A 144,179-nucleotide genomic window follows, 5' to 3' on the forward strand; every position below is an offset into this window, starting at 1 on the left:
GCCAGGTCACTGTAAGGGAGATATTCTGACTCACATTTATGTAGTCCAGGCCTGGGAAGCTAGCTTCAGAAAATAGTTCAGCAGTAAATCATCCAGGCTTCGCTGTCTCCAAACATTGCATTTTTCATTACATTGGAGAGCTAATAAATATCATCTTTTATTAATATAGGGCAATACCCTTGACTCAGAGGATTTTGTTATGGAAAGAAACACAGTTTAAAAAGAAAATTTGCTATGGAACCTTTCAAAGCGGCTAGGTCATTTGAGGAAAATAAATACCGAATCAGAAAACCCAGAACCTAGCACAATATTGAAGAGCTGTGCCTGGATAAATCAATCTCTATCTCCTTTGCCTTTGGCCCCTTCTATCACAGAAAGACATTGGGTTGGATCTCTGGGGAACTGTGAAAGTAGATAATGTCTGTTCAGATACAATACAGGAACAACTAAATAAGAGGAAGGAGAACTGTTAGGAAGTACTATTGGGTAAGTATTGGTGGTTGTGATCAGCAAGGGGAGTGTGTGTGTGTGTGTGCATGCACACGTCCATTTATGTACAGCCTACTGAGTCCATTAAGTGTTGCTATTCTGTATATGTAGGACTAATCTTTTGGGTTTGGATAACCTATGAGGAGAGCTCTTACTTGGCTAAGACTGATTCCCCTTTTCTTCACATTAATTATGCACAGATCTTCATCTAGGTGTAGGACCTTGTGAGATTGCCTTCATCCACACTGGCATGGCAGCTAGTGTTGTCACTGTTCAGGCTTAATTAGGTGACCATATTGTTGAAGTTCCCTATCATAATTAGAAGACACCGTTGGACAGCAGGTGTCCTGGTCCTCTGGCTCTTATAATCTTTCTGACCCCCCTTCTTCCTGAGCTTTAGCTGTAGTTATTGTACTCTAGATGTGTCAAATGGGATTGGGCATCTCATGGTCAGTTGTTCTCTGTATTTTAACCAGTCATGGGCTTTTGTAATTGTCCCTACCTGCTACCAAAGTCATTTCTAGGAAGTCATTTACTAACTTGTCATGAAGCAAATCACAGTTCCCCACAGGAACAAAGCCTTGATTAGAGGTGCCAGGACAGAATCACAATATCCAGCATATTAAGTTATGATCAAATTGACCCAAGAACAAATAACTCAGAATAACACACTGTACCCAAGTACCACAAATGTATATAAGCTGCCTCTACCCATCTTGAATGTGCCTGTGGTTTAATCCACATGCAACATATTCTCCAATAGTTTCAAAATTGGCATGAAAGTCCCAATATAAAAGTCACTAGTATGGAATCACAATACTGTTGGTCTGAGAGGATCGAGAGAATTGAGAGATGGACTTAATGGCTAAAATATCTTGGAGATGCTTTGAAAGGGACTGACATTTTATATGGTGCCATACTATGAAATTCCTCTTCCGTGTCACTTCTTGGGGCCTTCCAATCTGTTTCCACACAGCAACTGCAGTGACATCAAAGAATGGCAATCAAATTTTTGATCATGTGCTTAAAATGTTTCCACTTATGTTAACAGATTCTCTGAATTGCATGCTCCTGTCTTTGAGTCTTGTGTAATGTCAGAAATGAATGCAGCTTCCTGAAAGGCCTCACTCTCCAGGATCTAGACTGGTTCTCAACCAGCGGGTTGCTACCCCCACAGGGTTTACATACTAGGTATCCTGCATCAGATATGATATCATTAAAATATGATTTATGACAGTAGCAAAATTACAGTTATAAAGTAACAGTTAAATAAATGTATGTGTCACACCTGCTGTGCGGCCTGCATCCAAGAATGTAGCGAGGTGGTCGGGATAGATGACACAGAGACCGGTCGGTTGCTTTAAGAAAACTTTATGCTTCCCAAGTCAGCTTAGGAGGAGACCCCAGTCCGCTTAGGAGAGCTCTCAGGAGAAGTCTCAGGAGAAGTCTCTCTAAGAAAAAGGAGCTTCCCTTTTTAAGGACTTCTGCCATTCATCTACATACCATTCTTTCCTCCTGGCTGGTGGTTTAATCTCCAGCCCCAGAATCGGGGAGACACCACAGGGAAACAGGAAGAGGCATCTAGCCATAGGGGGTGTGAAAGGCATGGTATTTCAGTGAGCAAGCCCTTATCTGAGCCCTATCAAGAGCTTTAAAGCACTGAATTGTTTTCAGTAAACATTACACAGATGCCTGCTCCCAGGCCGAAGGGGAAGTGGGTTTCTGCTCAAGGTCTGGTGTTCCCACAATTCACCCCTTTTTATTTTTAAATGAGGCACTCCTGTCTTAGGTCAAGTAGGGTCACCCTCCCTGGCCTGTCTTTGGGGGACCTTGAACCCCTGTCTTAGGTGGGAGTGGGTCTTCCCCACAGGTTGCCCGTCAAAAGAGTGCCCCAATCTTAAAATTATTTGTAATCAGGCTTTATGGCTATCAGGATTGCCATGGGCTAAGGTACTTTGAACTCAGCATGAAGCCAGAATGCCTACTGCCACTGTTACCATTTTTAGGACCCCCACTGACATAGCGCCTCTCTGTCATCTGTCCATCCCCCGATCTGGGCCTTAGCATTCTACCACCAGTCTTTTTTTGCTACAAGGGTGATTTATAGTTACAATTTGACGGTCAAACAGTGATAAAGTTTACAATCATTTTAAGATCTACTTAGGAAAGCATTAGAGAGTGTACTTGTATAGATACATTAGGTATAATCATTGATGTTACACATGTAGCATTATAAAAAATATGAACAAGAGGCTTGTTGTACTATTTACAGAGTACCAATTTGTTCCTGTGGTGATGTAGTCTGTAGATTTAATGTCAGTAGTATTAGCCGAACATGTAACCCGAGTCAAAGTCTTTTTGTCGCACCAGGACAAACCACATTTCTCCAGAAGAACACACTGGTATAGGTGTGATTCCAGAAACAGGAACTACCAAGTCTGATATTTTAAGTGACCATGTCCGGTTTAAATACTGAAAAGAGGCTTTTGTCACTCATCACAGTCCATATCAATGTCCAAATGTTTTAAATGGGTCCTTTTTCCCCCAAAGGGAAAAGCTGGCAAAATGAATTCTGTTGTTTTAAGGTGTATCAAAGGCTAGCTGCTAATCTTTCAGTTTTGTTGGCTTTGGGATGAAAACTCACGGGTCCAGGAGGTTGATGTAGCAAGCCTGATGTGAAACTGGAAATCTCGAACTGACTGTTTTATTTCTTTTATGGGCTGTAGATTTGATGACATTAAGGGTCAGGAACACCAACTTAGGAGATCTCGAACTGGCTTGAGTAGGCTCCTATGGTCTCAGGTCCAGTTTTTTTTGCTCTATGTATCTCACCAAATGTTGTGACAGCTACTGAAGCTTAATTTTTTTTCCTGTAAGAAAACACAAACATGCCCTCGACCCCAAATTAGGGTCTACTCTACTGTTTAGTGTATGGATGTTCCCATTTGGCCTGAGTAATAGTTGTTTAACTTTTATTATGTTAGAATCTGTCTGAAGCAGATTTCTTACTGGCATTTACATTTAAAAAATTTTTAAATGAGGAGTGGATTATTTAATGAATCATATGGGGACTGGGGACATTACTCCCCCTTTTATTTTTAAATTTTGTTTGAACTGTTGAAGTTGGACCATAACAGTAGAAGGATTTGTCTACCCTCCTTAGTTAACTATCTAGGTGAATTGGGATTACTATGTAAATTATTAGTAGATGTTTTTTAAAAGGGACATAACCATTAAGTACCTTTGAGAATCATTTAAGGATTGTAAACTATACTATGTCCCAAATAGTCTTTTTTTTTCTAACCTATAGCTCTCACTAGCTGACAAGGCCTCATTTGCATCTGAACTGACAAGGCCTAATTTGCATCTACACAGATGCCTTTGGGGGTGGGGGCCTGCCAAAGCGGCAGGACAGTTCCCTGAAAAAACCTCTCTTTCTCTCTCTCTCTCTCTCTCTGACTGGCTCTGAGGGCTTAACTTGAATTTTTTGTTAAAATATTAACCGACTGACTGGATGTTTCTTTTGGCTATATCTAAATCAATTTAGGTAGTTTTTAACTGTTTGAAGGGATTTAAGTATCCCTTTAATCATATCCAAGGCAATTAGAACAGTTGCTTTTGTCAACATTTACGTATTTACATTTTACACTTTATACATACTGAAGTGGCCACGTCCATACACACAGACCATGTATACATATCTCTCCTTGCCTAGGTTATGATTAGTTTGTTGAACTGAAACTTCTTTAACAGAACAACTCCAGTCAATCTTTGAATTAAAACAAAAGGTTGAAAAAGTCCTGTATGTCCCTCGTCATTTCTTTATTAGAGAAGTTTTGAGCTACACTCAGGGGCTACAACCATACCCACTCCTTGTAATTTTGTAGATGCAAAGTGGAAAGGCCAGGCTTTTGCCAAAAGTTTTTAGAGATGACTCACAAAATTTAATAACCTACCCTATATAAATGTAACCAAACATTTTTATTTTATATACCTTTGTCTTTTTCTTTACTGAATACTAACATCTCACTTATTAACTTTACCAATTTTTTTTAATTTACCCATCTTTAATCTATCCTCCCATTGAGGATGATCCTCCAATCCACCCTCCAACTGAGGGCAACTTTTTATCTTAGGTTTCCTTTTTTTTTGACCTTTGTTAGGTGAGGGCCTAGACATTTAATCCAATCTACCCTTTAACTGAGGGTGATCTCTTAGGTTTTCTTTTTTTCCTGACCTTTGTCAGGCAAGGTCCTAAACATTTAATCTGGTACCCCTAGCTTGATACCCCCTTTTTAATACATACTTATAGTCTTACTTGTTGGCTATCCTTTTAGATATCTGAGTTTTTTTTTTTTTTTTACTTTTCTGACCTTAGTGGATCAGGTGAAAGACTGGCCTTATTTATTAACTTTACCAATTTTTTAAATTTATCTATCTTTAATCCATCCTCCCATTGAGGATGATTTTTTAATCCACCCTCCAACTGAGGGCACCTTCTTAGGTTTCACTTTTTCTTTTTGACCTTTGTTAGGCAAAGGCCTAGACATTTAATTTGGTACCCCTAGCTTGGTACCCCCTTTTTAATACATCCTTACTTATAGCCTTACTTGTTGGCCAGTCTTTTAAATCTCTCAGTTTTTTTTTTACTTTCCTGACCTCAGTGGATCAGGTGAAAGACTGGAGATTTTTATTTTACCCTCCTTTTTTTTTTTTTTTTTTTTTACTGGTTTTCTCTCTATCCTTTTGGAGGCTGTCCTGGAACTTGCTCTACATACAAGGATAGCCTCCATCCTACCTACCTCTGTCTCTCGAGTGTTGGGATTAAAGGCATATGCCACCAACACCCGACTCTAAAGATCATAGCGAACATCCTTCCAATCTGGGACATTTAAGCCTCCCCCAGTAATGAACCATGGACTGGCACGTTCAATCCATTTTAAAAAGCCTTCCAAGGTTTTAGGCTTTACTGTAGTCCCATGTCCTTCAAGTAACTTTTTAACTTGATACTGTAATTTAAGCTTCCCAGAACTATTCCCCATGGTTTCTTTTCTTTTTTCCCCAATCTGTCCCTGGCCAGAAAAAGAGATGAACCGGCTCACTTACCTCGCTTTCATGATCTCGGTGGGACCTCCAATTGCACCTGCTGTGCGGCCTGCATCCAAGAATGTAGCGAGGTGGTCGGGATAGATGACACAGAGACCGGTCGGTTGCTTTAAGAAAACTTTATGCTTCCCAAGTCAGCTTAGGAGGAGACCCCAGTCCGCTTAGGAGAGCTCTCAGGAGAAGTCTCAGGAGAAGTCTCTCTAAGAAAAAAGGAGCTTCCCTTTTTTAAGGACTTCTGCCATTCATCTACATACCATTCTTTCCTCCTGGCTGGTGGTTTAATCTCCAGCCCCAGAATCGGGGAGACACCACAGGGAAACAGGAAGAGGCATCTAGCCATAGGGGGTGTGAAAGGCATGGTATTTCAGTGAGCAAGCCCTTATCTGAGCCCTATCAAGAGCTTTAAAGCACTGAATTGTTTTCAGTAAACATTACACAGATGCCTGCTCCCAGGCCGAAGGGGAAGTGGGTTTCTGCTCAAGGTCTGGTGTCCCCACATATATGGTTGGTGGTCACCACAACATGAAAAACTGCATTAAAGGGTCATGGCTAAGCACTGCTGTAGACCAATGTGACTTTCTTTTTCCCAAATATTGCTCTTCTTGTTCACTCTTTTGCCTGTACCTGAAACTCTTGTCTTCTCTACCAATTCCTCACCATCCTCACATTCCCATTCAAGTAAGAAAGTCTTTCATGATCTTAAGGACAAACCCAACTGCCCTTATTGCCCACACATCTAGCACCTGATCTTCTACACCCACCCACCCACCCACACACACACACACACACACACACACACACACACACACACACACACGATAGGTGGATAAGCAGACAGGACAGAAAGATTGATTGATAGATGATTGATAGAGAAGATGTAAAAAAATTTAAATAATGCATTTACCTTTACTTAATTCTGTGTTTTCTGTGAGTCTTTTGTCTGTCTTTCTGTCTCATGTCCATGTTTAGCAGCCACAGCAATGTTATTTCCAAAACAGGTGTTTGTTAGACAGAAGGAAGGGAAGAAGGGAGAAGAAGTGAGATAAATAGAAGACAGATGCACAAGAGGATGATCCTTCTGTGTAGGGAGAGATGTTAGATGAGTGTGTCAATATTGCTATTTCTGTCTTCATTTCTGAAGGAAGAGAAATATCTGCAGAGAAAAAGCACCACCTGTAAATTGTCATCTCCACCCTAGTGCCCAAGTTTGAATCATCACAAAACAAACTTTGAAGCACCAGTGACTTCAGAAGCTTCCAAAACACTGATCTTAAATAACTAAATCATTTTGTTTTCAATTGACAATAAAGATACATTTCAACTCTGTCTACAGTGGTAAAGCAGCCAAACCCTTGATTTGCTTTATACACGCCAAACCAGACAAATTCATCACAGTGAGTCAGCCATTTGTTACCAGGTCACAATTTTCATGAAGACGGTTAAACGGCCTACAAAAGCTGAAGCTGCCACTCAGCATTTCACTGTCTCTGGAGGGAGTTAGAAGGACCACAAATTCTATCCAAACATAACAAGCAAGTAGTAACTTACGTAGCAAACTTCTCAAGCCTCCAAAACACTGAACAAGATTTTTGCAAGTTTGAAGGTGAATTCTCAGCCTGGCTATAGGAGGAAGTATATGAACATTATGTTCTCAAGTGCAGAAGACACAGCAATGAGTGTGTTGCTCTTGAATGCAAGAGGATTTGATTCTGAAAACTTTTAAATTTCCTTAATAAGCTTAGTGTAGATGGTAGAAAATGACAAAACTCCTTGTACTGGAGAAAGTCAGTGGCAATTATTTCTAGTTTGGTTTAATTCTCTCACTGGTGATCACTGTTGGCATCAAAAACCCACATGGGTCACCATCTCTGCCACTTTGTTGGATTTCAGATTCTCCATAGGAAGGAGACCATGATGAAGGAGCTGGTCCCAGTCCATGAAATATTCATATTCAAGGCCTACTGTGGCCAAGACAACCTAGGCTAAATCCTATGTGAAGGTGAACACTTGCTAGAGAATGATATTTTGACAAGGATATTCAGGAAGGTCAAGCTGAATCTTGGTCAACAGATGCATGGCTTTGATGTGGGTATGGGTGGAGCAATATTTCAGGCAGAGGGAACAAAGAGTGAGATAGCTCAGCAGATGGTGGGTTGCTTAGGTGCTGAGATGGTTCTAAATAAGGCCAAAAAACCAACAAACAAAAAACCAAGTCTATCAATTGCTAATGTCAAGTGAAAAGATGCTAGAGTTCATCTGTTCATTATTGAGTTTAGGATTTAGAATAGAAAAATAATGACACTCCTAAATTTCTGTGTCCAATTTCTAAACTGATGATGGGAGAAGAGAAACTTTACAGATATGATCAAGAGTGAAGTCCTTGACTTGGAGGACATGGTGCCCTATGCTGCTTCTGAGGGGCAAGGAGGCCAGAGCCAGGAAGCAGCACATGCCAGATGAAGGGAGAATGGAAACTCAGACCTCAGTACCACAACTACAAGGAACCAAGCATCACCAAGTCATCTATGAGGGAGAAAATGGATACCCCTCTCCTCTAACTCTCATGGGAAGGAGCACAACCCTTCAACTTGGAGGTCTGCCTTTTAAGAGGCACTCTTGCCTCTGATCTGAAGGGTTGTAATGAAATATTCTCACATTGTTTTCAAGTTAACAAAATCTGTAGAAATCTATTACCATACAATCATAAAACTGATAAGAAATTTACCTACAATTTTGCTTTGTATGTAATTAGTCCTGAATCTCAATTGTAGGAGATGATGAGCCACAGGATTAGTTCTGTATAGCAGTTTTAGTTTTTATGTTTTTGTTTTTGTTGCTATTGTTCAGTTGTGCAGTGGTTCATACATTTATACAACAAATTTTAGTCATTTTTATCCCCATCCTCTCTTGCTCCCCTCCCCCAGGGAACCCTTCTCAGTAACTAACTGCCTCTCCTACTTACATATCTTTTTCTAAAATTGTTTTAATATATATATAAGTGTTTTCCTGCACATGTCTAGTGCCTGAAGATGACAAAGGAAAGCATTGGATATGGAGTCACAAACAGTTATGAGCTGTCATGTGGGAGCTAGGATCTAATCCTGGGGCTCTGCGAGAGCAGCCAGTGCACTGAATGGTTGATGCATATCCACAGCCACTCTTTTTCTATGGCTCACTGAGTTTATTCAGTTGATTTCCTGGGGAAGGGTGGGAAGTCATTTAGTTGAGTAAAGGCAACTTATCAATGGCTACACCACTGAAGAAAGTGGCACAAATTCCTCAATAGCCATCAATTGCCAGTATACCCATATGTCTTATGCTGATAATCACAGCTGCAGTGACACAGCCATGTTTAGAAGATGTCTTAATTGGGGTTTCTATTGCTGCGAAGAGATACCATGATTAAATTTATTCATTTATTTTACCTCCTGACCTCATTTTCCCCCTTCCTCTCCTCCCATCTCCTTCCCTCTCCTCACTTCTGCCTCCACCCAATCCACTCTTCCTCTGTTTCTGTTCAGAAAGGGGCAGACCTCTCACGGGTGTCAAAGCATGGTACAGCAAGTTGAGATAGGACTAAGCTCCTCCCCTTGTATTAAGGTTGGAGAGGTAACCCAGTATGAGGAATAGGTTTCTGGAAACCAGCCAAAGTGTTAGGGTCAGGCCCTGCTTCTACTACTAGGAATCTCACAAACAGATCCTTCTATATAATTGTCACACATATGTAGAGTGTCTAGGTTGGTCTCATACAGGCTCCCTTGCTGTAAGTCCAGAGTCTGTGAATTCCTATGAGCACAGGTTATTTGTTTCTGTGGGTTCCCTTATGATGATCTTGACCCCTCCTCCTACAATCCTCCCTCCCTCTCTTTATCAATATTCTCTGAGATCAGCTCAGTGCTTGGCTGTGGATCTCTGCATCTGTTTCCATCAGTTGCTGGAAAAAGGCTCTCTGATGAAAACTGGGATAGTTACCAATCTTATTACAGGAGACTGCCAGTCAGGCTACCTATCCACTATTTCTAGGAGCCTTAGCCAGCAGTCATCCCTGAAGATTCCTGGAAATTTCCCTTGCACCTTGCATTAGGAACTGACAATCACAGAGTTGAAGTAATTTAAGGACCCTTAATGATAAAAATATCTCCCAGAAAATGGGTGCAATAGTGTGAACCTGCAGCCTCTGCAACTAGGGTAGCTGAGACAGGAGATTTGTAAGTTCAAGGGCAGTCCTGGTAACATGGCAAGTATCTGCCTTAAAAAACTGTGTGTAGTATCTGCTTTAAAAAAACTCTGTGTGTGTGTGTGTGTGTTAGCGTGGATTAAAATGCTAGATTATGTCATGGGAACAAACTATTTACAAAGTACCCGTACACAGTAAATTTATATATTCCAGTTACTAGTGTATATTCTTTCCAAGCATTGCTGAAGGCTGACTGTGTGACTTTTGTCCCGACCCGCAGGACATTCAACATGGGTCTGGTGGACACCTAGGAGAAAGATGGAGGACAGGGGATACAGGAATGGACGCCAAGACAGGATTCTGATCAAGGCGACAACTTTATTTCATCACAAGGGGATTTATATAGGAGAACTGAGGAGGGAAAGGCAGAGGATGTGCTTGCAGCTGCAGGGGCAAGAGGTCAGTGGGAGAGGTGGTCTGCTGTGTTGCCTGGCTACCTAATCTACAGGGCAAGAGGTCAGGGGTAAGAATTCCTATGTTGCTTGTTAACCTGACAGCAGGATCTGATCCTATCTATTACAATTTACTACTGCTCAGGCCTATCTTCTGAGGACCTTGTAGTTTTTCCAATTAAGCTAATCTTTAACTTACTGGTAAACCCCAGGCTTGTTACTTGGAATTTGCTTTATGTCAGAAGGGGTGGCAGGGTGGTCTTAGTGTCATGTCTTCTCTGTGAGTACGTGATACAGCCTAGCTGACTGATGGCTGGAGGTCCCTGACATCTCCCCCTTTCTGGTTAAACAGAAATTTAGGTGCAGCCTGAGTATGAGTTACCCGAGAACCACAGTGATGATGGAGCCTGTCTTAGGATCGATCTGAGAGGCTTCACCCCTTACCTGTCATCGGATTACTTTGCCAGCCTTCAAAGCTCCTGTCTTAGGGGGGGAAGCGTCAGAGGGGAGCCCGTCCGAGGCTAACCATCAATAGTGGTGGTTATTTATTTTATGGGTAAAGGTGCCTTCCAAGGCCCCCGGCTGGGGCTGCAAAGTGGGGTCACCAGCAGATTATGTGCCCCGGGGGAGTTTGTCTCCTTCTGCTATGTGGAGACTGGGAACATTAGGCGAAGTTCGCCTTCCTCCTTGCCATTACTCTCATCAGCTTTCAGATAAGGACCACTCTCCTTCATGGCCAGCCTCTGATAGTGGATCTGGATAGGCCTTGTGACATGATTATCTATTTGCTGCTTAATAAAGTCTGTCAGATGCCTAAGGGCCCATGGGCCAAAAGAAATAAGCAATATAAAGCCTAAAAGGGGAGGCAGCTGTCCACCACTCCTGTTAACATTCCTTTGCTAATTGTAGGCCATAAAGGTCCTCTGCCAGTCGTAAATATTCTCTGGCCCAGGGACTAACTGACAGACCCTGGTAACCTCAATAACTCTGTAAGTCTTATCTTATCTTACTCAGATACATCTAGCCCAAAATATATAGTTACTGTTTTACTCCAGATCTTGTATGACCCTAAGTAACCATGGAAACTGAAACTTGTGCACTTTTTTCTTTTTTTTTTTCTTTTTTTTGCTGGTGAGCATCTCATCTCCTCCATCATTCAAAGAAATCCAATCTGACCAGCCTCAATTAAATGAACCTTTATTTATTTATTTATTTATTTTTACATCAGAAGTGTCGACTCCTTGGGTTAGTCTCTGGTAATCCATAAACCTGGCACATTATTATACTTTGTTCTCTGTCAAAATATCTCCCAGGTTCCATATGCTATTTCAAGCACCATACAGGTTACTGCTTAAATAAGGATTTAATACTTTGGCTGGGGAAACAGCATAAGCTTCCCATGGTTTTGTATTGTTAATATAACATCTGCTGATGCCAGACTATACTTTCTAACACTAAGCCTTGTTACCTTCTTTAGTCAATTGTCCAGGTGAATTGGGATCACTATTTTCTTTTAGAATCTCAGTTAAGGGTTTTAAGTCACCAGTAAAACACTTTAAAAAAGGACATAACCATTGAATATTTCCCAACAATTTCTGAAAATCACTCAAAAGATTATAATCTATCCTTTTTTAATTGTCCAAATAGGTTAGAATATAACATATGTCCCAAATAACTTTTGAAAATTGCTTAGTCTGTGAGGAGTCTTTTCCAGTCTAACAGGTAGAGATCTCACTAGCTGACAAGGCCTCATTTGCATCTTAGCTGACAAGGGCTAATTTGCATCTACACAGACACCTTTGGGGGTGGGGCCTGACCAAGACTAGTTCCCTGAAAAAAAACTTTTTCAAATCATCTAACTTATAGGTTTTCTTTTTTAGGAGGATCTCTGTATCCTCTCCTTTGTTAAACTCCATAGAATCATCCATGCAGATTCTCTTGGCTCCTAGGCTTCTGCTATTTTCTATTGATTGGCTCTGAAGGCTTAAATCTTTCATCTTACCTGTTAAGGCATTAACTGACTGGACGGATGCCCCTTTTGGCTACATCTAAAGCAATTTAGGTAGCTTTTTAGCTCTATCTGAAGTGATTTAAGTATCCTTTTAATCATATCCAAGGCAATTCAAACATTTGTTTGTGTCAACATTCACGCTTTTACACTCACATTCCAAACATACTGGTGTGGCCACACCTTACACACAGAACATGCACACATATCTCTCATCTCTCCTATTGCCTAGGTTATGATTAGTTACTTGAAATGAAACATCCTTAATTGAAGTCTCTCGTAACCCAGCTATATAGCCAATTTTTGTTTTATGAGCATCCAAAATCTGAACAAATCTGAATTTATCTATGTTGTCTTTCTTTCTCTATAAGGCCCACTATCTGGACAAATCTTTAATAGACTCATTTGTGTCATTTTCCTTTCTATAAGGTCTTAGCATTGCCTGGCATGTGGTATTAGCATTTTACAAGCTATTTGTCTCAATCAAAGATTTAACACCTGTATCTCCCCTTATTTTGGATGAAGCCTGCATTATCCTAGATACAAAATTTTTGAAACAACTCCTTAGGTCCATGCCTGCTCTTTCTGAAGCCTTTACTTAGCCTGTGTCCTGGCGGCTGGAAGCTTGTTCCAAGTTCTCTCTGCTGCTAGGCCAGTCTGTTTATACACTGCTATCTCAAGAGTTCACTGCTGATCTATGTCTTTGTATTTGTCCTTCCTCAGGGAGCACCTTATAACAAACAGCAAGGTTCTGGGCTCTTTTTGTTTGTTTGTTTTGTTTTCCTCTTTTCTAATACTAACCTGTACTGGAGGCTTCTGACCTGTTGCAGCTGCCAGCCATGACTTGAGGGGTGCTTGCCCCTAGGCTGCCTTAGACAAAGGAACATTTCTCTGATCTGAGGAAACTTGAAAAGTTCTTATCTCCTATTAGAGCAATTTTGCTAAATCTTTCAAGACTCTTAGTTTTTGCTGAATTTTACCACTAGGTTTCTGCCTCTCTGTATATCTAGTTCCTAATCTCTCTGTTCTGTATGGTTTTTGTTTGTTTGTTTTCTGATCTAGCTGCTCCTCAGTAGGCACTGAGGTCTCTTATCATACTGCTAACTGGTCAGGGGTAGATATTTCCTGCTGTTCTGCAAGTATGCAAGTTTGCATGTAGCACCTTCTCTTCCCCAAGCCCTGGCGCAGCAGCTGTGATACAGCTGCAGCAGTGGCTTCTGTGAGAGGGGAAGGAACCTTTTAAAACTTTTAAACTCCAAAATCTTTTGCAGTTTTGCTTCATTTTCGCTCTACTGGCTATCAAAAAACACAAGTAAATATACAATTATCTGACCAACAATTTCCTTCTTATACATTCCCTTAATAATCTTGAAGGCAGGAAGGCAGTCACCACCTTTATTTTTCTATATCATCCCCTTCAGGGACAAACATCTCCCATATTCCCATATAAGTTATAACCTCTTTAAACCTTTATTTTTAACCTATGTTACTCCTAAGAATTGTATAAGATCCTTCTTTTTCACCCTAATTCCTTGTATCCTGAGGGATTCTTTGAGCCCAGAAAGAGAGACTTTTGAGAGAATGCCTGTCCTATCACTTACATTGGCCGTAAGATCTGCACCATTGCTCACCACCTCGCCTGTCTTGCTCTTTTCGGCGGGTCACTGAAATCAAGACTGTGCCATCCTCTGGGGAACGATCTGGAAGGGCCCTTCACTCTGTGAGTGGCGTCTTCCTCCTGGCTATCCGACTTCAGTCCACGTTGGGCGCCAATATGTCCAGACCCGCAGGACATTCAACATGGGTCTGGTGGACACCTAGGAGAAAGATGGAGGACAGGGGATACAGGAATGGACGCCAAGACAGGATTCTGATCAAGGCGACAACTTTATTTCATCACAAGGGGATTTATATAGGAGAACTGAGGAGGGAAAGGCAGAGGATGTGCTTGCAGCTGCAGGGGCAAGAGGTCAGTGGGAGAGGTGGTCTGCTGTGTTGCCTGGCTACTTAATCTACAGGGCAAGAGGTCAGGGGTAAGAATTCCTATGTTGCTTGTTAACCTGACAGCAGGATCTGATCCTATCTATTACAATTTACTACTGCTCAGGCCTATCTTCTGAGGACCTTGTAGTTTTTCCAATTAAGCTAATCTTTAACTGACTGGTAAACCCCAGGCTTGTTACTTGGAATTTGCTTTATGTCAGAAGGGGTGGCAAGATGTCTTAGTGTCATGTCTTCTCTGTGAGAACGTGATACAGCCTAGCTGACTGATGGCTGGAGGTGCCTGACAGACTTCCCATGACAAAGTCAGAAAAGAACAAGGTAATTATTTTTCCATAAAATGCAGTGTGGTTATATTAATGTTGCTTCTACCCAGAAATCCACATCATGTACCAATCACCGAAAAGCCCAAGAAATGTTATTTTCCTGGCACATCCTGATCTGGAAGACAAAATCTCTCTCAAAGTGTGAGACTAGAATCATTGGAGTGGGAACTTAACTAAAACTAAGCAGAACAATGGAGTTAAAATTGTCGCTGTGGAATACCTACTTCTAGATCTATCCTTCTGAATACGTTAGGAGAAAGTCTCTGTTGAGAGTAGTCTTACACCTTCTCTTCATTAGCTCACTGCAAACAAAAGAAGCTTGGGTCCCTGGCTGGCAGCAGGGTTCTGTGGAACCTAAAAAACTTCACCTGGGCCTCACCTGCAGAAGTGAGGTGAAGTTTCCTTGACAAGTTTTCAAGAGGCCCCTTTTAAAGAAGGGCCTCTGGATAGTCAGTGCCAATGATATAAGGAGAGTGAATGAAGGTATGCACACTTAACTGCAAGTCTGAATAGTGAAAAGTGTGCTAAGTATCATGCAGGATAGAGATGCATGAGCCTGATCAGCTTTAGCTGAGTGGAGAATCGCCTTTCCTTGAGATATAAAAACTAGTACTATTAAGAGTTGAAAGAGGTGGGGAGGGGGCCATATGGCAGCAGAAAGAGTGGTGTACCCACAGGTTCCTGAGCAGTCAGATTTCTATTTTTTTAAACACCAAGCAGCTTTTATTTTACTTAAAGACTTTGCTGCTTGCTTATTACCCTCAGAACTACATTAGTTTTGTCCTTATTCTAAGCCTATTTTAAATGAATATATTTATAAATTTGCCTAGGAAAACAGGGCTGACTACCTAGTTGCTGAGAGCTTTGTTGGCAAGTCCTTAGCTTTTGCTCAGACAGGTTCCTTTTGGAAGATGAGTGTCAGAACCTAAGCCTCTTTGCATTCTCGGTGCCAATGCCAATAACAAATCACATGGCAATATATGGGGTTATTTCCAGAGGACCTGCAGAAAACAACCTTGCAGGTTTCAAAAGGGGTGTCAGTTCCTTTGTAATTAAGAGCACTCCTTCTGGGCATTGTTCATTGTAGAGGGTTTAGGACAAAATATTTTGGGAACTCATGGTCTGAGCAGAAAATATTTCAACTAGAAACCTTCTAAATAATGGCATTAGAAAACAAAACCCTGCTGGCATGAGCCTGATATAGTGTCACGTGAAAGCAAGCCTGGCTGGGATGGGGTCATCTCCCCCCAGAGGAACTGCTCAGGCCTCTCTCTGGGAGCTCCTGTCTGGCTCTCTGGCTCCAGACACTCTCTGTGGGTGGCAAGAGTTTGTAAGCTGAACATGCTGTACTCTGGCCCAGGAGTTATAAGATCAAGCTTTGACCATAGGTAGCCCAGAGTATTAATCCCAGCTCCTCCAAATGTCACACACACCTTTCTCTGTGTCCCTGTAGTTTTAAATGGGCTTAGTAGCATCTTGGGACTAAAGTCATGTACACTGCCTGGTGCAGAACACCTGCCCAAAATGTATAGGGTAAGGCCCTCCGGGATAATGATAGCAGTTAGATAAATCACACAAATGTCTGTGGCCTCTGTAAAAGAAGATCTTTAAAGGCATGTACATTTGTACACACTGGATGAGGAAACATTTTATTATCTTTATCTTGGCCATTGGCAAATATGTGACCACTCCATCACTAGGCACAGTGGGATCAGATCTATATTGCATGGACTGCAGATTCAGAAAAGTTGGGCTGCTGCAGGAGAGGGCACAGCAACTGAACCAAAGCTTTTGAAGATAAGCAGGATTTAACAAATGCCAGGTATAAGAGGCATCAGTTGTGGAAGGAGCAGCATGGGTGGAGACTAGAGCTAGCTATGTAGATGGGGGTGGAAAATGGAAATAGAACCATCACATCAGTTACTCAGGTCTTTCTAGAAAAGTAGTTAGTTTCCATGTTCAAATATTGTAATAAGAGAGCACAGGACATGTGTTTTCAGAGAAACCACCATGCTTGCTTTCAATGTTCTTTTCTTTTCCGCTAGAACCTACCCTAGCCATATTCTGCTCTTTCAAAACTGCCTCTCTGTGAAACCTCCCTGGGATTGATCTCACACCTAGTCTCTATTAGCTAACAAGCAAACATAGCAAGGAATTTCATCTTCTCCTTACTGATGCTCACAGCATTAGGGACACACTAGATAGCCACCAAGCATTCTTGATCCTTTAGCACCCACTGAATGTCTGTGGTGTTTGTTTGTTTTAACTTGACATGTTTAGGAAGAGGAAATATCAGTTTTTTAAAATGCCTCTATAGGACCAGCTTGTAGTCAGGCTGTGGGGTACTGTATTGATTAATGATTGATGTGGGAGGGTCCAGTCCATTGTGGGTTGTATCTGCCCTAAGCTTATGGTCCTGGATACTGAAAACAGACTGAGAAAGCTGTAGGGATCAAGCCAGGAAACAACACTTCTCCATGCCCTCTGTATCAATCCTACCTCCCAGTCTCTGCCCTGCTTGAGTTCCTGCTTTGACTTCCCTCATTGATGGAATGTGACTGGAGAATGGTAAGCTAAAATAAATCCTTTCCTCATAAACTGCTTTTAGTCTTGGTGTTTTATCACAGCAATAGAAAACCTAACTAAGACAATGTCCAGCATGTCAACTCTGTTCTTATACATCACCTCTAACCAGCTAAAGGGTTCAGCCACCAAACAGCTGGATTTAGACGCCATGCACAAGACCCAGGCAACTTGTGACTGAGCATCAGCATTTGTTATTTGTCTCACAGCTGTGACAAAATGTCTAACAGAAGCAGTTTAGAGGATAAATTTTCATCTTGATTCGAAGTTGTAGGGGCTTCCAGACATCATGATGGGAAAGAGTGACAGAGTAGTTCCTGTCTGTAGTTGCTGGAGTTTGTGACTGTCCCTTCATATTTGTGAAGCATAAGAAACAGAGCAAGAAGTACAGACTTGAGAGTGAGTTCCTAGTGTTCTGCATCCACCAGCTATGCTCTAAGTTCCAAAGGTCCCATAGCTTCCCAGAACAGTACCACCAGCTGGGGAACAAGTGTTTAAACACATGAGCCATTACACATTCAAAGCAGCTCTGAGCTCAAGTTTTGCACAATTATCTTCTTAGTTTAATAATTTGCTAAACCTGTTCCAAGAACTTAAGAAAGCTATTTATGCTTATATATTTATTATAAAGGATCCAACTCAGAAAGAACCTAAAGGGATGGAAATAGAGCAGGTTGTGGGCACGGGTCTTCTCTAGGAACCCTCTCCCCTCCAGTACTTTAATAGTTGTCTTTTAGGGGGTAAAGCTGAAAGGCCCCATTCTCTAATGAAGCCTTAATCTTTCTGGAGGCTGGCCTCTGTCACTATCTGAAAGCCACTTCATTGACACAAGCTCAAACTTGTTCAAAGAGCCTCCTTGGGGATAAATAACAAAAGCTGTTTCTGTAATTCAGGAAATTCCAAGGTACCAAAACTAGGACAAAGACTAAATACACATTTCCTATCACACTGTAACTAAGTGAATGATCAGTAGTGCACCAAAAAGGGAAAGGAATAGACAAAGGAGGGAAGGAAAGAAGAAAAGTAATTTTGACACCAACTCTCTTCTTGGTTGAGCTGTTGTAAGTCTTCCAGACAAAAATGTTCCAGCACTGGCTTCCACAACTCAGACAACACTATTTCACTCAGTGGTTGCTTCCCAGCAAGCCCAAGCAATTAAGCAATCCAGCTCACAGCCAACCAGCTGAGGAGGAAATATCATAGAGCTCTACCCTTAGACAAGGAACTGCAGACAACTCAGGAATGAATGCTGAGAGTAGGAGACATACTCTTCCCCAAGAATGAACCCCAAATAGTTTATTAAATACCAAGTTAGGGAGCTGTGAAATCATATATATGCAAGTAACATGAAATGGACAGAGCAGGTTGTATTTATATATTTAGGCACACACACACACACACACACACACACACACACACACACACACACCAATGATGAAAAAGAGGCCATGAAAGAGAGAATATATGATATATGCCAGGTACATGGGAGAGGCTGAAGGAGAAAAGGTAAGGAGGAAATGATGTAATTATATTTTAATTAAAAAGCAAAATTTCTAAAGATGTATTTTTATTTTGTTATTTTGTTACTATTTTTGCCATTTCTAGCAGAAAGAAAACTAGAACACTGAATTTCTTTGTAATATTGGCATCTTCACTTAGTCCAAGTCTTCTTCAGACAGAAGGAGCCTTCTTTCCCATATAATATGTGTTTTGTTTGTTTGTTTGCTTGTTTGTTTGGTATTTTTTGTTGCTGGGCCACCAGCATACAAATAATGATACAGAGACACATTATTCATTATGAAAACTCAGCCTATAGCTTAGACTTGTTCTTAACTAGCTCTTATAACTTAAATAACCCATTTGTGTTAATCTACATTTTATCACATGGTGTTACCTCTCTTCCATCTTGCCCTGCCTATTTCTTTTCTGTGTCTCCTGGCATCTCCTGTCTTTAATCTTCCTGAAAATCCTACCTATACCTCCTGCCTAGCTATTGGATAGGTATAATACTTTAAACAAGAGTAGAAACATATATACAGTATAACAAAAATAAACTTAAATTTGTATCAATATATGAAAGTCTATACCAAGGTAAAATATTTGAGACTAGTGATTGCTCAAAAGTAGATTCAGCAATCAATCTACCCCATATATATATATATATATATATATATATATATATATATATATTAATTTAAATTAGAAACAAGGTAGCTTCACATGTCAATTCCAGGTCCCTCTCCATTTCCCTCCCCTCCTCCTGTGCACTACCACCAACCCTCCAATATCCCCAAATTTCCCCAGGGAGGATGAGGACCTCCATGGGGGTGTCCATAGTCTGTCATTTCATCCAGGGCAGGGTCTAGAACCTCCCCCAAGAGTTCAGGGTGAGAGTGCATCTCTCATTGTTGGATGGGAGTCCAAAGTCCATTTGTATACCTGGGATAAATACTGATCCACTACCCAAGGCTCAATAGATTACCTAGGTCTCTTCACTGACACCCACATTCAAGGGGACTTGATCAGTCCCATGCTGGAGTCTCAGGCATCAGTCTGGAATTCAAGAGCTAACCCTTGTCAGGTCAGCTGTTTCTGAGGGTTAAACCAGCCCAATCTTAATACCTTTGGTCATCAGTCCTCCCTCTCTGTCACTGGATTTCTTGAGTTCAGCTCAGTGCTCAGCCATGGGAGTCTGCCTCTGCTTCCATCAGCCACTGAATGAAGGTTCTGTTTCCCAGACTCTCTGTCCATGGGATTGTAGGCTGGCACTCTCATATATGTCTAAAATCCATTTATGAGAGAGTACATGCCATGTTTCTCTTTGTGACTGGGTTACCTCAACCAGAATGGTTTCTTTTGGTGCCATCATTTGGCTGCAAATTTCAGGATTCCATTGGTTTTTTTTCTGCTGAATGGTACTCCATTGTGTAAATGTACCACAGTTTCTCTATCCACTCTTCGGATGAGGGGCTTCTAGGTTACTTCCAAGTTCTGGCTATTACAAAAAATGCTGCTATGAACATAGTGGAACAGACATCCTTGTTGTATGAATGGACATCTTTTGGATATATACCTAAGAGTGGAGTTTCTGGGTCTTGTGGTAGGTTTATTCCCATTTTTCTGGGGAATCTCCATACTGATTTCCAAAGTGGCTGTACAAGTTGACACTCCCACAGCAGTGGAGGAGTGTTCCCCTTTCACCACATCCTCTCCAGCATAAATTGTCGTTGGTGTTTTTGTTAATCTACCCCTTTATCCCATTGCTTTTATACTAAGGCAACATATTTTCTGACTTTTCATTTTGAAGTTAAAATATTCTTAAAATATATAGGTTGGTTTAATTTGTTTTTATAACTTACTGTTTCTCATTGTATTTTGTACATTAAAATTTAAATACAAATTAAAATTAAAATACAAGATTCAGACATTCTGTGTATTTTTCATCTATACATGGCTTATTTATTTATTTATTATGTATGTAAATATGTATTTATGTATTTATTTTTGGTTTTTTTGCAACAGAGTTTCTCTGTATTGCTTTGGAGGCTGTCCTGGAACTTGCTGTGTAGACCAGCCTGACTTCGAACTCACAGAGATGCACCTGCCTCTGCCTCCTGAGTGCTGGAATTAAAGGTGTGCACCACTTCATTTTTGATATTACTTTATCCTCTATTTAAAGACTTTATATTTTTAAACTATTTTTTCTATGACTGTTTATACTCATTTTTTACTGTATATGTTTAAACGTATTTTCAGTTTGGAATGTTTTACTGTGTGCCTTCAATATTTTTTGACTATGAGAGAAACCTTAAATGGCCATGATAGCCCATTCAAGCCTCTGGCATCTGCTCTGCCCTCTTCATTTGCCTGAGAGTCTAGCCTCATGTGGATGTGTTTACCACCCCAAATCTGGGAAGCTGTTGTGTCCTGATGCAGCAGGTATTTTTATTTAGTACCTAGGTTGTTCAAGAACTCTACTACATAGCAGGGCCCCTTAAAAGAGCCACACTTCTGTATATTGAGCCTACCAGGGACAGTGTTTGCCAGGAAGCTACACCTTTGAAACTTTTTTTCTGCTTTCTCAAGCCTATGTGTATATATGTGATCCCAAGTTGGATGCCATATATAGTGTGTTTTTTCATCAGCCACCAGCTCACAAATAATGATATGGAGATTTATTATTAATTATGAAAGCTTGTCTTGTAGCTTAGGCTTGTTCTTAGCTGGATTTTATAACTTCAACTAACCCATTTATATTAATTTATTTTCACTCACATAGCATTACCTCTCTTCCATCTTGTACGTCCTGTTTCCTCTCCATGTCTCCTGATGTCTCCCACACAACTGAATTTCTCCTCCTTTTCCTTTTTCTCCTTGAAAATCCCGACTATACCTCCTACCTAGCTATTGGCAATTCAGCTTTTTATTACACCTTCACACATGTACAAATATCACACAATATCCCCTGGCATTGGTTTAAGCATTTACCACTACTTCTAGCAACCATTTCTCCTATGCCTTGTTTTGCCTAACATGTAGGCCAACATCACTGCCTAGTATTCATTGTTTATTAATTTATCTATTTGTTTTAGTGTTGAGATATAGCTGATGCTAGGAACATACTCCTTTATCAAGTTACACTAATCCCTTGTTTATCTTTTAAATTGATTATGCCACTAAGAGAATGCATGTTCCCTGACCTCACACCCAGAGGCCTGCCAGCAATGTAACACATAATCTTGCATATTCCTTGTCCTAGTTTGCTTTCTTTTGTTGTGATGAAACATGATGACAAAAAGAATTTGTAAAGGAAAGAATTTATTTGACTTACATATTCCAATTACAGTTACTCATTGAGGGAAGTCATGGCAGGAACTGAAGCAGAACATTGCTTATTGTTTGCTTTCAGGCTCATGTTTTCTCATAGCTCCCAATATGCCTTGGGGTGGCACTGCCTACAGTGGTCTGGAACCTCCCCAATCACTCAAGGACACTTTGATGGAGGCAATTTGTAAGTTGAGATCCCCTCTCGCCAGATATGTCTATGTTTGTGTCAAGTTGACAAAAGCCAACCAGCACCATCCAAGACCACTGCTGATACACAGACCTTACTTGCTGGGCAATGAGCAAATAAATAGGGGGTGATGTCAGATTATTTGTCCGGCATCATATACAAATGGATGTGGGTTAGTGTGGGATGATTTGTCCAATCTTATAAACAAATGGGTAGTAGGTGGGTGAGAATGAGGGAGCATCTAACCAACATGATATACAAATTGATTGTGGGTAGATAGGGAATTGTCTGTCCAGTATCATAAGCAAATAGGTAGTGGGTAGATGAGGGATTTTCTCTCCAGCATCATATACAAATGGGTAGTGGGTGGTTATCTGTCCCACATACAACTGACAGTATGGAATAGAGGTGACATAATTGATGCAAATATTTTAAGATATGATTCTGCATCTCAACATTCTATCTACTTAATTGAAAAAATGGTTATTCAGGTACCTATCCAGGGTCTGGCACTGTCATAGGTGTGGGACATTGTAGAAAAAATTATCTATCTATCCTCCAGGAGATGTCTTAATGGGTTAAGACTGCCTTATGCACTTGCTTATGATCTAATCTAATTTCAGGAAAGAGTTGGTCTGTAGACACAAAAGAGGGATTGCATCTGGGTGTTCTGAGACCTGTGGCTTGTTTACAAAGGAAATCTGTGGGCAATGAGGGTGAGATTGAACAAGGAGGTAATCAAACCATGAGCTAATGCCCAGAGACAGGATCCCTGCTCTGCAGTCAGAGTCTTTGTGCCCTTTGTTCTAAGTGTGATGTCAGAATTGTGAGTTGGGGAGAGATGGCAGCGATGGTCTGATTTACACTTCAAGATGACTACAGAGGCTTCCATATGAAGATGGGTGAATTAGAGTTTGGAACTCATGCCTTCAGACTGGTGAGCCTGGAACAACTTTGTCTGGAACCCTTGGACCAAGGGAATGAAGGACCTATGTGGGAAACTGACATCATGATGAACCTGGCTTCTGAGAATGACATGAAAGTAACAAGAGTTTGTTACTATATTTCTGGGGGCATGTTTATCACATATGTGTACAGGTTTGGGTGAGGTTATGAGGTAGACATGGCATATCCACAGTGAGTTCATGCATGAGATTGATGATTCACTTAAAGGGTCACTTCTATAAGAACTCAGTTTCCACGTTTAATGCTTTAATGGACATACTACATTTCATGGTCACTCCATCTATGAATACTACAGCTTCATGTAGTTCTCCACCCTTTTGCTCTATGGTAGGCTCAAACTTGAGCCATAATATATGAACTTCAATATAACCCTCAAGGCTTGTTTATTGTTGTTTCCACCATTAATTTCCCCCCAAAGTTTCCTGTGAAATTTGAAACAAGTTACTATCACCTGGGGACAGCTCCTTGGAGTTGAACTTATAAAAGCAGTCTGGCTTAAATAAAAGTTTCTGTGACCCAGCCCTTAATAAGGCTGTTTTAAATCTGAAATTACCCCAGGGGTAGCCTCCAGGGAAACTAACCCTGTGGCTGAAGAGTTCTGGTTTATGGGCCTCTTCCTTAGTTCTTTAACAATGTTCTCCAAGTCACTGTAATCAGGGTTATAACTATTTATATGAAGAGAATGATGGGTGGGGCTCATAAAGGCTCTAATTCAAGGACAGTCAAGTGATGGGAGATGCCATTCTGTAAATCTGTCTCTTATTGGTTGTTGACTAAAGCACTGTTGACCAATAGGTGGGACTAGGAGTTGAGGAGGATTCTGGGAAAGAGAGACACAGGCAGACATGATGTAGCTGCCATAAGAGTAAGAGGTCCACACCCTTTCCTCCAGTAAGAGAAATACTTAGATTAACAATTATGGGTTAAATACTTCAGTCAGAGATAGCCAGTAAGAAACCAAGCAAACAGCCAGCAGCTTTATAATTAATATAGTGTCCTGTGTGTTACTTGGGGACTGCAACTGTGGCAGAGCCCAGGCAGCTGGTGGGGGAAAAAAACCAAAGCAGCAGACAAGGAAGTCTATACTCTACAGTCAAGTCCAATGGAGGTCTGCAAGGATTACCATTTTGGCTTGCTATTTCTTTAGTCAATTCTGAATGCCAATAAGTAAACTTTCATACTTTTGTATCATTTTGTTTTACCTATGTCATTTGCTTTGCTGGGGAGCAGAGTGACCACAAGCCATGCTCCTTTTCCTTAGAAAAGGTCAGAGGACACTTTCATTGATCATATGGTTTATTCTTCTCCACCATTGCTGAGATGTTTGAGTGTATTGTGAAAGCAAAGACACTGATGCTTCACTGGAGAACCTCTTATCTGAAGTGACTACTGATTATTATATGCCCAGATGAGAGGCTAGTGACTCTCTTGCTTTCTGAACTGCCCTGCCCCTAGGAATGGGTGTTTCAGCCTGGAAGAAATAGCTACCCAGTGGTTTCTCAAGGGTGAGCTGATGAAAGACTATAAGCCAGAGACTAAAAACAATTATGTGTCACCTCACACTTTCTGGAAGGGAGAAGTGCAGGCTATATGTGTGGGGCTCTAGTGTAAGCCCCAAAGGGTAACCCTCTAGACTCTTTGGTTTATAGAAGCATCATTCCAATCACTGCTTCCATTTTCTCAGGGCCAAATTCCCTTTTTGTCTATGCCTGAATTTCTCTTCTCTTTATTCTATTTTATTTTTATGTCTATGAATATTTTGTCTGCATGACTGTATACCCCATGCATGCAGTGCCAAAGGATACCAGAAGAGGGCCTCTTATCCCCTGAAACTGTATTACAGATGGATGTGAGTTACTACATGGGTGATGGGAATCTAACTCAGATCTTCTAGATCAGTAAGTGCTCTTAACCACTAAGGAATCTTACCTTTCCAGCCCCGAAATTTTCCCTTAAATGAATACCAATGAGATTGGATCAAAGATAGTCTGTGTTTCAGTAGGACCTCATCTTAACTAATTCGGCAAATTACAGCCCTACTGTCAAAGGTCAAAGCCTGAGCTACCGACAATTACCAGCCTAATGTATCTTTTTAGGACACTATTTGACCCATGGGATTCACATCACAATTCCAGTTTCTTTGTAAATTATTTAGTTGCTTTGGAGAATTCTCCTACTAGATACAGCTGGTACCAATTTGAAATGAGAGCCATGCCAGACCTTTTATGCTCAGAGCTGATGGCTTGCCTGGCAGAGGCTTACTTTATGTCTTTGACCCAACACAATAATAGGCATTCCCTTTTAATGTTGATCCTGGTGGTTTTGAGACATGTTCTATGATGCCCTACTTAAAGCACACATTTTGGGGTCATTTCCTCCAGCATCCAGTCATCTGCTAAAGCAAATTCCCTCATGCAATAACCTCACAAACACAGTTCCTAGAGTGATACCTAGCACACAGATGAAGTAAATAAGGTGCTAAGCAGCCTCAACTTGGCAGCTGGCTAGTGATAAATCTGGAATTTCTACTAAAGTGAGCTGGATTCCCTGACTATCTGGACTTAACCAGATATCATCCTGCTCCCCGGATAAGGTAGAGCATAATACTTCCATTTATTTTTAAGCATTGCACTGCTTGCTTTGTATTTTCATACATGTAGACCATTGTGCTTTGTTCACCATTCTTTACCATCTTTCCCCTCCATCTGATGCCATTCTTCCTCACAAACAATTGCACTTCTCTTTTCATGTGTGAAAGTATGTGATATGTTTTACCTGAAGACCTCAACCCCAAGATGATGTTTTCACAAATAGGAACAACTATTAAACAATGTTCTTTTTCAACAGATTGCATTGATGGAGCAGAAGTTGTGATCTTCATGCTTAGGAAGAGGCTCACTGACCCTAGGAAATCTGTGGACAATGTTCATGGTCCAAGAGACAGCCATCGTCCTGTCACAGGTACCCACTGATTCCTGAAGGCTGACATCAAGAGAGGGGCAGATCTTGGCAGCATCATTGGTCCAGGCAAGATGTCACTATGACCCAAAAGGAGGAAGAGAGTTAAATTTTTCACACAGACTCCATTTACTGAGAATAACTTCTGCTCTGGAACCATAGATAATCAAAAATGTTTTGTCAACCATGTGATGTTTTTGTGATTGTTTTGAGTATACATAATCTCATCAAATGAAGATTCTCCTTCAGGTAAATGATCACCTTTCCTGCCTCTGGGAATCTGTGATAAATACCAACAGGGCTTAAGTGAGTCTGATACAGAAACATGCAAACATTGCTCTACACCATTTGAAAGGTAGCTTTTTTTCTGAGAGGGAGAAAAAAAACCAAAAAAAACTACTCTCATCCTTTAAGTGCCTGATTTTCTGATGTCCTTTTTGTCATAGATTCAAAAACATGTCTGCATGATTTGTATGTTAAGACTATTAGAGGGGTAATCAGAATAAAGGGGGTTATAGGGTTGGAGTCCTAATTCAATGTAACTTTTAAGGTGATATCCTTATAAGAAGAGACATCAATCTGTGTGTGATGGTGCATGCCTAAAATCTAGTATTCCGGAGGCTACTTCAGAAGGATGTTGAGTACAAAGCCAGTCTGGAATATATAGTACAACTCTGTCTCTTAGCAAGCAAACATGCACACAAAGCAATGGATAAGATCTCACCTTTTCTCTTTTCCTCAGAGGCTCACACTCTCTTCTGCTCCCTGCCTCCCCCATCCCTGAATTTTCTCCCCACAACAAATGCATAGGAGATAGGTCATGCAAAGACACAATGGAAAGATAGTTGTCTACAGCTAAGCAAAGAGTGAATCACTAACCCTGTGACTCTTGATCAGTGGTTCTAGTCTTCAAGAAAATGTCTGTTATGCAAGCCTCCAAGCCTGTGATATTCTATTATTACAGACTGAGACAAAATACCCCCTTTTCCCTGGCTGTCACTGACCTCTCTTCTAACCCATGCCCTGGCTCCTAAGGGCCATGCTCCCTGCATCCTCCTGGGACCATCCCAAAGCACAGTTGCTGAGTGCACCATACTTTATTGTAGACTTGAGAGCATTCTGGGTAGTTGCAATGCAAAGTTTGTAATGAAATCACAAATTTGATTAGAAACATCTCTTTTCCTAGGAATGAAACTAATTAGCACCCCCAGCTCCATGTGGAATGTTCCACTGTCCACATACCATGATATTACTTGATCATTTTTCTCTGATATCTGCATTACAACTGACACATTATTCCTTCCTTCCTAGGCTGCGCTTGGAAACTCTATCAATTGGACAAAAATGCTGTGCTGCTAATCTTTATGTTGCTCTTATCATGCAAGGTGTCTGTGATGTACTTGGGTAAGTGGGCTTATCTATGACAATAGCAAGGCTTACAAAGCTGTGCTCATTTCTTTTTTTTCCTTTTTTAACTTAACATTTTACACATGTTAATGTCAGTTCCCTCTCCCTCCCCTCCTCCCCAATTTCTCAATCCTCCCAACCCCCAACCTACTCCACCCCTGTCCACTCCCCAGGGATGGTAAGGGATTTCATGAGGGATTTTCAGAGTCTGTCCCAGGGAGGGCCCAGGTCCTGCCCCATGTGTCCAGGATGTGAGAGCATCCCTTCATGTGGAATAGGCTCCCAGAAGCTATTTGTACAACAAGAATCAATTCTGCTCTACTCTCCAAGGTCTCACAGATTGCCAAGGCCTCTTCTCTGACACCCAGGTTTGGGGAAGCAGGGTGGGGGAGGATATCTGGATCAGTCCCATACTGGCTTCTAAGTCATCAGTCTGGGGTTCATGCATTCCCCCTTGTTTGGGCCAGATGCCTCTGTGGGTTCTGCCAACCCGATCTTGATTCCTTTGCTTATCACTCCTCTTTGCAACTGGGTTCCAGGAGTTCAATTTGTTTTTTAGGTGTGGGTATTTGCCTCTGGTTCCATCAGCCACTGCATGACGGTTCTAAGATGGCATGTAAGGTAGTCATCCATCTCATTATCATGGAAGGGCATTTAAGGTAGCCTTAATGCCAGTTTGTGTCATTCTTGTAGATCTCACTAGTGCCAGATCTCTCCTCCAACTTACAATGGCTCCCTCTATTATGGTATCTCTCATCTATCTCTCCTCTATTCTTACCCTGGCTCAAACTTCTTGCTCTCCCATATCCTCCTCTCCCCTCCTATTTCCCCCCTCTTCTCTTTCTCCCATATCCTTCTGCCCTCCACCCACCCCACTCCCAATCCAATTAGGAGATCTTGTCCCATAACTCTTTTCTGGCTTGCCACGCATATCTCTCTTAGGGTCCTCCCTGCTTCCCAGACTCTCAGGCAGTGGGATTGTGTAGGCTGGTAATGCCCTGCTCCATGTCTAAAATCCATATATAAGTGAGTACATGTAATGTTTTTCTTTTTGTGACTGGGTTACCTCACTCAGAATGGTGTCTTCTAGTGTAATCCATTTCCCTGCAAATTTCAATATTTCCATTTTTTTCTGCTTAGTAGTACTCCATTATGTAACTGTACCACATTTCTCTATCCACTCTTCAGATGAGGGACATCTAGGTTGCTTCCAGGTTCTGGCTATTACAAATAATGCTGCTATGAACATAGTTGAGCAGATGTCCTTATTATATGAGTGTACATTTTTTTGGGTATATGCCTAAGAGTGGAATTGCTAGACCTTGTGGTAGACTGATTTCCATTTTCCAGAGGAATCTCCATACTGATCTCCAAAGTGGCTGCACAAGATGGCATACCCACCAGCAGTGGAGGAGTGTACCCCTTTCTCCACATCCTCTCCAGCATAAACTGTTATTAGTTTTTTTTTTATTTTAGCCATTCTGAAGGGAGTGAGATGGTATCTCAGAGTTGCTTTGATTTGCATTTCCCTGATGGCTAAGGATGTTGAGCTCTTTCTCAAGTGTCTCTCAGCCATTTTAGATGCCTCTATCGAGAATTCTCTATTTAGTTCTGTAGCCCACTTTTTAATTGGATCCTTTGGCGCTTTGGAGATTTGCTTCTTGAGTTCTTTGTAAATTTGTAGATCAGTCCTTTATCACATGTGGGGTTTGTGAATATCTTTTACCATTCTAAAGCTGTCAGTTTGTCTTATTGACTGTCCTTTGCCTTGGAAAAGCTTCTCAGTTTCAGGAGGTCCCATTTATTAATTGTTGATGTCAGTATCTGTGCTACTGGTGTTAATTCCAGGAAGTGGTCTCCTGTACCAATTCATTCAAGGGTACATTCTACTTTCTCTTGTAAGTGGTTCAGTGTGGCTGGATTAATGTTGAGGTCTTTGATTCATTTGGACTTAAGTTTTGTGCATGGTGATAGATATGGATCTTTTACATGCCAATATCCAATTACTCCAGCACCATTTGTTGAAAATGCTTTCTTTTTCCACTGTATAGTTTTAGCTTATTTGTCAAAGATCAAGTGTTCTAAGATGTGTGGGTTGATATCAGTGTCTTTGATTCAATTCCAATGGCCTAACCTGTCTGTTTTTGTGCCAATATCAATCTGTTTTCAGGACAATAGCTCTATAATAGACCTTGAAGTCAGGGATGGTGATGCCTCCTGAAGTTCCTTTATTGTACTGGGTTGTTTCGGCTATCCTGGGTCTTTTTTTCCCATATAAAGTTGAGGATTGTCCTTTTGAGGTCTGTGAAAAATTGTGCTGGTATTTTGATAGGGTTTACATTGATTCTGTAGATTGCTTTTGGTAAGATTACCATTTTTTACTAAGTTGATCCTACCTATCCAAGGACATTGGAGATCTTTCCATTTTCTGGTATCTTCTTTAATTTTTTTCTTTAAAGACTCTAAGTTCTTGTTATACAGGCTGTTTGGTTAGAGTTACCCCAAGATATTTTATGGTGTTTTTGGTTATTGTAAAAGGTGATGATTCTCTGATTTCTTTCTCATCCCCTTTATTTCCTATGTATAGTAGGGCTACTGATTTTTTGAGTTAATTTTGTATCTTGCCACTTTGTTGAAGCTGTTTATCAGGTGTAGGAGTTCCCTGGTAGAATTCTTTGGGTCACTTACATAGACTATCATATCATCTGCAAATACTGAAAGTTTGACTTTTTGCTTTCCTTGAACTCCATTTGTTGTCTTATTGCTCTAGCAAGAATTTCAAGTACAATATCTGCAAGATATGGAGAGAGTGGACATCCTTGCCTTGTTCCTGATTTTAGAGGAATCGTCGTGAGTTTCTCTGCATTTACTTTGATGCTGGCTGTTGGTTTGCTGCATATATGCTTAGGAATGTTATCCATGACTTCTGCAAGAACTTTATCATTAAGGGGTATTGGATTTTGTCAAAGGCTTTTTCAGCATCTAGTGAGATGATCATGTGGTTTTTCTTTTTCAGATTATTTATATGGTGAATTGCATTGATGGATTTTCATATGGTGAACCATCCCTGCATTCCTGGAATGAAGCCTACTTGATCATGGTGTATGATTTTTCTGATTTTTTTATTCTATTTGCCAGTATTTTATTGAGTATTTTGCATCAATGTTCATGAAGGAGATTGGTCTGTAATTACCTATCTTAGTTGTGTCTTTGTTTGTTTTGTGTACTAAGGTAATTGTAGCCTTGTAAAGAGAGTTTGGCCTTACCTCAATTTTTTGTACCTGTTGAGGTTAGCTATGTTGCCAAGTATGTGGTTGATTTTTGAGGAAGAAGGTATATTCTTTTGTGTTTAGATGGAGTGTTCTATAGATGTCTGTTAAACACAATTGGGTTATAACTTCTATTAGATCCTTTGTTTTGTTTTAAGTTTCTATCTTGTGGTCCAGTCTAGTGGTGAAAGTGGGGTGTTGATGTCTCCCACTACAAGTGTGTGAGGTTTTATATGTGCTTTGAGTTTTAGTAATGGTTCTTTTACAAATGTGGATGGCTTTGTATTTGGGGCATAGATGTTCAGAATTGAGACTTCATCTTGGTGGATTTCTCCTGTGATGAGTATGAAGTGACCTCCTTCATCTCTTTTTATTGTTAGATATTAGGATTGCTACCCCTGCATGTTTCTTGGGTGCATTTGATTAGAAAATCTTTTGCTAACCCTTAACTCTGAAATAATGTCTGTCTTAAAGCTGAGGTGTTTTGCTTGTATGCAGCAGAATCATGGATTCCATCTTTGAATTCATTCTGTTAACCTGTGTCTTTTGATGGGCGAGTTAAGACCATTAATATGGGAAATTAGTGACCATTAGTAGCTCATACTTAACTGTTTATGGAATGGTTGTTGGTCGTGGAATTGTATGTGGATTTCCACCACTTTTTCTTTTCCCTGTTGGTAAAGTGTGATTATCTATTGCCTAGCCAAGACAGCCCTGCTCAACAAAGCAACATCTGGAGGCATCACCATCCTTGACTTCAAGCTCTACTATAGAGCTATAGTCCTAGAAATAGCTTGGTATTGGAACAAAAATAGGCACGTAGACCAATGGAATTGAATTGAAAACCCTGAGATTAATCCACAAACCTATGAGCACCTGATTTTTGACAAAGAAGCTAAAATTATCCAATGGAAAAAAGAAAGCACCTTCAACAAATAGTGCTGGCATAAATGGATATTGGCATGTAGAAGACTGCAGATAAATCCATGTCTATCACCATGCACAAAATTTAAGTCTAAATGAATCAAAGACCTCAACATAAATCCAGTCACACTGAACCTCTTAGAAGAGAAAGTGGGAGCTTCCACCAACCAGACAAGGGGACCAGCAGGTCCAGGTAAACAAGGCCCTACATCCAGGCCTGCACTCCACTGCCTGTGGATTGCGTGGGGACTGCCACAGAACTTCCCATCCTGGTGGGAGCCAGGCACCCCAGATCCGAGGTCTTCTCTTCCACCAAGGAGATCAAGGGACCAGCAGATCTAGGAGACCAGCAGAACCAGCAGGACCAGCTGGACCAGGTAAACCAGGCCCTGTATCCAGGCTTGAGCTCCAGTGCCTGGGGACTGCCACAGAGTTTGCCATCCTTGGTGGGAGCCAGGCACCCCAAATCCCAGGTCTTCTCTTCCACCAATGAGACCAGGAGACCAACAGGTCCAAGGTCCAGGTAAACAAGGCCCCACATCCAGGCCTGCCTTCCAGTGCCTGGGGACTTCCTAGTGACTGCCACAGTGCCTCCCATGCTGGCAGGAGCCAAGCAACACAGATCACAGATTTCCTCTTCCACCAATAAGACCAGGGAACAAGCAGGTCCAGATAAACAAGACCCCATATCCAAGCCTGCCTTCCAGTGCATGGGGACTGCTGACTGACTGTCACAGAGCCTCCCATCCCAGGGAGAGAAAACACCCCAGATCCCAGGTCTTGTCCTCATCCAATGGGCTAGGGGACCAGGCGGGAGACTATGCTCCCCAGATTCCTGGGCTTCTTCTTCACCCACACGACCAGGACTAGGACCAGGGATAGAAGAACTATGAGAGTATTGGACTTGCTTGCACCCATCAAAAGGGAACTCTAGTCCCCTAACCACTAGACCAGTAAGGGGCTCTTTCTGCACCCACTAGAAGAAGATATGGGAAAGTGAGAAAACAAAAACACACTCAGCAACAGAAAAACAAATATGACACTGCCAGATTCTAGACCCCACACCAGCAAAACTCCAACATTCCAATGCAAAAGGAGCAGAAAAGAATGACCTTAAAAACAATTTCAAGAAAATGATAAGAGACCCTAAAAGAGGGTATAGGAAAATCCCTCAAAGAAATGGAAGAAAAACAATCCAAAAAATGCAAGAAATGGAAGAAAAACAAGCCAAAAAATGCAAAAAATGGAAGAGAAAGCAAACCAAAAAGTGCAAGAAATGGAAGAAAAAAAAACAAAAAAAATTTATAAAATGCAACAAATGGATGAAAAAACAAAGCAAAAATTGCAAGAAATAATTCAAACAGTGCAAGGGTTGAAAACTGAAATAGAGACAATTAAAAAAACACAATGTGGAGGAAGGCTGGAAATAGAAAAGCTGGGCAAATGGCCAGGTACTACAGATGCAAACATATCCAACAGAATACAAGAGATGGAAGAGAGAATCTCAGGTGTTGAAGACACACTAGGAGAAATGGATTCATCAACCAAAGAAAATCTTAAGTCCAACAAATCCCTAACACAAAACATCCAGGGAATATGGCACACCAAGAAAAGACCAAACTTAAGAATAATAGCATGTATAGAAGGTGAATAAACCACCTCAAAGGGGCAGAAAACATATTCAACAAGATCATAGAGGCAAACTTTCCCATCCTAAAGAAAGACATGCCAATGAAGGTACAAGAAGCTTACAGAACACAAAATAGAGTGGACCACAAAAAAGTCCACTTGCCCCATAATAATCAAGAACCAAAAATACAGAATAAAGAAAGAAAAGTAAGAGAAGCTAAGGAAAAAGGCCAAGTAACATATAAAGGCAAACCTATCAGAATTACACCTGAATTCTCCATGGAAACTCTGAAAGCCAGAAGGTCCTGGATAGATATTGTACCAATTCTAAGAGACCATGGATGCCAGCCCAGCCTACTATACCCGGCAAAGCTCTCAATCACTATAGATGGAGAAAACAAGATATTCCATAATAAAACTAGATTCAAGCAATACATATCCACTAACCCAGCCCTACAGAAAGTCCTGGAAGGAAAACTCTAACCCAAGGAAGTTAACTACAACCAGAAAAACATAGGCATTAGATAATCCCATTTTACCAACAGCCAAATGAAAAAAGAGGACCAATTCCACACATAATTCCACCAACAACAACCATTCCAAATCAAAGAAGAATGAACAATCAATGGTCATTAATATCCCTCAATATTAATGTCTTTAACTCACCCATAAAAAGACACCAGCTAACAGAATGGATCCGAAGACAGAACCCAACTTTCTGCTGCATACAAGAAACACACCTCACCCTCCAGGAATAACATTACCTCAGAGTTAAAGGTTGGGAAAAGATTTCCCAATCTAATGGACCCAAGAAAAAAGCAGGGGCAGCAATCCCAATATCTAAGAAATTAGACTTTAAAATAAAATAAATAAAAAGAGATGAAGGAAGTCATGACATTCTCATCACAGAAGAAATCCACCAAGATGAAGTTTCAATTCTGAACATCTATGCCCCAAATACAAAGGCATTCACGTCCATAAAAGAAACATTACTAAAACTCAAATCACATATAAAGCCCCACACACTTATAGTGGGAGACTTCTACACCACACTCACACCAATAGGCAGGAATACCAGACAGAAACTTAGCAAAGAAGCAAAGGGACTAATAGAAGTTGTGACCCAATTGGGATCAACAGACATCCATAGAACATTCCAGCAACATAATAAAGAATATACCTTCTTCTCACCACCACATGGAACTTTCTCAAAAATCAACCATATACTTGGCAACATATCAAACCTCAGCAGGTACAAAAAATTGGAATAACTCCGTGCATCTTATCAGACCACCATGCTTTAAAATTAGAATTCAACAACAACACAAATTGAATAAACCCTACAAACTCATGGAAATTGAATAATGCACAATTGCAACATTTCTGGGTCAAAGAAGAAATAAAAAAAAAATTAAAGACTTCCTCGAATTCAATGAGAATGAAGACACAACATACCCAAACCTATGGGACACTTTGAAAGCAGTGCTAAGAGGGAAGTTCATAGCACTAAGTGTCAACATGAAGAAACTGGAGAATAGAAATACTAGAGAATTAACAGCACAGCTGAAAGCTATAGAACACAAAGAAGCAAACTCCCCCAGGAGGAGTAGACACCAGGAAATAATGAAGCTGAGGGCTGAAATCAATAAAGTAGAAACTAGGAAAACAATACAAATAATCAATGCAATGAAGAGTTGGTTCTTTGAGAAAATCAACAAGACAGACAAAACTTTGTCTAAACTTACCAAACTGCAGAGAGTGAACATGCAAATTGACAAAATCAGAAACGAAAAGAGGGACATAACAATGAACTCTGAGGAAATTCAGAGAATTATCAGGGCATATTTTAAATACCTGTACTCCACAAAAATTAGAAAATTTAAAGGAAATGAATGACTTCCTGAATAGCTATCACTTGCCAAAATTAAATCAAGAAAAGATAAGAAATTTAAATAGACCTATAACCCCTATGGAAATAGAAGCAGTCATCAAAAGTCTCCCAACCAAAAAAGCCCAGGTCCAGATGGCCTCAGTGCAGAATTCTACCAGAAATTCAAAGAGCAGCTTATACCAATTTTTCTCAAAGTATTCCATTCAATAGAAGCAGAAGGGTCTTTGCCAAACTCTTTCTATGATGCTTCAATAACCTTGATTCCCAAGTCACACAAAGATACAACTAAGAAAGAGAACTTCAGACCAATATCCCTCATGAACATTGATGCAAAAATACTCAAGAAAATACTGGCAAATCAGATCCAAGAACACATCAAAACAATGATTCAACATGATCAAGTAGGTTTCATCCCAGGAATACAGGGATGGTTCAACATAGGAAAATCCATCAACGTAATCCACTATATAAACAAGGTGAAAAACAAAAATCATATGATCATCTCAATAGATGCAGGAAAACCTGTGACAAAATCCAACATCCCTTCATGATAAAGGTCTTGGAGAAATCTGGGCTAACAGGAACATACCTAAACATAATAAACCAACAACCAGCATCAAACCAAATGGAGAGAAACTCAACATGATTTACACTAAAATCAGGAACAGGACACTCTTTCCATACCTTTTCAATATTGTACTCGAATTTCTAGCTAGAGCCATACAACAACAAAAGGAGATCAAGGGGATACAAATTGGAAAGGAAAACGTCAAACTTTCACTATTTGCAGATGATATGATAGTTTACATAAATGATCCAAAGAACTCTTCCAGGGAACACTTACTGCTGATTAACACCTTCAGCAAAGTGGCAGGCTACAAGATCAACTCAAGAAAATCAGTAGCCCTACTATATACAGACGACAAAATGGCTGAGAAAGAAATCAGAGAAACATTTACCACAAACAACATAAAATACATTGAGAAAATGCTAACAAAATGAGTGAAAGACCTCTTTCACAAGAACCTTGAGTCTTGAAATAAGCCCTCAGAAAATGGGAAGATCTCCCATACACTTGGATAGATAGGATCAATGTAGTAAAAATGGCAATCCTGCCATAAGCAATCTACAGATTCGATGCAATCCTAAGTAACATACCAGCATAATTCATCATAGACCTTGCAAGAACAATAATCAATTTTGTATAGAAAAATGAAAGACCCAGGATAACCAAAAGAACCTTACTCAACAAAGCAACATCTGGAGGCATCACCATCCCTGACCTCAATCTCTATTATAGAGGTGTAGTCCTGAAAACAGTGTAGTATTGGCACAAAGATAGACATAAATTGAATTGAACACCATGATATTAACCCACACATGTATGAACATCTGATCTTTGACAAAAACGCTAAAAATATACAATGGAAAAAAGAAAGCACCTTTAACAAATGGTGCTAGAATAACTGCATGCTGGCATGTAGATGAATGCGGATAGATCAATGTCTATCGCCATGTACAAAATTAAGGTCCAAATGGATCAAAGACATCAACATAAATCCAGCCATACTGAACCTCTTACAAGAGAAAGTACGTGGTACCGTTAAACACATTGGTACAGGAGACAGCTTCCTGAACATAACACCAGTAGCACAGACAGTGAGGTCAACAATTAATAAATGAGACCTCCTGAAACTGAGAAGCTTGTGTAAGACAATGTACACAGCCAGCAGGACAGGAAGGCAGCCCACAGAATGGGAAAAGCAATTCACTAACCCCACAATTGTCAGTGTGCTGATCTCCTAAATTTACAAAGAACTCAAGAAGCAAGTCTCCACGGAGGAGGGCCTAGGCCCTCCCCCAAATGATGTGACAGACTTAAATGATCCCCCATGGAAGGCCTCACCCTCCCTGGGGAGTGGATGGAGGTGGGATGGGGAGGCCGATGGGAGGTCATGGGAAGATGTGAGAGAGGGAACTTGGATTTATATGCAAAATGAGATTGTTTCTAATTTAAATAAAAAATTTCCAAAATAAAAAAAAAAGAAGCAAGTCTCCAAAATACCAAAGGATCCAATTTAAAAGTGGGCTACAGAACTAAATAGAGAATTTTCAATAGAGGACTCTAAAAAGTGGCTAAGAGGCACTTGAGAAAGTGCTCAACATCCTTAGCCATTCAGGAAATGCAAATCAAAACAACTCTGAGATACCATCTTACTCCTGTCAGAATGGCTAAAATCTAAAACACCAATGACAATTTATGCTAGAGAGGTTGTAGTGAAAGGGGAACACTCCTCCATTGCTGGTGGGAGTGCCAACTCATACAGCTACTTTTGAAATCATTATGGAGATTCCTCAGAAAAATGGGAATAAACCTACCACACGATCCAGCACTCCAAAAGATTCACATTCATACAACAAGGACATCTGTTCCACTATGTTCTTAGCAGCATTATTTGTAATAGCCAGAACCTGGAGGCAACCTAGATGCCCCTATACCGAAGAGTGGATGGAGAAAATGTGGTACATTTACACAATAGAGTACGATTCAGCAGAAAAAAACAATGGAATCCTAAAATTTGCAGCCAAATGGATGGCAATAGAAGAAAACATCCTCAGTGAGGTAACCCAGTCACTAAAAGAGAAACATGGCATGTACTCTCTCAAATATGGATTTTAAACATAGATCTGGGGAATACCAGCCTATAATCCCATGACCAGAGAGTCTTGGAAAAAGACCTTCATTCAGTGGCTGATGTAAGCAGAGGCAGACTCCCAGAGCTAAACACTGAGTTGAACTCATGGATTCGAGTGACAGAGAGGGAGGACTAATGAGCAAAGGGGTTAATACTGGGCTGGTTTAACCCCCAGAAACATCTGACCTCACATGGGTTAGTTCCTGATTTCTAGACTGATGGCTGTGATTCCAGCATGGGACTGATCAAGACCCCCTGAATGTGGGTGTCTGTGAGAGGCCTAGGTAATCTATTGGGCCGTGTGTAGTAGATCAGTGTTTATCCCAGGTATACAAATGAAATTTGGGTGCCCATCTAACAGTGAGAGATGCACTCTCACCCTGGACTCCCAGGGGAGGGTGTAGGCCTTGCTGTCGATGAAATGATAGACTATTGACCCCCATGAGGGCCTCACCCTCCCTGGGGAAATGAGGGGATATTGGTGGGGTTGGTGGAAGGGCATGCAAGGAAAGGGAGAGATACCTGAAATTGATATGTGAAGCAACTTTGTTTCTAATTTAAATTTAAAAAGAAAAATTTTATAAAAGAGTCAAAAAAAGGAAGAGAAAGTGGGAGGTACCCTTGAACATAACACCAGTAGCACAAACACTGAGATTGACAATTAATAAATGGGACCTCCTGAAACTGAGAATCTTCTGTAAGGCAAAGGAAACAATCAGCAAGAGAAAAAGATACCCCACAGATTGGGAAAAGATATTAACTAACCCCACATCTGACAGAGGGCTGATCTCCAAAATTTAAAAAGAACTCAATAAGCAAGTCTCCAAAACATGGGGGAGCAGGTAGGTTGAGTCAAGGTAAGAATAGAGGAGAGCAGTATGAGAGATACCATAATAAATGTAGTCATTATAGGCTTTAGGAGAAAGCTGACACTAGTGAGATTTCCAGAGATCTACAAGGATAATACCACCTGGCAAACTAAGCAATAGTCGAAAGACTACATTAAATGCCTCTCCTTGATGATAAGGTTGATGACTACCTTATATATGCCATCCTAGAACCTTCATCCAGTGACTGATGGAAGCAGAGACAGATACCCATAGCTAAACACTGAATTGAACTCCTGGAACCTAGTGACAGAGATGGAGGAGTGATGAGCAAAGGGGTCAAGACCATGATGGTGAAACCCACAAAGACAGCTGACTGGAAAAGGGGGAGCGCTTGAATCCCAGATTGATGCCTGAGAGGACAACAGGGGACTGATCCAGACTCCAGGAATGTAGTCTCAGTGAATAGGCCACAGAAATCTCTTGAGCCTTGGGAAGTAGATCAGTGTTTACAATGGTTTATGAATGGTTTTTGGGAGCCCATTCCAGATAGAGGGATGCTCTCTCAGCCTGGACACATGGGGAAGGGCCTAGGTCCTGCCCTGGATGAAATGACAGACTTTGGAGATGCCCCCCAAAGAGGGACTTATCCTCCCTGGGGAATGATGTGGGGATGCGGTGGGGGCTTGGGAGGCTGGTCGAGGGATGGAAGGAGGGGTGGAAGAGGGAGCTGGTATTGACATGTTAAATATTCATGTTTCTAATTTAAATAAAAACATGTATTGAGAAAAAAAAGAGTTGGCAGTGATCCTTCTGCTTCTATTGTAATGTGTAATAAAGGTGGAATGAAGTGGAATCCTAATCGCTGAACAGTGTTTGAGTTCAGAAAGCTTTAATCTCACAAAGCTTGAAGAAAAAATAAAGTGCGTGCACGCGTGTGTGTGTGTGTGTGTGTGTGTGTGTGTGTGTGTGTGTTGTAAAAACTGCAGCTGTTGTCATTCCTTAATGGCACTATTCATGAACCATAAGAAAGGATCACAGGAGCCCCCTCTGGCCCCTGTCCAGTGCTTGAGGTGAATGGGGGTTTTGCTCTAGATCCCACCTCCCAACATCCGCCTGCTTGCATTTCCCTGGGCATTTTCTGCACCTAGAGTGGACCTGCCCTACCCAGAAGGATCCCCGTGAGTCTGGGCACACATCAGTCTTCAGTGCCCTCCTGTCCCCGCTCTGTGCTTGAGGTGAGTGGGGGGTCCTGCTCTGAGCCCCAACTTCATACATCCACCTGCTTCTTTCTCCCTGGGCATTTTCTGTGCATAGAAAGGAGCCCCCCCCGGAAGAATCACACTGAGTCTGGCCAAACGTCCTAGAATTCAATGAAAATGAAGGCACAATATATCCAAACTGTTGGGATACTTTGAAAGAAGTTCTAAGAGGAAAACTCATAGCACTAAGTGCCCACTTGAAGAAACTGGAGAATTGCCACACTAGAGAATTAACAGAACACCTGAAAGCTCTAGAACAAAAAGAAGCAAACTCACCTAAGAGGAGAAGATGCCAGGAAATAATCAAGTTGAGAGCTGAAAACAATAAAGTAGAAACAAAGAAAAAATGCAAAGAATCAATGAAACAAAGAGTTGGTTCTTTGAGAAATCAACAAGATAGACAAACTTTTATCAAACCTAACCAAAAGACAGAGAGAGAACATGATAATTAACAAAATGAGAAATGAAAAAGGGGACATAACAATAGAAACTGAGGAAATCCAAAGAATCATCAGGTCATACTTTGAAAACCTACTCCCCTAAATTAGAAAATTTAAAGGAAATCAATGATTTACACATTTATTCTGAGCTCTGGTGAGTTTAAGTCATTCCCATTTCTCAGTTGATTCATCCACAAAATTCACTTTCAGCCAAAGCTGTACTGATGAGGGAACTTGTGTTCCTGTTACTTTGTGTAAATCCAATTTGATTTAAATACACTTCAAGAGATAGCCTGTGAAAACCAGCCCCAAGAAAGAATCCATCTTATGCATGATCCATACCTTGTGTGACAAATAGACTGTGTGGTAAGTTCTCTGGCCTACAAGTCCACAATTTTGGAAGTCAACCTATTTCACACAGGTGCTCTACCTCCATAAGCAAAGTTATCTCAAGCCACAGACTGGGAGAGGCACAGATACATCTGCAGGCCAGGAAAACAGTGTCATAACTTATATAACACAGATGAAGATCTCATTCAGCTTACTAAGCCTGAAGCATGGTGACTGTTTACAGTTAGGAAGAACACAGCCAAAGGAATAGAACTTGTGATTTGGAGACACATAGATGGGAGAATGGTGTTGGTTTATTCTGTGATTTTTTTTAAACTACATGGTTGTTGAACAAGAATGATTATGGGCCAATAACTGCCCCTTTATGCATTGAAATTTCTTTCTGAAAAATAGTGAAACAACAATGTAAAAATGCCTGACATGAATGCCTGGATATGACTGTTATTATTATTCACAAGATTAAATTATTCCATTTGTATTTTGACCATGGATGACTTCGTATGCCTCACTGATAATCATGCCAACATCAGAGAACTTTATTAACTTGTGTTTCCAGAAGAAAAGTTGCTTCTGTTATAAAGATCCTTCAAGGCTGATGGATAGACTGTGATAATGAAGGACTGGAATCTTGAAGGTTTGAATTCCAAATATCTTTCAAGGACTATCTTTTAAGCTTTCTTAATAATAGCCATTCATTGCCCACCTCTGTTTGATTTAACATCCATCTTTATGACTACTGGGTAAACAATTTTGGTATATACAATTAAACATCTACCTTCTGCTAACTCAAAGTCTATTAATGCCATCAATAACATCAAATAATGTATTGGGTGTTTATGGTAGAGACTTTCCCTCTTTACTCTTCTCTGTCTACCAGATCTTTGCACCAATGTATTCTTAAAATATTTAATTCATGACCTTCTTTGTTCTATTTTTATAAAAAAACTATCATGAGACTGTTACTAGATTAGAACATGGTATTTGGGGGACATAATCACTCATATTTAGCTCCAGAATAAACTATCTCAAACTATCTCTTCAAGATAAGAGGTATGTTTTAGTGTCAACAACTTATAGGGAAGATCAGCTGAGGGAGTACACCTCATGTTAGTAAAACCAGATTGGGAAATGGATTCTTAATGTTTTTTTCTGGAAGACCACATACCTGTTCATGGTCCAACAGGAAGTCTTCCAAGACCAAAGCTGGAGAAGGCTCAGGTAAAAGGAAGAAGGTATTTTTTACATGGATCATGAAATCTGGCCCCACTACTACACCTGAAAGTCCATATAGGAAAACCAGCCATGAGTCTTCCATATTATATTTGTATTTCAGACATGTGCTCCCTTTTCCTAGTAACTGGCATGCATGGAAGAGTTTTTATCCTAAGTTGAAAAGATCCAAGAGTCCCAAAAGAATAAGGATGCATGAATCCAGTCTCTGTCTCAAGGAGATCATGAGATAGTGGAATAAATCAGAGTCATACACCAGACCATAGTCATAACTATTAAAGCAGTTATGCAAATCCACTAAGATGGCTGAGATGGAAGGTTAAGGAATGCTGTTCCAGGATATAAGCTAAACCTTAAAAATAAGATGGTGATAGAGAATTTTTCAAGCATGATGTGCAAGTCTAACAGCCATATTGTAAATTAAGATATGGCATCACTATTGCACAAGGAAATAAATGGCTTAGAGGTATTGAATTAGTGTCCAAGGACCTGCACCAACAAGGACAAATGAACTGATTCGGCCCAGATTTGTGTGGTTCTGACATCCACACTCAGGTATGTGCAGCCTCTTCAGTATAGATGGATTGTGGGCCTTTTTATAACCTCTATAATGCTGTAATTTAACTAAATGCAGTAATGGATTTGGTCCTATGTGATAAACAGTTTCTCATCTGATTTTCTGCATATACTGGACAAAGGAACTCTTTCACTGTAGCCATTGAGTATGAAAAAGAACATGGTTCAGAACTAAGCAAACTAGGTATTGGTTCACTTGGTCTACACTCCACCTCTCTGGAAACCAGGTAACCATGATTAACCTCTTAACCCCCATCCTACTTTTACCATGACAAATTTAGGACACACCCTCACCATCTTTTCTGAAGAGGACTGTATATGCTGTTTGAGTTCCAGAAAGGATGAAAGGTTCATGATGTCATTTTGATAAATGGTATCAGAACAGAGGGCTGGACTGGTTATCGAGAAAAGCAAATACCTGAATGTCCTGTGCTAAGAAATTGCTGCTCACCATGTGGCCTAAAGTTGGAACAGTCACTGTCTATATCACTGTTTCATTTAAAAATAAAATGCAACTATGCAGTACATGACAATGTGTCACTCATTGACAGGCCATATTTACAATAGCTGTCCCATAAGACTAAATCTCCCAGGGATTTCCTAGCTATTTCATCCTGTACAAATATAGACCATGATGCCTGAACAATGACAAAATTACCTTCTGACATATTTCTCAGAATAAACCCTTATCATCAATTGAAACATCTTCAGGAAGCAACACGCCCCAGTAGCCAGTGTTGGTTCAAACTTCAGGAGTCTGATGCCAAGTAGTTTATTTTAATCATGTTTAAGAACAGCATAATTTGGTGAAAAATTCCCTGGTAATAATTAACTCAAGTCTGTGTACAGAATAAAACTTAAAGCATGACCACATAGAAACTTTTTGTAAAGTACATGTGATACCTTCCATAAAGACAGGTTCTATAGATTTATAAGCTCAAGATTAGCATCTGGGAGGAGGATCCAATCAGGTTTATGTCACACAGATAGCACAAAGGTCACCAGGCTATTAACCACATCTACTCGCAGACTTCTGAGTGGATAACAGTCAATGCATTCCTCCCTTTAAAGAGACAACCCTGCATATTTACATTTCTGGTTTCCCTAATGCTCATCTGTGAATACCAGGCATTCCACACATAAGTTTAATAATATGAGTGGATCACAAAGCATAAATTGTACTCAGGTTAGAAGTTTGTCTCAGTGTTCACATACATATCTAATGGGCATGAGGACCAAGGTTTGTTCCTAGCACCTTAAAACATAACAGAAAACCAAGAAAAACTGTCAGCGAAACTTAGTCTCTTTTCTTTCATTTACTCCCTTGCTGAGATGATCCAAAGAATCAAATAACAACTTATCGTATCATTCAATCTGCTTTCTTGGCAAAGATTGGGTGACATATGCAGAATTGGTCTAAGAAGTCATAGCTTCTGTAAATCCAAAATGAAGACATGAACAAAGGAGAAGAAAATTCAAGAAATAAACTATTAAGATATTGCAACTCTTGATCTAGATTTATTTAATTACTATGGAGCCCACAAAGAGACATGAACCAGTATTCATGATCACCTGGATTTGATATAATAGCAATTCATTCACTATTCTCTCATGAAACTGGTGTCCTACTGGGTTGTCTCTCTATCGGACTAGCTCCCTTGAAGTCAGATTTAGAGGTACTTGGTAACTGTGGGCAATATCTCTGGAATATGCCTGCAAGGAGACAAAATTCCCACCAGAATACTAAGGTGGAGAGAATGGAGAAGCAAGGCAGGGATGTGTTATTGAGCAATATCAGAGACCTTTTGAAGATTCTGCTCCAAGACCGCCTCCAGGGTATACAAAACAAATTCAAGAATGTGGCTAGGGCTAGTCTTTTCTTATCTGAGGGTTTAATAAGGAAGCACACACTTTCTGGTGGAAATTTTAAAAAAGAAATAACAAATACATGCTTTCCTGATGGTTACTTTCTCTTTAATTTCAACTTAAATAATCTCTCTCATTGATAATCTTTTTACACAGTTACATCTCTTTACACACAGTTACATATCTCTCTTTACATACACATATCTCTCTCCTGAACCCCAATATATCTCTGTAGATGGTGTTTCTGTCCTGCCTGGCCCCACAGCAGTTTAGCCCTAAATAAACACACAGTGACTTACATTAATTATAAACTGTTTGGCCAATGGCTCAGATTTATTGTTAGCTAGCTCTCTCTTAATTATTAATTCATAACTATCAATGTATGCATTTCTAAATGTACTTATCTTACCAGAGAATGCCTAGTTTCCTATCTTCCCTGTAGCTACATGGCATCTCTGTGGTGTCTCCTCTCTGCTTCCTCTTCCCAGATTTCTCCTATTTATCCTGCTTGTCTACTGGCCAGTATTTTATTCATCAACCAGTAAGAGTCCAGACATCCAGAGGTTTCTGTTATTTCTCACATATTTTGTAAGTTGCTTGCTTGTACTTCCCTTTTACTCAGTTAATATAATTTTTGGGTCTCTGAGAGAATTAAAGAAAAGATAGTATAGATATAGTTTTCCTTATTTACCAGAATCAGTAAAGAAACTCACTAAAGATGCATTCGGAGTAATAGAGTTGAAAGACATTAAAAGATAAGTTGATAATGCAAATTAGAATAGAAAGTATATTAGGTACAAGACTTTAGACTCATCAAGAAATAATACATTATAGAGTATTTTTTCTGAATTTGTCTAATGTTAATGGACTAGATATTGTTTTTTCATATTTTTATTTAACTTTTTATACATGTTACTCTCAGTTCCCTCTCCATCCCCTCCTCCCCCACCCCACAATCCTCCCAATCCCTCACCCCTACTTCATCCCCCCTTCACTCCCCAGGAAGGTCAAGGGCTTTGATGAGGGATTTTCAGAGTCTGTCACATCATGCCACGAAGGGCCTAGGTTCTTCCCCATGTGACAGCCTGGGCTAAGAGAGCATCCCTCCATGTGGTATGGGTTCTCAGAGTCCTCCTGTATGCCAGGAATAAATACTGCTCTACACTTTAAGGTTCCATAGATTGTCAAGGCCTCCTGTCTGTCACCCAGTTTCAGTGGGAGGGATGTTTGGATCAGTCCCATGCTAGCCCCTCAATCTGTTGTCCATGTGTTCCCCCTTGTTTAGGTCAGCTGCCTCTTTGGGTTTTGCCAGCCTGCTCTTGACTCCTTTGGTCATCACTGACATTGACAATTAATAAATGGGACCTCCTGAAACTGAGGAGCTTCTTCAGGGCAAAGGACATAGTCAACAAGACAAAACAACAGTCCACAGAATGGGAAAAGATATTCACTAACCCCATATCTGACAGAGGGCTGATCTCCAAAATTTACAAAGAACTCCAGAAGCAAGTCTCCAGAACACCAAAGGATCCAATTAAAAAGTGGGGTATAGAACTAAACACAGAATTCTCAATAGAGGAGTCTAAAATGGCTGAGAGACACTTGAGAAAGAGCTCAACATCCAAGGGAAATTAAAATCAAAACAACTCTGAGATACCATGTCACACCCATCAGAATGGCTAAAATCCTGGAGAGGATGTGGAGAAAGGGTACACTCTCCACTGCTGATGGGAATGCCAACTTGTGCAGCCACTTTGGAGATCGATATGGAGATTCCTCAGGAAAATGAAAATCAGTCTACCACAAGATACAGCAATTCCACTCTTAGGAATATACCCAAAAGATGTACACTCATTCAATAAAGACATCTGTGCAACTATGTTCATAGCAGCATTATTTGTAATAGCCAGAACCTGGAAGCAACCTAGATGCCCCTCAACTGAAGAGTGGATAGAGTCAATGTGGTACATTTACACAATGGAGTACTATTCAGCAGGAAAAAAATAGAATCTTGAAATTTGCAGGCAAATGGATGGCACTAGAGGAACCCATCCTGAGTGAGGTAACCCAGTCACAAAAAGAGAAACATGGTATGTACTCACTCATATATGGATCTTAGACATGGAGCAGGGCATTGCTAGGCCACAATCCCACTGCCAGTGTCTGGGAAGCAGGGAAGACCCTAAGAGAGATATGCATGGTAACCCGGAGAAGGGTTATGGGATGATATCTCCTAATTGGATTGGGGGGTAGAAGGCAAGGGCAGAAGGAGATGCAAGAAAGAGAGGGAGAAAAGAAGAGTGGAAAGGAGGACATGGGAGACCAGGAACATTGAGCCAGGGTAAGAATAGAGGAGAAAAGGATGGGAGATACCATAAAAGAGAGATCCATTATAAGTTGGAGGAGAGATCTGGTACTAATGACATCTTCACATAGCTACAAGAATGACATCAACTGGCATTAAAGCTACCTTAAATGTCCTCCCCTGATAATGAGAATGATGACTATCTTATATGCTATACTAGAATTCTCATCCAGTGGCTGATAAAGGCACAGGCAGACACCCACATCTGTGAACCAAATTGAACTCCTGGACTAGATATTGTTAATGTACTTACTGCCTATACATATTGTATATACTTATTGAACTTGTTGTACATAATTTTCTTATATTAGTTATAATCTTATTTTTCAAATTTTATACAAAAAAGTAGGATATGTACTGATATCTTGCTTGTACAAATAAAGCCTGTCTGGAGGTCAGAGAATAGAGCTTGCCACTAGCTAACAATAGAGTTCTGTATAGACAGAATGGAAGTGAGGTAGCTGGGCAGAAACAGGATATAAACAGGGAGAAACAGGAACTCACTCTCTTGTCTGCTGAGACGCTAAGGAGGTAAGGTGTGGCAGTGGTTTGCTCCTTCTCTCTAATCTCTCAGCATTTTCCTCTATATCTGACTCCAGGTTTTTATTACTTAGACCAATTAAGAATTCCATTTACATTTCTCTACACACAGTTTTATCTTTGTACCCAGCTACATCTATCTTCTATACAGTCAGACCCCTCTATACATAGTTACATCTATTTTCACACAGTAACATTCTCTACACATTCCCCACACAGCTACATGCTTCCTCACTTCTTTACACAGCCACATCTCTCTCTACACAGTTATATTCTCCCCACACCCATATACCTCTTCCTTCCCACACATCTCTCCTCCATACATGTATCTCTACATCTTCTATATCTCTCTACCCACTCTGCTATATCTCTCCACACTTCTCTTTCTCTGCACTTCAGATACATTTCCCTTATGCACACACACACACCTTTCACACATCTTTAAGCCCTCCTGCACATTTAGCTACATCTTCCTACCAATGCACATAAACATTTTTCTCAAATTCTCCCCTAATTCCCCCTACATCTCTCCTACTTCCTCTATTGCCAAAACCTGTGAACAAATATGAATCAAATTTTCAGTGTAATGTAGTTCTTTTTGAGTAAACAATAAGAAACAGAGCCAAAGTGTTTCCCTCGGCCTAGGGAGGTCACGCTTACTGGCCAGTGAGTAAAAGCAAGCACGTAGCTCTGAGTGGTCAAGGTTCTCAGACAGAAAGTGTCATTGAAATTCAAGATTTAATAAACAAATACTTGGCTAAACCTCGAGTTTGGGGAGTATGTGCAGAAAGTCCATTACTCAAAAAATTATGTCTTTTTAAATTGCTTCATGCTCTGACCTTGACTCAGCAATAAACACCTGGGAAATTGATCTTGTACATTTGTCTCTAGGGGCAAATAGATATTCATCTCCAGTTTGCTTTGAATTTTTACTGAAGTGTAAAATTGGTGACTGAAAATACTATTACTTTCTTAAGTCAGTCTGAGTAATGAAAAATATCCTAGTATTATCTCTACTCATCAGAATTATACAACTTAAGCAGACTTCATCTTCATGATCATCCACAGCTATATATGTGCCCAGTAGGTGGAATATTTTCATGAGATACACATGCAAGCAGTGGGGGAAATTATCCATAACTGTTCTTAGTGGCATGTGAGAAAAATTACAGGGATAGTCATTTACAGTCAATGACACCATGGTCTTTACCAGAGAATGATTCATCTGGTAGGTAGTCCTGTTGAATACTAGTTGTCACCTACTGTATACTCCCATGCCTCTGGCAGAGGAAGACTGAAACATGGGACAATTTGTATTCCACCTGAAGGATGACTATCCACAGAGAGGAAGAAATACCAGAGCATGTTTCTATTGATCTCTGTTCTCCATCAGTCATAAGTCCCCCATTACCTTTATTCCTCTCAACTGATTAGGTCATTTATTTCAATGTCTGCAGCCTGGAGTTAAGGTGGAAATATCATGTTGACACCATAGACATTCCAAGGAAAGAAGCCTGAAGCAAGTAATGGTGGGTAAGAAGCAGTTACCCATCACAACAGTCTTAGACTGATGTAGAACCAATCACCTGGTGTGAGATGTCTTTCTATATTTATAAATATGTGTTGGTCTCATTGGTCGATAAATAGAGCTGCTTTGGCCTATGGCAAGAAGGATAGAGCCAGGAAGGAATTCCAAGCAGAGATACAGGAGAAGAATAACAGAATCTGAGAGAAGCCCTTCAGCTACCCAAGGAACATGTTTGCCAGAGCATCACGGATAAGCCACAGGCCTTGTGGAGATTAAACAGACTAATAGAAATGGGTTAATTTAAATGTAAGAGCTAGCTAGTAATAATCCTGAGTCATTGGCCAAACATTCATGATTAATATTAATATTAAGCCTCAGAGTGGTGATTCAGTAACTGGTGGATGGGAGAGAAATGGAGTTACAGTCACCCCAACAACATGAGGAAAATTGAGGCTCCTATTAACAGGCTGTAAAATGGTATGTGCTTTGTGTCTGATAAAGCCCAGCCTCTGGATTATTCATCCTCCTTGTAGCCCACATTAACTTCCATTCATCATGTTGTCCCCATAACAGAGGCAGGCATCTGCATTCTATATATGCTTAATGCTACAGTTACTGAAGGAAGTCTTAAGTACTACAGCATGTCTTGAGCCATAAATGAACTTGCCATTTTCTCCACCACTTATACTTTTTCCTCCCTCTCCACCATCCCCTTTGCAGCTGAAGATCCCAGGCTTCATGGATTCACCCGTGTAGGACCTAGCTTCCTTTCTAAGAAGTTGTTGTTTGATTTTTTAAATACAGATACCAGCATGAAAGCATGAAATGAAGCATCAGAGACTTTTGTGGACCACAGACATTACTTCCCTGATTCTGTTGTACAATTCCTTTGCCTATTGACCACTGTGCCTGAGAAGCCCAAGGCAACAAGTTTCTGTCTTCCTTCAGGTGTGCCTAGAGGCAGACATTGAAAAGCTTTGTGTTAAAGAAGCTAGCTGGAAATAGCATTCAGGATGAACCCTCATGGAAGACAGAGACAGGTAGCATTGAATAGAGAGAGTACCAACTTAGAGACTCCAAGGCTGTACAGGATTTCGCTCTGAGTGCCCCAACTTTATACTGATTTTAGCTTAACATTTTTAAAGCTTCATTTATTATTTGATAATTTTATACATTATATTTTGATCTTATTCTACCACATTTCTCCAACTCCTCCCAGATCTGCCTTACCTCTGGTTTATGTTTGTCTACTACACCTGGTCATGGGGCCTGCACTGAAATGTGGTCAATATACCCAGTGCCACTCAGTCGAAGAAAACTGATCTACCTGTCCAAGAAGCTATCAATTTGAATACTTTCTTGGCTAGGGGTGGGACTCTGTACCTAATTCCTTTCATCAGTGCTGGGTTTTGTCTAGCTTGAACTTGTGTAGATCTTTGAGTCCTGCCATAGTCTCTGTGAGCTCATATGTGCATCTGTCCTATTAAGTTTGGAAAACACTATTTCCTTGAAGTCACCCACCACCTCCAGATCTTACCAACTTTCCCCTTCCTTATCCACATAGATCATGAGACTTGAGGGGGAGGTTCAATAAAGACATACCATTTAGTACTGAACACTTCAAAATCTCTCACTTTGTATACATTCTCCAGTTGTGGATCTCTGTTCTAATTGTCATCTACTAATAGAAGAAGCTTCTATGATGAGAGTTGAGCACTACATTGATTTGTGGGTATAGTAATAAGTCAATTAGAAGATGTTCTATTGCTATGTTCATTAAGCAGAATGAATTTAATAGGATCCTAGAGATTATTTCCATGATTCTGTAGTATAGCTTCCTTTGCCTATTGATCTATACGTATGTGAGAAGCCCAAGGCAAAAAGTTTCTGTCTTCCTTCAGGTTTTCTTAGAGACAGAAGTTAAAAGTTTTGTGTTCAGGAAGTTTGCTGGAACAAGATTCAGAAAGTACCGTCATGAGGGACAGAGATAGACAGGTTTGGGGCTATGCCCTACTGTGTCTCAGATTCTTGACCTCATTAACAATGTCAGGTATGGGTTGCATCTTATGGAATAAGACTTAAGTCTGATCAAAAGGTGATTAGTTGTCCTCTAGCATTCTTGTCATTATTGTGCCAATGGGCATATCTTTCCAGAAGGTCATTATTGTAGCTCACAGATTCATAGTTGAGTGAGATTGATTAATAGTTTTCACCTCTAGTAGAATGTACCTCCTAACACTATGCATACTAATTAGTAAGAGTGAAACTTTTAGTTCAATACTGGCTACATCTCTGTTCTGTGCCTTCAGCAATGGGATCTTCCCATCAAACTATGAAGAACAATGAATAGCATTGGCAATAGCCCATGATATTTTAGAGTCTGTGGGACCCTGTTGCCCAACAACTCAAAACAATGTAACCTATTTCTGGTACTAGGGATTTTATTTGGTAACATATGACATCTAGTTTGTGTATACCCTTCCATCCCTCCCCATTGATAACTCCATTTAAACTACTTTTATATATGTATATATTTTAGGAAGCCTTTTTTACAGTATTAGGTTCCCATGTGGCTTTTCAGAAGCCTTTAGTGTTAGTTATCCCTACTCTACTTTGACCTCCAGCTCTGTACTACATTTAAGTATCCTGTTTAATTTACCTCTTGATCATACATTGGATGTGAGACATCTCTTGAGAAGAGGAATCACTTGAAGGAAACAGCTCCACTTAGCTGAGAGCAATACCTGAGGATGATGCTTGTGAGCCATCAGCAGCTCTTGGGATCCTTGTCTTAGCTCTGAAGTGGAGCTGAATGTGCCCAACAGCATCCACACAGAAAGTCAGAACCTGAAGTTCAGTGAAACCCCTTTCTTTCCTGTTAAAAGCATTCCTCTAGTGAGATCACCTTCAGTTCTGCAGAACCTAAGGTTTGGAGGAAGCAATGGAGTCTACAAATGGACTAACGGGCTGTGTGAAAGCACAAAATTCTATATCAATCTTAATAGCTCCATGATTTATGTATTCCAGATACTGGAGATAAATAGACAAACATATGTTCAAAACATATACAGCAATGCTCTGGAATACAAACAAGACATACCAAATGCTATATTGAGCTCCCTCTTACCAAGAGAGTGTGTGGTATACATCAACCTGCACTCCACTCCATAGCACTTTCCATGCTGGTGAACCATGCCCTGGAAATATGTTGGCTTCATTTTCTGCTGTTACATGCACTTGTTTCACAAGAGCAGCTGTAGTGTATGGCACTTCATGCTCACCAGGTACAACCAGCACAATATATTTCCTGTAACAAACCAGCATAATGTTCAAAAGATTAGTCAAATGATTTCTGACTCTGTAAATTAAGTTATGAGAGTTAAAAGCTCTGAGAGTATATTGCTGATCTCATGTGAAAGAAAACTGCCTTTGACATTGTTTACTGATGTGTGCTGATAAGAATGCAATAAACCACTGAGCATGGCAAGTACTAGCAATCATGGTGCTGATTCTACCAAAGGGTTTACTTCTGCCCAAGGAGGACAGCGGTGACAATCACTTCATTACATATTTTCAAACAAGACATATTTTTATTATTATGGTGTGTGTGTGTGTGTGTAAAACCTCGTGAGTCCATTTAGTGCTACCCCAAGTACAAGTCTGGAGGAGGACACCCACTTGAAATTGGAATCTAAGGTACCTCCTAGCAGTATAATAAAACCATCTCCTAGTATCCTATGTCAAGTTGAACCTAGTTCATGATTAAGCACTTCATGTAAATAAACTCTTTTCTACTTTTATGTTCCACCAACCTACTTTAATTAATTTAAGTTTTTGAGATTATAATATGATTACATAATTTCATCTTTCACTTTCTTCCTCTCCAAGCCTTCAAATATACTGAGAGCATGAGAATTAGTCTCCCCAGAGCTCACAAATTGGTTATTTACCATTGTTTTTGATACTTAATATTTCCCATTTTTGCCAATATGTATCAGTTAGGAAATTCATTTACTTTGCCATATCATCACTTTTATGTTGAAACAAGGCATACTCTTGATTGTGATATATTGAGGCACAGCAATACTTACCATCTGGAGGCAGTAGGAATGAGGTAGCAAGTAAATTCATATTGTAAGACAGCTGCCATAGGATAGACCCTTTCATAAGAACCAACCTTGGAGAACTTGCACTTCAATAATAATTGAAAAGGGTTAGGGTATACCAGTATTCTAAAAAATCTGGAAGGTTCATGTTGCCAGGTATTCTGTTTAAATATCTTCTCCCTAATCTGTAGACTTCTACTCTTTCCCATTAAGGACCCACATTAAAACATAAAAATTATGTTGTGGGTACATATTTGTCACTCTGCTCCTTTCCTAGGATCCCTGTGGATCCCAGGATCTTGTGGGTCCATTGGCTCACAAGAGTGGAGGGAGTAGAAATGGGAAACAGGGTTTGGACAGCTGTGGGTATGATGGAGAAAGTCATCCTGGAGATGAATTCAGTGACTCAGTTCATTTTTATTCCAGAGTGTAAGGAATATATGGGATTGGAGAGCCTGGGGACAAACCCTAATTTGCATTAAGTGGCATGCTCCTATCATAAGGCTTCATATGTGGTAGTAGGGTCCTATAGCAAAGCTCCTAGCACAAATCTTAGTTACCATATGTGAATCAGGGGAATCTTCTAGCAGTAAACTATGCCAAGAGTCACCCTAGAGATAAGTCAGACATGCAGGCTTAGAGATGTCTTTCAGATGAGGTCAGTCCTCTGGGCCCAGGGACAGTCTCCAGATAAAGGCAAGTATAGATCAGGGAGTCTCCCTGGGGAGGAGGGAGTCCCATGTCCTTGAGCTTTTTAAAAAAAGCTGCCAGGTCATGATAGACTATGACCTCTGATCAGCAAGGCCTTCCAAAAGATATCTAAGTCTCTTTGGCAATGCTGTCATTGTTCCAATTAGAATCTATGCACGAATCTCAGTGAAGTCTACTCTTGCAATTATCACTACACAAGTTTCTCAGAATCAGGTTCTGGGACAAAAGGAACTAATTTTGGACAAACACCTGTGAATGGAAAGTAGCAAAGATTGACAGAAGGGAAACTGTGATGCATACCTGACATGACCTCAGCTAATATGGCAAGAAAATCTCTGTTCTACCCATCAGAGTTATATCCAATAGATTGAAATATCCAAGTCCTTATGTTTCCTCAACTCAGCTGCCTTACATGAACAATGAATTGGATGAACTTGGTTGTTTGTTTGCTTACTTTTCTGGCTTTGCTTTCACAGCTAAAGCAAACCATATAAGGTCTCATAGCTGGGGATCATCCAAAGTCTGCATTTCTTAAACTCAATAATTGCATCTCTAGGTTTCCTACAATAATATCCTAAGATAAACACGTACAGTACCTCTGACTTCCATAGGTTCCATATAATACACCTCTGTTTGATACTCAGCTCTCTGGAATATGGTGTTTACTGGCCCCCAATGATTTTTGAAACAGCTTTAAAGGCCAAATAAGTTCATACTATTCATTCACTCAGGCACAATATAAACCACTTCTCTACCATTCCGTTCACTTCCAAATGAAAGTCTTAATGATTTTGGTGCTCCTGTTAGCAGATGGCATGACAACATCAATAGCAGTTAATTCCTCGGGAGTCATCGTCAAAGGTCCAGCTTAAAGCTCTGTATTCTCCCTCCAAATGAATGCTGAGACAAAGATTTATATCAGTATATCTGGAATAGTGTTCAAGCCAACAAGAATACAACATGGGAAACATGAAAAATGATAAAAAACCAAAATGGTCTTTTAAAAATATTACTATTGACAACCTGTGATATGAGCCATTGATGCCTATTTTATGAAATATACCCTAGAATTTTCACCTGCAAGATGAACTGTTTATACATCTTTTGACTTCTGCCTGCCATTATTTCCAGCATGTGTACTTCAGAGAAACACACATATCCTATGTAATATATCACAGAAGTTCCTGCAGCCATAGTTAAGAGGCACCAAACATTGTCCCAAGGAAAGTGAAGAAGCTCAAGCCATCCCTACAAGAAGGGATAAAATTCTTCATGTGTAGGGTGTGGCAGGATGGTGTGAATTATGCATAAAAGACATTCTACATACAGATTGATAACTGGGGAAGTGGAGCTTATTAAAAATAATATAAAACCAACCCTTTGTTAGGTCTCAAATCCTGGAAAAAATGGCTAACTGAGGTGCCCATTAACATATCAAAGCAGGTCTCCCAGGTTCTCCCAACATCCCTCAGTCTCTACCTGTTACACAGCCATCCTGCCTAGCATAACCTGTCCCCTATCCTAAACTAGCCAGCACAGTTATTAGGCTGGGCTTCCTCCCTCCAGTTTCTTTGGATCCTATATAATTCAGCTATTTTTGCTTTGCTAGTTTTTGGGCCGGTCTCTTGGCTCAGACTGACCATCTTGTCAGTGGTTCCTTCCCCATCTCCTCACAAAGCCTGGTTCTGGATCATTTTCACTCAGGACTCTCCCAGATATCCCTGCCTTTGACTATGTTCTCCCTTTTATCCACAGAACACCTTCTCCAACATCATTAGCTATTAGGGAAATGCAAATCAAAGCAACTCTGAGATATCATCTTACTCCTGTCAGAATGGCTAAAATCAAATACATCAATGACAGTTTGTGCTGGAGAGGATGTGGAGGAAGGGAAACACTCCTCCGCTGCTGGTGGGAATGCCAACCCATATAGCCACTATGGAAATCAGTATGGAGATTCCTCAGGAAAATGGGACTCAGTGTACCACAAGACCCAGCAATTCACTCTTAGGCATATACCCAAAAGTTGCCCCTTCACACAACGATGTCTGTTCCATTATGTTCATAGCAGCATTATATGTAATAGCTAGATCCTGGAAGAAACCTAGATGCCCCACAACAGAATTGTGAATAGAGAAAATGTGGTACATTTACACAATGGAGTACTATTCAGTGGAAAAAAAAACAATGGAATCTTGAAATTTGCAGGCAAATGGATGGCACTAGAGAAAACCATCCTGGGTGAGGTATCCCAGAGACAAAAAGACAAACATGATATATACTCAATGATATATGGATTTTAGTTATGGATCAGGGGAGTCTTAGCTTACAATCCCAGTGCCAGTGAATCTGGGAAGCAGGGAGGTTCCCAAGATAGATGCATGATACTCCAGAGAAGTGGAATGAGGCAAGATCTCTTGAGCAGATTGGGAACATCAGGGGAGGGGAGAGGGAGCCAGGAAAATGAGAGGGGATAAGAGGAGGGGAGAAGAACGTATGGAAGAGCAGGAAGTTTGAGTCTAGGTAAGAATAGAAGAGAGCAGGTTGAGAGATGCCATAATAGATTGAGTCATTATAGGCCTGAGGAGAGAGCTGACACTAGTGAGACCTCCAGAGACCTACAAAGATAACACCACCTGGCAAACTAAGCAATAATGGAGAGACTACATTAAATGCCCCTCCTTGATGGTAAGGTTGATGACTACCTTATATGCTATCCTAGAACCTTCATCTAGTGACTGATGGAAGCAGAGACAGATACTTACAGCTAAACACTGAACTGAACTCCTGGAATCTAGTGACAGAGTTGGAGGAGTGATGAGCAAAGGGGTCAAGACCATGATGGTGAAATCCACAAAGTCAGCTGACTGGATAAGGGGGAGCTCTTGAATCCCAGACTGATGCCTGAGAGGCCAACAGGGGACTGATCCAGACTCCATGAACATAGTCTCAGTGAGGAGGCCACAGATATCATTTCGGCCTTGGGAAGTAGATCAGTGTTTACCATGGTTTATGAATCATCTTTGCGAGCCCATTCCAGATAGAGGGATGCTCTCTCAGCCTGGACACATGGGGAAGGGCCTAGGTCCTGCCCTGCATGAAATGACAGACTTTAGAGATCCCTGAAAGGAGAGCCTCACCCTCCCTGGGGAAAGATGTGGGGGTTGGCTGGGAGACTGGGGGGACTGGTGGAGGGACAAGGGAGAAGGGGTGGGAGAGGGAGCTGCGATTGATATGTGAAGCATTTGTGTTTCTAATTTAAATAAAAACATTACAAAAAAAACTATGATACTCTATAATGGGCCACTGTAAACATATCAGAAAAGTTCCCAATCTCTTTATGGATTATATTTATGGTTTAAAGTTTACTATATTTATAGTTTAATGTTTTTATTTTGATGCTAAAGCATCTTCAAGTAAATCTTCAACTCAAATTTTAAAGCTCAAACTTAACAGAGATAAAGCAGTAAACTCCTAATCTTATAAAAGCTACTAACTTGTAAAGTATTACAAAATTCATTTAGTGACAAGCTTTATTTAGCCTCCCATATGCAGCTTCAAGATTAAGGCTAAATAAGGTATACTTAATACACAGAGGATTCCCAAATTCTTCAGAGATCTTTGGATTACACCACTTAAAATTTTTGATGAAAATCTTCCAATATTAAACATGTCCCTTCCTTGTGGGAATGCTATTGCCTACAAAGAAGACAGAAGGGGCACAATGACTTCACCTTAATTGTGGTAACTCTAACCCCTGGCCAAACTACTCCATGCCTTGCCTGGAAGTATATGATCTACAGCTCTACCCAAACTATAGACACTTTTGAGTTGATTGCCCTACTCTGCCTGGTCAAAGTAAGGTCAGTCCCCCAAGTCCCTTCTCCACAGGAAAATCTCTCAGAGCTGGGTCTGGCAGACAAAGGCCAGTGCGGCTCTATGAGGCAGCTAAGATTAAATGCTGTCCTGTATGACAGCCAGAGACCTACAACCACTGCCCCCAATGAGATAATTGAGACTACGAGAACCTAGGGCAACTGTTTAGGTTTAAACTGTTTAACATCAGACATACTACCAAGACTGCAGTTCTCAATTCTCTTCATGAGTAAAAACTAGGCCTCGGGCTTCTCTTTCCTAGAGCTACCCTCTCCAGCTGAGGAAGACAAAGAGCTTGTCTTGCTACCAGACCCTGAAGGGATCCGTTCACAGATGCTTTTAACCCAGTGTCATTCTTGGGTTCCCAAGATTAATTTACTATGACTCAAAGTCATGAGTCTACTGCTTTTTCTACGATGTGGACTTCAGTACAGATTACAAACAGTGGTAGTGGGAACATGTTAAAATTTCTATCTCTTCTTATAAACATAAAAAATCATATAAGTTTCAGGAAATTGATTTGAATCCATCCATCTCTGCAGGTCAAACGAACTGCAGGTCAGTACTCTGAAGTTTCCCGACATGCCAAGTCCTGAGGGTGGGATCTCTCTCCCTCTCTTCCCTAAGTCTTGGGATACCACTCTCCCAACTGCCTGGAGGTTCAAATGTATACCCAAGATAACAACTTCTCAACTTTACCTTTTGTCGTGTGTGTGTGTGTGTGTGTGTGTGTGTGTGTGTGTGTCCCAACATATTTCTAATTAACTAAAGACTGAAAACTACTTCAAACTCACCAGTCCTGAGTTCTTCTGAAAGAATCTCCAACCAACCTGTTCCTCTGCATCCTAGATGGCGCCAAACTGGCTAGTCCAGCCTCACAGGCTCCTCTAAAGTAGTCTACACATCCCTCCCCAAGAAAGTCCAGTAAAGCCTGGACAGCAAGTGAAACAGGGTGCTCTTTACAGCCTTGGCCAGTGTTCTAACTTTCTTAGTTCCTCAAAAGGACACCCCAAGGTCAGCAGGAAGTAGTAAAAAATGTCCATTGCCCCTAGTCACTTATTTATCCACAAAAAGGCTGGGATGTTAGGTGTCAAACCCCGGGCAAATAGCTGAGATGTCCATTAATATATCAAAATGTTCTTTCAAACTCCTCACACTCTACGCTAAGGGGTCCTCCTGGTTGGCATATCCCACCCCAACATTGAACTCTAGTCCAAATATTGGGCTGGAATTCCCTCACCCCAGCTCTGCTGATCCCTGTGTAACTCAGATATTTTGGCTATGCTAGTATGTCAGCTAGTCTCTTGACCCATCCTACCCCTTTTGTTTGGCAGCAGCTCCTCTTCTCTATGTTCTGCGCACATTCCCCAGCTCAGGGGCATGTCCACTCTGGATTCTCCTGATGTCCCTGCCTGTGACTATATTCTTCCTTTTATCTACAATAAACCTTCTCTCCCACCATACCTAGGAGCAGTCATGTCCTTGCCTTTTAATTTGTTTCATTCACCTTTCCTCCTTTAATTTGCTTCTGTTGTATGCTTGGTTACAACAGTGATGAAGATTACTACCCAAGAAAGTATTCTTTGCAGAGGGAAATGAAGTTATTTCTTCTACAGATCCATGGGGTTTTAGGAGGAGAAAAGCAACTAGAGGGGGTAGGGCATTGTCTCATTCAGTGATCTTCTCTGACTGGTGAACAACATTGCAGGCCAACCTTGAACAAGTGTACTGTGAGGACACAGCACGTGCTTCAAGAGCCTGAAGAAAGGAGGTCTCAGCAACTATGGCACAAAGAACAATGTAACAGAGCTCAGTCCCAGTGACACAGTAGATGAAGGGCTTCCTGATAAGGTAGGGTGAGACAAGGAAGCAGAAACTTGGATGGGTTCTGGGGACTGAATACAAGTTGAAAGGATGGTAACAATCCAGATTTTGAAGCGTGGGGTGTTAAATGTTACCATTTGGGTGTCTGGGAAAATCTCTGGTCAGCCCAGCCAGCTATAAGGAGGCCTGGAATTTGTAGAGAACTAGGCAGCAGGCAGTAAACAGAGATTGGTGTTTGATGAGGGATTGGTTTAATCTGATGATGCAGGGTAGTCTAAGAAAGAAAGCCAAAGTGTTTTCTCATTGGTTTTCTGCCCCCTCAATAATAGGTTTCTCCTCCAATACAGTCAGCCAGATCAAGTCAATCTGAAAAAGTATAACAATAGTTTTAATTGAGCAAAGCAACTCCTGGGCTGGTTCTCCAGTCCTGTAGAACCTCACCTTGTCCCGCGCTACCGTCTCGCCAGCAAGAACGACGCGGCACACTTAGGATCCTTCTGCAGAACAGCTTTAATGTGTCTTGAGAGGGAGAGCATAAGCTTACAGAGTGGAGACCCGGGGAGCGAAAAGCCCAACCCTTATATAGCTCAGCAGTCCCCGCCTTGGACGTATCATCTCCTGACTGGCTCCTGCTTGTCAGCCCATATGATGCCACGGGAGAGGCAGAGAGTAAGGGGTAGAAAAGTAGCAGGCACATGCGCACCAAGGTTGTTTACTCCAACCGACAACAGATGTCAACGCCATCTTGTAACGGAGAATGTGGGGGCGGCTCCCTACATCACCTGAACTAAAATCAGGGAGATTATATATGTTGTAGGTGAGGGGTGATGATGTGTCCACTGCCAGCTGGGTTGGTGCCCAAGTATGGTCAGAAGCCAAATGCTTAGGTGGGGACTTGGATTGCTGGTGTCAACAGGGGATGAAGTTGCAATAGTCACCAAGAATGTGAAACTGCACTTTTTGGCACCTTTTCATTGTTGATTATCTGAGAGCATGGGGTTTAGAGAAAGAGAGAGAGATGGGCTTTTCAGATCAAACAGAAGTGAGCTTCAGGTTCCAACCACTTTCTGGTGAACCCTAAGTACCACATACAAAGGCACAGAGCCTTCCTTCCTTCCCTTTTTCCTCCCTCCCTCCCTTTCTTCCTTCCTCCCTTCCTCCCCCTCTCTCCATTCCTTCCTTTCTTCCTTCCTTCTGCATTACCCACAATATGTATAATCCTAACCCACTTCCTTCCAGGTGTTTCAGTCTTGGCCCAGATGCTAATGAACTTGGGATCTAAGTTCTTAAAACAAGAAATGTTTCCAGTGTGACTTGCACCAGTGATGAGCTTTTGCATTTTGCTTAAGGAGAAACTGTAATTTATCTGGGCAAGGTTGAGCCAGTGATTATAAGCAATGAATGCTAATGTCCATAGCTCCCCATAGAAGGGTGGGAGTTAGTTGCCTCACTAGGGGCCCTAAGCAGGAGAGGAGGCTGTCATTGAAAACCAAGCAGCCTATGTGTGAAACTACCCACATTTGCTCTTCTACTCCATGCTTCCCTTGTACAAAATTTCTCCTGACCACTAGAGAATGGTCCTGCCATGTATTTTGCTAATGGAAACAAAAGCTAACACGATCCTAGGACTCTGGAATGTTGGGGTACCAAGCAGGAAGTCAGGATATGCAGACTTGGTGTGCTTATTAATTACTGCATTCTCCTTTCTTATATCCCCACCCTATCCATCCCTTGCAACCCTTTCATTTTCTTCATCTCTAAGCATCACAAACATTCACCTTCTCCTTTCCTTCTATTTGAAATGACTTTCAGGAGGATATTATAGAAAAGGAAGATACTTGCATGCTTTTTTGACAATTGAAACATGCACTACTTTTTCCTATTGATATTTCTTATCTTCATAGAAAAAAATCTAACTCTGAAATTCAGTGCAGTCTCATGGCTTAAGAATAATGCCAACTGGGGCAGATGATAGAGGTGAGCACTGAGTACCCATCTTAGATGTGAATCCCTCCTGCTCGCTCTATCTCAGATCCCCTGACATGAGGACTGCATCCAAGTTAACTCATGCCCTGACTGCCTTCCAAGAGACCAGGAGAGTGCAGAGAGAGCTTGTCCACTCCTGCCTGCACTCAGGGCAGAGGACAGAGAACAGAGAGCAGAGGCCAGAGAGTATTGGATTTGATTGAACCCACCAAAAGGGAACCCTGATTGCCTGCACACCAGGAGAAGAGCAGGCTCTTTCTACACCCACTGGAAGAAGTGATGGGAAAGAGGCAATATAAGAACACACTCAGCATCCAAAAAAATTGACACCACCAGAGTCTAGAAATTCTACACCAGCAAGACATGATCACCTCAGTGCAGATGAAGCAGAGGGGAATGACCTTAGAAATACCTTCATGAAAATGATAGAGGCCCTCAAAGAAGATATGAGAAAATACCTTAAAAAAATGGAAGAAAAGACAAATCAAAAATTCCAACAAATGCAAAAAGGGAGGAAAACATGAAGAAAAAATTACAAGAAACACTTCAAACAGTGCAAACGTTGAGAGGTAACATGGACACAATAAAAAACACAGTCTGAATGAATGCTGGAAATAGAAAAACTGGGGAAACAGTCAAGTCCACAGATGCAAGCATAACCAAGAGAATTAAAGAGATGGAAGAGAGAATCTCAAGTGTTGAAGACAAACTAGGAGAAATAGATGCATCGATCAAAGAAAATCTTAACTCCAACAAATCCCTAACACAAAAAATCCAGAAAACATGGGACACTGAGAAAAGACCAAATCTAAGAATAATAGGTATTAAAGAAGGTGAAGAAACGCAACTCAAAGGAACAGAAAACATATTCAACACAATCATAGATGAAAACTTTCCCAACTTAAAAAAGACATGCCAATGAAGGTACAAGAAGCTTACAGAATACCAAATAGAGTGGACCACAAAAAAGTCCCCTTACCACATAATAGTCAAGACCACAAACATACAGAATAAAGAAGGAATACTTAGAGAAGCTAAGGAAAAAGATCAAATAACATATAAAGGCAAACCTATTAGAATTACACCTGACTTCTCCATGGAAACTCTGAAAGCCAGAAGGTCCTGGATAGATATTCTATCAAAACTAAGAGACCACGGATACCAGCCCAGACTACAATCCCAACAAAGCTTTTAATCAATATAGACAGGGAGATCAAGACATTCCATGACAAAACTAGATTTAAACAATACATATCCACTAACCCACCCCTAAAGAAAGTTCTACAAGGAAAACTCCAATACAAAGAAGTTAGCTACAACCAGACAAACATAGGTAATAGATAATCCCACTTTACTAACAGCCAAAAGAGAAAAGGGGTGGAAATCCTCACACAATTACAACACCATCAATCTTTCCAAAATAAACAAGAACAAGCAATCAATGGTCATTAATATCCCTCAATATTAATGATATTAACTCACCCATAAAAAGGCACAGGCTAACAGAATGGATTCGAAGACAGAATCCATCCTTCTGCTGCATACAAGAAACACACTTCAGCCTCAAATACAGACATTACCTCAAAGTTAAGGGATGGGAAAAGATTTTCCAATCAAATGGTCCTAAGAAACAAGCAGGAGTAGCAATTCTAATATATAAAAAAACTAGACTTTAAACTGAAATCAACCAAAAGAGATGAAGAAGGTCTTTTCATATTCATCACAGGAAAAATCCACCAAGATGAAGTCTCAATTCAGATCATCTATGCCCCAAATACCAAAGGCATCCACATTCATAAAAGAAACATTACTAAAACTCAAACCACGTGTAAAACCTTACACACTTATAGTGGGAGATTTCAACACCCCACTGTCACCTCTAGACAGGACTACAAAACAACTCTGAGATACCATCTCACTCCTGTCAGAATGGCTAAAATCAAAAACACCAATGACAATGTATGCTGGAGAGGATGTGGTGAAAGGGGGACACTCCTCCATTGCTAGTGGGAGTGCCAATTGGTTCAGCCACTTTGGAAATCAGTATGGAGATTCCTCAGATAAATGGGAATAAACATACGAAAAGAGCCAGCAACTCCACTCTTAGGCATATATCCAAAAGATGCCCATTCATACAACAAAGATGTCTGTTCCACTATGTTCATAGCAGCATTATTTGTAATAGTCAGAATTGGAAGCAACCTAGATGTCCCTCAACCGAAGTGTGGATAGAGAAAATGTGGTACATTTACACAATGGAGTACTATTCAGCAGAAAAAAACAATGGAATCCTAAGATTCGCAGGCAAATGGATGACACTAGAAGAAACCATCCTGAGTGAGGTAACGCAGTCACAAAAAGAGAAACATGGCATGTAGGGGAGTGCCAGCCTACAATCCCATGGCCCGAGAGTCTGGGAAACAGAAACTTCATTCAGTGGCTGATCGAAGAAGAGGCAGACTCCCTTTGTTAAGTACTGAGTTGAACTCAAGAAAGCCAGTAACAGAGAGGGAGGACTGGTGACCAAAGGGATTAAAACTGGGCTGGTTTAACCCCCAGAAACAGCTGACCAGACAAAGGTTAACTCTTGAATCCCAGGCATCAGCCTGGGAATCCAGCATGGGACTGATCAAGACCCCTGAATGTGGATGTCAGTGATGAGGCCTAGGTAATCTATTGAGCCTTGGGCAGCAGATCAGTACCCATCCCCAGTATACACACGGACTTTGGACTCCCATCCAACAATGTGAGGTGCACTCTCACCCTCAACTCTTGGGGAAGGGTCTAGGCCCTGCCCTGGATGAAATGACAGATTATGGACACCCCCATGGAGGGCCTCACCCTCCCTGGGGAAATGAGGGGATAATGGGGGGGGGGTTGGGGGGAGAGCACGGTAGGAGGGGAGGGAAAGGGAGAGGGACCTGGAACTGACTTGTGAAGCAACCTTGTTTCTTATCTAAATTTAAACTGAAAAATAAATAAAAAAAAAACTCAAACCACATGTAAAACCTTACACACTTATAGTGGGAGCTTTCAACACCCCACTGTCACCACTAGATGGGACTACAAGACAGAAACTTAACAAAGAAACAAAGGAACTAATAGGAGTTATGATGCAATTGGGTTTGACAGGCATCTATAGAACATTCCATCCAAAGAAAAAAAGAATATACCTTCTTATCAGCTCCACATGGAACCTTCTCAAAAATTGACGACATACTTGGCAGCATAGCAAACCTCAACAGGTATAAAAAGTTGGAATAACTCCATTTATCTTCTCAGAGCACCATGCTTTAGAGTTAAACAACAACACAAACTGCAGGAATCCTACAAACTCATGGTCATTCAATGAGAATGAAGACACAACACACCCAAATTTATGGGACACTTTGAAAGCAGTGCTAAGAGGAAAGTTCATAGCACTAAGTGCCCACATGAAGAAACTGGAGATTAGTCATACTTGAGAATTAACAGCACAACTGAAAGCTATAGAACAATAAGAAGCAAACTTACCCAAGAGGAGTAGATGCCAGGAAATAATCAAGTTGAGGGCTGAAATCAATGAAGTAGAAAACGATACAAAGAATCAATGCAATGAAGAGTTGGTTCTTTGAGAAAATCAAGATGATAGACAAACCTTTATCCAAACTCACAAAACGACAGAATGTGAACATGCAAATTAACAAAATCAGAAATGAAAAGGGGGACATAAAATGAACACTGAAGAAATTCAGAGAATCATCAGGTTGTACTCCACAAAAATTCGAAAATTTAAAGTAAATGGACAACTTTCTGGATAGATATTACCTGCCATAATTAAATCAAGAACAGATAAGCAATTTAAATAGACACATAACACCTATGGAAATAGAAGCAGTCATCAAAAGTCTCCCAACCAAAAAAGAAGCCCAGGGCCAGATGGCCTCAGTGCAGAAATCTATGAGAAATTCAAAGATCAGCGTATACCAATTCTCCTCAAATATTCCATGCAATAGAAGCAGAAGGGTCTTTGCCAAACTCTTTTTACAAGGCTTCAATAACCTTGATACCCAAGCCACACAAAGACACAACTAAGAAAGAGAACTTCAAATCATTATCCCTCGGAACACTGATGCAAAAATAATATAATACTGGCAAGAACACATCAGAAAACTCATCCACCCTGACCAGGTAGATTTCATCCCAGAGATGTAGGGATGGTTCAACATACAAATATCCACCAGTGTAATCCACCATACAAACAAGTTGAAAACAAAAATCATATTATCATCTCACTAGATGCTGAAAAAGCCTTTGGCAAAATCCAACACTCCTTCACGATAAAGGTCTTGCAGAGGTCAGGGATAACAGGAACATAGCTAAACATAATAAAGCCTATATACAGCAAACTAACAGTCAACATCATACTGAATGGAGAGTAACTCAAAGCAATTCCTCTAAAATCAGGAACAAGAAAGGCTGCCCACTCTCTCCATACCTCTTCAATATTGTGCTTGAAGTTCTAGCCACAGCAATAAGACAACAAAAGGAGGTCAAGGGAATACAATTTGGAAAGGAAGAAGTCAAACTTTCACTATTTGCAGATGATATGATAGTTTACATAAGTGACCCGAAAAACTCTACCAGAGAACCCGTACAGCTGATAAATACCTTCAGCACTCTGGCTGGATACAATATCAACTCAAGAAAATCAGTAACCCTACTATATACAGATGATAAAAGGCCAGAGAAAGAAATCAGAGAAACACCACCCTTTACAATTGCCACAAACAATATAAAATTCCTTGGGGTAACCCTAACCAAACAAGTGAAAGACCAATATCACAAGAACTTTGAGTCTTTAAAGAAACAAATTAAAGAAGACACCAGAAATGAAGAGATATCCCATGCTCTTGGATAGGTAGGATCAAGGATCAACATAGTAAAAATGTCAATCTTGCCAAAAGCAATCTACAGATTCAGTGCTATCCCCATTAAAATCCCAGCACAATTATTCACAGATCTTGAAATAACAATTCTAAACTTTATAAGGAAAAACAAAAGACCCAGGATAGCCAAAACCACCCTGTTCAACAAGGCAACTTCTGGAGGTATCACAGTCCCTGACTTTAAGCTTTTTGTAGAGCTATAATCCTGAAAATCAAAGGAATCGAAAAGAAAACCCTGATATTGACCCACACACCTATGAACACTTTGTTTTTTACAAAGAAACTAAAATTATACAATGGAAAAAAGAAGGCATCTTCAACAAATGGTGCTGGCATAACTGGATGCTGGCATGTAGAAGACTGCAGATAGATCCATGTCTATCACCATGCATAAAACTTAAGTCCAAATGGATTAAAGACCTCAACATAAATCCAGTCACACTGAACCTGTTAGAAGAGAAAGTGATTGAATTGGTACAGGAGACCACTTCCTGAGCATAACACCAGTAGCACAGACACTGAGATTGACAGTTAATAAATGGGAAATGCTGAAGCTGAGAAGCTTCTGCAAGGCAAAGGACACAGTCAACAAGGCAAAGAGTCAGCACACAGAATGTGAAAAGATAATCACTAATCCCACAGATGATAGAGGGCTGATCTCCAAAATTTACAAAGTACTCATGAAGCAAGTCTCCAAAGCACCAAAGGATCCAATTATAAAGTGGGCTACAGAACTAAATAGAGAATTCTCAATAGAGAAGTATAAAATGGCAGAGAGACAGTTAAGAAAGTGCTCAACATCCATAGCAATCACGGAAATGAAAAAAAAAAAAACAATCCTGAGATACCATCTGACTCCTGTCTGAATCGCTAAAGTCAAAAACACCAATAACAGTTTATGCTGGAGAGGATGTGGAAAAAGGGGAACACTCCGCCACTGCTGGTGGGAGGGCCAACTAGTACAGCCACTATGGAAATCATTATGGAGATTCCTCAGGAAAATGGGAATCAGTCTACCACAAGACCTAGCAATTCCACTCTTAGGCATATAAACAAAAGATGCACACTCATACAACAAGGACATCTATTCCACTATGTTTGTAGCAGAAATATTTTTGTAAGAGCAGAACCTGGAAACAACCTAGATGCTCCTCAACTGAAGAGTAGATAGAGAAAAAGTGTTATATTTACAAAATGGAATACTATTCAGCAGAAAAAAACAATGGAATCCTGAAATTTATAGGCAAATGGATGGCACTAGAATAAACCATCTTGAGTGAGGTAACTTTTGCAGTCACAAAAAGACAAACATGTTATGTACTCACTCATATATGGATTTTAGACATGAATCAGGGGTGTGCCAATATACAATCCCACTTCCAGTGAGTCAGGAAAACAGGAAGGACTCTAAGAGAAATATATATGGTTCCCCAGAAAATGTGGAATGAGGCAAGATCTCCTGAGCAGATTGGTGTGGGAGGGGAAAGGGAGCCAGGAAAAAGAGAGGGAGACAAGAAGTAGGGAGAGGAGAACATGGGAGAGCAGGAAAGTTGAGTTGGGGGAAGAATAGAGGAGAGCAGGATGAGAGATACCATAATAGAAGGAGCCTTTCTAGGTTTGAGGGGAGATATGGGACTAGTGAGAACTCCAGAAATGTACAAGGATGACACCAACTGGCAAACTAAGAAGTAGTGGAGATACTACTTTAAATGCCCCTCCCTAATAATGACTTTGATGACTATCTTGCATATCATCCTATAACCTCCATCCAGTGACAGACAGAAGCAGAGCCAGACACCCACAGCTAAACACTGAACTGAACTCCTGGAACCTGGTGACAGAGAGGGAGTAGTGATGAGCAAAGGGGTCAAGACTGGACTGGTATTCAGAGAAACAACTGACCTGAACAAGGGGGAGATCTTGGACCCCAGCCTGATGGCTGAGAGGCCAGAATGGGACAGATCCAGACCCATGAATATGGGTGTCAGTGAGGAGACTCAGGCAATCTATGGGGTTTTGGGGTAGTAGATCAATATTTTTCCCTGGCACACAAATGGACTTTGGGGACCTATCCCACAATGAGGGATGCTTTCTCAATTTGGACACTTTGGGAAGGGCTTGGGCCCTCCCCGGAATGAAATGACAGACTCTAGAGATCCCCATGGAGGACCTTACCTTCCCTGGGGAATGGAGTGGGGATTGGGTGGGTGCTAAGGGGGCCAGGGAGATGGAGAGGGTGTGGAAGGGAGGGAGAGGGAGCTGGGACTCACATGAGAAGCAAGCTTGTTTCTAATTTAAATATATAACAAAAAAGTGCAAAAAAAAAAAAAGAATAATGCCAAGTACCATTAAGTACCATGCTGGGGTTCTAGAGATCCTATTCCTAAATCTCAGTGTCCATTTTCCAGAAAGACAAGAGAGATAGAGGTGACCTGATAGCCTGAATGCCTGTGGGTATCTGGCCACAGCCCAAATGTGTTCTCAGGTTGGCTTTTTCAGAAGGTGAAAGGAGAAGCAAAGCTCATAACTGCAGCCTGAGTACTGTAGGCAAGGAAACTGCAGCTGTCAGGGTCACCATGCTCATGGATAAGCATCCTTGTGGAACATGGATGCTTTGAGTCACTCATGCTGTACATTCACTTGCAATAGAACTCAGTACAATAAGGAAGAACTGGGAACTTGCCCAGCTATTGAATGAAGATAGACCAGGTATTGGCTGTACTGTATATTCTTGCTCCTACTTGAGATTCTTCAGAGAGACCCCCTTCACATGGTAGTTGCAGTTGGGGGAGTTACATAATATGAAGCTTTCCCTATAATCATCCAAGATTGCGGATAATGCCAGGTGGTTTTGGACTGCTAACAATTTGTGAGTTGGGTAAACCACCACTTGTCTCTTTCTCCTGGCATCTAGCATGGCAGTCTGAGGCTTTCCCTAAAGATGGGCCATGGATCTTCTTTATTGAGCTTAGGTTCTGTAGTCAGCTGTATGTTCTGTTCTGTAGTCAGCTGTATGTTCTATAAAAAGAGTGGCTTCTAGGCTACTACTAAGGCCTCCTGAATTGGACTTCCAGTGGAATAGGACAGAGGGAGCCTGCGGGTGATTTCTGTGGATACTCAAGTTCAAACAACATTGCCCCCAATAGAAATCCTAATGAATAAATCACATTTCTGTATAGACTGATATTGTAAGTACTTGGCACAAAGTCTGGTACACAAAGGTAACTCATAAATGTTTGAGGAGTGACACATGTGTGGCTACAGATTCCCCAAGACACACTGATGTAAGCTTTCTCTCTGTATTATTTCTCACTTTCCTCTCCACATGCATGGGCATAGCAGGTTCATTCTTTGTTGTCTTGAAGAGGAATGGAAGATCTATCACAGCCAGTTAGCAACATCTCACCATTCCTTTTATTCTTTTAGTCCTTAAGGAGATTAGTGTGATATCTGGAGAGACATTGACGAGGATGTGCCAGTGAAGAAATCAGAAACAGGGAAGGATATTTCCAAGGGTGAGGCTCTTGATATATAGAAGTGAGGAGAACTTTGTGACTTTCAGAATCATTAAGGGTTTTTTGGTTTTGTTTTGGTTTTGTTTTTTTGGCTGCAGAAGGGCCAGTCTCAAGCAGTTGTGTACCTGCGACCCTACTGTTAGTTATCTTTGCATCATTATGATAAATAATTGAAAGAAACAACTCAAAGGATGATGGATTTATTCTGGCTCACAGAGTGATTCAGAGGGATTTTAGTCATGGCAGGGTAGATGTACCAGTTACAAAAGTGATATTGCAGTGATAAACACCATGACCAAGGCAACTTATAGAAGGAAGGGTTTATTTGGGCACATGGTTCCTAATAGTGTATCATCACCATCATCATGGCAGAGAGCATGGCAGCAGGCAAGCATGCATTGTCATTGAACAGCTGCTGAGAGCTTACATCTTGATCCACGAACACGGAGGCATAAAGAGCAACTGTAGATAATGAGAGTCTTCTGAAACCTCAAAATCTGACCCCTAGTGACATACTTCCTTCAGCATGGCCATATTTACTGATCCTCCCTGAAATGGCCATCAACCAGGGACCAAATATTTAAATTCTCCAGACATAAGGAGGAAATTTCATTGAAATCACCACAGGAAGCATGGCAGAGCTCATGGAAGGGAGAGGATGTTGTAATCCCTGCCTGGTAGGGATGCTGTGAGAATTAAAAGACACATGTGGAAAACTCCTCACATATTGGTGGACCAGGAAGCAGTTACCACCTTCAAAGTCTGTCCCTAGTGAGCTACTTCCTCCAACCAGGACCCACCTCCTTCCTCCAACCAGGACCCACCTCCTAAAAGCCTTACACCTCTCAAAATGGAGTCACTATCTGGGGACCAAGAGTTTTAAAATTCAAACATATAAGGAACATTTCAGACTCAAACCATGACAAGAAAATTGATGCTATGTGAGTGGTGGAGGGGGAATGATGAACTTAATTTGGGACCAGAGTTAAAATGGTGGCAACTTCAATGGGGAGTGTAACATTTCTGCACGCCTAGACTTTAAATCTTAACAAATTTGTTTTATTGTTTGCAAGCAATCATAATATTAGGCAAAAAATCATTTATATATTGGAATAGTTCTGTAAGTTGATATCTGCAAAATCTAATATAAACTAAAGCTGTTTATAAAGGTACAAAAAGAAAATGAAAATGGAGATTTAAGGTTGTATATTTCTCTTCAACTCCAGGGGCAAAAAATGTGACTGGCCTTGATTGTGTTCCTGCTTCTTCACTCTCTTACAGAAGACACTACGGGCTGGCCCAGAGGAACGAAAGGATCTCAAGAAGTCTGCATGTTGTTTCATCTTCTTAGCTCATTGGTTTTGATGTTCGTTGTGCCTTGCTGTAAGAGATTGTTCTTCACTGAGTCTGTACACAAGGCTGTCCAAAGATGGTGATTTCACCTAGGTTCCTGGAGTACACTGTGTTCACCCTCGACAAGGCCTGGTTCATCCACTATTTCTGGGATTATGATTGGGTCTGTGTTCATGTTGGTCACAACTGAGTAATTTGCAGTTAGTTAAACCTAACATATTGTTGATCAGTCAAAGCAGAAAGTTTTATCCTCTAATGCTAAGGCCTGATTTTATCATAAAAGGGTCAGAAAGTACCAGGTACCTGGGAAAGCCAGCAACCTCTGCCCCTAATCTTGATGGAAGATGGAGTTGGAACTTCCTACAGGGAGAGGTGCTTGAATTCCTCAGCTCCAGAAGGTAGCCTGGGTGCCTTAGGTTGGGCTCCCAGGGAGCAAGGCTTAAGATGTAGTTGTGAGCATCAGGGATCTCTGGGCAACCTTATTTGTGGGGAGGAAGATGAGCCATCATCACCGGGTACCTATATCATGAACAATAGGGTTTCATCTTTTCCAGGACCTCTATGAAGTGATGAGCAAGTTCCTCTAGGGATGTCCTGGCTGAGAATTGAAAAGACTAGGTGTGTATTCTCCAGTTTCTACTTGTCTTTGCCTAAGGACTAATGGGCAGGGAGATGACCTAAATGCCCTTGCACCAGCCTGATCTTTATACTGAGGTAAACAGGTGCAAGAGATACCTTCTTTAAAGACAACACATCCAGGGAGGACATGCAGGGAACCTTAAGCTGCCTCACCAGGGTTGGTCTTTAACAAGAGCTTGTAATGATAGCCACCTTGTAGCTTTTCACCATAAGCCACAGCTGATCATTCTTTGGAATTGCTTGAGGAACTGGCTGTTTTTACAATTAGTGCTCTGGTCCTGCTGACTGGCAGACTGTGTCTGCTCTTTATTTTTATGGAGGCTTGTCAGAGGCCATTACTGTATGTGATGCTTAGGGGAGTTCAGCCTCCATTTCACATCGAGAAACCTCTGCAAGACACTTTGTCTGAGGAATCAAGTAACTTCCTGTAGGATGATACATGTTTGCTGAAAGAAAATTCAGATAATTTCAAGCTGCATTATGAATAAATAGCTTTACTTGGGACCCAGTACAGTAAATGGTTTTCCAAAAACATAACCAGTTCTGGTGTGAGGACTCTGACGGATACCCTGCTTGCCTTTGGGATCATCTTTTGGGAACCTCAATGTGTCTGTTCTTCTTAGTTTCCCTCTTGATGGTAGCATGTGTTCACATTTATATATATATATATATACATACATAAATGAATATAATTTTGCCTGATATACAAATTTTTCAGTTAAGCTTGTTGAGATCAGGGAGAGAGAGATAGACAGAGACAAAGAGAACAAGATCACATCAGTGTTTGGAGGTTATGTCTGGTCTGCATACTTATTTCCCATTTTTAAATATTCCTTCAGTTACTTATTCTTTTACATACCATGTGCTTTCTTACTATAAAAGCTGAACATGTGTGACAGATGGTATGTCTTAAACCAACTAAGAAGTATTTACTCTCTGGTTCTTTACCAAGTTGCCTACCTGGTTTACATATTCATTAGCCTGTTCAGAAAAGGCTTGGTACACCTTTAGCTATGCACTCCTATGCCCGATGTTTTATCTTCACAACGTGGCTCTGGGTCCAAGGAGGCTTTCTTTGATTTAGATTTAGACTTTGCATTAGTTACTTTTCTGTTTCTGTGACCTTATCATGTCCAACACAGTTTATAGAAAGGAGAGCTTAGTTTGGGTGTGTGGTTCTAGAGGGATGAGAGCCAATCAGCATCACTGTAGGGAAGTGTAGCAGCAGGCAGACATGAGTATTGAGCAGCAACTGAGAGCTCACATCTCCATCCACAAACAGGACAGAGACCAGCTGAGGTGATGGGAGTCTTTTGAAACCTTAAAACCCACCACCAGTGACATACCTCCCAGCCTCCCCTCCACCACTTCCAATAGTCACTAACTGGGAACCAACACAGACTTGATCTGTAGGAGGGGAGAAGACATCAGAGAGAAGGAGTGGGTCCCCTCTTCACAATATTTGATTGACTGCCTGCCTCTTTTGGCCAGCAGACTATACATAGATCCTGTCAAAGGCCTCCTACTGTCAGCATTCTACCCCTCCTCTTTCTCTGATGTATTACTAACCCCAGGATCCATATTTCTCTTTTTTCAAGTCCTGTCCCCATCTTCACAAAGAATACTGTGTGTGTGTTGTACATGTATGTATCATATATTGAACACATTTCCCCTCATACTCCTCATTCTGCCTTTTCTCAGCCCATCACTTCCCATTAATTTGTTAGTTTTCTAGAGAATTTCACTCCCATTTTCATGTTTTATGTACCTATATAAAATCCAGGAATGAGAGAAAACCCACAAATGACAAAAAAATACAGTATTTGTCTTTGAGGTTGGTTTAGTTCACTTGATATAATTATTCCAGCTATACCCATTTTCCTGGCAAACAGCAAAAGCTGTTCTTTTCTATGACTGAAAATATCATTGTGTATATAAGCCATGATTTCTCTAGCCATTCTTTGTTGCTAGATACAGTTTATCTGTGATGAGTCAGCACTGATGAGCAAGTATCTGAGATTTGGAGGCCTTGGGGTGAACACCTGGGAGTGGTATAGTTAGCTCATATAGAAGATCTGTTAAGAGTTTTTGAGAAACCTCCATACCAACTTCCATGTTGGGTAGAATACTTTACAATCCTGCCTTGCGTGTGTGTGTGTGTGTGTGTGTGTGTGTGTGTGTGTGTGTCCATGCTCATAAAAAGCTTCCTTTTGTCCACATCCTCATTTAAGTATAGATATGGGAGACGCTTGAAGGCTATGTTCTGTTTGGTGCAACAATGAAAGGTCAAGAACCCAGTAGTTTTTTAGGCCACAAGACTGGATGTCTCAGCATTCCAAGTCTGGTGCTGGGGTTCTGAGGTATACTTAAGGAGGTTCTGGTTTCCCCTCCATGTTGGAACCAGGAGAAAGTATGTTCTAATTCCAGTGAAGGAGTGTCTCAGCAACAGGATGGATGAACATGCCAGCAAAAGCAACAGGCCACAGCAAAAAGCAAAGCTGCTGTGCTCAATGTCCTTTTATGGAGTCTACCGCAAAAAGGTGTGGTGCTGATCTAGGGTGTGTATTCACATCTCAAATATTCAATCAAGAAAATCTGCTGCTTAGGTTTCAGCTGATTCCAGATGTAGAGTAGTTGACAACCAAGAATAGCCATCACAGATGGAACCCTATGTGGTTATGTTCTCTGATGATTGGTGAAACCGGATATGTTTTATTGAGAACTGCTTGTTTATTTCATTTAACCCACTACTGATTGGTTTGTTTGATCTCTTGGGTTTTTTGTTGCTGTTGTTCATTTTTGTTATTGCTTTTTTATGGTTTAAAAATTTTTGTTGTTGTTTTGTTTTGAGGTGGTGGCTTTCTGTCTCATCCATCAAACTTGAGAGATCCCTGTCAGAGGTTAGGAGGACAGAGACAGGAGGCACTGCTCCATTTTGTCCTTAAGATTTGATCTAATATTTTAGGGACTTCAACTCAGCCTAAACAGGACTCAAAACTTCTACAAGGAAAAGAGTTTCAGACCTAGCCAGTATGGAAGAGAGATAGGTCTACTAGAGATATTTTAACAAGGTATTGCAAGAGTTAAGAGAAAGACAGTTGCCCAGAAAAAACAATGACACACACCTTGGTTATCATTTGCAGCTTCACATACCAAGAGATCTCACACCCCACCCTAAACACATGAAGTAGAACCTTTTTGTTGTTTTTTGTTTTGTTTTGTTGTTTTATTGTTAGGTTTTTTGTTTGTGTGCTTGTTTTGTTTTGTTTTCTAGGTAAAGTTTCATTAGGTAGTCCCAGCTAACCTAGAATTCACTATGTAGATCAGGCAAGATTTGAACAAGCAGAAACTGCCTCTCTGCCTCTCTGCCTCTCTGCCTCTCTGCCTCTCTGCCTCTCTCTGGCTCTGGAGAGCGAAGATTGAATTCATGTGTCACCATGGATGGTTTTGGAATGCACCGAGTACATCCATCCTTCTTGTCCTCAGGCAAATGTGCAGTTTCTTCCCCACCTTTGTGAATGCAGTGATCATATCATCCTGTGATTCCTTAGTCAAACTATGCCTTGTAATAAGTCTTAGTAGTTGTTGAGAACATCACACTGATGAGGAAGAGGAGGTTCTTCAGGAAAGGTCTGTATCCGAAGGGCTTGTTCAGTCTGCATGTTCCCTATTCTGTTCTTTGCTCATACTCCACATCTTTCTGCTCTTGGGGGATGAAGAGCAATTTCCCCATATCTGCAGAGTCTGTCTAGAGATCTCCATTCAAGTGATGTTTGGAGAGGGCAGCCATGCTGGAGGAAGTATGTCTCTTGTGGGAGTTTATAGCCTTGCCTTGTGTCTGCTTTGCTTTCTCAGCTTGATGTTTGAGGTAGTAGATGTGAACTCTCAGCTGCCTGCTTTAGCTGCCTGCCATCATGCCCACTCCCCCATTATAGACTGTCCCCGCTGGAACCATAAACTGAAATCAACTCTTCAGTAATGGTATTTTTATACAAGCAACAGAAAAGTAACAGATATATAACATAGATATGGAAATAAGAAAGTTTCAGAGACAGGACAAATGCCTTTAATACATGATCTAACCCTAATACTGACTTGTCTTTCCCCTTTGCCCTGTGGACTCCCTACTCCTGACCATCTATATTTCCAGTAAGATCCTGTTATAATCACATGGTAGATGTTCAGAGTCAGCTCAAGGTAGTGGCCACGACGGAAGAGGAACTATGGAAAGAGTTAGATTATATTGTGTGGCCTGGTCATTGTGGTGTCAGTCTGAGTCAGGAAGAAAAGTCAGCCTCAGTACTCTGAGGAGAGTATAGAATCTCAGAGCAAAGACACATGGCTCATCTCGTTTACTACCTTGGCACCGAGGACTTTTATCTAGACCTGGACTGACATGCAGTTGCTGACCACTGATAGAGAATGGGGGATTTTGTACTTGATATTTTACAAGTTCAATCAAAAACCTCCCTGACTAATTCAGAGGGTAGCATCTACTTAGGAAGCACATCTTCTCTCTGGCCATTGTATGGATCTGGGAGTTCTGGGGAGGGTGGCCCTGTTTGGTTCAAATCATCTCTCATTAACTACGGCTGTCAGTTCCTGGGAAGAAGGCTGATGGAACGTTGTGTGAGGGATCTGCAAGAGGCTGGAGTGACTGATTGAAAACAACTGAAACACAGATTTTTCACAGCTGTTGTCATCTGAGGCCAGAACCTTATGGCTTTGGTTGGAGAAAATGTATTTTCCAGTTTGATTGAGCTCAATTTTCTAGGATTGTAGCCACTAGCTCTGTTTCAATAAGGTATGTTATTGCCTCACACCCAGAAATGAGTAGACAAGCCCACAGAAAATCATTTTTAGTTTTTCACTGGTCATACAGCTTCACCAGAAAGTAGCATGCTGAGGTCACCCAGGGAATGACACTGTGATTGACTTCTTTCCATGCACATCCTAAACCTACTCCATTCTCAAAGTCTATGGGCAAATTCCCTCAAATGTCTGAGAAGGTTGTTTTTTGAGGGATAAGAGAAAATTGGCATTGGCAAGAGCAGAAACTTTTTTTTTAAATGTAATCAATTAGTTTCACTAAGAATAGAAGCTTGGCCCAGCCCCTTTTGTTTTAGTAAGGGATTGGGAAGAGCTGCAAAACTCTCCATGGTGCCTCCTGTAACAGATTATCTGATACTCATGCTTATATCTTCTTGGTCACTTCCAGTTAGATCCAGGATTGTGGGAGGCCATGCCACAGTCTCAGACTTCTTTAGACATCATCTACTGCTCATGCCTGTGTGCTATGCCCCTCCACGCCCCAGAGATCTGGGTGGGATTGGGAATCATAGAAAAAAAGGGCCTCTAGAATTGATAGTTTTAGGGTGCATTATGTCTTTCTCATGGGTCCTAACAGGACAGAGGCCCTTTGCAGACAGGGTCTACCCTGTATGAGCCTCTTTATATCCCTTGCTGCCCCTTTCCCACACCTTTGCTTCCTAAGATCACGTCTCAAGTGAACAGACTGTTTCCAAATCCTTCACAGGTCTGAATTTGGTAAAAATTCATCTGCCCTAAAACTTGACACCTCTCATAATCCCATTTTCCTGAGATTTGGGCCTGGATTCAGGTCTATCTTCATATATATTCTTATTACATGGCTCCTGGTATTCTTCCCTGTCTACCAGGTTTGGGTAAAGTACTTTGAGGGCACAAGGAGCTTCCCTGCTGCCTTATTCACTGTATTATTGCTGTGAAGAGTCACCATCACCAAGGTAACTCTTATAAAACATTCAACTAGGGTCTTGCTTACAGTTTCAAAGGCTACGTTCATAGTGACCATGGTGGGAAGCAGCCAGACATGGCACTGGAGCAGTAGCTGAGAGCCTTACATCTTGATCTGCTGGCAGCAGGTAGAAAGACATAGAGATCCAGAGAGACAGTAGAGAGAGAAAAAACAGGGACAGACAGACGTTGGACATGGTGTGAGCGTTTGAAACTTCAAAACTCTCCCCAGTGGCAAACCTCCTACTCCAACATGGCTAGCTCTCGTAATACTCTCCAAACATCTCCACTAACTGAGGATCAAACATTTAAATGTATTAGTCTATGGAAACCATTCTCATTCAAAACATTTCACCTACTATGGTACATAAAAATAAGGTCACCCAAAAAGAGAAATGTAAATGGTTTAAGAGGAACAGTGAACTTTTGCTTGCTTTGCAGTCATTCTCTTTTCCTCTAACTGATAACAGCTCCCCTGATTTTCCTTGGCCATAGCCTAGGCATCTTTCTGTGAAACAGCCTTGATGGTCTCATACTGATGTCTGCTGGTGGCATTGTGTGTGTGTGTGTGCTGGGGGATGCGGATCCAGGACTGGTTAATCCATTTGTTCCATCTCTTGGTCATAGACTTTATTGATCCAGGGATATCTGTATGATTCAAACTGTCTAATACTTCTCAGACCTGAAATTTTTGTAGGAATGTTTGCTAGCACATTATTTTCCCTACAGGATATAGTTTCCAAGCTTATGGGAATTCAAGCCTAATCTGTGGGGGTTTGCTACTTTAATGTAAGTTTGTTAAATGTGATGGTAGCTTAGGAGGAAGCAAGACAAAGATCAAGACCATATGGTACCCTCATGGTTCCTGAGGGTGTGACATTATTTTCTTAACATTAGGCTGCAGTAGAATTATCTGAGTTATCATTCAGCACAAGGTGATAGTAATCCCAAACTTGAAATGAAAATATCATCATTTGAAATGGAAGTTGGTAATCCCATTTTTGTCTAGGTACCATTTCCACGAGTTGATGGACAGGGAAGGAAAAACACAGACAGGTCCAGGCTTCACTAATCAGATACATGCTTTTTTTAAATTTATTTTTCAGTTTAAATTTAGATAAGAAACAAGGTTGCTTCACAAGTCAGTTCCAGGTCCCTCTCCCTTTCCCTCCTCTCCTCCTGTGCCCTCCCCCCAGTTCCCCCCATTATCCCCTCATTTCCCCAGGGAGGGTGAGGCCCTCCATGGGGGTGCCCATAGTCTGTCATTTCATATAGGGCAGGGCCTCGTGCTTTTTTTATATGCTTAGGAATGGGGAGCACAATTTGATATATGCTTTTTTTCTATTGAAGTGAAGCAAGTACTCTGCTGAGGGTTTCCTGAGATCATAGCCACAGAAAAGATTGTTCAGATTCTGATGTGAATGGAGAGATGACTGTTCTCATGTTTTCCTGGAACACAGCATGGCTTTGTTATGATGGGACCAAAAGGAGACCATGAGCTATCTGGAACATATGGGAATCAGGAATGAAGCATGTTCTTATGACAAGGGAGATGGGAAATCGTTAGAAGGAACTCATGAGAAGTAGCATTCAGCCAGGAGGTCAGAAGGAGCATATGGGGATCCCAGCTCCCCTCAGACATGTTGAGTACCTAGTAAAGGTATCAACACAGATGACCTACTTGGGTATGGTTGCTATTACAGCTCAAGAGAAGCAATAGCGTACCTCTTTCTCTTCCAGTTTATGAACAATTTGAGATGTTAATATAAGTATACATATACATATGCCACATTTATGTTTGATGATGTTGGATTAGAAGGTATGCGTAAACCTAAAGCTAAGCACTTATAACCCTGATATGGCAGCACAGCCAGCCAGTATCAGGTCTCCTCAGTTAACCAAGAAAATGGTGCAAGTGTCCTGGAGTGAATGGAAGATGTTCGTAAGAGGTAAATGTGTCCCTCCCTACTGAAACATTGGGTACAAGAAAACTGAATTTATTCAGAATCTCATGCTGAGGTAAAGGGAAGACTCTGCCCATGGAAAAACCAGCCTTCCAGAGAGTGATTTCACAGTTCTGACTATTGACAGGAGCAACAATGGTGTATGTTCACAATGTGGGAAGGGTACAACAGGTTGGGGGATGGGGTGGAGACAGTAGGGCACTGTACCTGGACCAGGACTGCTTAATTGTGCCTTCCATGGACCTTCTTGTTCCTCTCTCTAGTGTGTCCACATTGATTTTCATTATTTTCTGCTACTGGCTTAGTGAGGAAGGTAGCTGTGCTTAGCCAGCTACAGCTTCAGGGACCACAGTCTAAACCTAATATGTCAGTAACAAGGAGACACCTGATCGCATAGAGCATGCTGGGTCAAAAAACTTCAAAGATATAAACTTGGGAAATGATGTGAGTATTCATCACAGCCACACTATTTTGAAAAGTTCTCTCAATTTGGTTAAGTAGTGACACTTCCCCAAACCACAGTACTTAGCATTCCAAAGCTAAAGGAACTTACAGTTATCCTGATAATGTCTGGCCATCAGTGAAGTTTCTCCATTCTTTGGTCACTCCTATCAAGAGCCCATCTTGGGCCAGAAGAGGAAGCTTTTAATCCTATCGCAGACCTTTCCTCCTGTTTCCTCTCTAACTTGTTTTCTAGCTGGTAGCAGACAGTGAGCTCTCTGGTTTCCCCTAGTAGAGACCTCACCCCCAAAGGGTTTTTTTTTTTCAGATTAAACCCATTCTGCTGCAAAAGTTCCTTGTTCATCTTTCCTTGTCTTTCCTTCCTCTAGCCTTCTAGAGGAGGGAATGAATGAAAACAAACGAGTGAAGTCCAGAGTTTTCTTTTGAAGAATTATATGAGGCTGGCAGCTGTATTTTCATGGCCTTGAGCAGAATAGTCAGAGAAAGGAAACAGCCTCTTTTTTTTCTTTTTTCAGTTTAAATTTAGATAAGAAACAAGGTTGCTTCACAAGTCAGTTCCAGATCCCTCTCCCTTTCCCTCCCCTCTTACCGTGCCCTCCCCCCAAACCCCCCAATATCCCCTCATTTCCCCAGGGAGGGTGAGGCACTCCATGGGGGTGTCCATAGTCTGTCATTTCATATAGGGCAGGGCCTAGACCCTTCCCCAAGAGTTGAGGGTGAGAGTGCACCTCACATTGTTGGATGGGAGTCCAAAGTCCGTGTGTATACTGGGGATGGGTACTGATCTGCTGCCCAAGGCTCAATAGATTACCTAGGCCTCCTCACTGACACCCATATTCAAGAGTTAACCTGTGACAGGTCAGCTGTTTCTGGGGGTTAAACCAGCCCAGTTTTAATCCCTTTGGTCACCAGTCCTCCCTCTCTGTTACTGGCTTTCTTGAGTTCAACTCAGTACTTAACGGAGGGAGTCTGCCTCTTCTTCAATCAGCCACTGAATGAAGTTTCTGTTTCCCAGACTCTCTGGCCATGGGATTGTAGGCTGGCACTCCCCAGATCTATGTCAAAAATCCATATATGAGAGAGTACATGCCATGTTTCTCTTTTTGTGACTGGGTTACCTCACTCAGGATGGTTTCTTCTAGTGTCATCCATTTGCCTACAAATCTCAGGATTCCATTTTTTTTGTTTTTTGTTTTTTGTTTTTTTTGGTTTTTTTGCTGAATAGTACTCCATTGTGTAAATGTACCACATTTTCTCTATCCACTCTTCGGTTGAGGGACATCTAGGTTGCTTCCAAGTTCTGGCTATTACAAATAATGCTGCTATGAACATAGTGGAGCAGACATCCTTGTTGTATGAATGGGCATCTTTTGGATATATGCCTAAGAGTGGAGTTGCTGGGTCTTGTGGTATGTTTATTCCCATTTATCTGAGGAATCTCCATACTGATTTCCAAAGTGGCTGAACCAGTTGGCACTCCCACCAGCAATGGAGGAGTGTCCCCCTTTCACCACATCCTCTCCAGCATACATTGTCATTGGTGTTTTTGATTTTAGCCATTCTGACAGAAGTGAGATGGTTTCTCAGAGTTGTTTTGACTTGCCTTTCCCGGATGGCTAAGGATGTTGAGCACTTTCTCAAGTGCCTCTCAGCCATTTTAGAACTCCTCTATTGAAAATTCTCTATCTAGTTCTGCAGCCCACTTTTAAATTGGGTCATTTGATATTTTGGAGACTTGCTTTTTGAGTTCTTTGTAAATTTTGGAGATCAACCCTCTGTCAGTTGTGGGATTAGTAAATATTTTTCCCATTCTGTGGGCTGCCTTTTTGTCTTGCTGACTGTGTCCTTTGCCTTACTGAAGCTTCTCCATTTCAGGAGGTCCCATTTATTAATTGTTGATCTCACTGTCTGTGCTAGTGGTGTTATGTTCAGGAAGCTGTCTCCTGTACCAATTCGTTCAAGGGTACCACCCACTTTCTCTTCTAAGAGGTTCAGTGTGGCTGGATTTATGTTGAGGTCTTTGATCCATTTGGACTTAAGTTTTGTGCATGGAGATAAACATGGATTTATCACATTCTTCTACATGCCAGCCTCCAGTTAATGTCAGCACCATTTGTTGAAGATGCTTTCTTTATCCCATTGTATATTTTTAGCTTCTTTTTCAAAGATCAGATGTTAATACGTGCGTGGGTTAATATCAGGGTTTTCAATTTGATTCCATTGGTCTACCTGTTTATTTTTGTGCCAAGTCCAAGCTGTTTTCAGGACTATAGCTCTATAATAGAGCTTGAGGTCAGGGATGGTGATGCCTCCGGATGTTGCCTTGTTGAACAGGGTTGTTTTGGCTATCCTGGGTCTTTTGTTTTTCCATACAAAGTTGATTATTGTTCTTTCAAGGTCTGTGAAGAACTGTGCTGGGATTTTAATGGGGATTGCATTGAATCTGTAGATTGCTTTTGGCAGGATTGCCATTTTTACTACATTGATCCTACCTATCCAAGAGCATGGGAGATCTTTCCATTTTCTGAGGGCTTCTTTAATTTCTTTCTTTAAAGATTCAAAGTTCTTATGATACAGGTCTTTCACTTGTTTGGTTAGCATTACCCCAAGGTATTTTATGTTGTTTGTGGCAATTGTAAAGGGTGATGTTTCTCTGATTTCTTTTTCAGCCCTTTTATCATCTGTATATCGTAGGGCTACTGGGAAACAGCCTCTTGATGGCATGTCCTATGAAGAACACGGGAGTACTGCCATGAACTCACCCATCTTTGCATGATGGACTGGCTATCTAGCTACTGTCTCTCAGCAGTAAACCAGCTTGTGATGCTCTATTTTATGACTCTGTAAATAAAGTTTCATGCCACAATACTCTGCCTGCATCTTGTCTCTCTCTATCCATAACAGCTCTGAATTGAGACTGTAGATCTGGTTGAGAGGAGACATGGACATTTTATCATCTAACTGGTTTTGCTCACATCACCCATTAATATGACAGAAGGTACTTCTGTGTGTCTCAGTTTTCTAAAATATTTTACTACTGGAATTAAACACAGATCCTCATATCATATGTGCTAGGTAAGTGCTCTATGGCTTAGATATTCCCTGAATCTTCCAGCTTTATCTGTCGCTCCATAGCAGACCTTATCATACACACAGGTGTTATTAGCTCCACCTGCAGTGTCACCTTCTCTCCTTGTCCTTGTTCTTTCCACGAGTCTTCTCCCCACCTTTCTCCCTCTTACTAGTCCACCATATGGCCCTCCCGCTCTTCACTTTATGCCCTCTTCCTCATCTGTTCGTCTATCCTTTTCCTTACTCTTTCCTCCTCTCCTCCTGCTCCACTCTTAATTTTTCTCCTCCCTTTCCTATTCCCCCTCCTCATTACCTTCTTCCCATCCCCTCTTCCTTGCTTTCCTTTTCCCTTCTCTCCTCACCTCTCATCCTGGTGTGGCTCCTCCCTGGCTGTAGCTGCCAAGAACACTGGCTTCTCAGATGGAGATCAGCGGCTCAGACTAGAGATCAGCGGCTGCTTCCTGCATTGGTTATTTTGGTGGAAACTCAACACTTCTCTTTGACTTCTCTTCATTAACCCATCTCTCTTTTTTTCCTAATAAATGTGCCCCAGTTTTATTCTGGAAGCTATGTCTTATTCATTGTTAGTTCAGGGCTAATTTCACACCCAAAGTACCTCCCAGCCTCTGTGATAGAACCAGGACCTCATAAGCCAGGTAAGAATCACTAGCAGAACCTCTGTTAAAACATATGCTGAAAAAAAAAACTCAACTCTGGTCTCTGGATTTATAGTAAAATTAAACTAGTGCTGATAGTGATGACCCTCTTCCTCCTTTGTCAGAGTTGTCTTGTGTGACATTCAAGTTTGTCAAAATGGACAGAGCTGGACTGAGAAGAATGGTGACTCAGAGAACAGAGTAGAAGGAAACAGAAAGTAGCTACCTGGCAACAGTAACTAAGCCCTTAAGAATCAGAACAGCTATGGGGATATTTTGGAACATTCTTTCAGTAAAATTCTCAAGAGGTAGAGTACATTCAGTCAAACTATTTCTACTCATAAACATGGAGTCCATGTGTCTTTGAGCTCAAACAAAAAAGTCAAAGTTTTCAGCATACTAGTTATAGTCACTGTCATCTTACATGAAAAATGTTTTGGAGACAAAAGTTCCCCTATCTTAGAGTTTACATTATCCAGGGGAGATGTACAATAGATCACTGTAATAAGTGATGGTAGTCAAAGAAAAGATGCACCAGGGATGGAGAGTTATGGGCACTGTTCACAAGAATCTGGTGGGAAGGCCTTTCACTTTGAGTGGAAGTTAATCAGACTTCTGACTGGTGCTGAGAATGAGCTATGCTGCTATTCAGAAGAAAAGAATTGTAACCTGAGGGCATGACAGATGCAAAGCCCTACTTCAGGGGCACACCTCATACTGAAGGTGCAGAAACAGGGTCAATCATTCAGAGGGTAGAAAGGCTCTATACCTGCAAGATTTAACTTGTCTTAGGGTTTTTGTCACTGTGAAGAGACACCGTGACCAGAGCAACTCCTAAAAAGGAAAATATTTAATTATGGTGACTTGCTTATAGTTCAGAGGTTCAGTTCATTATCATCATGGTGGGACATGGTAACATACAGGTAAACATGCTGCTGGAGCTGAGAGTCCTACAACTTGATATGCAGGCAACATGAAGTGAACTGAACCACTGGGGCATGTCTTGAGCATATATGAGACTTGAAAACCCTCCTCCATAGTGACATACATCCTCCAACAAGGCCATACCTACTCCAGCAAAGCCACACCTCATATAAGTACCACTCCCCATGGCTTATGGTGACAATTACATTCAAACTACCACACCACTACAAATCAGACATGTTCTCATGATTGGTCACTTTCCTCTCATACCATATTTTCTTGTTTGATCCATGGAACTAATGACCTGAATTACTTGTACACTGGCTGGAAAGTATGGTGGTCTTGAACCTAGATTACCACATCAACTTACTCTCTGAAGAGCAATGGAATGAAATTTGAGCAATCCAGAGACATTTTCTGCATTAGTTAGTACTACAGATTTTTCTACAGCTGTGATAAAGCACTATGATTCAAGCAACTTATAAATGTTGATTTGTGATGGGGAAGTCCTATGTATATATCAATAAAGCACTGCTGGCCAATAGGGAATCAAGATAGGTGGGACTAGGAGTCCAGAAGGACTCTGGGAAGGAGAAACACAGGGAGTCAAGATGTAACGCCATGGGGTAGGAAGCCTGGAAACTTCTCCAGTAAGAAAAATACTTAGATTAACAATTATGGGGTAATTACTTAAGTCAGAGCTAGCAAGTAAGAAACAAGCAAGGCCAACAACTTCATAATTAATATAGCCTCCTGTGTGTTTATTTGGGACTGATGTGGCTCTGGAACCAGGCTGGCGGGAAGGCTTCTCTTTACAGATTTGGGCTTATGATTCCCTAGGGATGAGTCCATTACCATCACAGTCAGGAAACATAACAGCAGACAGAAATGGCTGAGAGATAACATCTCAAACAGCAAGAAGAAAGCAGAGTGAGCAAACCTGGGAAGGTATATGTCTAAACCATCAAAGCCCATATTCAGTGACATACTTCTTCCAACAAGACCATACCTCCTAAACATCACCCAAACAGTGCAATCAACTGGGACAAAGTGTGCATATGCCCAAGACTATGGGGGATATATAATTCAAACCACCACATTCTCATTTCTGCTTCTCTCCACTCAGGCTACTCTGGTCCAATTTCTTTATCTCTTGCTAAAAAAGTATACAATTGTCTGATAAAAGAATAGCTTTATATGTAAGAATGCCAAACACAGCATAAAGGTCATTAACTCCTGTAGTGTAGAGAATGGCCCCATAGGTTCAGATATTTTAATACTTGTTTTCCCCAGTTGGTTGGACTGGTTGAGAAGAATTAAGAGGCGTGGTCCTGTTGTAGGCAGTGTATTACTAGGAATGGTCTTTAAGGTTTAAAAATGTCCATGCCATTCATTCTATTTGATATCTTTTCCCTGCCTCACAGTAAGTTAATATGTAAACTCTCAAAATCAACTGCAGCATCATGCCTACCTACCTGTGCTTCCATGCTCCCCACCTTAATAGTCTTAGACTCTAACCCTTTGAAACTATAAGCCTTCAACAAACTCCTTCTTCTATAAATTGCATAGGTCATGGTGTCTTAGCAAAGCAACAGAAAAAAAAATCAAGACAGCCTTCCCTCTTGCTTCTCTTTTTCAAGGTCATTTATATGTATATAACTTTGACTTTATTATTCCTGGGCTCCCCTCACAAACCCAAATCGTTAGTAATTTGAGCTCATATACCTATTTGTACACACATTTTACAGATAAGAAAATTCAGATTCTGGATTGCTGAGTTTCAGGTCTAGGTGAAAGCAATACTTTAACACAGGGCAAGCCGTTGGCTCCAAAATTTGTTTTTAATATTTTAATTCCCCCAGAAGTGGGTCTTCTGGCAGTTTTACACTGCTAATTAGTCGTCACCTCTATGTCATTACATAGTCACATGGGGTGTTCTCAGTGTGCCTAGGTTCCCTATGTTCTCTTGATTAGGGTCTACCCCTTTCCTACTTCTAAACACTCCATCTCAATAAAGAACTTCTTGTGGATCTGAAGACCCCCCACCAGGCATTGTGAGAAAGCCTTGTGTGCATTGCTTTATGGTATAATGAACACAGCCAGTGAGGCGGAATCAGACATTCCCATTTATAGATAAAGGTCTTGCATTTCAGAGAAGTGGAGAAGTGTGTCTGAATCTGAAGGGCTCATGGTCTGCAGCCAGGTGTCAGCCCCAGGGGGTCCAACCTCTCATCAACACATACCCACCTTCTAAATTGCTCTCCATGGTGTTCTTTCTCTGCCTCAGGCCCTCCACTGCAGTGTGAGGATGTGCTTGCATGTATCAGCAAACTGGCTATTATCATCTCCCATCTTGTGATACAGTAGTAAAAACCAGAGCCAGATGAGGTTGGATTCAAGACAATGCAGTTGTGAAATGTATTCATGAACTTGAGTGTGACCTGCAGTTTGCACCAAGTTTGATTTATATTTAAGTTGTGTCTGCCTGGTTGGCTACAAAAGAGTTTGTGATTTTTAAAAACATCACTGTACATTATTCCATAGCATGGTAGAAAAATACCATCAAGTGCATTTTCAGAATGGTAATGCATTTTATAATGGTGGAACTTTGATGGTGTAATTGAGGCTGAACTGAAATAATATGGTTCAAGGGAGAGATTTGAGAAAGATATTCAGAGAGAAATTTCTGTGCAGCTGAGCAGTGATGGTTTTAATATTCAACAAGTAAAATGTAGCCTTCTGCAATGGTACTTGGCATATCTGTAAAATGCAGGAAAGATCTCTGTGCTTCTGGGGACTTTCTTCTATGGCTAATTGACCATTTGCTCATCCTGACCTTGGAGATCATTTGTGTAAATTCAATTGAAAAACTACATTTAGATATGACTCTGGAAAGCTTTTCATAATGGCCATTTAAAGAAATCAAAGTGATTTTATTAATTCTCAATTTCATAAACCCAGCCAAATGGAGAGCAAAATTCAGAGACCAGAGTGGAGGAGGCAGCAAAACCTCTCTTTGCAGCTCCTCTCTCTCCTCGTTAACCCTTTCATGACCTGCAGTGCCCCACTCAGCCTCCTCTTTACCCCATTAAAAACAATTCCTGTTCCCCTGTTGGTGTCTCATGCCTGCCAGGATAAGTTTTAGTACATTCCTCAGTTTGTGCTGGTTACTGGCTCCTTTTCCACATAGAATTTTTAAATTGAAGGGATGTACTTTTACACAGAGTCAAATACAACAAAATGAAAAGCAATTATACTGCCTCAGAGCAAGGGTAAAATGACTGAGATAAGACTCCATCATTTACTTGAGAAAGTGTTCAACATCCTTAGCCATCTGGGAAATGCAAATCAAAACAACTCTGAGATACCATCTCACTCCTGTCAGAATGGCTAAAATCAAAAACACCAATGACAATATATGCTGAAGAGGATATGATGAAAGTGGAACACTCCTCCATTGCTGGTGGGAGTGCCAACTGGTTCAGCCACTTTGGAAATCACTATGGAGATTCCTCAGATAAATGGGAATAAACATGCCACAAGACCCAGCAACTCCAATCTTAGGCATATATCCAAAAGATGCCCATTCATACAACAAAGATGTCTGTTCCACTATGTTCATAGCAGCATTATTTGTAATAGTCAGAATTGGAAGCAACCTAGATGTCCCTCAACCGAAGAGTGGATAGAGAAAATGTGGTACATTTACACAATGGAGTACTATTCAGCAGAAAAAAAAAAACAATGGAACCCTGAGATTTGCTGGCAAATGGATGACACTAGAAGAAACCATCCTGAGTGAGGTAACCCAGTCACAAAAAGAGAAACATGGCATGTACTCTCTCATATATGGATTTTTGACATAGATCTGGGGAGTGCCAGCCTACAATCCTATGGCCAGAGAGTCTGGGAAACAGAAACTTCATTCAGTGGCTGATGGAAGAAGAGGCAGACTCCCTTGGTTAAGTACTGAGCTGAACTCAAGAAAGCCATTAACAGAGAGGGAGGACTGATGACCAAAGGGATTAAAACTGGGCTGGTTTAACCCCCCAGAAACAGCTGACCTGACAAAGGTTAACTCTTGAATCCCAGGCATCATCCTGGGAATCCAGCATGGGACTGATCAAGACCCCCTGAATAGGGGTGTCAGTGAGGAGGCCTAGGTAATCTGTTGAGCCTTGGGTAGTAGATCAGTATTCATCCCGGGTATACACATGGACTTTGGACCCCCATCCAACAATGTGAGATGCACTCTCACCCTGAACTCTTGGGGGAGGGTCTAGGCCCTGCCCTGGATGAAATGACAGACTATGGACACCCCCATGGAGGGCCCCACCCTCCCTTGGGAAATGAGGGGATAATGTGGGGGGTTGGGGAAAGGGCACCGGAGGAGGGGAGGGAAAGGGAGAGGGACCTGGAACTGACTTGTGAAGCAACCTTGTTTCTAATCTAAATTTAAACTTAAAAATAAATTTAAAAAGGTTTAAAAAAAAAGAAAGATGAAGGTGAGCCTCTTGGGGATTGGTTTTAGGGGGAAGAAGAGCAGTATACTTGAGAGGAGTTGGGAGAAAGATTTAGAGGCTTCTGGGGGAGTGGGAGGGATGGAGTACTTGGATGTGCATAAAGCCAAGATGCATTGTTTACACACACAAAATATCAAAGAATAAATAAAATATATGCTATTAAAATTGAAAGAAATAAAAAATAAAAATAAAAAAAGACTTGATCATTTAGTATTTCAACTTCTGTATGAAGGTGAAATTTTCCCCAAGCAGGGATTTCCCCCTGGGAAACGGAGTATAACGCTATATGGGGAGAGGACCACAAGAAAGGAGGAATGAATATAGGAAGGAAAGTAAACAATGCCACTTATACAAACGAGTAGGTTACTGCTTTAGAAGCTGAGCTCCTTCCTGCAGTGGGCTTCTGAGTGCTGTTGTGTTCAGGCTTTCTAGTTAAGTTTACTAGGAGGTCAGGGGTGTGGAGTACTTATCTTTCAATTCCCATTCATTGTCAGCTGAAAATGCTCTTTGCAGTGGTGACTCCCTGGACCTTTGCTCCTGCTGTGCTTGAGGAGAGAGTCTTAAGTTGGGAAGTCAGGAATGTTTGTGATGAGTACCAAAGACATGTGGGTAAGGAGCTTATGTGGATCAGGAGAAGTCACAGTCTGCTTACGTCTTCTTACAAAAGCATCTTTTCAAATGTATTCAGCACATGAAATTCCAGTGATGAAAACTTTGGCATACATGTATATATTAAGATTTTTATGTTATGTGTATAAATGTTTGCCTGAAAAAAAATATACCTATTATCTATCATCATGGTCATGCAGTACCTATGGAGGGAGGCCATAAGAGGGTATCAGATCACTTGGAACTGGAGTTATAGATTCCTTTGTGAGTTACTATGAGCAGGAATCACTCCTTATAACTGAGCCATCATTCCAGCCCCAACTTGAACTACCTTAAAAAACAGCTCAGGCCTCCAATAAATGTTTTCCCATGGAGATGTTGGCTCTACTGCGTGAACTCTTAGAGTCACTAAGAACTCGGTTCTTCCTTAGATCCTCTTATTTTATAGACCTTTTTATGAGCTATCTCCCATTTAGGATTTCCATGTTATCCCAGTTTTCATACCAGATAGAACAGCAGAAAAAAGCATCTACAGTGTAGCAAGTATTGGGAAGATAGTTGTTTCTATGGATTTTACTATTATCAATAGCAATGTTTTCTCCAGTTTACCAGGGTTTCTTAGTCTTGCAACTGCGGGTTGATAACAGAGTTAGAAGAACATGCAATGGCTGGGATGAGACAGGTGTGAAAATCTAGTGCCTATGGAAGAATAGCTCACTCAAACTTTAGCTCACTGAGAACAATTCACAATGGCAGGAGCATGAAAGGGCTGATCACACCATGACACCCAACCAGGAAGCAAAAGCTGGAGATAGTTTTATTTTCAAGTCTCAGCTATAGTGGCCAGTGACTAGACTCCTTCTCCTAATGGTTCTATGCCTTCCAAAATGGTGCCACTAACTAGGAAACCAGGGTTCAAAACCAGCGTCTGTGATGACTATTTCAGACTCAAAATGTAATGATGCTTAAAATTGGATTGTGATAAGCCATCTTTCTATTCTCTCTGGAGATGGGTGGAGCTGAGAGTAAGGATAAAACTCACAATTGCTATACAGCCATAGTCCTGAAATACAACAAAGGACAGACTGAGTTTGTACTACCAGTCAGCAACAGCACTGACGGTGCAATTCCCTAAAACATCACACTTTATAAAGACTGACATACCCAGCTCTTGCGTGGATAAGAAGAAATACTGGCTGAAATAAACTAATTTGTGTTGCTAGTATCTACTTTTGAGTATACGAGTTTGATTTTCCCTCCCAAACTGCACAGACCTCTGTAGAGCCTGTTTATTATGTCCACTTGTTGTCTTTTTGTTTTAACAGTTGCCAGTGGGAGTAGCTTCATGATGCTTGGGTTTATACTGTGGGTATGACAGGAGTTACTAAACCACTGGATTTTACAGAAGCCCCTGAAGCCAACTCTCAGTGAATCTATGGCTTTGAAGGACCTGTATAGCAATGCCACAGAGATATCTGAAAAAGCTGGGACACTGGGATGTAAAACACAAGCAGGATGCAGGACCAAAGCACAAGGCATGTGCCCAGCCAAAGATCTAGAGGTTTGCCCTGGTATCCTGGGAACAAGTAGATGGCTGGAATTATTGGATATTTACATGGAGATGGGACTAGAGATGCCAGTCTGGCAGAACCTGACCTGACCTGAGCAGTGAGGAGGTAGACTATGCTTGATACCATAAGTGGTGTGTGTGTGTGTGTGTGTGTGTGTGTGTGTGTGTGTGTGTGTGCTGTTGCCCATGAGAGAACAATAAGGACAGATCTGACTGAGAGCAGAGGGGAAATCTTCAAGTCACCAGATTTGGAACCCATGTGACAGAAGCCAAGAACTACAGATCAAATGATAAAACAACCAGTAGCCAGTCTTCTCCACCTAATATCTCTTCTGTTACTCCTACCCCAGTGCTAATCAGCCTCCTGAATATCTTCAGGGCTCACTTCCTATGAATCAGGCTCCATGGGGAGCAGATCTTTAGAAAATTCTTCACTGAATTGACATGCATCCTGACAGATTTTGCTCCCCTCACCCCACTGCAAGGTTTGGTTTTGTTTGCAAAGAAAGGCTTTGTTCCATAGCTGTGTTCAGTGAGGCTAGACTAAAGAAGAGAAGCGTTCTATTGTCTCCCTTAATTCAGACTCCCTGATTTGAACCACAAAAGCACTCTCAAAGCTTGCTTAAATTCTGCTTCTGTAGCAAACAAATTCCTGAATGGAGAACAGACTGCCAACACCTGACTCTTCTCTAGTCAGTACAAATCTGATCTCTGCAGGGGTTCTCCTAATTGCTTACACTGTCTATATTAGCTACCTCTTGTTGAAGTAATGCTCTGGCCTCGGCTTTTCTCTGTACAGTTAAAACTTATGTAGAGTAGTTGTTTGCACTTTGTGGGGAGGAAAGGCAACATAAGCACTGAATGTGGGTTGAAAGGTATTGTCAGGGAAGAAATAAAACTTTTCACAACTCCTTTTATGAGTGTCCTGAGGAAAGACCTCAGTCTGGACAGACTTATGTGTCCACTCACAAGCCAATTGTGTGATTCCCTGCCTTCCCTAGACCCATCTTTTAAAAATAATACTATTTAATACTTTAATCTATGTATATGTGTATGCCTGTGTAAGTTTATATGCACCACATGCATTTGCTTGCCCAGATGCACAGGTGGTTGTGAGTTCTGGGAATTGGACTCAGGTCCTCTGCAAGAGCAATAAATGCTCTTAACAGTTTAGTTATCTCCCTACCTCCCCGAGACTCTTCTGATTGCTGTCAGAAAGAATCAGGTATAAGGACTGGAGCATTGACATCTGAACAGATCACATACAGTATGCCCACCGAACCCTGAAACTGAGGTCACAAGGGCACTGGACCTCCATAAATACTTCTGCTTCTTATGTCCCCACTGATACACAAGGGGAATGTAGGGAATGCAGTCTCAGTCTGTGAGGATCTTAAATAACTTCTAATAATTGAAAGGGAGGATCAAGATTTCTTTTCAAACAATAAATCTAATAAATACCAACCATATTAGAACTAAGCTCAGCAAATAACAGCCAAGAATCAGAAAAAAAATTCTAGGAAAAAAATTCCATCATAAAGACCATTAGGTAGATTTTAAAACCTGGTACCTGATAATGTTTATTTAAAATGGTACTTAATAAACTAAATGATTCCTCAGCCCATGCAGGCACACCTAGGGAAGAGGTGGATGATGACACAAAATCATGAGCAGTGTAAAGCTTTGGGAGCTACTGTTGTCTGCAAACCAAGCATATCCAAATAAAGACAGGGCTTACTAGATATGTGTTTGCTGAGAGGTTGAAGATTGAGAACTGACAATAGGGGAAGAGGCAGAAGGCAGCGAAGAACAGGAACTGAAAGAAAACACAGCATTGGGAGATGTGCAATGATGGGTCAAAAAGTTCAGACATTCTGAAGAACTCTAGAGGGTGTGACTGTAGTCCCTGGAATCATCTTCTTTAGGCTGGATTCAGAGCTGGAAACACTTCAATCCATCCTCTGCCTGAATTCCTGCTCTATTGTCCCCCTTTCTTGTAAGGTTATAATATATTAAACATAAAACATAAAAAAACAAAAATATCATGTGCTTATAGTTGTTGAAGCCTAGAAACAATCAATTATATCATTCAATTGATTTTGTTATATTTTAGATTTTTCTATGACAAAACACATATATAAAAAAAACAAAATTGGATTCTGGAGAATAGCTCAGCTCTTAAGAGAACTTGTTACTTTTACAGAGGACCTGGGTTTGGTTCCCAACACCTACACAGAGGTTCATAACCATTTGTAACTCCAGTTCTTCCAGATATGATGCCATTTTCTGGCCCCTGAGGGGCCTTGCATACATGCATACAGGCAAAACACTTTATACAGATGAATTAACACATAAATTATCTTTTGTGATTTCTTTGGTTCCAGAGTAGTTCTGTTGTGTTGTTGTTGCTGTCGTTTTGTTTGATTCCTTTTGTTACATAAGTTTGGGATGTTTCATCAAGTTTTACTTGAAAGCTTTTAAAATATATTTTGGTTCACGTGCTATACTTCACCTAACATTTTTGATATTAAGAACAAATTAGGATACTGATATTTCACTTATATTTTTACCAATACAAACCACAGTTCTTTTGCCTCTCTAGATCTTACTTTCATCGAATTTATAAAATGAATATCTAAGGAATTCTGAGATATTTCAGTTTTGATTCATTTACATTTTATTTATTTATACACACACATACGCATATATATGGGGGGTTATAGCCATGGCTAGCCTGATACTCTCCTATTGACATTAGTTTTTATTTCATAGAAATCCAGCTGCCTCTACTTCCCAAGTGGTGCAATTAAAGCATTAAAGCTGTGTGCCGCCCTAACCAGCAGTGTCTGTATTTGTAATGATGACTTTGTGTTCAAGGTTAAACTCTGTTCTTCATAGTCTAGTTGGAAGAGAATTCATAATCAGTTTAAGAAAGGCTTCTATGCAAAGCAAGTGCATTTGTTAACTTATTGGTGTGGAATAAGGCAGTATAAATCCAACAACCATTTCTCAAGTGCTATGTACAGAAGAGGACATGAAGTTTATAGGCAACAACAGCAAAAAAGATAAGGTAGGTGAGCAAGCAATTCTATCTTAGGGTTGTGCTTTAATGGAAGTATGTGACCCAAGCTCTGGGTAGACAGAGAGCACCGAGAAAGACTCATGGAGTGTAGTATGCATATCTTAAGATCTGAAAGTAAGCCAGGTTTGTTTGAGAAAGTAATGCTCTATTTATTTTCTTATGAGATATCCCACATGTACTCATGTTCTGCATGTTTGGTCTCCAGATGGTGACATCCTTTGGGAAGAAGTTTTAGAAATTTTAGGAGGTGTTATATTAACTGGAGTAAATACCTCAATGGAATTGCCTAGGAGTCACACAGCTGAGAATAACCATAATATTTTTTCCAAAGAGAATGATATGTGGAGGGAAACCCCACCCTAACTGTAGTAGCAGCACCCAGTGGACTAGGGCTCTAGACTGAATGAAAAAGGAAAAAAAAAGGAAAGCAGCTGAACACCAGCACTTATCTTTTACTACTTCTTTGTCTGTCCAAATGTCCAGAAAAAAACCACCACCATGGCTGTGAGCTTACACTGTTGTGCCCAAATTCTGAACCCCAAGATCTTGGTAAGAGGCCCATTTCGATGCAAAAGCAAAGAGTCTTTTATTGTAGTTGTACAACGAACTAACCCATTAGCTCGGGACCTTCATCCATCCACCATGGTGGATGGCTGGAGAAAGACCCCCGAGAACACGTGAGGCAGACATCTTAAAGGGCAGCATAAGGGGAGTGTGTAGGTGTATGAAACAGTCTCAGGATTGGTGGGCTTCCAGGTTTGGCTGACCTGCCCTGTGTTGATTGGGCAACTGGTTGTTATGGCCCATAGGCCCTCCCAGGGCGGTTGCTATGGTCTGCATGTAACTGTTGTGCACTTGTTGGTAAAGCACACCCAGAACCATAAAGCACAGCCCTGCTGGCTAACTTCTGATTGGTTCCTTGCCAGGAGGAGGACATCTGACCTTCTAGTGATCAGGACACGTGTGGCAAAGTGATGCAAGCACATGTTAGCCTGTCATGACTGCTAAAATGGGGGACTGATCACTACAACACACCTTCCCATCCAAGCTAGAGTCTCTCCAAGTAACCATTATCTCAAATAAACCATTCCTGAAGTTGTTTGTTGTTATGTATTTGGCCACGGAAATGGGAAAAGTAATTTGTACTAGGGTACAGTGCCACTGCTACCTTCCTGTTGCACTTTGTTCTGTCTCTTTGCTACCATGTTATGAACTGCTCTGGTACACCATATCTCTTGTGCCATGGTGATGGCCACCTAGGAGCACAAATAAGTCTTATTTAAGTTGTTTATGATGCCAGACTCAGCCACAGTGACACATAAGTAAACTGACACCCTAGTAGGAGAGGCAAGCTAAAGGAAACTGCATACACTACAAGATCTGAAGGAGAGTCAGATGGGACTCCTGAGAGCCTTTCTGTTATGATAATGTTCTTGCCCTGGGCACTTCTGGAAAGATTTTGTATGTTGCAGGAACTTCTGTTGATTTCTTCTGATGTGAATGAAACTCCTACATTGCTGTCCTCATACTGCAGGCCTCCTTCACCTCAGCACTACTACTATTGTGCACACCCAGAGTCATAAAGCACAGCCCCACCAGGTAACTTTTGATTGGTTCTTTGCCACGAGGCAGTTCTGACCTCCTATTGACTAGGGCAGGCCCAGCAATGTCAGGCAAGCACATTTTGAGTCTTTCTACAGCCTGTCATGGCTGCTAAAGCAGGGGGCTGGTCAGGATATGGTGATTCCTGGGTTCTGTGCATGTTTTCAGAGAAGCAGAATATCATTATGTCTCTATGACAGCCAATCACTTCACAGCGTTTGTTGGTTTCTTTGGCTGCGATCTGATGAGTACACCTGATTATTATCCTTGTGAGATAGCCATGGGCAACCACAATTCTTTTATCTCAGTCTTCATCATTAATATCACCGGGCGGTCAGGTTACACCTGAACATTTCATACACTGGTATACAAATGTGCAGGTTACTGAATGTCTAGGAAATAGTTGAAGAGGCTAAAGATATGAGAGTTTCTCCTCAAGTTGGAGGCAGAGATCAGACAACTTAGCAGTGAGAATTCAGAGATGTACATTGCATGCATGTCCTGAGCACAGGCTGTGAGAAGTGAGCTGAGGTTCATGGCAAGAGAAACTGCACTGGATCTGGAGTCCTGGAGCAGATACAGGGTCCTTCCCTGTGATAGAGTTCTTGTCACTTGGCATTGATCCTGTGATCCTTCAATAGGCCTATTAGTTTGGGTGGGGCTTTTTCTATAATTTGATATATTTCCAGGTGTCATTATTGAGATAAACTATTAACTTGTGCCTTATGTGTTTCGTTGACATTGGTACTCAGAATAAACCAGGGCAGAGTTGCCACCTAACAAAATAGAGTCACTGTAGGCTTGGGGCAACCAGAAAGCTGATAGTTCCCACAGAAACTCAGAGTGGCCTCCTGTAGCATGTGCTCTTTCACACCAGCCTGGTCCCAGAGCTGCATCAGTCCTAAATAAACATACAAATGCTGTATTAATTATGAAGCTGTTGGTCATTGGCTATGGTTTCTTATTGGCTAGCTCTGTCTTAATTATAAAGCCCATTTCTATAAATCTAAGTATTTCCACATGGTCTTATCTTACTGGAGAAAAGTTCCAGCCTCTTACTCCATTTGGGTCTACATCATGTTTGCTCAGCATCTCTCCAGAGAAGAGAAGAGAAAGAAGAGAAGAGCTACAACCTATTTTTTAAGCAATCATAATTATCAGCAAAGGATCTTACATCCATGCTTTAAGAATTTTCCATGGAGGGTGCTGTTTGGAGAATGCAACAATCCAGGAAAATGGCCTGCAGGATCAGAGCCCCAACACTGCTCTTACCCACTTCAATACTGAGTATTATTGTTGCTCTCATAGAGCCAGTTTTGGTCTGAATTGATATGCTCTGTAGGATTTTTGTTTTATATGTTTCTGTTGTTTTGTCCTATTAAGGCTTGAATCTTGGGCCTCCCACATGCTATACAATTTCTATATCACTGAGATATAATCCTAGCCCTTCTTTTATTTTTTTTTCCTATCAGTGTCTCACTAAATTCCCAGGACTGGCCTTGAGCTTCAAATCCTCTTTCCTCAACTTCTGGAGTACCTGGGACCAGACTCAGCCTTTTTCTCAGACTTTCTCTTTGTTTTTATTGGAGCCAAAACAGGGTTTTTTTCAACCACAACCTAGGAGTTACTCAGTGACGAGTAAAGGGTTGGATCCAGAGCTGGACATGTCAAACTCATATCATTTTCCTGATTGGAGTCCCCTGGTACCTGGCTATCAGCACCTTTCCCCAGGACTTTGAGGCTCACCTTCCCATACCCAAGCAACACTTCTCACCTGATCACATGCCCTTAACATTTTAAAACAGGAGCTTGGATTTACTGTTATTTTGCTACCACTTCTTCCTAGAACGTTCAGCTGCTCAGGGATTCTGCTTTTCTCTGTGGTTTTGACTTTTCATTTTTAAGAGTTTATGTATTTATGTATTTATTTATCTATTTATTTATATTTAAATACATAAGAGCATTTGCCTACCTGTATGTACTTGTGCAATACCCAAAGAGGACAGAAAAGGGAATCAGATCCCTCTGGAACTGAAGTTAACAGACTGTTGTGGACCATCATGTTGGTACAGGAATCTGAACCCAGGTCTTCTGCAAGAGAGCAGCAACCAGTGCTCTTAACTGCCACTTCTCCAGCTCCAGACTTAAGTTAGAAGTGTAGCTAAGGCAACAATCTATAGGAAGAATGTGGATTGTCTTCATGAGAACATTCTTGGACTGCCTTCCTTTGGCAGGGAAGGAGATGAACCCAGAATAATTTTGCAAGACTGGTAATTATTTCCATTGTAAAATACATTTTCCAAGGTAAAACAGATACTTAATGACTTGGGCAGACACGGGGTTACTGTGGCAAATAGGAAACAGCATTTCTCTTATTGAAATGTGTCTTGACAATCCACATCACAGGCTACAATTCCAGTATCCAACTTAAGATGCAAACCAAAGTATGCATGTACCTAGGGATTAAGCCCAGGGACTGGCTTGCTAGGTATGATCATAATTGCTGGTGACATGGGAAAGGAAGTTGTCATTGAGTTCCCTGGAGTTGTGCAAATCATTCCAAACTGCACTGATTAGGGCACAGAGAACACACAGTGTTCTTTTGGATTTGCAAAGCCTGGTCTACAAAACTTACATAAAATATCATTTTATATATAATATATATTATATATGCAATTTTCTGTATATGTATGTTTGCCTGATTGTGTGCAGGAGCTTGTGGAGGTCAGAAGAGGCACCATTTTCCCAGGAAGGATTTTATAGATGATTTGTATGTCCTCATATGGAAATTAGGAATAGAACTTAAGTTGGTCCTCTGCAAGAACAGTAAGTGCTCTTAACCACCAAGCCATGTCTTCAGCCCACGAAATGTAATCTAAGTTGAAAAAATTCATATCACTGTACAACAGAAAGGCTTCGCATGTTCCTCCTTTGGAGACCACTGAATGCTGAAATGAGACTCTTGGGAGTATCCACTGAAGATAATTTTTTTACCAAAAACCTGCACTTCTCTTCAATATCTTTTATTCCTACACAAGTCAACTGTTCAAAAGTTTCTTAGAAGCCAAACAATTGGAAATATTCAAATCAGTTCTAAATTTACCAATGTTAATATGTATGACTTAATGGTTAGGATATGAATTTCAAGTTGTCATTGTTCACCCAGTGTTGAAATAATTAATATCCCCAGTGTTATGCCCACTGTGAGAGATAATACATATTCATCACTGATGAGTCCTGCAGGGCTGATTTTGTCAATGGTCACCAGCTATCCTCACTGAGTGGGTTATGTTTTCCTTCATTTTCTGAAGACAGAAAATAAAGGAAAAGTTGGAAAACAGTCTGCCTCCACACTGATGAGTTTGCTGCAAATTTGGTGTCCATGGTAATCAGTGCTTCCTGGCATTTATAGGAAATAGATTGAAATTTAAGAAACTCCTCTTACCTTGCTCTGATGTTTTATTATCTTCTTCATTTTTTGGTCAGGTCATCTTGCTGGTGTAATGTGTGATATACCCAAGGAGACCTCCCAATGTTCATTTGTGACAACACAATGAACTTGTGTAAATATTATGTTTCTTGCAATAAATGAAGCATAAAAATCAAATATGCAATCTATGGAATCTAAAAACTTGGACAACTAGAAGTAAAATGTTGACCTGGTTTATACTTCTCTGTTGATGTGATAAAAAATACAAGCCAAAAACACTTAGGGAAGGAGGATAGGGACCTTTGGGAGAAGCATTATCCTCCTGGACATGGTAACTTGATTGAAAGTCTTTTAGTATATATGTATATGGTTTAGAAGGATTCTATAATGATAGGTTTCCAACAGGCTATTTCAAAAGACTTTAGTGTTAGTTATTCCTCCCATACCACCTTCATTACCCTGCCCTCCTACCCCAACCCTTTTGACTCTTCCTGCACCATTATTCTCCTTTTCACTTCATATTACCTGTGTTGTACTACATATTTGAAATGGAATCTCAAAGCAGTTTAAATTTCCCTTTTCCCATTTGGCTAATATTCTTAAACATTTAAAAAATATCCACTGGCTATTTGTATTTCTTCTTCTGAGAACTATCTGTTCAGTTGATTTGTTGACTTTAATTCTTACAGCTCTTTATGAAATCTAATTATTAACTCCTTTTTGCCTGATTTACAGTTAGCAAAATTTCTCCTATTCTGTAGACTTTGTCTTAACTCTGTATACTATTTCCTTTGGTATTCCATTTTTTATGATCTTGATTGTCAGTTTTAGAGGTTAATTGTCTTTGCTTTTAGATTCCCTTTCTGAAACTTGTTGCTTCTCCTTGTACCTTGAAATGTTTTGCCTATGTTTCCTTTAATAATTTGATATTTTCAGGTCTTACTTTAAAGGCTTTGCTATATTTTGAGTTTACCATTAGTCAGGATGTGAGTTTTTTTCATAAGTGGATATCTATCTTTTCCAGTACCATTTGTTAAGAGATTGTCTTTTTTCCAATGTTTGTTTTTGACATACTTGTCAAAAATTAAGAGGTTGCAATGTGTGTGTTTATTTCTGTATCATTCTATTCTATTTTCTATTATACTCTACTCTGTCCTGTTATACTCTATTCATTTACATTCTGGTTTGGGGATCAGTATCATTCTGTCTTTGTCACTATAGCTCTGTAGTATAATTTGAGGTAACATATTGTTGTGACTGTATCCTGTTATTTCTGTCAGAACTGCTTTGGTTTTCTGTTTACACATGAATTTTAGGAATGTTTAAGGTCTGAAAGTAAAGCCAAAAGAATTTTTATGGGGTTGTGTTGAATCTATAGAGCATTTTAAATAATATATCCATTTCAAAAATATTTATTCTACCAACCAATGTGCATAGGAGAAATTTCCATATTCTAGCAGAATGCTTCTTAGAAATTTTCCACTTATACCTTCTTTTTATCCAAGATAATTATGTTACCTCAAGTATATACATATATAAAATACATTTGCATATAATAAGTCATAGTTATTTTTAAAGAGTTTTACATACAACTAATCTTCCTATTTATTAAAATGAAGCAAGTTTATATATTGTTAAACTGAGTATCCTTTTTATTTTTACATGAAGAATTAAATCTTGGCTGAATATTTTATACTGTTGAATGTAAAGCATCTTATTTATTTCTCATAGCTGATCAATAATTTTACTTTATAATCATTTATGGTGAAAATCTACTTTGCATAACTAGTATAAAATTTAGGATTACTTTAGAAATTATTGAAATGTCTTTCCTTTATCCTAAAATGAAATTCATTTAATGATTTATTTTTAATGAAACTCAAGTAATCAACTGAAATAGCAATTTTTAAAATTAAATAATGTAAAAATATCCAACTATGTACTTGATACTTACTCACTGAAGAAAGTATAAAAGCATTTGAAATTTTTCTTCTTTCTAATGATGTCATTAATTCTATATAAGCATATAAGCATAAGACTTTGTACAGTAAAACACACCCATCCATAGCATACAGTAGTCTTGAATCTGAGCCCAGATGCTTCTTTCAGGCAGCATTTCTTGTGTTACACAGAATGATAACACACACAATGTAAAGTCATGTGTAATATGCTTGAACCATGGCTACTGTATGTCACATGGTAAAACACAGGTGAACACTGCACAAAATACCTTGGAGTTATTGGTAATTTGATCTCTAATTATTATTTTCTGAGTATTTAGAAATCTTTACTGCTGTCATATTTATGACTTTCTCATGTAGCTGTATGGCTTCATGGCCAAAACTTCTAGTGGATTTTTAAGGAACATTTTGTTTAATTGATATTTAGCACAGGTGGGCATTTCTCTTGCATATATTCTATGTACCTTGTACATGCCAAGTACCTGTAGGGACCAGAACAGGGAATCAGATTCCCTGGAACTATTGTTATAGGTAGTCATGAGCAAATACAAGGATTCTGAGAATCAAACCTGGGAATATTGGGATAGCAGCTAGTGATCTTAACTGTTGAGGCATATCTCCAGATCATCAAGTAGAGTTTAATATATATATATATATGTATATATATATACATATATATATATATTGTTTTTAAATTTAAATTTAAATTAGGAACAAGGTTGTTTCACATGTCAATTCCAGGTCCCTCTCTGTTTACCTCCCCTTCTTCCATGCCCTCACACCAAACCCCCCAATATCCCCTCATTTCCCCAGGGAGGGTGAGGCCCTCCATGGGGGTGTCCATAGTCTGTCATTTCATCCAGGGCAGGGCCTAGACCCTCCCGCAAGATTTCAGGGTGACAGTGCATCTCTCATTGTTGGATGGGAGTCCAAAGTCCATTTGTATACCAGGGATAAATACTGATATACTACCCAATGCTCAATAGATTACCTAGGTCTCCTCACTGACACCCACATTCAGGAAGTAGTGATAAGTCCCTTACTGAATTCCCAGGCATCAGTCTGGAACTCAAGAGCTAACCCTTGTCAGGTCAGCTGTTTCTGAGAGTTAAACCAGCCCAGTCTTAAAGTCTTTGGTCATCAATCCTCCCTCTCTGTCACTGGATTCTTGAATTCAGCTCAGTGCTTAGCCATGAATTCTGTTCTGCTTCCATCAGAACATGAAGGTTCTGTTGCCCAGACTGTGTGGCCATGTGATTGTAGTCTGGCCCTCCCCAGATCTATATCTAAAATCTGTATATGAGAGAGTACATGCCATATTTCTCTTTTTGTACCTGGGTTACCTCGCTCAGAATAGTTTCCTCTATTGAAATCCATTTGCCTGCAAATTTCAGGATCCCATTGTTTTTCTCTGCTGAATAGTACTCCATTGTGTAAATGCACCATATTTTCTCTATCCACTCATCATTGTGGGGCATCTAGGTTGCTTCCAAGTTCTGGCTATTACAAATAATGCTGCTATGAACATAGTGGAACAGACATCCTTGTTGTATGAATGGGCATCTTTTGGATATATGCCTAAGAGTGGAGTTGCTGGGTCTTGTGGTAGGTTTATTCCCATTTTTGTGAGGAAATCTCCATACTGATTTCCAAAGAGGCTGTACAAGTTGACACTCCCACCAACAGTGGAGGAGTGTTCCCCTTTCACCACATCCTCTCCAGCATAAACTGTCCTTGGTGTTTTTGATTTTAGCCATTCTGAAAGGAGTGAGATGGTATCTCAGGGTTGCTTTGATTATCATGTCCTGGATGGCTAAGGATGTTGAGCACTTTCTCAAGTGCCTCTCAGCCATTTTAGACTCCTCTATTGAAAATTCTCTATTTAGTTATGTAGCCCACTTTTTAATTGGATCCTTTGGTGTTTTGGAGACTTGCTTCTTGAGTTCTTTGTAAATTTTGGAGATCAGACCTCTGTCAGACGTAGGGTTAGTATATATTTTTCCATTCTGTGGGCTGCCTTTTTGTCTTGCTAACTGTATACTTTTCCTTACATACGCTTCTCAATTTCAGGAGGTACCATTTATTAATTGTTGATCTCACTGTATGTGCTAGTGGTGTTATGATCAGGAAGCTGTCTCCTGTACCAATTCATTCAAGAGTACCAAAAATTTTGTCTTCTAACAGGTGCAGTGTGGTTGGATTTATGTTGAGGTCTTCGATCCATTTGGACTTACGTTTTGTGAATGGTGATAGACATGGATCAATCCATATTCTTCTACATGCCAGCATCCTGTTGTGCCAGCACCATTTGTTGAAGATGTTTTCTTTTTTCCATTGTATATTTTTAGCGTTTTTGTCAAAGATCAGATGTTCATACATGTGTGGGTTAATATCAGGATTTTCAATTCAATTCCATTGGTCTACCTGTCTATTTTTGTGCCAATACCAAGCTGTTTTCAGGAGTATAGCCCTATAATAGAGCTTGAAGTCAGGGAAGGTGATGCCTCCAGATGTTGCCTTGTTGAATAGGGTTGTTTTGGCTATCCTGGGTCTTTTGTTTTTCCATACAAAATTGATTATTGTTCATTCAAGGTCTGTGAAGTATTGTACTGGTGTTTTAATTGGGGATTGCATTCAATCTGTAGATTGCTTTTGGCAGGATCGCCATTTTTACTACATTGATCCTCCCTATCCAAGAGCATGGGAGATCTTTCCATATTCTGAGGGCTACTTTTCAAAGTATGAGCTGATGATTCTCTGAATTTCCTCAGAGTCCGTTGTTATGTCCCCCTTTTCATTTCTGACTTTGTTAATTTGTGTGTTCATGCTCTGCTGTTTGGTAAGTTTAGACAAAGGTTAGTCTATCTTTTTCATTTTCTCAAAGAACCAACTCTTTGTTGCATTGATTCTTTGTATTGTTTTCATAGTTTCTACTTTATTGATTTCAGCCCTCAATTTGATTATTTCCTGGCATCTATTCCTCCTGGGGGAGTTTGGTTCTTTGTGTTCTAGAGCTTTCAGCTGTGTTGTTAATTCTCTAGTATAACTATTCTCCAGTTTCCTCATGTCGCATTTAGTGCTATGAACTTCTCCCGTAGCACTCCTTTCAAAGAGTCCCATAGGTTTGGGTATGTTGTGTCTTCATTTTCATTGAATTCTAGGAAGTCTTTAATTTCTTTTTTTTATTTCCTCTTTGACCTAGGAATGGTGCAGTTGTTGATTATTCAATTTCCATTAGTTTGTAGGTTTTCTGCAATTTGTGTTGTTGTTGAATTCTAATTTTAAAGCATGGTGGTCTGATTACATGCATGGAGTTATTCCAATTTTTTTGTACCTGCTGAGGTTTGATATGTTGCCAAGTATGTGGTCGATTTTTCAGAAGGTTCCATGTGGTGGTGAGAAGAAGGTATATTCTTTTTTATGTGGATGAAATGTTCTATAGATGTCTGTTAATCCAAGTTGGGCCATTACTTCTATTAGACCTTTTGCTTTTTTGATGAGTTTCTGTCTGGTATTCCTTTCTAGTGGTGAGATTGGGGTGTTGAAGTCTCCAACTATAAGTGTGTTGGGCTTTATATGTGATTTAAGTTTTAGTAATGTTTCTTTTGTGAACGTGGATTCCTTTGTATTTGGGGCATAGATGCTCAGGATAGACACTTCATCTTGGTGGATTTTACCTGTGATGAATATATAATGACCTCCATCATCTCTTTTTATTGATTTTATTTTAAAGTCTAATTTGTTAGATATTAGGATTGCTACCCCTGCTTGCTTCTTGGGTCCATTTGATTAGAAAATATTTTCCCAACCTTTAACTCTCAGGTAATATCTGTCTTTGAGTGTGACGTATGTTTCTTGTATGCAGCAAAAGGATGGGTTCTGTCTTCGAATCCATTCTGTTAGCCTGTGTCTTTTTATGGGTGAGTTAAGGCCATTAATGTTGAGGGATATTAATGCCTACTGATTGCTCATTCTTCTTTGATTTGGAATGGTTGTTGGTGGTGGAATTACGTGTGGAATTCCACCCCTTTGTTCTTTTGGCTGTTAGTAAAGTGGGATTATCTAACGCCTATGTTTTCTGGTTGTAGTTAATGTCTTTGGGTTGGAGTTTTCCCTCCAGAACTTTCTCTAGGGCTGGGTTAGTGGATACATATTACTTGAATCTAGTTTTGTCATGGAATATCTTATCTTGTTTTCTCCATCTATAGTGATTGATAGCTTTGCTGGGTGTAGTAGCCTGGGTTGGCATCCATGGTCTCTTTGTCTTGGTACAATATCTATCCAGGAATTTCTGGCTTTCAGAGTTTCCATGGAGAAGTCAGGTGTAATTCTGATAGGTTTGCCTTTATATGTTACTTGGCCTTTTTCCTTAGCTGCTCTTAATATTCTTTCTTTATTCTGTATATTTGGGGTCTTGATTATTATGTGGCGAGGGGACTTTTTTTTGTGGTCCACTCTATTTGTTGTTCTGTAACCTTCTTGTACCTTCATTGGCATGTCTTTCTTTAGGTTGGGAAAGGTTTCTTCTATGATTTTGTTGAAAATATTTTCTGTCCCTTTGAGGTGTTTTTATTCACCCTCTTCTATGCCTATTATTCTTAGGTTTGGTCTTTTCATGGTGTCCCATATTTCCTTGATGTTTTGTGTTAAGGATTTGTTGGACTTATGATTTTCTTTGGTTGATGAATCCATTTCTCCTAGTGTATCTTCAACACCTGAGATTCTCTCTTCCATCTCTTGTATTCTGTTAGTAATGCTTGTATCGGTAGTACCTGACCCTTTGCCCAGCTTTTCTATTTCCAGCCTTTCTTCAGATTGTGTTCGTTTTATTGTCTGTATTTCAGTTTTCAACTCTTGTACTGTTTGAATTGTTTCTTGCAATTTTCAGTTTATCTTTTCATGCATTTGTTGCATTTTATGATTCTTTTGGTTTGTTCTTTCTTCCATTTCTTGTATTTTTTGGTTAGCTTTTTCTTCCATTTCTTGCATTTTTTGCTTTGTTTTTCATCCATTTCTTTGAGGGATTTTCCTATATCCTCTTTTAGGGCCTCTATCATTTTCATGGAGTTGTTTTTAAGGTCATTCTCTTCTGCTTCATTTGTATTGGAATGTTGGAGTCTTGCTTTTGTGGAGTCTCTAGAATCTGGCAGTGTCATATTTGCTTTTCTGTAGCTGAGTGTGTTTTTGTATTGTCTCTTTCCCATCTCTTCTTCTAGTGGGTGCAGAAAGAGTCCCTTAGTGGTCTTGTGGTTAGGGGACGATAGTTACCTTTTGGTTGGTGCTAGCAAGTCCAATAATCTGGTAGTTCTTCTATTCCTCATTCTAGTTCTGGTCCCATTGGTGGAGAAAAAGACCAGGAATCTGGGGTTCTTAGCCTTCCACCTGGCCCCCTGGTCCCTTTTGTGGAAGAGAAGACTTGGCATCTGGGGTGCTCCTGCCAGGATGGGAAGCTCTGTGGCCATCCCCAGTCACTGGAAGCCATGCCTGGGATGTGGGCCCTTCTTTACCTGCAACTGCTGGTTTCCTGGTCTTGTTGGTGGAAGAGAAGACCTGGAATCTGGGGTGTTTGGCTCCTGCTGGGATTGGAAGCTCTGTGCAATTCCCAGGCATTCCCTAGGCACTACAGTTTTTTTTAAATTAGAGGAATGGCAAAATTTGGCCAGGTATGGTGGCATACATTTGTGATCCTGTATCTTGGGAGATAGAAACAACATAACTGCCAGTTTTCAGGAACCTTGATCTATTACATAGTTCCAGACTACTCACAGCTAATTAATAGGACTCTGTCTCAAAAGGTCTAAAAAACAAAGCAACAAAAAAAAAAAGAACTTATTTTCATTTGGGAACGTTGAAACTGTGAAAGGCATTATCCTGTGTTAAGAGAACCACTAGTAAGCATGCTGTCCTGGGACAGCATGACCTCAATTTGAAATCTTATGTTATTCGAACTCAAGGTGGCTGACTGAGGGAAGGCTTTTGATTAGATAATTATTGTCACATAGTCTCTTTGGTTAATATATTAGCCACTCTTCTCTTGTGGGAAAATTCTGAACAGAAATAGATCTCATGGGAAAAGATGTGTCCTAACTTACAGTTCAGACCATCAAACAGAAGTTATATAATTTTGCATGGTTTCCAGTTTTCAGGAGCCCACGACTCTCAAGATTAATCTCCTAAAATTAAGCATGAACAATATTAAGGAGGAACTTGGGTTGAAAAATCTCTTGACACTCAGTTGAACAGCAAGTCTTTTTTATTTGCCCCTGATCCAGATGAGGAGTAAAGTTTTACAGACAACATACATGGATTTTCAACCCTCTTCATATAGAAAAGGATGGCTGTACTCCTGGTATAGCCTCTGCTGATGGCTTGAAGGTGTGTATGCTTATATCTAAGTTCATTGACTTATTCATATTAAATATTCACATATGTACCTTGAGCTACTTTGTTTATTCCTCCTCAGCGCTAATGAGGAGTAATCATCGAAAACATAGCATTCATGTTGGATAATGTGGCTGAATATGCATATAAACTGATATATTATAATCAAATTTCTGAACATGCCCATAACCTCAAAGTAGTTTTGTGGTAAGTATATTCCAAATATATTTTAATTATCATTTGAAAATTGAATAGATATTCATAAAATATATTCTGATCATGGTTTCCCCTCTCCCATCTCCTCCCAGATTCTTCACTCTTCCCAACCCACCCAAATCCATATCCTTCCTTTCTCTCTCATTGTGAAACAAGTACCCTTTCATAAAATAAAACAAAAAGATGTAGATTAATATAAACTAAAATAAAAATCAAGCCGGATAAGACAAATCAAAGTCAAAGAAAATGCATAAAAAGCACATAGAGGCATAGACAGGCACATTAACAACAGAGAAATTCTGTAAATACCCAACACAAAACCACAAACCATAGTCTGTATGCAAAAGATCTGCAAATAAAAAGAAAACAAAACAAAAGCATTATTACATAAAAAGGTCTCCCAAAGTGCCATGAGTTTGTTTTGTGTTGACCGTCTACTGCTGAACATGGAGCCTGCCCTTAAGTGGGGTTTGTACACAAAATGAGGCTCTTTTGGAGACAATTTTTCCGTTGTTAGCAGAGGTAATTTTGTGATACAAACATTTAAAATAAATTTTAACAATCATATTTAAAGAAAATTTCCGTATGATAAGTGTAATCACCCCACTATTCATTGAGTCGCAGGACTGTCTCACCCTATATAACTGGAATTTTATTGCCCATAGACCATCATCTCAATCATCTGTTCTATGGCATAAGTGAGGAGGTCCTTCTTTACCTTTTGACTAGGTCCCTAACTTTGGTCTCTATCCCCATCCCTTGTCCTGTAATGCCAAATATCTTCCCTGGCCAAATACTACAAAAAAACACAGGTGGCTTGCTGTGGGTGACCCTGCCCAGACACCCTTTGGTGGGGGGAGTGAGAAGATGCTGTACGAATGACTCAGGCATTGAGAATCAGTGAGGTGCCTATGCTCTCCATTCTCTTAATGGCAGGAGACATTCACAAGAATAAAGTCTAAAACAGACAAAGACAGACTCAAACACAAACAGGAAGTGTGTCAAACCCAAGTGTAGTAGATGTTACTACCTAATGCACCAGGGGTACCAGACCAACACAAAGAATAGGACAGAAAGAAGAACTACCCCATGCTCATCTTCTTGAAGAGCAAGGACATGGAACATACAGGACCAATTCACCAAACAATTCACCGAAAAGGGAAACCTGAAACATACAGTATGTTATTGTACTATCTTTAAAATGTTTGATTGCTGAGGAAAGAACAACAGCTGCTAACAGACATTTGATTATAAATGCTGCTAGATTAATCCAACTTATATATTTTAAAAATGCCTTGACCTCAAAATTTAATTCTAGGTACATGTTACTTTGCAAAAGAGATACCGCTTTTGTTTCCACAGAAAATGAAAAGGTGTGGATTCCTTCTAGACTAATATGGTTTGATCAAGCAAGACACCCTGAAGCAGTGGTCCATGTGATTAAATATCCAAAATGGCTGAAACAATGTAACCTCAAACTACTACAGCCAGGATGTAGCCAGGTTTTTGAGTTTTCTCAGGATCACCTTGGGATTGACAATGCCTCCAAATATCAGGAAGTAGTTTGGAGATAACTATGCCCACATTCCCAAATATTGTTTATAAATGCTTGTTTTCATTTAAACAGGGTGGGTTATAAATGGTTAATGATCACAGTAACTCTCTTTCTAAATAAATAAAAGGGAATATAGTATAGAAATGAATATTTTACACTAGTATGGATTTTGGTGTATTGATACAAATTTATGGTCACTTTTGTTATATGTTTATTAGTATTCTTGTTTATATATTGTGTTTACACAACTCATTTAAAATGTAATGTATAATTAAATACAGATTGTAGATAGTAACCTATAAAAGTCAAAACTTATAGCTATGTTAGGTTTTCTAGATATACAGAGATATATTTCCTATGGATAAATATTCTTTAAACCTTTCAAAGACCTACAGAATAAGGCATTTAAGGTTTATTAAGGTTTTTCATGACAATGAGACACAAATTCTCCTGGCTATACCAATTATGTAAGAGAGGAAGATAGGCATTTAAGAAACTCATTACAGAGTTTGCCTTAACAACATGGTGAGACTAGCCAATTAGGCAAGAAACTGCTCTTGCCTGTATAAACTTCATGTCAAGAAGTCCAGGCAAGAGCAGTTTCTTTCTTAAGGTGACTGTTTAACTTGCCAAAACAAGATGGAACAGTCTTCATGGAAAAGTCTGGCAGACATTCTACAGGACACAGAGAAAAATGACTGACAAACTGCCAATAGAGGAGGGACTGCTTCAAATATCCTGCTTTGCTGAGAAGTCTGCCAGATACTCTAGGCCTATAGGCTGAAGATGGATGCCCTAACATTACAGATGAACTTTGGATGAGTGTCCAGGAAGTGATATGTTTCTGGCGATTCTAGAGTTTACATATTATCCTCCTGATGTCTTTGATGGAGTTTAAGACAGATAGTTATGGTTATGGTTTTTCTTGGTTATGATAAAAGATATGTTGCACATAAAACTTTAGAGTCACAAAGATAGGATAGATAATAAAATATTTTCTTTAAATTTTGCCAAATGTTAATGAACTAAATATTGTTAACTATAGTTCTTGCTAGATTACTGTTTTATTATATATTATTTTACTATATTAAAATTAAAACATTCCTTTATATTTGGACAGAGAAGAGGATATGATGTGGGATGTCCTTCTGTATGCATGTTTCTCTTATTGGTTGATGAATAAAATACTGACTGGCCTGTAGCCAGGAAGGAAATATAGGTGGGGATGCCAGAAAAGGAGAATGCTGGGGAGAGAAGGCAGAGAGAAACCACCAGGGAGATGTCATGTAGCTGCCGAGGGAGCAAGATTCTCTGGTAATATAGACCATGTAAAAATACTTAGATTAATAGAAATGGGTAATAATTAAGAGAGAGCTAGCCAGTAAGAAGCCTGTGGCATTGGGCAAACAGTATATAATTAATATAAGTGTCAGTATGATTATTTGGGGCTGAAGTGTGGCAGTATCAGGCTGAACAGAAATTCCATCTACATGTAACCTCCACTTCTGACCCTAGTGGCCCACTTCGGCTATCCAGCCACACATCCGAAAGACTCCATGGGCTCCCAAAACAGTGCCACTAGAAGAGGACCAATTGTTGAAACAGTTGAGCCTGTGAGGCCCATCTTACACTCAGACTCTCACTACCAAACTCTCTGCTTAGAAAAGAAGTGAGTGATGTCAAGGTCTTCTGCATTGAGAAGCCAGGAAACTTCCCAGCATCTGAGGAATCTCTGACTCTCACACTGTTAAATCCAAATGATGTGGAAGAAGTCACTGAGGTGTCAAAGCCTTACAACAATAAGATGGCTACAAAAGCTATGCTTGATTCTGAGGGACCATATTTCTCCTAACTATTAACATTAAGTTTGATGCTCAAGACTACAGTGAGGTGAGTATTCCACAATGCTGCCTGCCTCTAGGGGTGCTAAGAAAGTCAAAGACAGAAATCAAGTCTCCCCAATTTTCCTAGATGTGTGAGTTTTATTTTTGAGTGTTATTTTCTTCCAGAATTGGTTCTATTTAACATTTCACACACTATAAGGATGCAGTATGAAATTACTGTCATATCTTCAGAAACACATCCTCAGTGCCTCTTATCATTTGAACCATTACATTGCCATGTCTCCTTCAGAATCATAATTCCCATTGCTACCTGTTTATACTTGATGCTCTTGTCTCATTCCCTCTCAGTGGGAACATTGGCAGACAGATGTACATGAAGTCTTGTGGGTGTTTTCAAACCTTCTTTGCTCAAAGTGATCATCTGCATGTGAGACCTGTAATGAAAGGGACATGTTCTTGCCTTTGGGGTGTGAGCCTTGGGGCTTTTCTGCTCAGAAGCCTGGACAGTGTCAGTATGACTGGGATTTTAAGTGAGACATAAATTACTTTTCTGGGTTTCACTGTACAGTGGAGAGAAAGAGAAAGAAGGGGAAAAGAAGTCCTATCTCAGAGATACCATCTGATCCAAGCCTATGAATTCATGATATCTGAATGCATGAAGCCCTGACTTCTCAGAAGATGGAATGCTCGTTACCTTACCTTACTTTAGTTGCAGGTATATGAGCAGTTATAGGAAGGCAGATGAACTCCTGGGAGGGCATTTTAAACTAACCTTTTAAACTCAACTTTATGAGGAAATGTAAGTACCACCTGTTTGGCCCCCTCCTCCACTGTCAGAGTCCCATGTGCTTTGCCATTAAAGATATATTGTTAATCACCAGCATGGTCACATAGCTCCAGGAAGCCTACCCATCCCTCACTGCCACCACTTCAGGAGCTTGTCACCAGCTGCATTGCTCCCTCCTCTGCATGCCACCTGCCCCTGCTGCACAAAGCCCACCAAAGCCCACTGGAGCCTGTCACCATCAGAGCTCCAGGAACTCACCAAAGCTCACTAGGCTGCCTTTTCTCATCTCCACTTCCCTCCACTTCCCAACTCAATCCTTCCCTCTCCTCCCCAGGAGCCAGCTACAGTTCTGGAGCCTGTTCTCTTGTCTCTCAGCTTTCACCTGCAGTCCCACAGCTTCTGCTCCACCTCCCTCTGAAGGTTTCCTCCTTTCCCCAGGAGCTATCTGTTCTCCCTTAAGAGCTCTGAGGCCTCTCCTCCTGCTGCAGCTCAAACAAACAGATAATCCCTAAATCTCAAACATCTTGCTCTGTCCTACCCTTTCAAAAGCCTCTTATCTTGTCTTAAAGCTCTTCAGCATCTTTTAACTATTAACTTGGAAACTATTATATAATTCACTTAGTGACAAGCTTCATTTAGCCTGTATGTGTTTTCAAAGTTAAGCCTAAAGTAAATAAATCAGACATATTAGATAGATGGTCCCCAAACTATACAGAGATCTGCTGATTATGGCATTTCATGTATTTAATAATTATAGAGATGTGCTCTTTCCCAATAAAAATATGTTTTCAAAGAATCCAGATGGGATGCAATGACTCCACCTAGATTATGGTATTGTTAACCCCTGGACAAAACTGCTTCACCTGCCACCAGGGCTCTGCTCAAACTGTGGAAACTTTTGGGTTGCCTGCTGTATTCTACCTGGCCAAAGTAAGGTCAGTTTTCCCAAGTTCTTCTACAGAAATTGAAGGCATGGGTGTAATGATTTCACTAGACCCCCCCAAAATGATAAATGGGTATTTACTGGGGAACACTTACACAGAAAAATATAAATAATCATGGGAGCACTTCTCTGCCCTTCCTAACAGATCAGCTAACCCAAGAGAAAGACCACACAAAAGGAAGCCACTCCTCAAAAGGAAGCCATGCCTCAAGCTTCCCTCTTTCCACTTGCATCTTCCAGAAGCCATGCCCAAAAGGGTCTAGCCACTGTTACAGGTTCACTGGCAAGACCACTATAATTCCCCTTTTAGTCTAAATAAGAAGGTTTTAAGCCTGGTGCAAAAACTATATACAATGATAACAAATGTCAAGTATATTCCAGGAAAAGGAAACGTAAACACACACAAATTAAAACCTACTACCAGTGAGAGCAACATTGAACAATAGATATATACTACATGTCCAGCATACAAGGAGCATTCTTTTAGACCTGGATCTGACAGCCAATGGCCACTGCCCTGTATGACAACTGAAGACCTACTACTACCACCCAGCTATTGAGACCATGGGAGCCTATAACAGCTATCTAGGTAATGAAAAAGTCTCTGTCCTTTTAATTGGTACATGGGTAATTTGTATTATACCCCCTTGCTATAACTTATCCTTCTCAGATCTCTGATGACATTTACTGACCGGCCTAACACACATCAAAGACTCTTCAGGAGTCCAGAGTCTCACTTCTTGTGTCAAGCTGCCAGATACAGGGGCCACTTTTTCAGCCCTGAGAGAATTCTGAGGTTCCACTCACTCTGTACCTCACCCATAGTCAGAGTGCACAGCCAATCCTTCAGACCCCACCAAATCTCACCCTTAACTTGCTCTGGCTTTTCCTTCCCCACTCTTTTCTCCCTGCACTCTCATGCCCTTATTAAAAAGAGATATCCATTCCAAAATTGAGATGAGTATTATTTTCTACCCCCAAAATAGTTCCCAAGAAACCCCTACATCCCCCTTCCTTTCCTCAGACTCTATCTGTACACTCTTCCAACTTCCTAAATTCCCAAACCCCTCTCTACTACACTTAAAGACCCTTCTGCCTACATCTCCAAGCCCCAATACCCACTACCAGCCTCAGATGCCTCAAACCCGTCATTCAACCCCTTAATTCCAAGTAGGTTGGAAGTATGTTCCATCGCTTCACCTTACAATACTACCATGCTGACATCCAGAAAACCTAACAGACACTTCTGCCTAGTCCAAGACCTTCACTCCATTAACACTGCCATTGTCTCTCTCTCAATTCTGTGATCCCCAACCATTACCTTATCCTACCCATTATCCCTGGCAACACTATTCACTTCTCAGCCCAAGACCTTAAAAATGCTTTTTTCTTAATATTCCTAGATTCTCATCCTCAAGATCTCTTTGCCTTTATATGAACAGACCCCAATACTCACCAATCCTGAAAACTGACCTGTACTCTCCTTCCACAGGGATTTGAGACTCACTACAGACCTTGACTGCCTTCCCCCCTTTCCCCTCCCACTTCAGTATGTAGATAACCTCTTCCTTTATAGTCCTTCCCTCTCTGATAGCTAATCTGACATTACCTCACTCTTCACTTTTCTTGGCTCCAAGTGGTACTGGATCTCATCTTCCAAAGCTCAACTCTCCTCCTCTTAAGTCACTCACCTAGGATTCTCGTTTCACTCCAACCCACAAACACCTCACTTTAGACTACCTTGCCCATCTCCACTCCTTATATTTATGCCCTCAACAAAACCTGAACTGCTTTGCTTTTTGAGGGATGATCAATTTCCTCTGCTCGTGGGTCCCTGGATATTCACTCGTAGTACATTTTCTATATCAAGCTTCTTCTGGTCTTCCCAGGAGTCTCTTCCTCCCATTGACAAATAATGCTTTAAACTCAAAAATGCTTTCCTTTTAGCCTAGGAATTCTGCCTCCCAGATCTATACAGATCTTTCTGCTATGCTTTGGGATCTTCAGACATTCTCTAGGACTGACATTTTTCACCTGTAGTTTACCTCTCCAAAATTCTATACAACACCATTCATAGCTGGCCTCCCTGTCTACATGCTCTTGTCACAGTTTCTTGGCTCATCTCCTAATCTAACAAATTAACTCTGGCATCCCCCACAATCTATTCCCCCAACTCCTGACTTGAAACGGACTCCAATGCCTTCTACTGGCTTGAATTCTATGCCTCCAAACTTCTCTTACCAAAAACTCATTACTCACATTTCTTACCCGTCCTCCCCTCAATCCCTCCATGCTTATCCCTTAACCTCAACATTCCCCAGACTCTCTTCACTCCAGTCCAAAGACCTCCTCCCTCATCCCTCTCATGTACAAGGTGGTCTTTTAGCTGCTTCTGCCTATACTTCCTATACAGATGCCAGTTCGTTTCTGTCAGGTGGACTTCCTATTACAGGATAGGCAACAGACTCAGCCTTCTCACACTCACATACTATCTATCAACAGACAAAAACAATATCTCTCACCAGAGCCTTCCAAATCACTAAACATTACATCATTGATAGTGTATATAGACTGCAAATATGCTTTCAATATCTTGCCAACACATTCAGCAATCTGGAAGGAATACAAATTTCTAAATACAAATGGCAACTCTTCGTGTATCCATAACCTCCTCAAGGCCTCTCTTGTACCCTATCAAATTGAATTGGTTCATTACAAGACCATCAGACTGACCCCTCCATTATCAATAATCATGTTGACAGAGGAGCCAATCAAGCTCCCCTTTCATTCCTTAAAACTCACTCTATTTCCCTCCAGGCTACCTTACTATGTAACCAAGATAGCCAGGTAACCAAACGCTGGGATTAAGCCCAGTCCTGACATTCACTAGACCTACCTAGAGATCCTAATGCAGCCAAGATTGAACAGGGAACCTGAGAACATGTCAGTGAAACTACTTGTTTATTTGGAGAGAGAAAGGGACATTTATATCCTAGGAAGAATGGCTGGTTGGGTCCATGCAATGGTATGGGGAAAGAGCATGGAGGATGATTTATTTAGATACTCAGGAACAACAGGGGTCAGTGTTGGGGGATCCTGCATGGGGGACTATGGCTGCTGAGGGTGACCAAGGCAGGAGACGAACACACCAGGCCGAGATAGATTGAGTGAGAAGTTTTATTAGAAAGGGGAGGGAGGGGGAAGAAAGAGAAAAGAGGTAAAGAAACACAGAAAGAGGACAGAAGAGAAGAGGGAGACAGGAGCAGAAATAGACAAGGTTGGAGAGAGAGAGAGATGAGCCAGAAAAAGAGAGGAAAGGGTAGAAAGAGAGCAAGAGGGCATAAGTAGGTGGGGGTCTGTTTTTTAAAGGGGTCCTCGGCATGTAGACTAGTACTCACAGGACCCTGGGCTGACCAGAGTACTTCCTGAGTGCATTCTGCCAGGTGACAGGGGCAGACAAGCATAATGTCTGAATCTTTACAGCCAGGGGAAGAAACCTTTTAAGGTCATATAGAAAGTCCAGCACAGGATGTTTCAGTGGTCAGATAAGCAGGAATCAGTCCCTGCAGCCTTGGAGATGTATGGCTTATCAGTTGCTAAGTGCATTGGGGCTCTTCCACATTCAGAGAAGTCTGCTGGCATCTAAATGGGTAGGACAGCCAACTTCCTGCCACTCCCCGGATGAAAAAGGGGGGTGGGATTTAGACATGCTTCAACCCTTTTTAGCTTCAGGCCAGCCCTACATGTAACCCTCCTTCAGTACGCTACTTACATCACATATTTTTACTATAATATCTCTTCTATCCTTCCTTAAAACCCACCTAATTCTCACTGTAGTAGGTAAGACTTCTTTATAGAACCTAATGCAGACCTACAGTGTATGACAGTGAGAAAACCTACATTCACTATACAACCCCCTAACTTTCGCATTCTCCAAATTATATAGGTCTGAAATTGTAAGAGTCTAAAACAAAATGTAAATGTTTTAATATATGTAAAATCTTAGTTGTAAAAGTCTGTAGATGCAAGCTATAAAGATCTGAAACAATTTTTTCAGATCTGAGGATATGAAAGCTTAAGTAATGATTTGGGAAAGTGATATAAGGTATGTGAAAACTTGCTTCAGATTTCTTTCTGTCTTCCTGTGGTATCATCTGGGTCCCCAAACATTTACATGACACGAAGACATGAATCAACTGCCCTTTCAACAATGTGAATTTCAATATAGATTACAAACAATATGTTTGTTAGTTTCTACTGCCATAGCAGCAGCCTGTCCACCGTCAACTATGCACCATGGGCACAGCTCACTCTCTTGCCTCTTCTTTCTTCTGTCTTCTCTCTTGTCTCTCTTCTTCCTCTTGTTCTCCCATGCCTGTCCTTTGGTCAGTCAGTCTGTCTGTCTGTCTGTCTGCCTGTCTGCCTGCTGCCTCTCTCATGGCCCCACTCTGATATGGCCTTTCTCTCTTTCCCTTCCCCCTTCCCCCAATAAGCCTCTTTCACTAAGTGTTGCACATGGCCTTGTTTGCTTATTGGCATACCTTGGCAGGGCCTGCCTACAGGTGCGCACTTCACCTTTCTTTCTTTTTTATCCTTTCAGTGCTGACATAGTTAAGACTCTTACTCTTTGTGTAAGCTTAAGTAACTCCTGTAAGCTTCAGGAAAACAGCTTGAATCCACCAGGTCAAATACACTACTCTAGATAAGCATCACTATCAACCAACAGCCTGACTCTTTCCATCTGTCTTTTCCTGAGGATAGAATTTCTCCCCCTTCCCTGGTCTTGGGACTCCCCTTCCCAGATTACAAGGACCATGGGCCCAAATTTTTCAAATGTACCCAAGCAAAAAAATTCCCCCTAAACTCCCTAATTTTGCTTCCATCTCTAGTGTATCTGCCCCAACAACTTGCCAGCTCCAGATGTTTCTTTGGAATCTGTGTCCTAAAGAGCTCCAAAGTGATTAGACCCAAGTGATCTAGCCTCACAAACTACTCCAATGCTGCCTTCAATTCCCTATCCCCCAGAGACTGGACATTGCCTGCTCTTCTTGACCTTGACCAACATGCCAGCTTCTTTGGGTCCTTAAGATAATGCCCCAATGTCAACAGGGAACAGTCGGAGAGAACAAAGCTCACTGACCAACACCCAACCACACAATAATAAAACAAAAAGGTGGGAATGCAGGATTCTCTAACAGTCCCCAGTAAGGCAAACACAGAGCCAATAGGTTTTCCCTTCTCTCTCTCTTGCCAAAGCATTAGATTACTCCTAAAACTAACCCCCAAAGTCCATTCCCTTATTTGGCCACTGACGAGTGAGACTGAACACTAAGGTCTCACTTTGAAAACACCAAGGTCCTATATTCATGATTTGGCTCCAGTAGCTAACAGGTCCAATCAGGACTTACCAACTTATCCTAGCACAGACTCACTCTTTTCTCCTCAAAAGCACTTCTGCAGAGACACTTGTTGTCTGTCTTTGTCCAATCCAGAGGCAGTACTCCACAGCCCTCCCCCATTGTCCATCCAGGGGAATAAATCTCCTTTGTGTTGAGAACTTGGTGTCTGGGTGTGTCCTGTACTGACTCCAAGGGGCCCCCTTATGGTAGGTGTACAGACATACATGGGGTACAGCAGCATAAAAGCAAAGGCTAGGGATCTGTGTGGATTTCCTGAGACTTTTTAGAGGCTTAAAATTCCCAAGGTTATGAAATTGAAAATAAAGAACAAAGAAAGAAAATGAGAAATTCAGGAAATATCATGAACCTGAAGATTTTCCAGTGTGTGTCTTGAGGTGTGAGTAGCACCCATATCATGGAAGGAGTAAGGTCAGTCAGTAGCAGGTACTCAGGAGGTTGCAGACTGCTGAAGAGAAATGACAAGCCCAAGAACTTGAATATCCCAATTTCACAGTGCACTTAATTATCATCAACTCTCTTTGTTCAAGTTCTGTGTTTAGAATATGTCATTGTCATTGGAATTGCAAGATGCCCAGTGGCCATGATAGTCTTCCTCTCCAGCCTCTCAGACCATCTTACAGAAATGAGTGAGACATCAGCCTCTTCTTCCCAAGGCTCCCCTCTGCTGCCTTAATCAGAGTCATTTGGGAAGGTTCCTGCACTTTATGAGACAGGATTAAAAAAAAGATCATTATTATGGAAAACAAAAGGAAATATCCATGTACCCCAGGATAGACAAAGCAAAACCACTGTGAAGATCACCTACAGAGACAATACTCCCTATTCTGAGCAAGCTCTCTAAGAGTGAAATAAACACGTTCCTCTTCAAGTTGTTTCGGGTCAGTGTTTTATCACCATAAAACTATGATAGATGGTGTTACATAACTGCCAAGGTGTGAAGTCACACTGTGTTTGTACTAAAAATGAAGTTAAAGCTGCCTGTAAAATGGAGTCTCTTTGGGCAAGGTGTAGCCTGATAAATAACATTGTTTTTTGGTTTTGCTTTATTTTCCCCAATATGGAGTATTGTAGTGCATGATATGGCCTGAACTCAACACTTCTCTTATTTAAATGTCAATCTCCAATGCTACTACTTGTGTTTTCCTTTCAACTCTGTCCTTGAAACAAGTAGCCAGGCAGTGGTGACACACATTTAATCCCAAAACTCAGGAGACAGAGGCAGGCAGATATCTGTGAACAAGAAGAAATACTTCCTCCTTTAAGCTGATTTTTAGAGTGTTTTATTACAATTAAAAAATAGCACATGATACCATGTGTAAGAACCATTTCTCCACAACATCTTGCCCTGGTTATTTTTTAAAAGGCTGAAACAAGTGACTAATTTTTGTTCGTTTGTTTAAGACAGATTCCCTCTATACATGTTAGGCTGCCCTTAAACTCTCAACTCTCCTGCTAGCCACCCGAATATTGAGACTACAGGTGTGCTCCACCATGCCCCAGGTCCCTTCACTTCAATTCTGACAACTCCTTGTACCTGAACAAATTTCTCTGAAGGCATCACTGATCAACTGCAATATTGTAGTGTGGTCTCAACTGCCCCCTCACTGATAAGATGAGCTTCTCCTTTGCTGATTTGATTCCATGTGAGTGATGGGGATGGGTACTATGTGAGTGAAAATCTGAGTACCATATGGGTAACATGGTTGGGATGACAAATGGTAAAGAGTTGATGTCACTAAATCTTTTATTGGACAAATTCAAGCAATCAAGAGGTGTGGGTATTTAAAAAGTAGGTCTTATTAATTCCACTTCAAGTTCAATTCTGTTTATATTATGGGTGATTTTTCATCTCATTCAGATTATTTGAAGTTTTTGTGTTTGTTTATTTGTTTGCTTGCTTTCTTCTTAAACAAGCTCTCTCTGGCTAGCCCTAGCTGGTTTGAAATTCCCTATATAGACCAGGCTGGCCTTGAATTCAGATCCTCCTGCATCTGCCTCTCCAGTACTAGGACCAAAGGCATGTGCCACCATACCCTGACAGCTCAGGCTATTTTGTTACTTACAATGTTTTACAAGAAAAATACAAAATAAACCAACAAGAGCAAATATAAATAGTTTGGAAAAAGAAATGTATTTGTTAAAGTTATTTTTCCTGGCAGGATTGTAAATGTTTTGGAGAAGGAATAAAAGTATTGTTGAGCCGGGCAGTGGTGGCGCACGCCTTTAATCCCAGCACTCGGGAGGCAGAGGCAGGCGGATCTCTGTGAGTTCGAGGCCGGGCTGGACCGATAGCCTCCGAAACAATACAGAGAAACCCTGTCTCGTAAAAACCAAAAAAAAAAAAAAAAAGTATTGTTGATAAAAGGCTTTATTTAGACATGGTTAGAATTTTGAAGAAAGTTCAGCAGTTGGCAAAGTATACATTTCTTTTTTTTTTTTGGTTTTTAGGAGACAAGGTTTCTCTGTATTGTTTCGGAGGCTATCGGTCCAGCCCCGCCTCGAACTCACAGAAATCCGCCTGCCTCTCTCCCTCCCGAGTGCTGGGATTAAAGGCGTGCGCCACCACCGCCTGGCTCAAAGTATACATTTCTATTACAAGTTGCGTAACAATTATGACTGACAGTACTAACTATGCTTGGGTTTGGTGGTGCTATTTATGATTAACAAGCTGTTTTCTTAAAAATCTTCATTAATTTTGTGTTTTAAAAATATAATTTTTCATGAATTTACAGATGACTCAAGAGTTAAGAGTGTGTACTTCTCTTATAGGAAACGTGAGATCGGTTCCCAGAACCCAACTTGGATAGCGCCCAACTGTCTGCAACTCCAGCTCCAGAGAATCTGACTGACACCTTTTGTCTCCCATTTTAGTGCATATACTCTCACACACAGATACACATACACATAATTCAAAATAATTTGAAAATTAAAAAATTTTCCTAAAAATGTTGAATGTACTCATTTATACTTCTACTCCCTAGGTAGACAATGCCCAATACTTCTGGTTATTGAAGAGGCACTAGTAGTCACCCAGTATTCAGTCATGTTAAGGATTTGGTCTGGATCCAGCACAGAGCAGATGAACACAAGCCTGGGAAATATCAGTACTACTAGCATTCCTTGTGTGAATACCACCCAGGCATTCTTCAAAGCATTCAATGTCAGAGGCCCTATGTAACACAAAAAGTTCATAAATGTATTTAACACACACACACACACACACACACACACACACACACAATTCCAAAACAATTAGCACCATTGTTACCCAGAGGTCCTTTCTAAACTGAAATCAGGATTCACTTTTGTATCAAAGTTTAGAATGTTTGGCTCAGTAAAACAATGGGTTTATACCTTTGGCAATAATAATAATAATAATAGAAATCAAAACTTCAGATTTCTTACACATAAATAATAGGTTTATTTGCTAATGTGTGAGTGAGTCTATATGTATACAACAACAAAAAAGCTTTATGTCTTCAATGCAAAAAAGGTGTCAGGTATGTCTTAAATGGAAGTACTGTCCAAATGGCAAACATCTCACTTGAACGGCACTACTTACAGGTAACAGGAATTTCAGAATTTCATCAGCCATCTTACATTCTGAAAGCCCAGATGGAATGAGTACTGTTTATGAGAATGCCTCTTCAGTTTGTGTGAGTAAACTCACATGCATTTAATTTTTCAAAGTTTTGCATAATCTTTAGACTAAGTTTTCCACCTTGCTACACTTTGTTAATCACAGATATATAAGGTAGTAAAGGGACTAGAATCGCTTTAAAAATTATAGTTGCTTATAAAATAGTCATTTTAAAGACTTACACAGACAATTGAGTGAACCTAGATTTTGGCAAAAATCAGCTACTTTATTTGAACACCTTGACAAAATCAGCAGAAAACATGTGCAATGATCTTAATAAAAACCCAAATATTTGCTCCTTTATGTCAGTCAGTCTTTCAAATGCTACCAAAAAAAAGAGCAATATTTTTAAGGGAGCATTTTGCTTCCGACACAAGAATTTCAGTTCGACTCTCACATTGGCTCATTCATTGAATTTAACCTTAGGAAGTCCTTCAGATAGATGTGCATTTGGAAACATCATTTACAGCGTTTTGGAACTTAGACAAAAATTATCTTTTCTCAAAAAAACAAAATGCTTCGTGCTTTTCCTATTTTTTTTATCAGAGCATGGCTCAGATGATTTCTTATTTTCTGTGCACATGATTTCGCATATTAATTGGAATTTTAACTCTTAATAATCTGACTCTAAACAGAGACCCAGGAGGAAGCAACTTTAAATTATTTCACAGTTTGTTAGCAATTATGAAAACATATTTATTAGGAATACCAAGTATACTGTAAAAGAGTTGAATCCACATTCTTCTTATGATAGAAAAACTACATTATAGTCTCTGTCTACTTGGCTGAACTGTAAGACACTAAGATCCTTTGTCAAGCCTCTTACTTAGTACATAACAGATTGGATTTAAAATAACTAGGGATTTGTTTTTCCACTTCAGTCTTACAGTATACAGTTAGTTCTCACTGTGTTTCAGTAGGCCTTGTTAAGAGAAGGACTTTGAGAAAATTGTTTTTCAAAAAAGAAGCAGGGGAGAGAGAGAGAGAGAGAGAGAGAGAGAGAGAGAGAGAGAGAGAGAGAGAGAGAGAGAGAGAGAGAGGGAGGGAGGGAGGGAGGGGGAGGGTGGATGTTGCCAAGAGCTCCCATATATTAATATTATAACTGTTAAGTCTAAAAATTATTCTGAACTGTTCACATACACATACACACAAATTGCACATGCCAAGAATAGTTATTTTAGTATGAAATAAGTTGCTTTTTTAAAGTGGAAAAACAAAGTGGCTGCAGACTTGTTACTAGGCTATTTGGGGAGATTTGGGGGCAGGTTAGGTGTCTTTTTGTAAGATGCACAGAATATTCTCTAGCAACAATTTGTGGGTTTTTTTTCAACTGTTACCAATACACGGTCATAATATCCAAGCTTCCCTGCCACACCATCATATGCCTCCAAAAGTCAGGGAAACCAAATTTTTTCAAAAGACCTGAAAAGATAAGTCTTCTCAGACAGATGGTAGATTTCCAAATGGCTCCAAGAACCTCAAATACAGAAAGTAAAGAAGGTCAAGTCCCAAGGAATCTGTCAGGGGAATTTACCATGCTCAGGTCCATACATATATTTCACTGCCTCATCGACTAGTCACAGAAAGACACAATACTATGAGATAAAGTTGAAATAAAAGGAGACCATTTAGTCTGTGCTCTCCTCCAAAGGCCAAATGGCTTCATGGAAGTGTGCCAACCAAAATGTAAGTCCAGTTCTTATGCAAAGTCAGGCTCTTGTAACTGTAGCAGTCAGTCTAGGCTCAGATGCCCATCTCAATATGCCAATCAGAGAGATAACAGATTTCGGAAAGTAGAAACAGGAGATTTACTGTGAGGCTGCTCTAGGATGAGACCCTAAGTCTGTCATTGCGACACCGACATGAGGCATTGTGTCTTAAACAGTATAATAACTGAGGCAAAGAGCAAAAAGTATGTATAATTAAGCAGTCGTGGTCAAGATGTGTGTGGTGCTGCTCATCCTCCCATGGTACTGTTTGAAGATGGTTAATAAGTTATCAATTGCTGTTACTATTTAAGGAGACAAATTTTTTACAATAGCCTAGAAAAATAAGCATTTTATTTAAATTAATTTTTATTATTTTGTTTTATGTGGTGGTATTTTGCATGCATATCTGTGCACCAGAGCCTGAAGAGGACAGACAAGGGTGTCAGATACCTTTGAACTAGGGTTAAAAATTCTTGAGCTGCCATCTAGGTGCTCAGATTAAGCTAGTTCCTTTGGAACAGCACCAATACTTTTAACCATATCTCTAACACCTTGTTTTGATTAGCTTTTAGGCTTTATTTTGTATTATTTTATATGATGTATAGCAGAACGATTTTTAAAAGAATAGGCTCTAGACAAGGGTGATCTCGTGATTGGTTTTTTTTCCAGTTTAAATTTAGATAAGAAACAAGGTTGCTTCACAAGTCAGTCCCAGGTCCCTCTCCCTTTCCCTCCCCTCCTCCTGTGCCCTCCCCCCAAAGCCCCTCCCCCCCATTATCCCCTCATTCCCCCAGGGAGGGTGAGGCCCTCCATGGGGGTGTCCATAGTCTGTCATTTCATATAGGACAGGGCATAGATCCTTCCACAAGAGTTCAGGGCAAGAGTGCACCTCACATTGTTCTATGGGAGTCCAAAGTCCGTGAGTATACTTGGGATGGGTACTGATCTGCTGCCCAAGGCTCAATAGATTACCTAGGCCTTGTCACTGACACCCACATTCAGGGGGTCTTGATCAGTCCCATGCTGGATTCCCAGGCTGATGCCTGGGATTCAAGAGTTAACCTTTGTCAGGTCAGCTGTTTCTGGGGGTTAAACCAGCCCAGTCTTAATCCCTTTAATCATCAGTCCTCCCTCTCTGTTACTGGCTTTCTTGAGTTCAGCTCAGTACTTAACCAAGGAAGTCTGCCTCTTCTTCCATCAGCCACTGAATGAAGTTTCTGTTTCCCAGACTATCTGGCCATAGGATTGTAGGCTGGCACTCCCCAGATCTATGTCAAAAATCCATATATGAGAGAGTACATGCCATGTTTCTCTTTTTGTGACTGGGTTACCTCACTCAGGATGGTTTCTTCTAGTGTCATCCATTTGCCTGCGAATCTCATGATTCCATTGTTTTTTCTGCTCCATTGTGTAAATGTACCACATTTTCTCTATCCACTCTTCGGTTGAGGGACATCTAGGTTGCTTCCAAGTTCTGTCTATTACAAATAAAGCTGCTATGAACATAGTGGAACAGACATCTTTGTTGTATGAATGGGCATCTTTTGGATATATGCCTAAGAGTGGAGATGCTGGGTCTTGTGGTAGGTTTATTCCCATTTTTCTGAGGAATCTCCATACTGATTTACAAAGTGACTGAACCAGTTGGCACTCCCACCAGCAATGGAGGAGTGTCCCCCTTTCACCACATCCTCTCCAGCATAAATTGTCATTGGTGTTTTTGATTTTAGCCATTCTGACAGGAGTGAGATGGTAGTTCAGAGTTGTTTTGATGTGTATTTCCCGGATGGCTAAGGATGTTGAGCACTTTCTCAAGTGCCTCTCAGCCATTTTAGACTCCTCTATTGAAAACTCTCTAGTTCTGCAGCCCACTTTTTAATTCAGTCCTTTGATGTTTTGGAGACTTGCTTCTAGAGTTCTTCGTAAATTTTGGAGATCAACCCTCTGTCAGATGTGGGATTAGTGAATATTTTTCCCATTCTGTGGGCTGCCTTTTTGCCTTGCTGACTGTGTCCTTTGCCTTACAGAAACTTCGCAGTTTCAGGAGGTCCCATTTATTAATTGTTGATCTCACTGTCTGTGCTACGGGTGTTATATTCAGGAAGCTGTCTCCTGTACCAATTCGTTCAAGGGTACCACCAACTTTCTCTTCTAAGAGGTTCAGTGTGGCTGGATTTATGTTGAGGTCTTTGATCCATTTGGACTTAAGTTTTGTGCATGGCGATAAACATGGATCGATCCGCATTCTTCTACATGCCAGTCTCCAGTTATGCCAGCACCATTTGTTGAAGATGCTTTCTTTATTCCATTGTATATTTTTAGCTTCTTTGTCAAAGATCAGATGTTCGTACGTGTGTGGGTTAATACCCAGGTTTTCAATTCAATTTTATTGGTCTACCTGTCTATTTTTGTGCCAATACCAAGCTGTTTTCAGGACTATAGCTCTATAATAGAGCTTGAGGTCAGGGATGGTGATGCCTCCGGACATTGCCTTGTTGAACAGGGTTGTTTTGGCTATCCTGGGTCTTTTGTTTTTCCATACAAAATTGATTATTGTTCTTTTAAGGTCTGTGAAGAATTGTGCTGGTATTTTAATGGGGATTGCATTGAATCTGTAGATTACTTTTGGCAGGATTGCCATTTTTACTACATTGATCCTCCCTATCCAAGAGCATGGGAGATCTTTCCATTTTCTGAGGGCTTCTTTATTTTCTTTCTTTAAAGATTCAAAGTTTTGTGATACCGGTCTTTCACTTGTTTGGTTAGCGTTACCCCAAAGTATTTTATGTTGTTTGTGGCAATTGTAAAGGGTGATGTTTCTCTGATTTCTTTTTCAGCCCTTTTAATATCTGTATATAGTAGGGCTACTGATTTTCTTGAGTTGATCTTGTAGCCTGCCACTTTGCTGAAGGTGTTAATCAGCTGTAAGAGTTCCCTGGTAGAGTTCTTTGGGTCATTGATGTAAACTATCATATCATCTGCCAACAGTGAAAGTTTGACCTCTTCCTTCCCAATTTGTATCCCCTTGATCCCCCTTTGTTGTCGTGTGGCAATAGCTAGAACTTCAAGTACCATGTTGAAAAGGTATGGAGAGAGTGGACAGTCTTGTTTTGTTCCTGATTTTAGAAGAATTGCGTTGAGTTTCTGTCCATTTAGTTTGATGTTGGCTGTTGGTTTACTGTATATAGCTTTTATTATGTTTAAGTATGTCCCTGTTATGCCAGATGTCTCCAAGACCTTTATCATGAAAGGGTGTTGGATATTGTCAAAGGCTTTTTCAGCATCTAGTGAGATGATCATGTGATTTTTGTTTTTCAGCTTGTTTATATGGTGGATTACGTTGATGGATTTTCCTATGTTGAACCATCCCTGCATCCCTGGGATGAAACCTACTTCGTTGTGGTGAATGATTGTTTTGATGTGTTCTTGGATCTGATTTGCCAGTATTTTATTGAGTATTTTTGCATCAATGTTCATGAGGGATATTGGTCTGAAGTTCTCTTTCTTAGTTGTGTCTTTGTGTGGCTGGGGGATCAAGGTTATTGAAGCCTCATAGAAAGAGTTTGGCAAAGACCCCTCTGCTTCTATACTGTGGAACACTTTGAGAAGAATTGGTATAAGCTGTTCTTTGAATTTCTGGTAGAATTCTGCACTGAGGCCATCTGGACCTGGACATCAGTGTCTGTTGTTATGTCCCCCTTTTCATTTCTGAGTTTGTTAATTTGCGTGTTCACTCTCTGCTGTTTGGTAAGTTTGGACAAAGGTTTGTCTATATTGTTGATTTTCTCAAAGAACCAACTCTTCGTTGCATTGATTCTTTGTATTGTTTTCCTGGTTTCTACTTTATTGATTTCAGCCTTCAATTTGATTATTTCCTGGCGTCTACTCCTCCTGGAGGAGTTTGCTTCTTTGTGTTCTAGAGCTTTCAGCTGTGATGTTAATTCTCTGGTATAACTGTTCTCCTGTTTCTTTATGTGAGCACTTAGTGCTATGAACTTCCCCCGTAGCACTGCTTTCAAAGTGTCCCATAGGTTTGGGTATGTTGTGTCTTCATTCTCATTGAATTCGAGGAAGACTTTAATTTCTTTTTTATTTCCTCTTTGACCCAGGGTTGGTGCAGTTGAGCATTATTCAATTTCCATTAGTTTGTAGGTTTTCTGCAATTTGTGTTGTTGTTGAATTCTAATTTTAAAGCATGGTGGTCTGATTACATGCATGGAGTTATTCCAATTTTTTTGTACCTGCTGAGGTTTGATATGTTGCCAAGTATGTGGTCGATTTTTGAGAAGGTTCCATGTGGTGGTGAGAAGAAGGTATATTCTTTTTTATGTGGATGAAATGTTCTATAGATATCTGTTAATCCCAGTTGGGTCATTACTTCTATTAGACCCTTTGCTTCTTTGTTGATTTTCTATCTAGTATTCCTGTCTAGTGGTGAGAGTGGTGTGTTGAAATCTCCCACTATAACTGTTTGGGGCTTTAGATGAGATTTAAGGTCTAATAATGTTTCTTTTACAAATGTGTATGCCTTTGTATTTGGGGCATAGATGTTCAGGATAGACACTTCATCTTGGTGGGTTTCACCTGTGATGAGTATGTAATGACCTCCTTCATCTCTTTTGATTGATTTTATTTTAAAGTCTAGTTTGTTAGATATTAGGATTGCTACCCCTGCTTGTTTCTTGGGTCCATTTGATTGAAAATTTTTTCCCAACCTTTAGCTCTCAGGTAATGTCTGTCTTTGATGGTGAGGTGTGTTTCTTGAATGCAGCAGAAGGAAGGGTTCTGTCTTCGAATCCATTCTGCTAGTCTGTGTCTTTTTATGGGTGAGTTAAGGCCGTTAATATTGAGGGAAATAAATGACCATTGATTGCTCATCCTTCTTCGATTTGCGATGGTTGTTGTTGGTGGAATTATGTGTGGAATTTCACCCCTTTGGTCTTTTGGCTATTGGTAGAGAGGGATTCTCTAATGCCTATGTTTTTCTGGTTGTAGTTAGCTTCCTTGGGTTGGAGTTTTCCTTCCAAAATTTTCTGTAGGGCTGGGTTGGTGGACACATATTGCTTGAATCTAGTTTTGTCATGGAATATCTTGTTTTCCCCATCCATAGTGATTGAGAGCTTTGCCGGGTATAGTAGTCTGGGCTGACATCCATGGTCTCTTAGTGTAGGTAGAATATCTATCCAGGACCTTCTGGCTTTCAGAGTTCCCATGGAGAAATCGGGTGTAATTCTGATAGGTCTGCCTTTATAGGTTACTTGACCTTTTTCCTTAGCTGCTCTTAATATTCTTTCTTTATTCTGTATGTTTGGGGTCTTTATTATTATGTGGTGAAGGGATTTTTTTGTGGTCCACTCTATTTGGTGTTCTGTAGGCTTCTTGTACCTTCATTGGCATGTCTTTCTTAAGGTTGGGAAAGTTTTCTTCTATGATTTTGTTGAATGTGCCTTCTGCCTCTTAGAGGTGGATTTCTTCTCCTTCTTCTATACCTATTATTCTTAGGTCTGGTCTTTTCATGGTGTCCCATATTTCCTGGATGTTTTGTGTTAAGGATTTGTTGGATTTAAGGTTTTCTTTGGTTGATAAATCCATTTCTCCTAGTGTATCTTCAACACTTGAGATTCTCTCTTCCATCTCTTCTATTCTGTTGGTAATGCTTGTATCGGTAGTACCTGACTGTTTGTCCAGCTTTTCTATTTTCTGCCTTTCTTCAGATTGTGTTTTTTTTTAATGTCTCTATTTCAGTTTTCAAACCTTGCAGTGTTTGCATTGCTTCTTGCAATTTTCTGTTTATCTTTTCGTCCATTTGTTGCCTTTTATGAATTTTTTGGTTTGTTCTTTCCTACATTTCTTGCATTTTTTGGTTTGCTTTTTGTTCCATTTCTCGCATTTTGTGCTTTGTTTCTTCTTCCATTTCCTGCCTTTTTGGTTTGTTTCTTCTTCCATTTCTTTCATTTTTTGCTTTGTTTTTCTACCATTTCTTGCATTTTTTGCTTTGTTTCTTCTTCCATTTCCTGACATTTTTGGTATGTTTCTTCTCCCAATTCTTGCATTTTTTGCTTTGTTTTTTCTTCCATTTCTTGCATTTTTGCTTTGTTTCTTCTTCCATTTTCTGCCTTTTTTGGTTTGTTTTTTCTTCCAATTCTTGCATTTTTTTTGGTTTGTTTTTTCTTCCATTTCTTGCATTTTTTGGTTTGTTTTTTCTTCCATGTCTTTGAGGGATTTTCCTATATCCTCTTTTAGGGCCTCTATCATTTTCATGAAAGTGCTTTTCAGGTTGTTCTCTTCTGCTTCATTCACTTTGGAATGTTGGAGTGTTGCTGGTGTGTAGTCTCTAGAATCTGGTGGTGTCATATTTGTTTTTCTTTTGCTGATTGTGTTTTTGTATTGTCTCTTTCCTGTCTCTTCTTCTAGTGGGTGCAGAAAGAGCCCCTTACTGGTCTGTGGACCAGAGTTCCCTTTTGGTGTGTGCTAGCAAGTCCGATAATCTGGTGGTTCTTCTATTCCTTATCCAAGTGCTGGTCCCGTGGGTGGAGAAGAAGAACAGGAATCTGGGGCACTTAGCCTCCTACCTGGTCCACTGGACCCTATGCTGGTTCCTGTTGTACCTGATCCAGAACAGCTACTCCCCTGGTCTCCCTGGCTCCTCTGGTTTCCTGGTCTCATTGGCAGGAGAGAAGACCTGGATTCTGGGGTGCTTGGCTCCCGCCAAGATTGGGAGCTCTGTGCAGTTCCCAGACGATCTGCAGGTACTGGAACACAGGCGTGGAAGCTGGCCTGTTTACCCGATGCTGCTGCGATCTCTTGATTTTTAAAGACAGATTTGTTAAAATTGAAAATATATCTTGGTAGTGATGGCACGTGCCTTTAATCCCAGAACTAGGGAGGCAGAAGCAGTTGGATCTCTATGAGTCTGAGGCAAGCCTAGTCTACAAAGCTACACAGAGAAACCCTGTCTCAAAAAATAAATTGAAAATGAATATGAAAATTGAACACAGAAAATGAAAGGGTTCTTTATGACTAACTGGCACTATTACCTCATCAGTTCATCCTACAGCTAGGAGATGGTGAAGTAGCTATGGAGAAGACCCCTGCTTATCCCTTTGCCTTCCAAAGAGATTTCAGGAGCTTTGACAAAGTATTGGAGTCACTAGCAAATCATAACACTTGGAACAATTGGAATTGGAATATTTTGTGCAATTATTTATTTTTAAGATTTATTCTATCTGCAATTATTTCTTTGTCTCTGTGTGTGTGCATGTGTGTATTCCTGTTTGTGTCTTTGTGTGTGTGCATGTATGTGTTCAGTGTCTGTGTGTGTGTGTGTGTGTGTGTGTGTGTGTGCATGTGTAGTAGTGTAGTAGTGCCCATGCAGGCCAGAGAGACCATTGGATCTCCTGTTTAAGGAATTACAGGCAGCTGTGAGTTATTCAACATGGCTGCTAGGTACCAACCCCAAGTGCTCTGTAAGAGTAGCAAATGCTCTCAATGTCTGAGCCATCTCTCTAGCCCCTTACCCACATGGGGAGGTATTAAACTACTTAAAAAATAGTTCCTGGAAGAGGTTTAGATCAATTGAATCATTGGAAGGGCCACTTCAATGTGTTGTGCTGCCTGCAGGCTATGTAGTGTGCTCCAGCCTCCCAACTTTTGTGAGCTATCACCAATGCCAGTGTGGCCTTTGATAATACAACTGTCTTAGTCATTTCACCCTGTAAATAACTCCTTACCCATATTTCTGTGAGTAAACCCAATAAAACTCATGAGTCTGAAAGTCATACTTCAGTGGTATAGATACTTTGGTCTGTCATGAACTCCTACTGGGTGAATAGACTTGTGTGTGGCATTTCCCCAGGAAAAGTTTTGTCATACAACCACTTCTCAACCACTTCTGTCTTTCATATGGCACATAAAAAGTCCTGTCTTTCCTGAGATAGGGTATCACTGTATTATCTAGGCTGTCTTTGAATTCCAGGCTTCAAGCAACCTTGCCTCAGCTTTCTGAGTAGCTTGGACAACAAGCCCATGGCACTGCACCTGGCCAGGCTTGCATTAATATTCTTCATGGTAGAGCAACTCACCCAATATAACTAGTGCTTAGCACAGTCAGTCTGCACTATGCTGCAGGTGCCAAGGGAGTCTGAAGAAGTCAGTAAGGTCACAGACACTTGACTTCCTGTAGGAGGAAAGGCCAAAAAATCAAGCCATCTCATTAATCATAGACTTGCAGCAAGGGCACATTCCTGCCTTGGGCGGAGTGGAAGATGGCAAAGGACTCATTTTCTCAGGGCAGTGCCAATAATGAGTATAGTTTTATAGCTCTGAGAAGAAGGGTTTCCTTCCCCAATGGAAGTGTTGCAGCTCTGAAGGGAAAGGATATCTTGGCAGTGGGGGGCCAAAGAATGCCACAAAGTCACACCACACGACAAACTCACATAACAGACTTATTGGGAGAGACACAAGGGCGTGACTGTCTGTGCTCAGGAGAGAAGCAGCAAGGAGCTGAGCAGGAGAAAGGTTTAATAGGGTTTTGGAGGTTGGGTGGGGATTGGTGAGATTTCAAGTCAAGCCCAGGGATTGGTGGTGTTTTGTGCTCAGAGGGTGATGGGGTTTGGTAACTTTTCAAATCCAGGAGTGGGCTTGGATCTTTTACTCTACAATGAGGTCCCTTCACTGACCTCTGGTCTGTGAACGGAGTGAGGTGGAAAAGCATGAAGTACCAGCTATTGACATGGAGAAGGACTTGACAAGGGAAGAAACATAGCATCGGATGAAGATGACCAACAGAGTGCAGAGAAATTGGAAGCAAATACTAAGCGCAAACAGAGAAAGTCTTTCTGGTCTGTTTTCATTAACGGCTGGCATCCCACTTGTGATAGGAAACTTTACTCTTTTCTCCTGGAAGGGAAGCACACTAACTGAAAGTGCTGGGTATTTTTAATGATAAAATATCTCCTCTCTTACATGAAAAGCTATGCCACCCATCTTTATAACCTCATAGATTTATTTCTTGCTAACAAAGAGAAATGAAGATGTAAGTCAGGTTTCCTCTGAACTGTGTCTGTCACCTCTCCTCCAGGAGAGTTTGTGTGTTTAAGCCATGGGTCTAATTGTGTCTCTGTCCTACTTAGCATCCTTCAAAGCTGACCTATAGACACGAATGACTGGCTGTCACAAAGTAGGGGCATATGTGTTAGGGGAGGGGACGGCTGTTTGTAACATCCATGTGCATCATGCAGTGAATTGCCATATACTCTTTCTGCCCAGCCTGAAAGGATAGCAGTGGCCAAGAGCCAGGTTAACCAGACACCATTGAATGTGTGAAGTGTTTTTGGGAATATTTGAGATAGATGGAGGAAAAGGTGAGAAGAGATTAACTGGGACAAAGTCCCCAAGAAAGCAAGCTACCTGACAACCTGCTCTGATATTCCCCAGAGCCTGGGATGAAAGATGTTGTTACAAGCTAGAGCTAAGACAGCTAGTATAGAACTATAGAGCAAAAGCATTTTTAGCTTTTTGAAATTCATTTTACCTTTTTTATTACATAAAGGAAAGGAGAAAATTTCAGTTTGGATAAGCATGCATTCAGTAGAACTCAGTCACTGCAGATTGGCTGATGTTTAAAAAATAATCACCATTCCCAAATGTCAGCAGCTTTACATGCTAGATAGTTGTTTATCATGCAGCGAGCATGGTTGCTGGACAGCCTTCCAAAGGGACCAACATACGAGAGGTTCCCACCGTTCTGTTGCTCTGTCATCCACTAGGCCCTCTTAGATGTTATTTAAGAATTTTATTGGGGGATCCTCTTCATTTGACTAGGAGATGAGAAAAAATCAGGAATATGAAAGATTGCGTGGCATATTATGATGTTTCAGGCCCTGAGGAGTTCATTGCTTCTGGCTTATACTATTGTCTAGATTTAGTCACACGATTGTGTCCTACTACAAAGGATGCTGTAAAACTGTGGAGATGAATGCCAAGAAAGACATTTCCATTTTCAATACTCTCGTACCCTGCAAAAGTGACCTGGGTGTCAAGCATGGAGCCTTTCAAGCAATACTACTTTCCCTAGAATTTACAGCAGTGTTGTATTTCCATTCTACTTGTTTTATATTGATGTCTATTTTGGCAAGTAAAACTGCTTTGCCAACACTTTGCTATTTCCCTTCAAAATGAATTTAAGCTAAACAAGTGAATGTATTTAAGGAAAATGAGTGCTAACTAAATAGAAATCAAGCAGAAGACGAAAATGGCAATGTCTGTTGAGGACATGCTTCAGTGAATACTGCACCATCTGATCCACCTGTGAATGGGTTCCCAGTTTCCTGAGACACTGGCTCTGCCATGAGTTTACACAAAGTCCCACAAAGTCTAACCATTTTACTGCTGGTGGATCTGGCTTGCTGAAAATGCAAAGAAAGCCTTTCTGACTCCAAAATAAATAATAATGACCTTTTCCAAGTTCTTCAGGGGAGAAAATAATTAAGTGGTTAATCCAGATGTTTTCAGCTTTTCATTTTCTTCCCATATATTAAAAATTAAAAAATAAAACATTTGACACTTAGCCAATACTTGGATCTAGTGAGACCAGAGGATAATACTACAGATTTACTTACTTTAGATTAAATTTTAGTTTCTCATAAATTCACAGTAATCTACAAAAACGAAGGGGTGTGTGGTGATGTCCATAAGGGTTTGGGCATCTGCTCTGATTTCATCTATACCTCACCACTACCCCTGGACTATCCAAACCATCCTATGTCATATTTTGCATCCTGAGGTTCCCCAGTTACCATTCACCTATGTTAGAGGCCATGAAAATATACACCATATGGAGACTGATAATTCAGATGCCAACCCACCAGAGGAGTGACTCTCTGATGGAACTTAACGCTGTCCAGGCAAGGAATGCATGACCATAAACTCTGAAAACTGTTGCCCAAAAATACTGAAGTAGCTTGATATTTCCACAATTGTAGAGTATAATGTCATGTGATGTGTATATGTAATCTCGTGATTACATCTCAGTCTTATGGGCACACATATCCATGGCTGGTCAGCAAGATGTTTCATTAAACTATTTGACTTTGATATATAGAATATATACTGGAACATGCTTCATGCTAAATCTATTTGTCCCACGAAGACTGTAGACACTTAAAAGCATGGCTTATTCCTTTTGCTCAGACTAATTACACACAATCAGCTCATTTTTGCCTCACAACACATTCAAACTAGACTAAAGACTTCTTGTAAATAGATCCTAAGTTTAAAACGTTATAGCTATGCACAAACACCCAAGTGCCCACCCAAGGTTGCTGCTCAAAGCACCCTAAGAAAAGCTACTTACTGGTTTTCTTCCCCTGGCTTGCTCAGCCTGCTGTTTTTATAGACCCCAGGGCTAAGAGACCAGGGATGGCACGAACTACCATAAGCTAGGGCTTCCCGTTGATCACTAAATGAGAAAATGCCTTGCTGCTGGATCTCATTGAGGCATTTCCTTAACTTGGTCCTCTGGTGATTGTAGCCTGTGTCAAGTTGATACACACACACACACACACACACACACACACACAAACACACACACACACACTTACACAAAACCAGCCAATACAGTGACTATTTGTTCATGAGACAAATGTCAAACTCCTGGTTCTGATCCATATGACTCTGCATATTTAATCCCTGTGGATACATTCCACCCTTGGGTTACTTGAGTTTCTCAAGTCCTCCACAATACCACCCCTGCCTTGGGCTGCTGATAAGATTTTCCTCCTTACCTGGGACATCATTCCTTCTTAGCCCAATACACGTAGTACTTTACTTAAAAAAAAAACAAGTTAGAAATTTTCTGGTGAGTTCCCCATCACCCTGAGCAAACTGTTTCAGATGAGGTTAATGCAGGCTCAGTGTGAGTGGCTAGGTTATATTCATCTTTCCAGACTATGTGTGAAACAGAATAGCTTTTGGTAGACACTCAGCTATACCTAACCTTTTTTTTCTATTCTGAAACTCATAACTTTTCCTATCCAAATTTTCTTCCTTTCTTCCCTTGGAGAATTTTTTCCTCTTTCTAGCCATAAGGAACTTCATATCTTCTTCTACAAAGCATCTTGTTATGCCAAACCTTCCTTAGTCAGTCCAAGTCAACCTAATCCTGAGGACTTTCAAACTGTAGTTCAAGAAATAGTGACAGCCCTTTGGTGACAAAAGAGAGAGGTAGATAGAGAAAGAGGTCAGGGGAGCCTGAAAGGCACAATGGTAAGCCCTTCACCACTTGACCTTGGGACTTAGTGTCTCCAAGGCCTGGCACAGAGCTAACGTCCCATGGTGGTTCAGTCTCTTCACAACCTCTCTTTCTCTCAATCTGGGCTTTGAATTTCTGTCTCAGGATACCCAGCCTCCTGATTTTCAAATACCCAAGTGTCAGCAATCCTTCAGATCAGATGGATGGATCTTTCTGCATCTCATCTTTGGAAGTCAGCACAGGATTTGACAATCAGTGAGACCTTGAGCTGATAGAAAAAGACCTGTGTCTGCCCACAATGTTCACCCACAGTTCCATGTTCCTGACAAACTATTTCCTGGCATGATGCATTCCCTCCATATGCTGTATTCTGTGATGTGCAAACAAGACCCGTAACAGAATAGAAGGCAACCAGGAACAAAAGGGCTGTCAGATTTCTCTATCTTATCTGTATATTTAAAATGTTTAGAGGAGATGGTTTGGTGGGTACCAAATCTAAGCTACTACAAAATGGTAGAGCAATTCACTGAATTTAAAATTATAATCCACTAGGTTTGACTATAGAATGTTTTAAACTTTCCCATAACTATAGCATCTCAATGAGTCATGAAGTTCCTTAAGGTATCTCTCTCTCTCTCTCTCTCTCTCTCTCTCTCTCTCTCTCTCTCTCTCTCTCTCTCTGTGTGTGTGTGTGTGTGTGTGTATGTGCGTGTGCATGTGCCTTGCAGAATCCAGCTTAAGGCTATGCATTGAGTTGGTGATCTATAAATAGAAGCACATAACATGAGTGAGGGAATCAAGGAATGTGTGCCTGTGATGTCTCAGGCTGTATTGCTGTAGAGTTTAAAAATAACTTTAGTGCTAGAATGCAGATGTCTGCTACTTCCTAGGTCACCTTGTTGCCACACTATGTCCTGATGCTAGAGGTGTAGGGGACACTGCTTCTCTTTTGCTGTGAGCCCCATGGATTCTTGCATCCATGCCCACATTCTGTTGGGTTCCATGGCAGTTTGAATCTTAAAATCTAAATTCTAGACAGGTTTCCAGGAGAATCAGCAGCACACTAACTTTTTCATGGATTTTTTGGACTTTACTAAGATCTGGGGGCAGGGGGTTTCAAAACACAGAACTTTCATGTCTGCCCTGTCCCTGTCTCCCCATCCCTCTGACTTTTTCTGTCACACTCTACTCTCCAAAGCAAGAAACAATTTTTCTCATTGAATTCTGTAAAACACTTCTCATATCCAGGTCCTTCTGAATCCTATATTACTTCCTTTTTTAACAAAAGTGTTAAAGTGTGCCTTCCAAACACATCTAGCAGCCTCCCAGGAAAAATGCTGATAAATGACACCTTTATTATATTGTGTAGTGGTTCTAAAAGTCCAACAGGATTTGACAATTTTCCAGTAAGATCGTTCAGGTTTACCAGCTTATTCAAAAGTCCTCCTAGTAGAAAGAAAAACAGAACTCAAAACAGTAGGCAAAATGTTTTGAAATTAATTGCAATTAAAACCAAACCCCAAAAGATGAAAAGTTCCCTAGAATACATTAATCTTGGTGGAAAGTAGCCTGTCTATTTTACTGAGCTCTTAGGTATATTGCCTCAGGATGCTCAAGCAGAAAGGAGTTCTTCCTGCAAGGAGGCAATTGTAATAGACGCTTCCAGTCAGCAGGTGCAGCTCTGAAACAACAGACCCCAAAACAGCAAGGTATGCTGTGCTCAGATTGGGCTGTTGTCTGTCTTCAGATAGGGCTATTGTCTGCCTACAGGCAATCAGCACATGCCCACACTGATGACAGTCCTGAGCCCAATGGCAGCAATGCCAATCATTCTGAGCCCTGAAGATAAACAAATCCCCAGAAAGCAGATGAGAAAGTCTGTGGGGGAGCTTGAATACAATGTTGCTCTCTGTCCAGTGAGTACCTTCTTCCTTTTGGTGGCAAAAAATCATGTTAGAAAATAATTATCTATTGCTATGTGGCTCTGACTCTTTTCATAACAGGAGTACTAGATCATTGAATTTCAAACTTTCCACTCTTCTGTCTGCCAGGGTTTTGCTATTTGATTTAGTTTAGTTTTGTTTTACATCTTGACATAAGCTCATAAGCTAGCATCATCTGAGAAGAGAGGACCTCAACTGAGAAAATGCCTCTATCAGTTTGGCATGCAGGCAAGTCCATGGGGGCATTCTCTTGATCAATGATTAATGGGAGAGGGCCTAGGCTATTGGGATGGTGCCACTCTGAGGCTAGTGGTCCTGGGATGTGTAAGCACAAGATACGGAGAACAAGCCAGTAAGCAATACTCCTTCATGCCTTCTGCTTTAGTTTCTGTGTCCAGGTTCCTGCCCCGTGTTCCTACCCTGACTTCCTTCATGATGTACTCTAAGCTATAAGATGAAATACACTTTTTCCTCACCAAGTTGCATTTGGTCTCAGTGTTCATCATATCAATTGGATACAAACTAATACAGGGGTAGCTTGGTTTATGGCCCTTTCATTGGGGCACAAGGAGATCAGGTTTCCCCATGGAAGACAGAGAGAGTGGGAAAACAGGAGGCAGACAATTCAAACGGCAGCAGGAATGTAACTATTCTCCCCTGGACAGGGTGTGCTCATTTCCACCTTGAAAAGGAGCCATCACTGTACACAGAATGGCCCTGATTGAAGTTCTCATCCTAAGCTTCCCAAGCATCCCCAGCACAGGAAGCTTTCTGCAGGTGCAGCAGTTGATAGAGAAATACCATAACCTTTTTCTCTCCCCAAATGTCAGGGAAACCTTTGTGCTCCATGATCCAGTTGGTGATGAGAAGCATGTAAAAACAGAAAGCATTATTCTACTCTTTCAACAGAAGCCAGTAATAGTTGGGGATCACAAATGGTAAGGGTTTGTGTTATCCTGGTTGAGTATGTATGTCAGTTTGCAAGTTAAGTGTGTGTGTGTGTGTGTGTGTGTGTGTGTGTGTGTGTGTGTGTATCTTACTCCTATCAGAATGGCTAAAATCAAAAACACAAGCGACAGTTTGTGCTGGAGAGGATGTGGAGAAAGAAGAACACTACTCCACTGCTGGTAGGAGTGTAAACTCATACAGCCACTTTGGAAATAAATATGGAGATTCCTCAGGAAAATGGGAATCAGTCTACCACAAGACCCAGCAATTCCACTCTTAGGCATATACCCAAAAGAGTACATTCATACAAGGACATCTGTTCAGCCATGTTAATAGCAGATTATTTGTAATATCCAGAATCTGGAAGTAACCTACATGCTCCTCAAGTGATGACTGAATAGAGAAAATGTGGTGTATTTACACAATGGAGTACTACACAGAGGGAAAAAACAATGGAATATTGAAATTCACAGGCAAATGGATGGAACTAGAAGAAACCATCCTTAATGAGGTAACCCAGCCACAAAGAGACAAACATGGTATGTACTCACTCATATATAGATTTTAGACAAAGAGCAAAGGATTACCAGCCTATAATCCACACCACCAGAGAAACTAGGAAACAAGGAGGAACCTAAGAGAGACAGATATGGTACCCTGGAAAAGAGGAAAGGAACAGATCTCCTAAGCTCATTAGGAGCATGGAGGGAGGGGAGAGGGAGTTAGAGGGAGAGGGAGAAGAGGAGAAGAGGATGGGAAAGGAGGACATGAGGAAGCAGGAAGTTTGAGTCAGAAGAGAGCAAGATAAAAGAGGAAGCCATTATAGGTTTAAAGAGAAATCTGACACTAGGGAAATATCCAGGTATCTACAAGGATGACACCAACTAACAACCTAAGCAATAGTGGAGAGGCTACCTTAAATGCCCTTCACCAATAATGAGATTGATGACTACCTTATATGCCATCCTAGAGCCTTCATTCAGTAGCTGATGGAAGCAGAAGCAGACACACACAGCTAAACACTGAACTGAATTCATGGAATCCAATTTCAGAGAGGAAGGAGTGATGAGCAAAGGGGTCAAGACCAGGCTGATGAGAACCACAGAAACTGTTGACCTGAATAAGCGGAGCTCATCAATGATAGCTGGGAAACCCCCCTTGAACCTGGGTGTCAGTGAGGAGGCCTCGGCAATCCATGGGACCTCTGGTAGAGGATCAATATTTATCTCTAGCATGCAAATGGACTTTGGGAGCCCATTCTACTTAGACGGATACTCCCTCAGCCTAGACACACAGGGGTGGGCCTAGGCCATGCTCCAATTGATGTGCCAGACTTTGAAGATCCCCCATGGAAGGCCTCACCCTCCCTAGGGAGCAGAAAGGGGGTGGGATAGGGGGCTAGTGGGGGACAGGAGAGGAGGGGAGGGAGAGGGAACTGGGATTGACATGTAAAACAAACTTGTTTCTAATTGAAATTTAAAAACATAAAATAGAAATGTGTGTGTGTGTGTGTGTGTGTGTAACTTAAAGTAACCTCTGTGGAGCTTATATATTATCAAATATACTAGAGAACTAACTATAGTTAAACAGTATGCAGTATCTGCATGAATACTCCATCTAGAAGGTCCTTGGGGTTTAGTGGACAGAGAGAAACATCTGGGTACGTAATCAGGGAAGGTTTTATGTGGGGAATGGTATCCAGATGCCTTTCAAATGTCTGAAATGTCTTGCTACCTATTTGTTTGTAAGGATTCCAGCAGAGCCTGGCAAAGTCTGATAAATTGGTTGGCTAGTGGTTCCTCCAGGTATCTATTTGCATAAGTTCAGATCATAAAATAAAGAAGGCCTGGAGCAAGGTATTTCATATTCAGATGCCTGGGGACAGAGCAGATAGAGGCAGAAAAATGAGAACAATACCACCCAGAGGGAAAACATCTATGTAAAGAGCAGAGGCCCTGCAAGGAGAAGACAAGGGGATTATTTTTGTGAAGGATGTGATGTAGTTTGAGAAACAAGCAGTCATGTTTCAGAAGCAGAGAAGCAGTTGCAAAAGCAGGCTCTTTCCCTTTCTTGTGTAGCCTTGTAGGACACGAGAATGATGTTCTTAATGTAAGAGACAAGGCAGAGCTCCAGTGGTCATGTCCTGAAATGCAGCCTGTCTGAAGGCCTGTCACCATGAGTTGCACAACTGGGTACAGAGCAGGGGTGACCCTCTCTACTCTGCTCAGGTGCCCATCCTTATGACTCAGACATCAGAGGAACAGAGATACTGAAGAACCATCCTGCCTCCATCTTAGGGTAAAAACCTGTGGGTGCTTTAGTGACTCCATCTTGCTCTGATGGGTCAAAATTGCATACTTGTTTTGCTGAAATAGGACAAACAGGATGTTTTGTCAAGAAAAACAGCATACAGGTTACCTCTTTGAGAACAGGGAAGGGTTTTGACTGTTTCTTGAACCAGAGGTACCTTCACATAAAGAAGTCTGTAACAATGTAGTATTCTTTGCTGCTCCTTTGCCTATTCCAATAACTGTTCAAAATATACTTGGGGCTGCAGTATTCACTGACAGTCCTCCCGTGTACAGCTCTGTCTCTTTGTTTTTTCTTTAATCCTTACACCACCACTTCAGGTACTGTTTGACAGGTCAGCTGGTTCCCAGAAAAACCCATCTTGTAATAAAAACAAACTAGGTTCATTCTGTTCATGACTAAACTTCTATTTTTCTTTTTTAAGAACATATTTATTGATTCTTTGGAAATTTTACATCATGGACTTATGCCCCAATCCCTCCATATCTGTCCCTCAACCCTGCAGTATGCCCCCTATTAATTAAAAACAAAACAAAAAAATCCCATCTTGCTCCTCTTCATTCATCCTAGTGGCATTCTGCACCTGCAGTGTGTTACACAGTATACCCTTTTGTCCAGTAAGCCCCACCCACAAAATATTCAGTGCAATGAGCTGTTGGTCTGGTTCAAGGCCTCTGGCACAACATAATCACTGAACCCTCACCGAAACTCCTCTTAGATATCCCACTGTCACCCCAGTCATGGAGATCCTTCAGTTATCATTCTGTATGACCAGTCCCTAAGCAAACTCCAGCAGGGAATAGATGGGGCAGATGTTAGGGTGGGCTAACCCAATGCCCAGAAGGTGGGTCTGAGTGGTAGCTGAGCTGCTCAGTCTAGGCCACTATGACTATCCCATCAGGCAAGGGGTAAAAACAGCACTTCTAGGCCTATGCCATTGGGGCCAGTTTTCCCATGCCTATTTTGAGAGATGGGACTATCTCTCCATCCCAAGTTCAGGGAGGTGTCAGCTGTTCTGCTGTAGTATCCAGCAAGAGGCAAGGCCAGCTAGGGGCAGAGCCAGTTGTCCAGGCCAGTGAGGGACAAGGCTGGCTCAGCACTGCCCTCAGATTTCAATACCCATGGTTCCTAAGACCCACTGTGGTAACATGAGCCATGATCATCAGCCCAGACCCAGACTGCTGTTGGGCCATAGACCCAGTTGTGGCCCATGGCAGAAACCCAGGCCCATCCTCATGTTGCTGCACAGGCCACTTGGATTGTCATGGTCCCTGTGGCAGTGAGGCCCACAGACACCAACATGGCCCGAGATAGTGGCCCAGACCCCTAGCATCAGCATTGCCTTCGATGGTGTCAGAAGTCACAGACATCAACACAGACCTTGGTTCCAGTAGGGACACAGACCCAGACATGGCACTGGGCAGCAGCCTTGGCACAGAAGACACCATGGCCCCAGCAGCATCATAGCCCTCAAACACAAACATGGCTACAGGATATTCATGTGGCCTTTGGTGGCACCATGGGCCTCAGACATCAGAGACCCCATCTGTGATAGGACCATAGACCCAGACATGGTCCCTGGCAGCAGCCTGGGTTCAGATGTCACCATGACCCCAGGTGGCAGCACAGGCCACTCAGATCAGCATGGCTTCTGCAGCAGAGTAGCCCTAGGATACCAACATGGCCCCAGGTACTGGTCTGGATCCAGGGTATTTGCATGGCCTCCAGTGGTATCAGCAACCATGGATATCAAACCATACCCTGGCCATGGTAGGACCATGGACCCAGACATGTTGCCCCATGCCTCAGCCTCAGATTGGATGTCACCATGGCCCCAGGTGGCAGCACAGGCAATCCAGATTAACATGGCCCCAGTAACAGTGTGTCCCTTGGAGACCAACATTAACCAGACCTCAGTCATCTGCACGGCCTTCAGCAGTTACTGGAGCCATGGATACCAACCCAGACCCTGGCTGCTACAGTGCCAAAGGTCCAGATGTGGCCCCTGAAAATAGCCCAGACCCAGATGTCATTGTGGCCCCTGGTGGCAGCACAGGCCACTCATATCAACATGGCCCCATGGCAGTACAGTCCTTGGATACCACAATGGCCACAGGTAGCTGCTCAGACTTCCCCATGACCTTGGTGGCAACTTGGGTCATAGACATCAACATAGACCCCAGCTATATGGCTGTAGGCAGCAGCCCAGGCCCAGATTTAACTGTGGTCCCAGGTGGCAAGCAGCTCGAACTATTCTGCTTCTTTCTCTCCCATTTTACCACCATATACTTGCTCATCACATTGGCTCTGACTGCTGGCACCACAAGGTACAGAGCAGGTATGTGGTTGTTACAGGCAGGCTGAACTATGAGGACTCAGGATGCCCCCGAGGTATCTTTTACCCTCCTGAGCTACATTAAACTTCTGTTTTTCAAGGATAGGGCTGTGCTCCACCTGTAACCTACAACAAATGTTTCTGTACTGCCTATTCCAGGAATGGAAACCATGCTTTTGTTTCAAAAAGTTGTTTATAATCACCTTGCAACCCTACTTCTGTTTCAAAAGGTTGACCTGTGACTTCCTTGTTTTACCCACCTTGCAACCGCGTCTTTGTTTCAGGAGGGACTAAACTATTATGCTTATGCTCTGCTCCTGTAACCCTGCATGTTTTGCCCACCAAATCTCTCATTTGGAAACCTAGTAACTCCTGAGCTATAAAAGCCTTGTCTTCCTCACACCCAATGCTGACTTACCAAACCCTGCCTTAGGAGGAGGCAGCCTGTA

At 40.9% G+C, this 144,179-nt stretch overlaps 1 long non-coding RNA gene across 1 annotated transcript; it reads right to left on the minus strand.

Moving 5' to 3' along the window:
• Window positions 1-26,009: 26,009 nt before the first annotated feature.
• Window positions 26,010-83,922, minus strand: LOC121136283. Its single transcript, XR_005873429.1, has 3 exons — window positions 83,455-83,922; window positions 52,009-52,188; window positions 26,010-26,160 (listed from the first exon to the last, which is right to left on the minus strand). It is a non-coding gene; the product is annotated as an uncharacterized LOC121136283 (long non-coding RNA).
• Window positions 83,923-144,179: the final 60,257 nt, after the last annotated feature.

The sequence above is a fragment of the Mesocricetus auratus genome, unplaced genomic scaffold (assembly GCF_017639785.1).
Source record: "Mesocricetus auratus isolate SY011 unplaced genomic scaffold, BCM_Maur_2.0 Super-Scaffold_100057, whole genome shotgun sequence".
NCBI lineage: Eukaryota > Metazoa > Chordata > Mammalia > Rodentia > Cricetidae > Mesocricetus > Mesocricetus auratus.